General features: G+C 28.2%; 4 protein-coding genes across 5 annotated transcripts; 3 read left to right on the top strand and 1 right to left on the bottom strand.

The window, feature by feature from the left end:
- The first annotated feature begins 21,565 nt into the window (after window positions 1-21,565).
- LOC100200314 (intraflagellar transport protein 140 homolog) lies at window positions 21,566-90,545 on the top strand. 2 transcript variants are annotated; one of them, XM_065804011.1, is made up of 33 exons: window positions 21,566-21,744; window positions 25,050-25,271; window positions 25,450-25,580; window positions 31,193-31,320; window positions 33,296-33,468; window positions 37,656-37,744; window positions 37,918-38,024; window positions 51,951-52,078; window positions 52,609-52,701; window positions 52,820-52,930; window positions 53,043-53,121; window positions 53,246-53,337; window positions 53,561-53,688; window positions 53,759-53,876; window positions 56,382-56,529; window positions 56,908-57,029; window positions 57,393-57,477; window positions 59,191-59,234; window positions 59,367-59,527; window positions 59,658-59,735; window positions 63,247-63,427; window positions 67,439-67,522; window positions 67,994-68,100; window positions 68,179-68,274; window positions 73,952-74,228; window positions 74,421-74,494; window positions 81,841-81,895; window positions 85,006-85,188; window positions 85,265-85,465; window positions 85,543-85,755; window positions 88,843-89,009; window positions 89,695-89,836; window positions 90,104-90,545. In XM_065804011.1, exons 1-33 carry the CDS (start codon window positions 21,601-21,603, stop codon window positions 90,284-90,286), a joined length of 4,344 nt encoding a protein of 1,447 aa, XP_065660083.1. In that variant the 5' UTR covers window positions 21,566-21,600; the 3' UTR covers window positions 90,287-90,545. The 2 variants fall into 2 exon arrangements, with proteins under 2 accessions (XP_065660083.1, XP_065660084.1); XM_065804012.1 differs by lacking the exon at window positions 59,658-59,735.
- Window positions 90,546-98,782: 8,237 nt separating this feature from the next.
- Window positions 98,783-101,747, bottom strand: LOC136084014 (uncharacterized). The gene is made up of 2 exons (XM_065804010.1): window positions 100,043-101,747; window positions 98,783-99,906 (listed from the first exon to the last, which is right to left on the bottom strand). Exons 1-2 carry the CDS (start codon window positions 100,817-100,819, stop codon window positions 98,950-98,952), a joined length of 1,734 nt encoding a protein of 577 aa, XP_065660082.1. The 5' UTR covers window positions 100,820-101,747; the 3' UTR covers window positions 98,783-98,949.
- Window positions 101,748-112,263: 10,516 nt separating this feature from the next.
- LOC136083482 (zinc finger MYM-type protein 1-like) lies at window positions 112,264-114,250 on the top strand. The gene is made up of 5 exons (XM_065802883.1): window positions 112,264-112,360; window positions 112,442-113,080; window positions 113,227-113,540; window positions 113,591-113,835; window positions 114,115-114,250. Exons 1-5 carry the CDS (start codon window positions 112,264-112,266, stop codon window positions 114,248-114,250), a joined length of 1,431 nt encoding a protein of 476 aa, XP_065658955.1.
- A 962-nt stretch (window positions 114,251-115,212) lies between these two features.
- On the top strand, window positions 115,213-116,256 carry LOC136083481 (uncharacterized). Its single transcript, XM_065802882.1, has one exon. It carries the CDS (start codon window positions 115,213-115,215, stop codon window positions 116,254-116,256), a length of 1,044 nt encoding a protein of 347 aa, XP_065658954.1.
- The last annotated feature ends 1,559 nt before the right edge of the window (window positions 116,257-117,815 follow it).

Below are 117,815 nucleotides of genomic sequence, written 5' to 3'. Positions count from 1 at the left end.
AATATATGCATATACTCAAAAAATAAAGTAAAAAACAACAGCTTTGAATAAAATAAATTTTTGTAATATTTCGACCTGATTTTGTACAAATCGTATCAGACGTAAAATATAATACAAAAAACCGTTACAAATATTACATAAAAACGAAATACAAATTTATATTAAATATGCGGAGAATGGACTGAAAATAAGAATATTTTTAAGGTTTGTATATTGAGTTTCGCAATTTAATATGCTAATAGCATTATTATAGAAGGCAGATAATCATAATTACCAGTTATAGAATAATATTAACATTATTTGTAATGTCCTTTACTTGCTTATCAACGTTTAGAAGTAAAAAAAGATATCAAAAATAAAAAATCACATTTTATTAAGTTAGACATATTTTTGAGAGACACATACAAAACAAAAAAGCCCTAAAGACTGGTGACTAGTAATTAAGTTGTGCTATGTAGTGTATCTCAGCTGCTGCCGGATATGAGTTATAAAAACAAATGTTTGAAAGACTAGATGTTATTTTCTTAAATTAAATGCTACAAAATCGATTATTTATTAATGTTTTTGTGATCTCCGGATAGCTAATCTGATACACACAATCTATGGATTGTATCAATATTTTTTACGTTTGTAAATTGTAGCTGAAATCTATTATTTATCTTTGGATAAGAAAGGTACAGCATTAACGACGCCTTGTGTAACTGGATATTTAAACAGATTTTTGATCCTTCAACTTTCCTTAGGAACCTCATATTAAGAATTTTAGGGCTTGCTAAAACCTCAACAATAAGTCCAATGTTTTCTTGGTTTTTCCTGGGTAAACTACGACTTGCCGTCTCCCTGTTAGAAAATTATTGTTAGAAGCTCAGGTTCTACTAAATCAGATTCGTTTAAATCAACATCTGTTTTGTCAATACTTTCATTGGGTGAACCACTACTACTCACTTTAATGTCTTTTGATTCAGACAATAAAGATTCAACATCTTTTAAAACTAGTTTTGATTTTTTGAGTACAGTTTATTTTTCTTGGATTTTAATGTTTATCCATCATCAATGCTGCCTACTTTAATTAATTTGCCTGGGATAATTTTTTCTCATGGTTTTTCATGCTGCATCATTGTCATTGTGTTTCTTGAGGATATCTATTACATCTTAATTGAATATCTTTTTTATGGTCTCACTGCATCTGGAAGCCTTTTTAATACTTGTTTTCGATTTAATAGACTAGCTCCTAAAGCTTGAAACCCGGCTATTAAGTTCTCTGCTTTCATAGTATTCTGCAGCTTTAACATTTAAAAATAGTTTTTTTGAATTGAACCCAGAGTTCTTGATTTTCTTCGCATCGGTTATAAAATCTTTTTGCACTCAGCTGTCAAAAATCTAAAATCAGCAGTATCAAGCGGTTGCAGCAGATATGTAGCATTTAAGATTAAAAATGTATTGCACATATTATTTTCAGAGCATGTTTGATGATGTCATATGAAGAATGTGAAGCTGAATATAACTACCTTCGTTTATGTAAAAGTTGCTGTTTCAAGTATAAGAATTTCAGTTAACAAATGTTCTAGAGTCAAACCAACCAGATTTTGAACTGTCAAATATACTTCAAGGAGGGTCACCATGTGTCCGCTCTATGTCACAGTTTACAGTTTTATAAACAACCATGGGAGAAAAAACTCCGACAGTACATAATACTAACAGCTCCTTTAAAATGCTGCATTTTTCTTTCTACACTCCTTAGGCCACGTTTACAAATTACTGTTTTAGAGCCAGGGTTATTGCTCAAATTTGATTCATCATAGTTGAATATATTAGTATTAGGAATGCTTTGTAGTATGACGAATAACTCATCTAAATATGAACAAACTGAATCTCTATCAGTTTCAACTCTTGCTGGTTTTACATTGTCAGCATTCTGGCAGTCAGATTGTTGCAAAATAAAGGATTTTATCAGTCAGGGAAATTATTTTTAAATTTTAAATCAGTGACACCTATCCTGTTTAACAATCCTATATTAGTAGACGTTTATCTATACTATCTAAAGGTATTTTCCAATCTGTCAAGACGCTAAGAAATTAAAGTATATTTTTTCTGCACCAGGCTTTAATCTAGTCTGTCTTCCAGGTTTTTTTTATGTCTCACCTTGCTCATGTTGTGCAGAGTACCGTGTGGAATACCATATAACTCTGATGCCTTGAAGTTTGACATTCTGTTCGCTGAGATATCCAACAAAACATTTTGCATGGCTTCTGCTGGATATGATGCATATAATCGACTACCTGGTTTACGTTTTTAAATTCTCACACTCCTTGCAGTTGTTTTTATATATTTGCAAATATAATGCCATTATGTCTTTTTTAAGTAGAAATAATCATTTGAAACATCGAAAAATCACAATAAGATTGAAATGTCGCTGAAAATTACCTGAAAAAGTGAAAAAACATTTTTTTTTTCTTTCTTTAATTTTGGTGTGAAATGCGATTGGAAGTAACTAAAAACGAGTGGTATATACCAGTGGTATTTTAACTGGATATACCACTTGAACAATTTACGCATGGGTTTTTAGACAGCAATTCATGCAAAAAAATTATCTCAATTTGGAGATTTTTTTGGGACATGTAAAAATCGTAATTTTTTTGTTTGAGTCAGTTTAATCCAAACACATTTCCATAAGTTAGAATCATTTTACAATTATTATAATTTTAAAGATATGCACAGAATATAACTATATATCGGGGAAAAAATTGAAATGGATGGTTATTTTACAATTACATTTTCAGGCTAATACTTTTGCAACTAAAAAAAAAAATTATCATAATCAGCTTCATTATCAAAGTCTTACGTCACCTATCTAATCTATCTATTCTTATACGGTTGCCTAAAGTCACTCTGTTTTATGGTACTTTATACACTCACCAAAAAATCGGTTACAGCTTCAATTTAAAAAAAGAGAAATAACCAAGTTACTGGACTCATCTGGATGCGCTATAAATACCAATAAAAGTATTTTTTTTTTGCTTGTTATCGATTGGTTGTATTACATTAATAATTTTTTTCTAACGAGCGCGCTAATTTTTTACAGTTAAGGTGGCTACTTAGGTAAAAAACTAAAATTCTTTATTTCTTACGATTTTATTTGATAACTTTATGCAATAATTGTATATATGTAACAAGGATTAGGGGAGAAGGAGGAAGCTTTGAAAAAATCCTCTTGAGAAGCATTCTTGAACTTCACTTGTCATTCCTGAAATTTGACACAAATTAGACAGTCTATATGATTGGTTTGTTTTTAAGGACAAAACGTTAACATTTTACATAAAGTTGTAAGATTTTCCTGACCGCGTTACTAGCAAGTAACAAGTTTTATGTCATTTAAAAATAGAATAAACCATAATTACTATTTAATAAAAATGTCAAAATGTACCTTTTTTAAAAAAATCACTGTTTATTATTAATGACGCTGTCGGGGCAGTTTTGAAAATTGTGAACACCTTTGATTCGTTTTTCAAATAACTCACTTTATAACATTTTATTATTGCAGATTATTTTCATTATTATTTTTACTTCCAATTTTTTTAACCACTCTTTCCAGCAGGTTGGCATAAAATAGAAACCGTTGAAAACGAATTAAAAACCATACCTTTTTTCATTTTTATCAAAATATATTTTGATAAAATTGAAAACCTAATTACAATATATGATTTAATTCATATAATCAATCAATTATTCAATCAATCATTTATTTCTGAATTAAGATTTTACATTCAAGGATGTTTACAAATATTAAATTTACTAATACATGGCCTACTATAAATACACGGCCGGGTTTGTTGGTTTTTACGGAAAAAATTAGGAGGCCAGTTTTTTTTTTTTGTAATTATTGAGTTTTCATAGAAAATGCTGGAATAATAAAAATATAAATTATTAAAACAAATAAACAACTGTTTAAAATTCTTTTTTATTTAAAGTAATATAAACATTCCCCCTATAAACAAATACAACTGTAAACGTTTTTACATTGTTTATCGTACTTAAAAAATTTAAAAAATTTGATTACAGAAAATGCATTTTCTTTATACTATTTAACAATTATAAAAAAGTTCCATATACATCAACGCAAACTTTTCCTGAGTTATGAGGAAGATCTTTTAGACTTTTCCCTTCGGTAAAGTCAAAAAGATCTTCCTCATTCCAAACTTCAATATACCGTTCTTCTCTTTGGTATGGTACTGGATGATCGAGGTTTGAGAACGTCACTTCTTTATCATTTGCACTAACACCAGGAAGTTTATATGCTTTGTTATCATAATTAAGTTGAAGATTAGCAGATGGAAAAATTGCAATTCGTTTGTTATCAGTAATATAGATATTTAAAAAAACTGGCGCCTGCGTAGCAACCAAAATTATTCCCTGTTGATTGCGGCCAGCATTTTAAAACGCCACTTACATAACAAGTTTAATTTTGGATAACCAACCTTTAATGTTAATTGAAACAAATGCGGGATATTCATCCCTAACTTCAAAACATACGGTTTTTTGTAATAATATCCATTTTGAACCTAAAAAAGCAATTTAGTTGTAGTTTACTCAACATTCGTGCGTTACTATGGAGACATTAGTAGCGTTGGCACAAATTTTAAATGTTTAATTTTTAAAACTTTCAGACATTTTAGAAGCTTCAAAATTAAGATGTTCGCGCTTATGCATTATGTTTTATTTACTTATTCTCTTAGTATTTAAGATAAAGGAGGCAAATATATCGGGTATTTTTGTTCAATCTCTGCAATTTAATGCAAAACATTCTGATTTGACAAAAACATGAGCATACTTAAGTTTAAAGCTTGACAAATTCTTAAAAGCCGTGTTTGAAATATAAAAAAAAAAAAATTCTGAAAGCATAAATGCTTTACATTTATCTTTTGACATTTGCTTAAAAATATATTTACAAGAAACAGTCGACGTATAAATACCAGTTACAAATTTCCTTTTTGTTTTTGAGTTTTTTATCTGCGAGTAAAAATGCAATTAAACATGCGAGAATAACGAGTTTTGTTTTATGTCTTTATTTTTATTTTAATAAAAGATTCAAATCATATGCGTTGAAAATAAAACTGTAGATTTTTTTACAACTTTAAGTTTATGCTATTTGGAATTAGCAGGTATGTTATAAAATATTTTTTTTAAGTTAAAAGTATTTATATACAAAAAAAACTGCGTTATGAAAAGTTATTACGTAAATAAAATTGTTATGATCGCGTGGAATCTAATCCACAGATTTATAGTTCTTCATTCGGAATTTAATTTCATGACGGCATTTAGACATAAAATCAATATCAAGTCAAAAAAAAAATCGAGCAGATTTCGAAATGCCGTCATGAAACTTATTTTTCTGACGGCGCACAGTGAATCGACTCATACAATCTTGCCGGACAAAAGTCAATTCAAGGAATCAATTATTAGATATTCCCATGATATTACTGAATACTCCCTAGAGAAATTTTCAAAATAATAATTAGTGCACGCGTTTTTAAGTGTTAAATCATTAGCGCTCAAGTGTCACTTAAAGATAAACATAATTTTGTAAAAAAATAGCTGCAATTTTGCTGTGTAACAATAACGTATAACTAATTTATTGTGAATAATAATGAACTCTGCTGTGATGAATTTTACATTAGAGGGTATGTACTTTGTATTTTATCGAAAACTTGTTTAAAATAATTGGCATAAATGATATTCTGTAGATTTAAAAATACTATGTTAAAATTGCAATTTCTTTTTCGTTTTTTAATTTTCAAAGCGTGTAACTAATTTTATCCAAATATATCCTGGCTGATTTTTTTTATATATTATAACAACAACAAAAAGGCGTCTTATTTAATTTTTTCAGACCGAGTGTATTCTATAACAAAATTGAGTTATTTGAAGAATGGCAAAAACATACAAAGGAAGAACGAAATTCTCTTTTGTGTGACTTTATTTTGAAAGACTATACTAAAGAAGATGTTACTAGTGATTCCAAAACAAAAATACAGTTAACAATGGCAAGCATATCCGCTAAATATGCGCAAAAGTGGAATGCAGCCAATAGAAATATGGATCATTTTTTAAATAAAAATAAAAGTTGGCTAGAGGGCAATAGTTTGTGCTTCCACAACATCTGAAGGAAGTCGGAAGGAAGACTCATCTTTAAAAGCCAAAAGACGTAGAATTGAAGACTTATTGCAATCACGGAGTGCCAATGAATTAACAACAGCTACTAAAATAGCACATCGTTTGTCGGGTCAAAGAAACGTTCTTCTATTAGAAAAAGTACAGAAGAAAATCTAATGATGTTATTTGTGGTAGCAGGCACTTGGGTAGCGATGAGGCACTTGCTTATTATGTAGGTTCCAAGTGTACTCGTCACTCTTGTAAACAAACAAGAAAGTGGTTGATGAAAGCGGGGCATGAAGTGTTTCCGTCTTACTTTAATTTATGTAAATCCAAAAGGTTGTTACCCTCCAGAAGAATTTAATTCTATCTCAGAAACATGAGCTGAAATTAACTTCAATTACTTCAAGCCATATTGAATAAAACAACTGAACGATTAATTGAAACACTAAGTCAATTTCCAAAAAATGCATCCTCTAATTTGTCGCTTACATTAATAAGCAAATGGGGATGTGACGGAAGTTCTGGCCACAGTACCTATAAACAAAGATTTGAGAACTCCGATGCTATTGATGAGTTTCTGTTTGTTTTTGCGTTTGTTCCGGTGAGATTGAGGGATGACTCTAATACTATTATTTGGCAAAATCCTCGGCCATCGTCAACATTTTATTGTCGGCCAATTAAATTCATATTTTCAAAAGAAACAGGAATTTACTGTAATAGAAACTGACAAAGTTTTAAAAGAAACATCTGAACTTCTTCCAACACTGTGTACTGTTGGTGAATTTAAATTTTTTGTGAAACACAATCTGTTACAATGGCAGACGGAAAAGTATGCAATGCTTTAACCGATACACAAAAATATTATATTTGTGGTTCTACTCCAAAAATGATGAATTAAAAGGTATGGTTGATAAAAAAGAAAATTACAATTTTGGTCTGTCTACATTGCATGCTTGGATACGTACTTTCGAACGGTTGCTACACATTAGCTACCGTTTAGATATTAAAAAGTGATAAGCTAGAGGCAATGAGAATTAATATCGTATCAGAGAACGTTCAAAAGAGATTAGGCAAAAGTTTAGAAAACAATTATGACTTATTGTGGATAGACCGAAACCTTATTATGGCAATACAAATGATGGCAACACTGCTCGCAGGTTTTTTTAAATCCAGAAAAGAGCGGAGAGATTACAGGATTAGACGTCAAATTAATTAAAAGATTTAGTGTTTTATTAAGAACGCTATCTTCTGGCCATGACATTGATTGTGTCAAATTTGAAAAACTTTGTTCTGAAACAAGGACTTTATATTTACATTTGTATTTGTGGTATTACATGCCTATTAAAATGCATAAAATTTTAATGCATAGCACAGAAGTTATAAAGTCGTGTATTCTTCCGATTGGCCAGCTCTCAGAAGAATCTCAAGAAGCACAAAATAAAGATTGTAGGAGATTTCGAGAACATCATACTAGGAAAAAGTCACGTATTTTTACAAATAAGGATTTGCTGAATATGCTCTTGATAACCTCTGGCCCTATTATCAATTCACATAGAGAACTGCCTAGAAAAGCTATGTGCTTCGTTAAGTCCAAAACAACTTTTGGAGGATTTTGTAACTTCACGCAATTGTTATCTTCTTAGCAGTCTTTGCGTTGATTGTGATTCCTTGTGTTTAGACCCTAAATCTTAGAGAAGAAGAGATAATTACAGGCAGAGTACATCCATTGTCGACAAGCTATTTGTTACTAATTATAATGCTCAAAGTAGTATAGCCCTTGTGTAGGAGTTGAATGAATTAATAACCAACAATGAGGACCAGTTAAGATTTTTCTTGCGAATAGTAGCTCATTACCAACGTTGTTACTCAGATTGTCTAAAGTCCATGCTGCTAAAGCAAACTGTATATAACAATTAAACACTGAAGAGTAAACATTTTCTGTAGCAATACATGTGCTAGTGTTATGAATTTTAAAATAAAAAATTGTCACACACTTTTGTACAGTTCCTCAGTTCAATTATTACTCTTTAAAATAAAAAGGGGTTCATATTTTGCTTTACAAAATCAAAATAATAGCCAGGTGACCTCACAACTTTGTCTGAATAAAGAAACAATGTTTCGTTAATCAGGCAATGATTTGATGCCTTTGTGTCGCCTTAGGTAATCTAGCTTTGGCATCATTGAACAACTATTGAAACTTAACTCTTGACAATGTTCTATATTGTGAACTCGTGTTTTGCGGTCACCTCTGTAATCGCCACTACTCTATTATCAATTCAAAACATCTTTAACTGTATGCAAAATTCATGTTTATAAGTTCCTCATCAATGAAGCATAAATTTATTATTTATTGCAAAGATATATGAGGAATTGCAAAGATATAATGAGGAATAGCTGATATGCTACAACTTTCTGCTTCAAAATATTCCAGCAATTCTCAATAACATTAAGATCGGGTGAACTTGAGGGCCAATATTGTTATCAGTAAACCACTTCTTAACTATTTTAGCTGAGTGAAGTAGTGCTGAATCTTGCTAGATTATGCTGTTTTTAATAATTTCTACATGCAGTTTCACTTTCAGTTTCACTTTATCTTTAACACACATAGATACTTTTTAGGATTGAAATTTTCACCTTTTTTAAAGACGTGCAAACCACATTGACCTTGTGCTGTGATTGCTCACCATACCATGACTGAAGGAGGGTGTTTGACTGTTTTCATGGTATGCTTCGGATTCAGACGCACTCACACAGGTCATTTAACATATGAGACCTAATCTATAAAAAGAGGCTTTAAATGGGAAAAGTTGTTTTGAGATACAGGATGTTATTGTCTTATAACCCACATAAGGTACCTTTTCTGTTCACTGTAGAATAACGTTGCCGGATTTAATAGGTTATGTATTCATGCGCTATTATGACCCAAATCTCAAAGGTAGTATAGCAGTGGCAAAATAAAGTAGACCGGCAAAAGGGATCTTAAGTGGAAAATTGATATTTAAAATATTTTTTAGTTTAATAATAACTTTAAGTTGTTGATTCTTATAACAAGATAACTATAAATTATAGTTATGAATTAATTATATTTTAAAAATGTAAAATAGATAAAAGAACTAAAACATATATTAACAAACCAAATTAAATTTTATGAATATAAATTTCTGATTGTTGATGCTCAGTAACATTACAGGTAGTCATTCGGCTTCTTCTTGGTTATTGAAAATCATAGATGGTATAGAAAATAATAATTATTATTTTACAACATTTTAGTCGATGTAAGTATTCATAAAATCATTTAAAATACCATAAAGTTATAAACTAAGTTGTATAGTTTTGTTTCTAAAATAATGTAAGTTCTGAATTTTTATTTTTTTTTCAAAAATAATTGCAGTCACAGTGACATGCAGTGAAATGTTCACAGAATGCCATACTCGTGTCTATAAGTCTTGTGGTCATTAATTTTTTAAATGACCTACTTTCATCCTATTAGTTATTGTAATAATAATTGTTATGGATGATTGACTAAACTGTTGTCCAGTTATTGGTAAGGTTAGGGGCTCCGGTTAGGGTTTAGGAACTTTCATTATAGGTCTGACCCAAATTAACTATAATCTAACAAACTAGAGTTTGCAGTAGTAGTCTATAGATTTTAGAAAGTTACTTTATTAAAATAATTTCTTTCACTACTAGTACCTCAGTAATTACTGAAATTAATAATATTTTATTTATAATGATTATTCTGCTTTAAAAATTAGTAAAAGAAATTTTGAAATAGTTATAATAATTATTATTATAAATCTTATACATCTTTTAGTAAATGGAGGCACGGATATTAAAACTCTTAAACAGCACAAATGGCTGTAATAATTTCTTATCTTCCGAGTTACAGATGATGAGCCAATACTTTACTAACTCGGATTCGAATGGATCATCAAGCTCCGATGTTGACACAGATGAGTGCAATAATAATATACTCAGTGGTGACAATAGTGATACTCAAGAACTAGAAGTGACTGTTTTAAAAAAGAAGGCTGTTGTACTGCTATCATCTCTTAGTCTCGATATCTTGCAAAAGTCGTCTCCTAGTCTCGATATCATGTAACCATCGTCTTCTAGTCTCGATAATATTATCATGCAACCTTCGTCTCCGACTCTTGATATCATGCAACCCTCGTCTCCTAGTCTCAATAATATTATCATGCAACCGCCATCTCCAAGTCTTGATATCGCGCAACCGTCGTCTCCTAAAATCGATATCATGCAACGTTTGTTGACGATAAAATTGCTCGTCCGATTGTTCAAATTCCAGACAAGCCAAATTTTGGACCAACATTTGAGAGCGAGACCAATATAACCAGTAATGAAATTTAGCAGAAATTATGAGATTTCAATGCAACTGCAAACATGGCTTTGAAAATAAACCATGTTATAAGTCTTTTACATCCCAGAAAATCTTACAGTAAAAACTTTCATGTATAGAGGTTGACTACTATAATGAAGAAAGTGTAAACTACCTTAACCAGATGTTACTGGCTAAAAATGATGTAGTTTGTTCTGATTCTAATGAAACACAAAAAGATAAAAATGCAGAAAGGCAGCATGTAAGATGTAAATTTGTTTTCCACGGACAAAAAATGTGCCAGACATTATTTTTATTTGTACATAATATTGGAAAGAAAAGGTGGAAAAATTTGATGAAGCGATGGCATGGTACAGGTATTAAATTACAAAGTCATCGTAATTGTGGAAAATGTAAAAATTTCAAAAAGTTTACGGCTAAGGATGTAAATGATACTTGCACATTTATTGATAATTTTGCTACGGTACATGCACTTGTTTTACCCGGACAAGTTCCAGCATTCTAAGACCCTGATTTGAAAATGCTACCTAGTAGTCTACCAAAGACATTGGTACATAGTACCTACCTAGTAGTCTATTAGTAGTCTACAAGGTAAGTAGTCTACTAGATAGGTACATAGTCTACTAGGTAGGTACATAGATTGGTAGGTACATAGCTAGGTACTAGGTATATATAGGTATACAGTAGGTAGTTACATAGGTAGGTACTAGGTAGGTACATAGTGCCATCTACCTAGTAGTCTACTAGGTAGGTACATAGTACCTAACTAGTAGTCTACATCGGTACATAGTACCTACCTAGTAGTTTACCAAAGAAATTGATACATAGATCATTTATTGTAGCTGCTCATGATAATGGAGTGCGAAAAATATCTTACAATTCTTTTAATCTTATTTGGAAAATGTATTAGTCGAATGTACGGGTTCGAAAATCCAGGTCCGACCTTTGTTCTGTGTGTATATCAAATCAATTGAGCCTGGGGGTAATGTCGTGTTTAAATGACAAAGATCAGTTAATGCTATTAGAGTCATTTTCCAAGCATCTGATTCATGCAGAAAATGAAAGGAAGGAATACAAAAGGCAAGTTATAGGTTCTAAAAATAACGTTCCACCAAATCTAAAAATTGAAAGACATGAACCAAACTCGTTTGATGGATTTACACAATATTCGTTTGATTATGCACAACAGGTGTATAATCCATCAAATTCAGAACAAGTGGGTGCCTTATATCTTTTGACACCATATAAAGTTAGTATTTTCGGTATACAGTGTGATTCAATTTCGAAGCAAATGAATTACTAAATATCTGAGTGTGCTGTGACCGGTAAAGGAGCAAATCAGGTTGTTAGTTACTTACATGATTTTTTATTTGAGTACGGTTTGGGAGATTCGAATGTTTTCTTTCATGGTGACAATTGTTGTGCCCAGAATAAAAATAATATATTGATGAGTTACTTTGGATGGCGTATATTGACAAATCTACATCAGAATATTACAATGAGTTTCTTACCGGTTTGGCATACTAAATTTTAACCAGACCCAGCTTTGGGGTATTGAAGGCAAAATTTCGCTATTCAAACATTAAAAATCTTGATGAAATCACCAAAGTTGTGGTAGATTCGACACCAGCTTCAAAGTTTAATGAAGCAAAGCTTTAATATTCCCAGACAGGGCTGAGAAATTCATAGCTTTGGTTTTCGATTGACAATCGTTTTTTCGAGAAAAGAAATTTAAGATTATTCCGAATAAAAAGATGTATCATAAGTTTCACTTTAGCAATGAATTCCATGGAAAGGTCAGACTCTACCTGTCATCGTCTTCTTTAACTTATACTAAACATGATATTTGTTGTCAAATCTCGGACTTTCGTAAGAACGGCAGAATTATCTATACAACAGCATCAGACAATTTGTGGACAAAAATTCTAACGATTTACTATGCCCAAAACCTCAGACAAATGCAGTATCAATGGAAATAGGGTAGAACGATCTTCCATTGATACTGCATTTAAAATCACACTTTACTAGTGGAACGTCAGAAAAACCTTGTTCGTGCTCCACCAAAATGTGGATTTTGTGGGGATGTTGGACATAGAAATAGTAAAATAAGGGAAAAGTTTACCTGTCCAATACGAGTAACTAAACTTTCAACAAAAAAAATAAAAAAATAAAAATTTTTTTTTTTTTTAATTTTTTGTATTTTTTTTAATTTTAAAATTAAATATTATAAGTTAATGTTTTATTTTTATTACCAACTTTTATTATTTTGAAGGTTTTCTATGAAAATTATTAAAAAACATTATCAATAATTACATCAGTAATATTTTTATTGCATTCTGATTTAAAAAATAAACTTTTAAATTATGCCGCTTAATTTATTCCGTCAGTTTTGGCATGTTAAGAGCAAGCAAAGTTTAGATTTTTTCACTTGTTGGAATATTTTCATGATTAATGTTTTATTTTGCAGTCTAAGCATTGTAGAAAAGAGACATATGAAAAAAAAATTTAATTTTTAAGTAAGTTTGATGATTTGCTAGATAGTTATTAACTTAAATTGTATTTTTCGGAAAAATACCGAGTTTTATGTACCGCTATTTAAATAATATTAACTCGGCCAATTATTGGGCGATTTGAATAAAATTTGTCTTATTTTAAAGCTGTATTTCAAATCTGTATTTAAATCCTTTAATAGCTACAAAAACGCGATTTCCCATTTAAGGTGCACTCTTACAGATTTAGTCACATATAGCCCGTGCCTTAAATTTGTACTTTCGTCTGTAAACATTAATCGTTCCCAACATTCCGGTGTCTTGTCCTTTAAACTCTTACAAAATCTAATCCTAGCTTGTAAGTGTGCTGGAGTTAATTAAGGTTTTTAGTCTTGCAACAAGACCAAAGTCATAACACAACCTTCTCCTAATTGTTCTCGAACTAAAAGTAATACCCATATCTATCAGTGGTGAATTCAGCATTGGGCGTGGGAGATAGGGGGAAGCGAGCTGCCTCCCTCTCTCCGGCGCTTTTAAAACTTAAGTTTCTCATTACAAAATTTTGCGTTTATTTATACACAAAAAAAAAAGTAGGTAACAACAAAAAATTGTTTACATACCTGCTTTACAAATTAGCACGCATTCATAGTAGAAAACAAAACAGTGACATTTTGTTTAAAGATAATATCACTTATAATCATAATGATTTTTAACATAATTCGATGTATCAAAACTATTGTGACTGTACTATGACTGATGTTCATAAAACTGTAATAACTTAGCAAACGGTAAACAACTTTTTTTTAAAGGAGAAAAATAAAAACTTATAAATTAACTGAATTCAACATTTTGGAGCAATATAGATTTTTTTATGTGGTAAAAATGTTTTCGGCAAAAACCCGTCCTTTAGATGTTTTCACAATGCCTTATAGACGTCACAAGTCCGTATGATGTTCTTAAGACGTCCAACAACCGCTCTGTACCCGCTGGAAATGAAATCTCTCAGAAAAAAAATTGTATAAACTAGCATTAAAGTAATTTCTTACTTAATGCTTGTTTTCAGCAATATATATATTTTTAACGATAATTGTTAACCAAACTTGGTTAATAATTATCGTTTACCAAATTATTATTATTGCATTGATTTGTTATTTAAAAATATATTTACACTCTAACCCTAACACATTTACCTAACATCTAACCTAGCACATTAACCTCTAGTAAAATTTTTTTTGAAAGTCGCACCAGTGATAAATATATTCTTTCATAAATAAAAATAAATCAGAGATAACAATAACTTCAGGCTTTCATTAAAAAAACTCGTAATTTGTTTATTTGGCTATACGCAAATCATGCGTAAAATAAAAAGTGACAAATCCATAAATATATCCGAGTAAGAGGCGATGCAACGTCTATGAAACAATTGTTGAAAATGTTTGACAGTTGATTGATAACCGATATTGTTTCTTAACGTTCAATCAAATTTATACACTTGTTTAAACTTCCAGATTTATTAGAAAAGAAAGGCATATATACAACAGAGATGTGGGTGAAGACCAAATAAAACAAACTTTATTTATATTTTTAGTCAAGTTCATTACGTATGCTCCATATCAGTGGGTGCACAGTGTCTTTGTGTGTGTGCAGACAGTGTGTTCCAACTTGCATGTCGCTTTAATTCATACATGTGTTACTTTATTTCGTCCAATTTTTTTTAATAATTTATAAAGATATCAATAGCAGTTTATGTTATTTGTGTATGAGATATAAAAAAGTTTATTTTCTAGAAATTAATTTAAGAATAATAAATAAACAACAAATAATTTACAATTTAGGACATCTTTTGGTGTCTTTGTGGACGCTTAGTAAGGTAGTGCTATGTTTACTTTTTTTTGTTTGCCCGAATCAACGCTAAATGTTCTTTTACATTTTTCTTGTCTTCGAGCAGCTTTTTTTCACATGTTTATTGCGTTGTTCTTCCTATTTGCATTAACTTGACAACCCATGAACGCGAAGGAGTTTCATTTTTGATTCCGGCTAAAGTTTTAAAATTTGACCGGCGGCGTATATCAAATTGCTGCGTGTGCGTTGAAATCCTATAGATGCACATTGTATGAGCCATGCAGAAATTTTTTTCTTTTCATTCAGTGTTAAAACTGTCAATTTCCCATGATTTTTCACTACAGTAGTTTGAATCTATCTGAAATTGTGGTTTTTTTAATTTTATACCACTTTACAGCTTTGCATGCAACTTATTTTTCACATCAGTGGTGGCATTAAGTAACTTTTTTCGCTATATTCACTATATTTGTCAAGTTTTTTGTTGACTTTTTTTGTTTCAAGTAGAAGAAAATTAGAAGAAACTAGGACCAAATTAGGTGTGTTTGTGGACGAAATAAAAATGTGACACACTTAAATCGCTTAAAAAAAGGAAATAAAGTGACGTTACCCTATCATTTTAAAAATATCAAAGACATATATGTAACAATGCAAAAATTTTAAATCTTTTTATTTTTTAGTGAGTTATTCAATCTCTAATATTTTTTATGAAAAAAGATCTTTAAAAATAAGTTCCATTTGAGATAAATGCGGCCGTGTTGCATTTGAGATAAATGCATGTTGCATGTTAGATAAATGTTGTTGCATGTGAGATAAATGGCCGTGTTGCATTTGAGATAAATGCATGTTGCATGTTGCATGTGAGATAAATGTTGCATTTGAGATAAATGCGGCCGAGTTGCCGTGTTTGCGAAATGCGGTTCCATTTGAGATAAATGCGGCTTTAAAAATAAGTTCCATTTGAGATAAGTGGCCGTGGCGCAGTGGTTAGAGCGCTTGCTTTATAAGCAGGAGATCCAGGTTCGAAACGAGCTCTGGACAAATTTTCGCGTCACGGTAAGGAAGGAGGCGTGAACTTCCCGGTTAAATGCACTTCCGCGGTGCTCTGTGACAAGACCGTTAGGACTTCTTGGGGCACCTAAAAATAAAATTAAAAAAAAAAAAAAATAGTTATTGAAAATTAATTCTTATAAATTATAGCAATAAAGTAAAAACAATCAATCAAACCACTGATGTTGATACAACATTGATGTTGATGTTAATGCAACATTGATACGACATTGATAGAACATTGATTCGACATTGGTACGACATTAATATAATTATTCTAATACGCCATGGATTCAAATTTTTTCACTAAAAGAGTTACAAAAAGTTTTAAAGATCATACACAATTCATAGAAGGGCTATTGCTGCTAGATTAATCAAAAGCTTACCAAGAATTTCAAAAACGCAAACACCCTCTAAAATAAAGACATAAATTACTACCTGAGGGTACGATATGAGGTATAGTTTTCAACCTTCTAAGATATACTTACCACATCTTAAATAGTTTAAAATATATTACAAATTAATATCAGTCACATACGACAGATGATTAATTGTAATACAATTTGTAACAGTAATGTAAAAAATTGTTAAAAATTTTCCTACATAAAAGATATAATTTTCTACTGAGGCAATTTCATATATGCAACCCTAAGGTGTAAATTTCTACCATTTTTTTAGAATGCACAACTGAAAAAAAGACAACTTTAGGTGCTAACATTTCAAAAGAATAGATAATAGAGACTTCCATTGGAAGAATAGTGAAAGATATTATAAAAGTATTCAATTAAAGAACATAGTAAGAGTTTTGCAAATATTAATTTTAGAGTATCAATGTAATTGAATTAATAATTAGCAGCAGAGAACTTAGTTTTGCCTCTGTTGCCTCTGTTTTGCCTGGTTTTAGATTCGCCAGCAACTAAAATAGTTTGAAACAGTTACAGAGGAGAGATTGCGTTCAAGATTGTTCAAGGTTGTTCTATGTAATAAACTTTTGGTAAAAAATCTTATGGTAGTTAAAAGGGTCGAATTAACTTTGAAAATAGGAAAAAATGCCAAAAAGCAGAAAAAAAGATTTAGTTTAGCTCTTATTTAGTATTTTAAAAATATTAAAATTTTTGAAAACACTTTTTCATGTTTAAGTGATGTGTAAGAAACATTTAGAAAAATGGAAACTGGATTGATTAGAATGACTTTTGAATGGATTAAATAACTTGCCTTGGATGCCAAGAAGAGAGTGGCTATTAGATTTAAGATTAATTTAAGAGCTAAAGAAAATTTTCTTTACACACGGCTCCGCCTTATCCTTGGCCAAGGTAATAAAATTAGTCGCATATGAAAGAGATGAAATGTTAAGTTTCTCTAAGTTAATGATATTTTTAAACCCAGCAAAAACAAAATGTCCGCTGGATGTCCAAAGAATGTCCTACAAACTTGTGACATCCTTATGGCGTTGTATAGACATCCCAAGAAACGTCTGTGTCCACTGTGAAGGTTTTCTAAAAATCTGAGCCCAAATTACAAAATAAAATACATGGTTTATTATTTAAAAATATTAGATCTTGATATTAATCAATTTTTATTCAATGATAAAAATGAGTTTGTTTAAGGAGAGTAGTTCTGGAAAAAAAGAATAAAGAAATGATTACAATTTGAAATACAGCTCCTCAAAATAAAGAAAACCCTAGAGTAGAGTGAAGCTCAACTTGATCAAGTTTTAAAAACATTGGAAAACAACTTTAGAAACAACAAAAATTGAAAATTCTATGCATTCATATGGAAACAGATGCTTTTATTTATTTTTGTTGGTTTTATGAAACCAACAAAAAATTTCTGTCTGTTTTCAAAAGAATGCATAGAATTTTTAATTTTTAATTAGGAGACAAAAGACAATAATACAATATCTTTAATACAATGACCATCTCGAAAAAGATCAAAAAAGGAACCCCATTCAACCTTTAGATAGTTATATGTAGTACAATGATAAGATAAATCTGATGGAAAAAAGTGTGAAATAAAAGCTTATTAGATCATTGAATTTAAGATAATATATAAATTGAAAGCCTAATATATATCTTAAGCTAAGAACCACTGTAGACATCGAGTTAATGAAAAATGTCAACACTAAATTTTACAGACCCCTGTAAACTGCTGTTTCTCCGGTACCGTGTAAATGTTTATTATTTACGCCGTTGTGATGGCGGCTAATCGCTTGTATAAAAAATTATATCAAGACAGTTTTATTTTTTTATGTTATTATTATTTTATTGTTTTTACTGTTGTTCATTTTTTATTAGTAGTATTATTGCTTTTTTCAAAAATAATTTGATTTGATTTTAATGAGGTATTTACTTATGATTAGTTTCAAACAGTAGTTAATTGACCGTAAGATCAAATCAATATATTTCGATATAAATTATAATATTTCAAGGAAATTTCAAATAGTAAAATAACTAATATAAAAATAATTTTTCAGAATTAACTGATTAAATACTCAAAATTCAAAGTTTTCAATTTAAATATCAAAAACATACTGTTTTATACTTTAAAAATTAGAAAAACAACAACTTATTGAATGTCGTAGAACTTTTTGTTGAAGTTTTATTACTATTAGCAATAATCATGGTACAATGATCAATGGTTATTGTCAATCATTAGCCATAAATACCATAAGGATTGCTAATAAACATGAAACTTCATTAAAAAGTTCAATATCTTATTAAACTTAGATTTTCAATATTTTTAGGACATAATTAGTTTTAAAAGTTTATACTGCTTTTCTGGAACTTAATGACTTAAACTTAAATGAATCTTACATATACCAGTATAAGTTTTTTGATAAAATGATTTTCCATATTTTTTGTGGTTGTAAGGTTATGGCTAGGGTTGTATAGTGGATATTGGTAGAAAGAAGCAAAGAAACAAATTTTTTTTATGCTGAGAGACATTCTTTTACTGTCTGCCACTCTACAATAAATCAATTTTTTTAAATCTCTCTTCATAATCACTCAGTAATACATTCAAAAAAACTAATAATCATATAACAAAATAGTGTAAAGCCACCATACTATACCCTGATATACCTTTCTGGCCCTAATACTCATAACTTCTGTGTTTCTTAGTCTAACCAAATCTTATCTCTGACCCAAACTTGTGTTCAGTTTCTCCTCGTTCTCTTCTAGATGGTTCCTACCATGCAATGATTTCTAAAGATCTTTTATCTTGTACTTCTTCGAACTTACCCTATCATTGCACTTCATACTACTATCCTAAAGCTAACTGCGGTTCTTTTTCTTGATTTCTTTGTGATGATTTTCTTTGTGATGGTCCTTGGGCTGGTGTCTTTGGTCTCCCAGCTGATAAATGCACTTCCTATGTAACCTTCCAGACAGGTATAAAAGCTTTTGTACCTTTTCATTAGTTCTCAGTGGAATAAGGTTTGACTTATTCTCATAAGTCAAATCTTATTCCACTCCATGGGTTTTTTTCTTGAGCAGCTGCTATGTAATCAAAATTTTCTTTTTTTTTTTCAAAAGGACAACTCTCTTTAAGGTTATTTCTGTTGCTAAGCTCCATTATTTGCAGATCTGATTTTATTATCTTTCCTAAGGATAAGTCAGAACCAAGACTTTAGACCTGCTTTAGAGTTGGAGCCAGAGCTATCTGGAGCTGGTGATTTTACAAGAAGCTGAACTAAACCTGAAATATTGCATATGGAGCTGGCTTCAGTGTTGGCTTTGAGTTAGCTCGATCCTTATTATTTTTGATTATCAAAGTATGAGTATTTTTTGATATGAAAAAAAGTTTTATTTTAAATTAATCTGTTAATGATAATGGCATTTAAAGTTTTATGATTTCTAAATATAGCATTTTATAATATTTTGATATTGATATTATATATCTTGTAGCTTATAGATGGACTTACATAGAGATTTGAGGAAAGCATTAGGCAGCCTGCAAAGAGCTAGTTACAGTTGTTTGATCAGTAGTTGTTAAGTACAAAAATGAAGTTACAAACTGTTTTAATGTCGATCCAAAATGTCTTTGTAACCAATTCAAACAGAAACAAATAGCAAATGAAATTGTGAGTTTGCTGGAAGTCAATATTTTTGACACTGTGCCACTGCAATAGCCTGGTCACTAGCGATGATTTTCAGAATATCACTGGTTGAAGGCAGACTCCCTTACCTATGGAAGCTATCAAATGTGACTCCTATATTTAAAAATGGAAGCCAAATAAAATGCTTGAACTACAGGCCAGTTTCTCTCACATCGGTACCCTGTAAGGTGATGAAAAGATGGAAAGAGAATCATGAAACATTGTCTTAAAAATAGGCTCTTCACGAAATCTCAACATAGTATTTTCGAAGACACGGCTGTACAACTAATTTCCTAGAGGCATATGACATCTTAATGGAAGCATCATTTCGTTGTCATCATAGCAGTGTTTGGTGCTGCACTACCTCATTAGAGTTTACAACTAAAACTTTATACCTATAATATGGTTTTCCTTTTTAAATTTTGATTCATGAATAAACAAATTCAAATTCAAATATAGATTGGCTGTAAAATACTTGATTCTCACCTGATGCACGAAGGATTTTCCTATTTTAAAAGTTATATTTGAGCTGATGCATATACAGTTGTTTTTTGTTTATATTCAAAAAAGTGTTAGTCTTTTTTTAGAAATAATTTTGATCAAGTTATTTTTTGTAAATTTCATAGGGACAATCACACTTTTAAATGAAAATTCAAGTGATAAAAATTTCTAGATGAAATTTTAAATGATGAAGAACAAGAGAAGTAATTACATCAGGGTACAAACAATGAAGAAATTGCAACAGCTTGGCAAGAAAATCTAACATTTTTACCAAAATTGAGCTGACGTGCTGTGATGAAGAAGTCAAGTTCGATGGAGAAGAAGTCAAGTTCGATGGAGAAGAAGTCAAGTTCGATGGAGAAGAAGTCAAGTTTGAAAAAGAACTTGATAAAAAAGAAAAAAGGAGTAGTGTGACCAAAATTAATTTTTTAGATAAAAATATTTTTTATACAAATTTCATGAATGATTGTAAAGTTAGGAAATTGAATTTTTAAAAGCAAAAAAAAATTGAATGATTAAAAGAAAATCAGCTTTTAAAGGAAATTTAAGAATATCCAAAATAGATACAGAGGTGTGCAGATTAGTCACTTGTATGCGTGTCTCACAGAAAAGTGTGTAGGCTATTTTCTTCACTTGAGTTTGTATCAAGCAATCTGCATTCTTGACTCAACTTGATGTTTTGAATAATATTTTATTTTTTGATTTGTTTTACGCGGAGCCGCTCTAGCGCTGGTGCTGAAGCCAAATATTTTATAAGGGCTTGGAGCCAGAGCCAATTTTCAGACTTCTGCTGAAGACTTCTGGCTCCAATTCCCAGAGTATAACTATTTGCAAAAAACTTCTGATGGTTGTATATATATATATATATATATATATATATATATATATATATATATATATATATATATATATATATATATATATATATATATATATATATCTATATATATATCTATATATATATATATATATATATATATATATATATATATATATATATATATATATATATATATATATATATATATATATGTGTATATATATATTAGCAAGATTAGCATTAAAAATAATTTATTGTTTAGATTACTACAATAGTTTTAATAGTACAAAGTATGGCTGTTTATTTTGATTATAAAATTTTACCACATTATGAAGACAGCCATTGCAGCCTTACGTCTTGGCATAGTAACTTTCCTCTGCTTGCTGTTGGATTTGTTAGAGATTCCACGGGGTATGTGGCACTTTATTTAGATGAGGTTTGTAATATTTTTATAGTTGTTTAGCTTTAAATTAGATAACGGGAAGGAATTTTAGAGAATCAAAATAAGTTTGAAAAATTATTTTAAAATTTTATTACTATGCATTATGATAATAAATTAATTAACAAAAATGGTTAAAAAAAACAAATAAAAAGAATAATTATGAAGTGGAAGTGTATTTTAAGTTTGTATCAAATTCCATGGAGTAATACAGTAAATTGTTTTCTGTGTTAGGCAACCTTTTCAGGATTGTTTTTTTGAGTTAAATAGTGCCACATATAATTTTTTTTTATTGTTGTTTAAATTTATTCATTATCAGGTTGTTAGCCAGCCTAATGGCACTACATATAACGCAAAATTCCCAATTGGTTTAAAATTCCCCAAGGTTCAAAAAATCACAGTAAAAAAAACCATTATCAGGCTCAGGTTAAGGGTGTTACGTTAGACTTGTAGAAAACGTGATTAAAATGCACAACAAAGAAATGAATTAAGTTGATTGAGAATGTTTTTTTTTTTTAATGTGAAAAAAAAGCGTTGTCGTTAACAAGCAAAATCATTCATATATAATTTTTTAATTGACGTCAGTTATTTTTTATTTAAGATCTTTTAATGTTTAATAAATTATTTTTTTTTATTTTTTCTTATTATTTAAAAACTCTTTATTTACATATTTACTGTTTATCTTAAGTTCAGGAAAGATACAAAAATCTTTGCTTATACTTCAAAATAAGTTATTAAGGTTTTTTCATAAGGGAATTAAAAATACTTTTGGTAAACTAAATTTGCTAGTAAAGTATTATCAAAAAAGTTAAAAACAAAACTTGCATTGAAACTTACCATTTATGTTATATTTGTTATATTTACAACATAAAAGAGGATAATTAAATCTGCATAAATTTTTATAATTTTTTTAAAATTTTATTTAAAAATGCAAAAGTTTCATTTACAAAAACCAAATTTATAAATACTAAAGTTAATTTTTTTTTTTTAATTTACAAATACAAAATTTACTAGATATTAAAATTTACTGCACAAGGACAGCAAATAAATTTAATCAGCGTTAAATTATTTGCTGACTTTGTGCAGTAAACAAATCTCACTCTGACCCTTAGATCCCTTTGCTGTTTGTTTAAATTATTTCTAAAATAGCATATTGCAGCATTAGTTCTAGTAACTAACATATTCACCAGAAATAGGCAAGCCAAGCAAGTTTCTCCTCTAAAAGCTATCGAGCTATCGATTAAAATCAATTTTTTTACTTATCACTGATGTCGTTTTAAACCCTTAAATATCATATTCAATGCAATTTTAAATCACTATAAATTTATTTGAAATTTGCACATAAAAATTTATAATATAAAATGAACTAAAATATGAGTATCTGTAAAAGAGTTTATAATATTTTTTCAAAAAGTATTTTTAAGTTTTTATTTTCAAAATACTTAAGTATGGGAAGTTGTTTTTCCTAAGGCCAGATTTTTTCAATGCCCAAATTCAAGGTCTTAGATTTGTCTAAAGTAGTGAAACTGATATGATTACATCTCTATACTAATTACTTTGTATTAGTATAAGTTTATTGACTTAAACTGTAAAAGTTTGTCGTAGAAGGGTTAAAAAATTAGTGGCCTTAGGTACAATAAGTTTTTTTTTAATTGTACATAGGGCCAATAGGTATTGTATCTAAGGCAGCTCTCTGAATTTAGTTTTAACTCCATAATAAATTGACAACAAAGATAGACACATAAATATGATTAAAAATTTATTTAATCTTAAATTGTTTTCAACAAATTTATCTAGTGTTACTTAACTGCAACATAAATATTTAACTAAACTGACTAATTGTTCTGAGCAAAATTGAAAAATAAGTCTACGGGTAAATTGGTAGTCCCAAAACAATTGCAAAAATTCTTCACCAAACAATATTCAACAATGATACCAATTAAATTCTTTATGCACATAAAGCCCAAGGTGCAAGCAAACTATATGGCCCTAGGTACAAGAAATGATAGTCTTATAAAAAATTTCAGCTATTAATGAACCCTGATTGAGAAGAAACTTATTGAACAATGCATTTAGTACTTAAGTAGCAAAAAATATAATATACAAAAACATATAGAAACGTCTAGAAAAGCATTTCCTCTAGGATTGTAAAACAATATAAGATACCAACAGCAAAAATTTACTTTAGATTATCAAAAGGTATTTCCAATGATAACTTGTTGTAGCAACACTCTCTGAGAATCAAAATATGATAAAAAAATAAATATTTTTAAAACTAATCACCTTAATGAAAAGCATTACTTAAAACTTTAACGTTTTCAAATAAAATGGGGTTGCCCTAGGTAAAAGAGACCTAAGGTACACAAACTTCCCTTATTTAAAAGTATATAAATTAAAAAACTTTCCATACAATATATTGTTTTTTTACTTTTATAATATAAAAATGAAAATAAATATAAAAGAAGACAATATATGTATATAATCATTTAAACTTTTTAAAACTGTATTTAATAGTGATATACATAACTAAAATAAATCAAAGTATCAAAATCATTCATTCAAAGTTTAACTGCAAATGATTTTCATTCTCCTTTCCTCTCTACTATATCACACAAAGAAAAGATGCTACATAAATATGATAATGCTCAAGAAGATTGCTAAGAATAAAACAAGTTAAGTTTTTATTTTAGCTTTTTAAACTTGCCCGTCACTAGCCCACAAAGCCTAAATTTTCAATATTGGAAAAACCCTGTTCAAGATTTTCAAGAAAGGTTAACACTCTGATATATGTGTATTGAAGATGTTTTATTAACACTGGCAAGTAACATTTTTGTTGTTGCCTTGATGACCATTTAAATTATTTAAATAAAGAGTTTTAACCCTCAAAGTTAGGATTGGCATTAGGCAATGCCATCCTAATGCTGACCTAAAAGTGTTTGAGGTTGTTAAAAAATTGCTGACCTTGTTTCTATGTTTTAATAAATAATCAGGTCTCAAAGGGTTGGACTTTATGGTAATTTTTTTTTTTCATTACCTAAAAAGTTTGATTAAGGGTCCTTCATAAATTACGCCTCGCAATTTTTGATCATTTTTGACCTCTGGCCTTTTGTCACAACATGGTAACTCTTTAGTAAAAAGTCTCATATAAGTTAACTCAAAACCACTAACCCCTTCTCAAGATTGTGATAATTTTTTGACTAAATTTAGCAATTGATTCTTTAATTGTATTAACATATATTTTTTTAAAATAGTGTTTTAGGAAAATGAAATTGATTATTGATTTAAAACATTAAATTTAAAAGGGTGAACACATTGAGAATTCAAAAATTGAAAGAGAATTTGCAGTCAGTAAACTTTCATGGCATCCACATCGCAAAATTCTTGCAAGCGGATGGAAAAATGGTTGTCTTATTATTTGGAATGAGCACACCAAAGAATGGAATGAAGCTCCAAAGTTTCATTTAACCGAGATTACTTGTATATGGTGGAATCGAACAGGATCTAGACTCATTACATCAGACCAGGTGTGTTTTAATACTTTTCAATATTATGTGTTTATTAAGTCCACAAAATCTACATTTGTCCACACTTAAATAATGTCCTCACAATGTCCACATTAATTTCAAAACTTTTTTAAAATTTTAAAAAAATTTTTAAATTAAGGTTATTCTTCTTCTTACTTTTATTTTCAAATTAATGTAGACTGGTTTAGTGTGTGTTTGGAAAATTGATCAGCGAGGCAAGTTTCAACAGTCTCCCATGTTTAAAAATGAGCTACGATCTAGCGTCGTTAGTGGTGTACTAAAAGTATCTGTAGGTTTGGATGTTTCAATGTAAGTTAAAAGCTTTTTTATTTATTAGTAACATTTGGTTTGAATAACTTATATAATTTTTTTGTTGAGATTATTATTTGCTTGTTTACGTCCATAGTGGCAGTTTAAACTGAAACACTTATTTTATATATGTGTTAAACATAGGGGCACAATTAACCTATAGTTTATTTTTAGAATAAAATTTTTTTGAAAATTTTTACCATAAAATATAGGAATAAGCTCTGACATTTTTTGCCAACTTAAAAGTCTTTTAGATCAGCAGTTAGTTAATTAGACCCTAATTCTGAGGGCTGATATACGTAACAGTAATGGGCTTAATGTAAAAACTTTTTTATGTTTACAACAGAATAAAACACTTGCTATTTATTGCTTTTTCTTTTGGATGAAAATTTATTTAATTGCTTTTTTTTTGTCAAAACTCAAAATTCCAGTAACTCTTAAACAATTTTTGAGTTATCCTTTATTAGTATTTTGTATTAAGAACAAAATATCAATAAAATAAAAAAGTTTAAACATTTCTTTTAAAACTGGTTTACACTTCCTTACTCCAGTAGACTTAAAAATTTCCAGGAGATTTAAAGTTTTCAAATTCGCTCCAGATATGGCAGCAGTATTCCATACAAGAACAGATTTGAAATTTATATAGATAAAGTATAGAATCTGGAGTAAGAAAGTGTTGAGCACAGGTGCAGTCTTAGCAGATGCTGGTTTTGTAATGGATTTGATAAATGGTGTCCAAGAAAGATCAGAAGTAAGAGTTAATCCAAGAAGATGCGGGGTAGATGACTCATCGAGTACATTACTATTCATAAATATAGGAAAATGTAATGTATTGCGATAACGATTGGCTGAAAAAAATTGGGTTTTATCTGAATTAAAGTTTACCAGCCACTGTGAACCCCATGCTGGAGCAGAAGTGAAATCCTTTTCAAGCTCAAATGCTACCTGGAAAACCTGGAAATAGCATGAATCCCAGGGAAAACCTGGAAAACTCAGGAAATTTTTTTTTTTAAATTAGGTAATACTCAGGGAAATTTTTTTTCCCATTTTTATAAAATAGTTATTCATCAAATTATTTACAATAGTTTAAACTAGTTAAAATTCATAATGTATATTATTAGTAATTTTTTATAAGATTGTACAATTTATTTTAAATTTGGTTTGGTTTAATCTCACAATGGTGTTTGAGACTGTTGTCACTCTTTTGAAAAATAAAATAAAAAATATTATCTCAAAATAACTTCATAGAAACATTGAAATAAAAAATCTAGAAAGAGACATCCTTTTCTGATAACCCCTTTCCTTTTCCTTGTGCTTTTTTTCCCTTTTTATCTTGACCACAACCCTATTTGCGTGATGTCCTTTATGGATGGACCCTAAATAAAATAGAATGAAAATGTATTATATTCAATTTTACAATTTGTAATCATTTTATCTATAAATATATAATATGGTTGTAAGAAGAACGCATTTTTTTAGAGTTATAGTAATAAATAAAATGGATCAAACATTTTTTTCAAATGATTGGCTTACTCACCCAGAGTATAAAGAATGGCCTGTAAAGACTAATGACAATAAATTTGCTAGATGTAGCAGTTGCTGCAAAACCTTTAACTTGTCAAATATGGGTGTTCAGGCAGTTAAGAGTCATAATGAAGGTAAAAAGCACCAAGTTAATGTTTTAGCTAAATTCAGTCACTTTTTTAAACCTGTTGTAAAAAATTTTACTATTACACCAACGGTACCCCTAGCAGTAGGTCAACTTTAGAACTTGTTGTTACTTCTAATGAAGAAACAAGATCTGGAATTAAATGGGCTCTAGCAACTGTTATGTATGGATTGTCAAATAATTTTTCTGCTAATATGAGCCAATAATTTACTAGTATGTTTCTATTACTAGTATGATAGTAAAGTTGCAAAAGGACTAACATTAGGAAGAACAAAAATAGGGTATATGATTAATTTTGGATTAGCACTATATTTTGAATAGTTACTTCTTGAAACCATCAAAAGTTCACCATATTATGTTGTCTCGCTTGATGAATGGTTCTGAGTGTACATCATGGAATTTAAAAAGTATTCTTAAGAGAGCATATCAAATATTGCATGATACTCCTGCTAGAAGAGATGATTATAGTAGTGTCACTGGGTCAAATCGCTATCCATTAAGTTTCTGTTCAACTAGATGGATTGAAGACCAAGTTGTTTCAGATCATTTAATTGAAACATGGGACAACATTGTAAAATTAATTAGATTTTGGGAAAAATTATCAAAGTTCAAACAGCCTTCCTCATTTGATAACAAATATTTTAACTTTATTCATTAAAACATCAGTAATTCAAAGTTGCAAAAAAGTTAGTGATTTAAAAAAAATTAGATCTCTATAAAAAAGATTATTTGCTACACAGGAAAGATATTGTTTTGCCGCTAAAGTTTCAATAAAAGGACTTTTAAAAAAGTATAAAATCACTCTTAATAAAGTAAAACAGTTTAGAAATGAATGTGTTTTATTTTTCACAAAAACCATGGGAAATCTGTTGAAATGCATCCCGCTAGACTATGCAATCATAGCAAATGCAAGTTGTTTTGAAGCAATCAAACTCAAAGCATCATCAATTGAGTTTAATCAAAATAAACTAAAAAGGTTGTTACATTATCTTGTTAGTTTAAAGATTATATCTGCAACACAAAGTGATAAAGTCATGCCTCAGTATTCTATACTTTTAAGAAATGACATGAAAATGAATATAGAAAAATTTCTTAATTTTGATAAAAAAATCACTCATTATATCTTCTTTTTTCATCAACTGGATACAGCCAAACATAAGGAACTTTCTTAAATTATCAAAATGATTTCAACTGTAAGTCATGGTCAAGCTTTTGTAGAAAGGGGTTTTAGCATAAACAAATCAATTCTAAATGAAAATATTCAGTCAGACTCAATAGTTTTGCATCACATTATAAGAGATCATATAGTTCTTAAAAAGTTCAAGCTGACACTATAAATATCACAAATGCATTAATGCTATCAGTTAAGTTAGCCAGACAACAGTACCAAATTAATTTAGCAGAGAAAATTATTTCAAGGAAAGAGTGTGAATCGAACCACCAAAGAGCAATCTTATTAGAAGAAATTAAAGAAGTAGAAAAAAAATAATTTACTTGTAACAGCATGTTGTATATTAAACGAAGATTTTATTCAATGAGTTGAAGATGCTAATAAAAATAATGATTTAACAAAACTTAAAAAAGCAACTGCTTTAAAAAGAAAATGTGACAAAACAGAAAAAGAAGCAATGGAGTTAGATTCAGTTTCAGAACTATTAAATGCAAAGAAGAAACTTATTGATAAAGTTTCTTACTAAAAACTGTTTTTTGTGTTCAATTTTAGAATTGATAAAAAATATTTGCATTGTTTCATTGTATTTAGTACATTTAGAATCTATTTAAGTTATTTATATATATATATGTATATATATATATTTATATTTTTATAAATATGTATAAATATATATATATATATATATATATATATATATATATATATATATATATATATATATATATATATATATGTATATATATATTTATATATATATATATATATTTAAAAATCACAGGCGAAACATAATCTGGTACAACCCACCTTTCAGTACCAATGTTGCAACAAAAACAGGCAGTCGTTTTTTTAAAATGGTAGACCTGTACTTACCGGTTGGTCACAAACTTCGTAAGATATTTAATTGAAATACCGTTAAAGTAAGCTACTCATGTATGCCAAACATTAAGTTCATCATTAATTCGCACAATCACAGGATATTGTACAGCCAAGGTAAAGATGAAGGAAAAACATGCAACTGTGTCAACAAATCCATCTGTCCCATGAACAATCAGTGCTTGTCAAAGAACATCGTTTATCAAGTGACCGTGTTGTCAAATAAACCCGACTACAAAGAAAAATTATATTTTCGCTTATGTGAAACTCCATTTAAATTTTGGTATGCTAACCATCTAAAATCTTTTAACATTAATAAATATAAAAATGATACCGAGTTGTCTAAAGAAATTTGGCACATAAAAGACAAAATGTTTACACCTTAATTAAGTGGAAAATTGTAAAACAATGCAATCCTTATAACACTTTGTCAAAAATTTGCAATCTTTGCCTATACGAAAAATTCCTTATTTTAACATATAAAGGTGATAACTTGTTAAATAAACGAATTGAGTTGATTTCAAAATGCAGACACAAGAATAAATTCCTCTTATCTTTTTTTGACATCAGTGATTAACTAATATTTTGTTTTTTCTTTGGTTGCCATCAAGTATGTCTTAGCGACGTTAAGATCCCACTACACAGTATTTTGTAATTTTTAGTGGTTTTTTTTGTTTTTGAATTTATATTCAATGGCTGATGATTGTCATATAGGCATGAAACTTAAAGTACCATAAAAAAAGTTGTTTTTTCTTTATTAATATATATGTATATATATATATATATATATATATATATATATATATATATATATATATATATATATATATATATATATATATATATATATATATATATATATATATATATATATATATAAATATACAGGGTTTTCCAGGTTTTCCTTGTCTAAATGCCAGGGATTCCGGAAATAATATGGAAAACTCAGGGAAAACCAGGGAAAACGTAGGTAATATAAAAAGCTAAACTCAGGGAAAAACATTATTTACTCAGGGAATACTCTGGGAAAACTCAGGGAAAAACTTTTAAAATTATAGTGGCAACCCGGAATCAAAAAGTGTTGGCTTCTTATCAAGACAACAATAAATTGTAGTACCATCAGCAAACAATCCCACCTTAAATGTGAGAATTTCTGGAAGATCGTTGATGTAAATTAAAAAGAGTATAGGGCCAAGGATAGAACCTTGTAAAGAGTAGAAATTTGTAATGCAAGTAAATTTGGATTGTTTTTATTGTATGCTACCTTATAAGTCACTTTCATAATCTTAAAAGCACAGTTAAACTTAAGTGGTTGCAGTAAATGCAGCAGTTGATAAAATACCTATGTTGGTCATAGGTAAATTTAAATTCCCTCTCTGTTTCAATGGAGTTGAACCCTAACATTGCATATACTGAAAGCTGAATAAATGCTGGATGGGTAGTGTTCTGTTTGAAAATTTATTACAATATTTACAAAGGTGAAGAAAGTTGCACTTATTATAGATAATTGCCAAACACATTGGAAAGTTATTATTCTAAAATCTAAGGAGCTCATTTTCTAACCATAGAATATAAAATCCAAATAATAGAGAAAAGAGTTTTATGCTTTATGAAATCTTATTGCAAATCTTAACTTTTGCAAAGATTGGTTTTAGCTAAGTCATCTCTTTCATACATGTCTACTTAATAAGAGATAGAACAAGTAAAAATACAAGTTGCAATTGCAGTTTTCATTAATTTTTGTAAAAAAAAAATTGTTGTGAACAAGTTTTTTGATATATCCAGTTCAATATATAAAATTAAATTTTGAATATGCTATTTTCGTTACTATTATTGTTATTATTATTATTATTGTGACCATGTTGCCAATTTATGATTATTAATGATATTTTTCAGAGATATTACGGCTGCTGCAAAAGCTGCAGTTAGTGGTAATAAAAATGCTCTCGATTTGTTTGACATGGAAAAGAGTTCAAATTTTAGTAATATTGAAGAAATACAGCTCTTTATTGCTACAAAAGATGGTATGATTGACATAAATGTTTTCAATTTATTTATAATTTTATAATTGTTGTTGTTATCTGTGTGCAATAAGAAAAATAAAATAATTTAGAAAACTAATTTTTTAAAATATTTCAAGGTATGTATTATTAAAAAGGCTTGTACATTATTCAGTTTGTGGATTATTCATAATCATATGCTTTTTATTAGGTTTTTTCTCTCAACATCTTCCTTCCAACAAGGCTGCAAGCAACCACTATTAGAGTTAGAAGTTACTGGAAGAAAAAAGATGAAGTTTATAGAGCAAGATAATGATTGACAGACGGCTTAAAAGACTGCAAGTTATAAGAATCAGGAAAGCTAAATAAAGGAAGCGAATTCCAAAGAATTGATGTTGGAGGAAAAAAACTAGATAAGAGTTTTTGGAGCACTTAGTAATAGTCACAAAAAAAGGATGAGACTTAATTAAATAACGAGTAACACAAGAATGAATTTTAGTAGATGGCACAAGAGATGCTAGCTCCTTAGAGCAGTGCCCATAATAGTATTTGTAGAAAAGAGGAATAGAAAGATAGTCTTAACCTCTCCACCTCTATCTAATGCACAATAAAACCTATTGGTTATTACTGTTGGCAAATCAGCTGTAGAATAAGAAGATCGTAATCCATATTGATGATCAGAATATAAGTTATTAGATTCAAGATGAGAGATCAAGTGTTTGTTAATTAAAAATTCAAAAACCTTGCTTATGATAGGAAGAAGACTAATCGGACGATAGTTAAACATCAACAACTCAACTGATCTTAACTCTTGATCAACAACTGAGTGTGTAACCAAGGTTTTTTGCTTTGTAAGTTGAAAGATATGCCATACTTTTTTAGTAAGCTCAACTTGATTTTTTACAGTCTCTGACTGTCATCCCAATATACTTTCTAATGATAGACTTTTGATTGAGATTCGAAGGAGAATTTTTGTCTCTCTAAAAAAAAACATGTTACTAAATACAAGGCTAAATGTAAAGTTTCGGTATGATAGATAATTAAAAAAATTGAACCTTGTTTGATATTGGGAGCCTGTTTGTCTGTCTGCTAAGCTTCAGATGGAGTTTCTATAACATCATCTATGTCATCATTACTGGATGAATGAAAAAATGTTGAAGCTAGAGTCTTTTTGCTTGCTCAATAATTTCTTTATTTGATAAGAACAATTAGGGGACATTCTCAGCCTTTCAAGAACTCACTTGACTCGTCATTCAGCAAAGTCTTATCCTTTTACTGTATCTGTCCCTGTATGCTCAAAAAACTTTTTCCCTGCACTTCAACTCTTTGAAACTTTCTCCCATCTTTATGTTTTCCTGACTCATACAATCTATAACTTTTCATGTCTGTCAACGTTTCATGTCTGTCAACGTTTTCCTAGATCTTTAAGTCTATTCTTTTTTTTCTTCTTCTAGTAACTCCCAACTTTATATTGGTTGCTTGCAGCCTGGTTAGGAGTAAATTAGATTAAGTTTTGAAAAAATGAGGACTCTCCTTTATTTGAAAACATTGTAACTCTTCTCTTATTAAAAAAAAGCACTAATTTTGAGGGTTTTTAATATATTTCAGTAGTTTCAGTTTTAATATTTTTTACATTCATACTCTTGCTATTCCGAGACCAAGATTCCATGATTCCAAGGTTCCATGATTCTATTAAAAATGACCAAGGTTTCCGAGGCGAGCAAGTTCTGAAAGTATATTCCAATGTTCTTAGATTTACACCACTGCAATTGATTTTTAATATTGCTTTCTTAATTAGGACTTTGATTGCAATAGCTTTAATTTGAGTGCATATACTGCAGTATCTTTTGATATATATTGCTCTTGTTGAATAAACTTGTTTGTTTATATTATTTTTTTATAATCGTATGATATTTTGAAAACACTTTTAATTCTCATTATTTCAAGTTTTTTTAAATTTTCAAATTAGCTGAACTTGTTTTATAAATTTTTATTATAGGTAATGTTTACTTCTTGGATGAAAAAGGAAAATGCAAGTCGTGTTTTAAAGTGGATTCTTCTATTTTATATTTACTATACTACGAGAATCAAGATGTTGTTGTTACAATTACTGATGCTTTGTTCCTGACTCAGCATTCATTAAAGGATGGAAACTACAAAGAAATATCTAAGGCAAACTTTGAATATTCAGTTTGTTATTTTTAATGTAAAGTTATAATTTAGAAAGTATAATTATTTAATCTAATGTATTTACTAAACTTTGTGAACTGTACTATTTTTATAAATAAGACTTCTGTTATATAATTTTGCTTATATTAAATAAATTTGCATGATTATTAGCATTGATTACATAAATAGCATGAATATTAGCATTGATTACATAGTTTTGCATATATTAAATAAGTTTGCATAAAAAAGAAGTATGTGTGCGGAAAAAAAGTAATCCTCAGAGATACTGAGAAAAAATAACGCAAAGTTGTAGAAGAATTGAAAAAATGTTATAAAATGTGGAAAAAAGTTTGAATATACATAAGACAGGCTCTTTTAAATGCTTGGTTAGATGCAAGGTAAAACAAGCTGTATATAGCAAAGAACTTTGAGATGTTTAGTTTAGAGGACAAAAAAAAAAGTAGTGTTTTGAGTTAAAAAGCAAGGAGTCAGGAAAAATTAAGATGCCTTTGAATAAGTCTGTATTAGAGTTAGATTAAAAAATACTTCAAGTGGAGTTAAAAACAATGAAAAAGGTTTTGAACCAGCAGAAGTTAACTAATGGTGAGTATATAAATATAGCTTGTAACCAAGTGAAATCACTTATTTAGAGGGTTCAGTAAAACAAGGCTTTTTGTACTTTTGATGTATTGGCTGAGTTAAAGGCTTCTAGAGATGTGGGTATCCAGTGGGTTTCAAAACTTTACAATCCAATTGTACAGGAAGGTAAAATCCTAACAGGTTGGATGAAAAGTTAAATTTTAACTATATAAAAATGGTAGAGATACACTATTTATCAGCAATGGTAGAGGTACACTATTTATCAATAATGGTAGAGATTACTATTTATCAACAATATACAAATTAGTTTTAGGCAAGGAAAAGGAAAAACAGATGTAATATTTATTGTTAAAGAAGTTCAAGAAAAATTTTTGAAGAATAGATCTAAGTATTTTTACTAAGTATTTTTACTAAGTTTTACTAAGTAAATTTTTGAGGAATAGTTTTACTTCATTATTGAAAAGACAGAATGGAAAAAATCAAGAATGAGCAAACAGAAAGTTCTTTAAAGTGGTCAGGTGAAATTGAAGCAAACTCTATTGTTTGTATTAAACTCTATTGTTTGTATTAAACTCTATTGTTTGTATTAAACTCTATTGTTTGTATTAAACTATTGTTTGTATTAAACTCAATTGTTTGTATTAAACTCTATTGTTTGTAAGCAATGTGCTTTTAATATTGTTAGTTTTGAGTTTAGAAAATGTGTATTTAATGAATAGAGGGAAAAATTCAAAAAAGAAATTTAAATCATTAGTGGTTGAAGTTTGAGTATGGGAATTTTTTAGTTATTTTATAGATATAATTCGATTAGCTTGTAAGGCAGAAGGATCCAAACAAAAACAAAAAATGGTTTAGAAAGAGATTGTGGACAGAGAGTGTATCAGGGAAAATTAAGCTAGTTTGTACAAATAATAGGGTTTCAGCTATAGAGAGTTAGCAGATTCAGGAGTTATACAATAGTAGATTTATAAGTAGAAGGTGGAGAGAGTGGATTACAAATGGCATAAAAAAGCTTCAGTTAAGGAAATAAAATAGTCAAGTTTATTTAACACTCAATCCTGTTACTAAATGTTACTTAATTTTTTTAAATAAAAATACTAAATTTTAATTAAAGTAAAGCACTCTGGATCATTAATAACTTTGCAGCTTGGGAAAACAAGTTTTCAAATTTCAATTGAAAAATTATTTGAATAAGAGAATTCTAGAAGACTAAAATTCTTTTGTTCAATTAGATTTCTTTTTAAATAAAATTCCTAAAAACAACTTGCGTTTTTATAGAAAATGTTTGATTTTGATATTGCTTTAAATAAGCTATAAAAAAATTTTATTGCTTTTTTTATATTTTAATCGAGATTTCTAGTTAAAATAATTTTTAGTTAAAAACTTATATTATGTGTTAACAACATATAATGTATAAATAGAAACATTTACAAGGCTAATTTTTGCGTTTCTTTGAGTATATTGAGTAAATTTTAATAGTTGAGTTACTGTAAGTTACTCAAGTAGCTTAACTGGTTGTTTTGATTTAGTTAAAAGGTAAATTTACTGTGATGTACTTTATCCATTCAGTAAATTAAATTTAATATAACTTTAAAACAGTATTGGCTTTCACACAATGGTTTAAAATAGTTTAAAGTAAGAAAGCAATGATTATACTTCTATTCAAAAGATAAATTTAGCATGAGGTACTTTATGACCCCTAACAAACTATTTGGATAAAAACCTTACTTTTAAGAATGGCAGGAAAAAAAAACAAAAAAAGCTAATTACAAAGGTCTGAAAAGCAATTGTGATTCGCTTAATTGGAGCCCTGTACATGTTATTACCACATTTTGTAATTACTTATGAAAACTTTACATTTTACCAGAACAAATTAAAGTAATATTTAAAAGTAATGAAAATAATTGAGTAACTTTTTTTGTTATGGTATATTTTAAGACATTTTATACATAACCTTTCATCACAATGCAGACAGTAGTATCTTGTCTTCTTTTGTATTCTTACTTAAAGATCTACTCAACGTACTTTGCATTGTTGAGTAGGCTTTTCTTTACTAGCCCTATGAGGTCCAAAAAATGTCTACCAACCAAACAATGGCACATTGAAGATCTGTTGGCATCCTGAAAGTTGCTATTTTAATGCATTATTTTTCAATAATTTGTTCCGCAAGATCTAATCTAAACCGCAATTGTGTTTTTGCACTTCCTTCTTTTGTTTAGATGAAAAATGAATTCCGAGTTGTTTGATCTAGAAAGTGCAAAAACAGTTTATGATAATATTTCCAGATTTTTTTTATCACAGGATAGTTAGGTATTGGTCAACTCTGTTGATACCTCCCATAGAATTATTGTAATTATCGACTATTTTCAGAATTTTTTTTAACAACCTCTCTTCTTGCTATTTCCACCATTAATGTTGATACAAAGGTGATGTCCTTTTTGTCCTTCCATATAACCTTTCACTCTTTGTTATGCATAAACTTCTTTCTTTAATTTCTTCTGTAGATCTTTTTGAACATCTTTTCCGCCTAATTTCATAGTTCTAAATGTGTTGGTTTTATTTTATAAGAAAATATTAGTATTAGGAAGGTATAAAAAATGTTTGTAGTCAGACAGTTACCCGTTGTTCAAAATAGGTTTCATTAGAGCTATTACAAATTGTTTACCCATTTAATGGTCTGTATAATTTATACATACCATTAAATGGGTATGTATAAATGGGTATGTATAAATGGGAACAAATAATGTTCCCTTTCCAGAATAAATTCAGATTTAGACTCAAATAATATCACTGTCAGATGATTCTATTATTATCTGATTTACTGATCAATATGTTCTTTTCACTTTCATGATCTGCACAAAGTACTTTAGGCTAAAAATAAAATCAAACTGCTTAGGTATATAAGTATATATATTGCGCACATATTTTTTATTCACTTATTTGTAAATAAAATTCCAACAAATTACACAAGATAATATATCAATGCTCATCAATAAAAAACTTAGTAACACTACAAAAAAAATGTGAAACAAAAAAACTAAAGTGTCTTTGGTAAATACGGTATTATGTTATCTCAATGTGTCATGTCATCTCAACCAATCCAAGCAACAAACTGCTCAACCAGTCAAAACAAGATTTGCCTGAATAAAACTAATATGTTGATTGTAACAAAAAATATGATGTAAGCATATTTCATGTGAACAACAACTAAATGACACAAATTTTTTGGGGTTAAATAAAAAATTATACAATCAAAAACATGATTTGTTGATTTTGGCATAAGAAATATGATATCTTAAAAGAAAGTTCTATTATGACATCATATACTAAAATTGTTATAAGTTAAACCCGCATGAAATACATGATCAAGTTTACGGATTACGATGTATATTATATAGACGCTGAGAACCAAGAAAAAATGTAGAAGGCAAGGTTTGACTAAACAGCAATTTTAGTTTTATTGATATGGATTTATTATTTAATTTTATTAAAATTTTGCTCAAACATTTTCTTTTTAACATTTTCTTTAACATGGATACAACTAGGATTCTTTTAATGTTATACAAATTTAAAATAAATTTGTTTTTCAGGTTAAGCTAAGTGGGCAGGCTAGCAGCTTGGTTGTGACTTGGGCTGGTTCTGGAATTATAGCTATATCTTCCAAAAGTCATGTAGTCCGGTATTAAAAGCTTATAATTAATATATTTATTATGACATTCTAAATATTTATTTGTATTAAAACTATTTTTGTAATTGTTTGTAACTATATTTGTTTTATTGATTTGTAACAAAAAGAAAATAATTTTTTTTATTAAATTATTTCAAAATTACCTTATATTTGCTATTGTTTAGTCTTATAGATATAAGAACTGATCAGAATTTTGTGTTAAACCTTGATAAATCATTTGGATTTAAAGCTAATGAGTGTATCAATTTTATAGCATTCAGCCATTCTCAAGGTAAATATAATTTGGCTAATTAAATAGAAGTTATAATGTGTAAAAAATGTTTTTCATAAACAGGTCAACCTGTGTCTCAAATAGAGCATTTTTTAACCAAGAAAATAAAAATGCATTTTTCAATTTTTTTGGTAATTATTTTTTTCAATGTTTTTAATAATGCTTTAGTTGAGATTTAGATTGACCTATTCTATAAGAACTTTTTCTTTGAGAATATTCAGAATTTTTAAATTTCATTTTATCTGCTATTAAAAGTAAATTAAAAACAAAACTAATTTTTACTTTAATTCTAAATAAAATAATTAAATTAAGAACAAAAAAAACAAGTGTTTTATTTAAGTTCTGAAAAATAAATAAAAAAACATCAACAACCGCAAAACAAAGTATTATTTGATTTTATTATTTATATAGTTAAAATAAAAATAGAAAAAAGAACTTCAATTAACCTACATACTTATCAAAGGATCCAAAATCGAGAAAAAACGTAGTCGAGATAAATTGAGAAAAAATCGGAGTCTCTATAAAACTTTGTTATAAATTAAAAAATTAAACTATCTAGTTGATAATTAAACATTGTTCTTATATTTATTTTTTTTAATTTTATATATTTGGATTTATAATTTATAATAAACTTTTAAAAAATTTATGTTTATATATTTCTTAGTCTTAGATATTTTTCTTATCACAATCTTTTAACAAACAATTTATATCTAATAAATGGCTTTCTAACCGGCATTGTTTAGGAAGAAGGCGTGAACTTTCAGTTAAATGCCCTTCCGCGGTGCTCTGTAATAAAGACTTCTTGGGGTACCTATAGTAAAAAAAAATTTTAAAACAGTATTTATTTTGAAGATCTTTTAAAATGATATTTTAAAAAGATGAAAACATCTATCATATCATCAGAAAGCGAACTACGAAACTTTGTGACAAATCTGGAAGACGAGGAGAAAACTCTTTCTGCTTCCGAGGAAGTTGCTTGAATTCTGTGGATGGCTTGTTCAAATTTCAAAACTACTTCTGATTTCAACCAGTTACTTCGTATTCTTTTAACTGATTGGTGAAGGTCTTGACTTTTTTTGGCTTTTTAGCTGTTGATTGATTTTGATATAAAACTTCTCGAATTTCGGCAAAAAAAGATGTTGATTGTGATGGTTCTTCTTGTTTGCTTTTAGCACAATCATCTGATTTTGTTTGGAGACTATTTTCTTTTGCTGCAAATAGTTGATCAAATAATTTTGCAGCATAAACTTGAATATCTTTTTTAGAAGCGTAAAAAAATGTGTGGTTTTTTTTTAAAAAAAAATCGGGATTGTGCAAATAACGACTCAATGATGCCAACATAATGTTTTTACGATTTTCGTATCTGGAGATTAACGCCTCTGCAAAATTAGAACTGATGTTAGTTTCTACAACCTTCGTTTCCATAATGATGTCACACTCCAAAATTGTTGTATTTGGTTTTTCCAAGCGAACTGCAGCGTCAGCAATGACTTCCAATAAGTCAGACAGCGATTTTAAGAAATCCAAGTCAATTTCATCTAACATGTATAAGCAGTTTAGTTGTTCGAGTGTTTTTTTTACAGCTTCTAAGCAATCCAAAAATCTTTTGATCATCTGAAAAACACTGTTCCATCTAGTGCGGTTGTCGAACAACAGTCCTTTGTCGTGCGAAGATCCGTAAATTTTGTGTATTATTCTTTTAAGAACTTCATATCGAAACAATGAATATTTTAAAAACTTAATTAGTATTCAAAGTTTCTGTAGATTTTTTTCGATATTTTTTTCATATTCAATCTCATTCTCCAAATATTCAATAAAAAACTCTCCTTCAGTCTCTCCATCAGTTTCCGTTTCTGTTTCAATATCCGATTCAGTTTCTTTGTTCACAGTTTCGCGACAATCTTTTTTAGCATATATCAAATCACAAACACTCAAATGAATTGAATGATTCTGGCAGATTTGATGTGGAAACTTAAATATGGTGCCCAATTTCACCATCTAGCTACAGCTGTCCGTAGTTTTACCTGCAACATCTTCATCATCTATACCAAATTCTTTTAATTTTTGCATAATTAAAATGTTTAATGTTTTGGCAGAACAAGGAGTTGGCAATCTTACCATTCCTAAACAATATGTTCGCTCGTGATGAACATTTAAATTGTAGTATCTTCTACTTCTATTGCTACACCATTCGTCCCATGTTAGTCCAAATTTTTCTCCTTTTGCTTTCAATGTAGCCAATTCAGCTATCATTAAACATTTGGCTTCAGCATGAAACATCTTAATTTTTTCTGAAATTGTGAACGGTGACTTGGGCAAACTATGCCCATAATTTTCAAAAAGCATTTTAAGTGTTTCAAATTGAGTTATGGACCTAATCGAATATCCATTAAGAGCTGTCAACTTGGCAAGAAGATAGTTTAACGACATCTTAGTCAAAACTGGTCTGGAACTGGATGGTTTTAAATCTATTTTCTCGCAACTTTTGACGTGACCAATTAGGCCGTTTGTGCTGCTTCCTGGACAAGCGATTCTTTTATGGCATTTTTTGCAATCTCCATATTTCTTATCATTTACCACAACTTTATCAAAGTATTTCCACGCTTCCGAAACCATTTTTCTCTATAAAAGAAAAATGATCAATTTGACTGTGATAGATATTTGTTCTTAATTTTATTTTAATTGTGATAAGTTATCACATTTTAAATTATTAATTAAGTTATTTATTCTAATAGGTAAGTATAATTAAACATTAATTATTATTATTATTTGTTATCAGTGATAACATTTTATTACATAATTTCGCCACAATGCACAGTGGGGCGAATATTAGACTTATGGTGGACAAAGTTATTTTGATCATACGATATACGACATTATTGTAAAAAAAAAATGTATTATATGTTTAAAATTTACCTTGTTGTTACCTCGACCAGTTTTTGTATATATTATAAATAATGATCTTGACTTGAAATTTCTTTTTGTTAAGGTAAACTATTAAATAGTTATAATTCATTAACTAATATCACACACACATAGTATTTAAAAGTTACTGTTTACAATCTTTGCTTAAAAATTAAAAAATTCTTGCTTTTTTGACAAAAAAAGATATTTTATTATGCATTACATTTTATTATACCACAACTGATTTTTGTGGATTTAAAAACTTCTATTATTAAAAAGATACTATTATACTCAAAAGAGTTTTGGAAATAGTACAATGGAAAAGTACGAGAATATTTTATTATATGGTTTTGAATAGAATAAGCTTTTTTTTTGAGGTTTTTTCAACCACTACCACTAGGCCCACTATGCATTACTAATTGCTTTGTGATGTAAATTAGTGTTGGTATTGAACAAAGAGAACACTTATATTTTAAAAACAACATGAACTATTGTAAAAGCAACGTAGAAATAAAATAAGAATTTAATTATTTTACAAATAAAAATTGATATTTTCTAAAAACCTCGTCGAAGTTCCATCGAGGTTTCTTGATTTCTCTCAAACTCCGAAACTCCGAAAAACCCAGAAAAATCCGACGAGACGGAGTTTCGAATGGATCCTTTAATACTTATAAATACTTATCCTTTAATTCTTAAAAAAAATATATTTTTTAAATTCCTGTTAAAATAATCAAAATAAAAATGCAAAACAAATGTTTTATTTAAATTCCAAATGCGAAACTTTTATTTAAATTGTAAACAAAACAAATAAAATAAAAATGGAAAAACAAACATTTTATTAATTAAAATAATAAAATGAAATGCCAAAAATAATGAAATTGCCAAAACTTTTGTTCATTATTCAAATTTTTAAGCAAACATCGAGGTTTGAAAGAAAAGTCATCAAACTTGATGTTTGTTTTTATGTCTATTTTATGCTAAACCTTTGCACATTTGTTGATTTGTCTAACTTTGATTCAAAATTTTGTGCAAACCTGATGCCAACCTTAAACTGTTTTAGGTCAACTATTTTTTGCCAAACTTATTTTTCCCAATTCCGAGAGCTGAGTGTGATGCCATACTGAAATATCCTGCTGTCGGGGGTTTTAGTACATATATCAATTAAGTTATAGCCTGCTGCTGCTACATTAACTGAGGGTTTGGGCTGGGGCAGCAATCTTTTCTTTTATTATTCTTCATTTTTTCTTTTTTTTCTGAAAAAGTCCTATGCCAAAAACATAAAAAAAATTAGTAAGCTATTGCTGATCTATATACTCTGTCTTTTGCTTTTATCACTGCCATTACTTCTCTTGGCATTCTTTCATCACCATTTTTTCATCACTTTCATCTTGGCATTCTTTCAATAAATTTTGAATTGTTGTTATGTGAATATTATTCCATTCTTTATCTAGAATGTTCCATAATTAGGTTTTAATATTAGACATTCAATTCTTACTTTTCTATCTAGTTCATCTCATAATATCTAATATAAATAATGTAAAGAACCTCACAATTCACAAGCAATGTCTTAGTTGTGTAAAAACATCTTTCAAATGATATAATGGCCTCATGGTAGGTAATATCACATGATGAAATTATAAATAATGAATAAATTAGTATTTTAGTAACTTTTTTTAGTAATAAAAAATCATAATAAATTTGAATAAAATCAAACAATGAAAAAAAAAACTGCACAGGCCTTGCAAACTTTGTTGTCATCATTTTCCCATAGTTGGCTTTCACAGCACACACTGTGTCAAAAAATTTTTTTCCAATGTTTTAATTTATATTTGAACCTTTTGAAAATTAACACTTATTAGGAAGAATCATGTTTACTTTACAATGCTTAATAATGTTTATTATTCCATAATAATGTTTAGGGTCATTATCGAGAATCAGAATAAAATTGCTGCTGATTAATCAAAGTTGAGATTGAGTTTCATTTGTTTACAAAATATCTCTGTAATATCCTTTTCTCATAATGTCATCAATTTTATGTAAATCTCCTACTTCAACTTGAGAAAACCTTAAACTATGACAGAGCCCCCACCATGCTTTTTATGCGTTTTATAATAATATTAAGGATTTAAATTACATATTTAACATGTTACTATTCATCATAAGTTATTCGACCTACTAGCCTATGCTATTGGTAACCAGCAACCAATTAAACGGCTTAACCATTGGCCGATTAATCAGCCGATGGTATCGCTTGATTAATCGGCAATGGCCAATGCATCGGTATTGACTATTAAGCCAAACTAAACAGGTGCATAGGCACACCTTATATGTGCAAGTTGCATACCTAATAGTAAGATATTACCTTTATATACATATATTAAACCCTATAATTAGCCTTAATCGGCCTTTGCCGATGGCACATCACTAGTTTAGATCAGTAAGATTCTAACAGTATTAATCTAATTAACAGTAATAATTAATGTATTAATCAACTTTATTTAGGGCTTCTTGATGTAAAATTTGTTTTTATTTATTTTCATATAAACATAACTTCAATTGTTCTAACTTCCATGAACCGCAGTATATATATATATATATATATATATATATATATATATATATATATATATATATATATATATATATATATATATATATATATATATATATATATATATATATATATATAAATATATATATATATATTTATATTTATATATATATTATATATATATATATATATATTTAATATATATATATATATATTTATATATATGTAATACTTATTGTATTTTCTGCAGGTACTTCTTTGTAACTTTCTTGGATACTTGCTGTCTGTTTTTATGGACAACCTAGACAATAATAAATAAACTTAAAAAGACAGGTTATTTTGTAAAATAATTAAATAATCCAAATAGGGATGGCAATCTTGGGATCCCGAAATCCAGGGATTTTTTACAAATTGTTCGTCCCAAAATCCTGGGATTAGTCTTCAAAATTTCCCGAGATTTCAGGATCGTCAAAAAAATAAGTACAAGAAGTTTAAGTTTAATTTTTAATTAAGAAATTTTTTCGTCATAAAATGTAAATGTAGGCTTTGGAATTGTAGCGGCTTGGTTTTGTAGCTGTTTATCCTCTTTGCAATGTTTTTTTTTTATTCACCCTCTTCTGTATTTTATCGAAAATGCAAACTAAAGATTATTGCGTATCTGCAATATTATTCAGTGTATACATTTTTTATATATTTAATGGTACATATTTTGAATTTAAAATTAAAAATATTATTGTGTTAAAAAGGCACTTCTAGATTTAAAAGTGGATTCTAACATTGATGTTTTGATTAAGATGAACGAGAAAGAATATAGAATGATATCTGATTTAGTAGTACTTTTACTTCCAATAAAACAACTGTGGTAGCATTTTGTCAACAAGACGCAAATTTAATTTCTTCTGACAATGCATAAAAGTTTATGTTGACAAAAATAAAAGAACAACAATTTGAAATTAGAAAATAATTGTAAGATGCTTTGAGTCACCAATTTCTTACAATTGTTTTCTAATTTGAAATTAGAAAACAATTCGTAAGATGCTTTGAGAATTTAAGAGTGTAAAACAGCATTAAGAAGCTTAGTATATTCATGACCAGGTTACTTCATAAAAGATCCCAGAAGTTTTTCTACCAAATACAAAAACCTAAAATAAAAAAAATTATGATAAACCTGATAAAGTGTTTAAACTCGGCAGATATAATAACAGCAGATTGAAAATGTACGGGATTTTAGCCATCCCTAAATCCAAACTCTAAAATTCTAAGTATTTAAAATTAATAGTTTAGTTTATTAAATAAAATGATATGGAAATACTTATAACAGTTTTACGTTTACATTATTGTATAGCATGCATGTACATTGGTTGAGGGAAGAGGTTGTTAGGTGTAAATTGTTAAGTGCAATTGACTTCCTTTTTTTGTTATTAAAAATCAGCATGATATGTGTTTGCTATTCTAAATTACCTAATTTTTCAAAAATGACTCCCTCCCCCTAACAATTTACATGCTACAGGCCTGTATAAAAATGTTTAGTAATTGCCTGAAGAATAATATGAAGTCTATCCTCATTATTTGTCCTTAAAGTCTTGGAACAGCTTTATGTGACATTCTACCCAATCATTTACCACTGCAAGCTGATTTGCACAAGCAGAGAACTTGACAAATGACTTAGAGGCTCTCTCACTTTTGCAAGCAGCTATACTTTTCTGTATAGCTGCTTGCAAAATGTTTCTTTTTTCACATCAAAAGCTCTTCCTAAGTGATTTTTATAAGAAAAAAAAAAAGATAACTTTGCTTCGGGACAAAATCATCAAGAGATGACATTAGAACAACGACTGGCTGAATTCTAGGTTTCTCAAGTACCATAAATTTTTTTTCTGGAACAGCAAAATGCAGCAATTTGTTAAGGATGTTGTTCTTGAAGTCGGCATCTAGATCCCTGTCAGCAAGAGACAAAACCACAAGCTGGGAAGCTATATACCAAAATGTGTGTGCCGTATTTTATCGTACACGAATTTTTTTGAAATGTGTTATCAATACCCGCCATATTGACCATGTGTCTTTTGAGGCAGTGCTTTAGGAATTTAATGTCCTCTTTTCAAGCCTCTTTGTTTCCCATTGGATCACTCTTTATCAAGTTAAAGATGTTGGCCTTATGAATTGGGAATAAGAAGTTGCTTTCATTTAGAAAGTTGTTTACTTTCTTGCAGTAGCTTCCTTCTGGTAGACTTTGAGTCTTTAGTCTTTTTAGGGATTGGTACTCAATAATCTCCTCTTTTCAAGACTCTTTGTTCCTCATTGGACTGCTCTTTATCAACTTAAAAATATTGGCTTTATGAATTGGGAATAAGAAGTTGCTTTCATATAGAAAGTTGTTTACTTTCTTGCAATAGCTTCCTTCTGGTAGACTTGAGTTTTTTTAGGGATTGGTACTCATTGACCGTGTTGGTAATTTTATTTTCGGATTTGCTGCTCTGTGAGTATGAAATTGTTGTTGAATCCAGCTCACAAGTTTACTAGTTCTCTTGAAATGCAAACACCTCTGATTGTCTGTTTCCAATTCTCTTCACATATTTTTCTAGAAGCAAGAGCACATCCAACTTTACAGCTCATCTTGGTAGTGCTAAAAAAATGTCAAATAGTTACGTACAAATAAATATTTACAACAAGTACAAACAAAAAAATGAAATTCAGAAATCTTTCAGATATGACCTAGTTTTTTTTTCTAATGTTAAGCCAGTAAAACCTTCTAAGCATTTCTCTAGTCATTGGAAGTTGGTTTGGAGCAGAGCTTTGCAGAAAAAAGCCTACCAAATAAAACTGTCTACACTTTTTTGAAGCCTTTCTCAAATCTTTAGCTGTCTCTAGTATTGTATTCTGGCATTTTTTTCCTGAAACCATTGTCTGAAAATATAGCAGTTTATAAATTTTTATATATTTATAAATTTATAGTATAAAATGTAGCTTACAATACAGTATTTGTTTTGTAACAGCAAATAAATCTATTAAAAAATACTTTTTTTTCTAAGCAAAAAAAAATGCGTATCATACACAGCATACACGTGTTGCTTTTTATTATAATTATCTACACTTAACAAATTGTGTTATATGTATTATAAATAAAAATATGTAAATAACTAAAAAATAGTTATATAAATAATTTTAATAAAACATTTAAACTAAAAAAAATGTGTTTGCTAAATTCTCCTAATATAAAAAATGTTATTATAAAAAGATAAATTCACAATATAATATTTTATTATATAGAAATCGCCTAAAACCATCTTCTTTACCTTAGAGTTGATTTGGAAGGTTGAAATTTTCACTATAAGCTACTAATACATAATGATAACGATTGAACTTTTCCACATTTTGACTTTCAAAAAAAAAAAAAATTATATATAAATATAAATATATATATATATATATATATATATATATATATATATATATATATATCAGGGCTCAATTTGACGGTCGGACATCGAACATTGTTTGGCTGAAACCTCAGATTGTCCAATCAATTAACAAAGTAATCTGACATTTTAACAGACAGGAATGAAATTCTACAAAATAAATACTTTATTATTATTTAAATTAAATTATTGAAAAGAAAAAAGTATGATATTTTTAAGTTGTATAAACATTTTTTTCAAAAAGTTGCACAAAAAAAAGTTTGTTTAAAAAAATAATGTAGTCTTTTTAAAATTGTAATATTTAATCATTTCATGCTCTGATTAGTAAGTCAAGTTTAACAAAAACTTTTGAATAGTTTTTTGTAAAAATATTAACAAAAAAAAAATAAAGCAATTAAATCATTGGAAGATTTAATTTAACTTATTTATAATTTAAAGTAACTTATAAAAATAATATTTTAAAAGATTTTTAAAAAGACATGGAAAAATAGTTTCAAGCGTTTAAATTTATCATAAAAAAATTTATCATACCTACTAAAAAAAAAATTTACACGTAATGCGTTTATTTTAAAGTATCATTATAAATAATTTTTTATTTTATTTAAAGCCTTACCGTAAAATAACTTTAAAAAAGATCAATAATTATAAGTTATTTGTTTCGTAACAATTCTTTTAAATGCGTTTAAATTTTTTTTTTCTCTAATGATTTTAAAATTTTAATTTAAAATAGAATGAATTTTTTTTTTCAATTTGTATTTACAAATACAATCTAAATAAGTTCTCCTTGCGCATTTTCTAAACCAACATCAGTGTGGTAGTGCCTAAATGGAGTTCGTGAGCCTCTTAGGCAGAGAGATAGGCTTGTGTAATCTCCATTGAGAGACATGTCCTTAACCAATTTATAACTGCTTCATACCTCTCACCATTCTTTATAGGCAGCTTATGTTATGCGTTTAAATTTATAAAATATCAAAGCAGTCATAGTCAAATCGTAAAGAAAAAAAAAAAGCATGGTCAGTTACACCATGCGATCGCATGCCATTCCTGTCGAAGCCTGATATATATATGTATATATATATATACATATAACATATAAATAGATGAGATTAGATTTGATAAAAATACTTAAATAACTGTTTAAAAACCTTAAAAATTATATTTTAAAACTTTGATTGGACACTGTCCGACCCAAACAAGTTTCAGTCCGACATTTTGTCTGGGGCTTTATAAGAAACTAAATTGAGCCTTTTTTAATGCAATATCAGAGAGAAATCAAATACTATTAAAAGCGAAGCTATTTGGTGATAAAAAAACCAAGTTGAAAAAGTGTTTTTATTTCTCCTAATCTAACTGGCAATGAAAGAATGGAAAATTATGAATTAAGAAAAAAAATTCAATTGAACAGTGAAAGACAACTCAATGCTACCTTAGAAAATGTAATCCATGTATTATTGTCAAATTCAAAATTAAAGGCAATTAATAAACAAAATAAAGTAAATATGTTATCCTTTAATTTATTTTGTCATCTTTTAATGTACTTTGTCATCTTTTTAGTATATTTTGTCATCATCCTAATTTTGTTTTGTCATCTTTTTATTTATTTAATTTTATTAATTGTATTTTTTTTTTAATATACTCAAATGCTACATCCTTGATAATAAAGTTAGACAACTTAAACTTTTGTGGTTTTAAAAATTTCAAAATAGTTGCAATAATAAAAAAATGGTTTACAACTTTGTCAATAGTAAATTTAGAGGGATACTCTTTATACAATAGAATAGGCGAAGGTGTTGAATAAGAGGTGGAGTTGTAATATATGTTGAAAAGAAACCTGTCTTTTGTAGTTTAAGGGATAGGGTTTATTTTCGACAAAGATTGCACATGCCTCTGGTAGTACCGTGCTTAACCTGGTTCAATATTTGTCAAGACTTGAGTTTTAGAGATGAAGGTTCTCACAACAACAACAAAAATCAAAAAATAATTAATAGATTTTATATATGCATATACATATATATATATATATATATATATATATATATATATATATATATATATATATATATATATATATATATATTAGTGATGTGCGAAATTCGAAACTTCGATTGCGAATTCGAAACTGACTTTTAGTTTTGTTTCGAATCAAACTTTTTTTTTAGTTTCGAACAATTCGAATTTTCGAAGTATAGTATCTTTGTTTCGAAGCGAACCCAAAGTTAATCGAATTTTATTGTTTAAAAGTGAAAGAAAAAAGTTATACAGTTCCACAATGGCAGATAGTAATGATGGTAATTGTCGAAGTATTGTCTGGGAATTTTTTAGTAGACAAAAAACGAATGGCAATAGAATTATAGGCATTTGCAAAATAGGAACATGCAAGTTAACTGTTCAGTGTCCAACTGGAGCAACAACAGGTCTTTATGCTCACTTACGTGCTGCTCATCCGAAAGCGCATAAAGAGTGTGTAGCGAAAAATGAAGAGAATCGTAAAAGAAAACTTGCAGAACAAGAACTGAAAAATGAAAATAAGAAGCAAAGTAAAGTTGATGACCTTTTTAATAAGAAAGCACATTGGTCGTCAAGTCATCCAAATGCCATCGCTATAACGAATTCGGTTGGTCGGATGCTTGCTCTAGACATGTTGCCATACAACTTTGTAGAAGGCAGAGGATTCAAAGAACTGATGAAATTAATGGAACCACAATATCTGGTGCCAAGCAGAACTACGTTTTCAAGATCAGTTGTACCTGAGTTATATTGTAGTGTAAAACAGAAAACTGCTAATGAAATATATCGAGATTTTGAAGATATTCCTTCATATTCATTCACGACTGACCTATGGACTTCGAGGGCGCAAGATCCATTTATTTATTTCTGTCTGTCATATGTAAGCCCTGAATTTGAGCTAAAGACATTTGCATTAGAAAACAAGCCGTTTCCAGGAGAACATACCGGCGAAAGCATTCTTGAATCTTTAGACAAGACTATTGATAATTGGGAGCTTCCTCGGACTGTTCCAATTTATGCGTTGCGTGATAATGGCAGTAATATGAAAAGCGCCATGAATCTCTCACAATCATTTTATGATCTTTCTTGTTTTGATCACACTTTACAATTAACCATCAATGATGCCGTGAGTGAAATTGATGGAATGCAGACTGTCCTTTCCCAAAGCCGTCATATTGTGTCACATTATCACCATAGCTGCCAGGCTACACAGAATTTGCACTGAGAGCAGAAGCAATTAGGAAAGGTAGAACGAGAACTGATAATCAATGTTGCTACTAGGTGGAACTCGGATTACTTTATGCTGAAGAGATTATGCGAAAAAGAAGAAGAAGATGCTATATCTGCAGAGCTAGCAATAAGTGAAAAAATTGATAACTTGACTAATGCAGACTGGAAGCTTGCTGAAGGCTATCACACAATTCTTGCTCCATTTGAACAAGCAAGTAGAGAATTATGTGGCAAGAACTACCCAACGTTGTCTATGAAAATTCCGCCTTGGCATGGCTTAAATCAGCAATTGCAGCGATTCATCAATGATCCTTCATATAAGGGTTGTGGTGTACTTATTGCTCGAAAATTAAAGTTAAAACTAGTCCGACGATTTCTGCAATTCATATCAGCTTTGCCTGATGCAACATGTACATTTCTTGATCCACGCTACAAATCCATCTTCTTCTCTGAACAACAACAAGCTACTGTTGTAGACAGTCTTCATCAGTACTCTAAGGAATTCCGATCTCGTGGCGGTACTGGTGTTGGTGGAGGTGGACATTGTGTCTTGAGCGATCATGACACGAACTTAATTCAAGGTACAATTCCAAAACTATTACGTTTTATGTTACGTGATTAACACAGATTAAGACTTGATGGTAATGGTAATGGCCTGCAGTTCAGATTTAACTTTCAGATTTACTGCATTGCGGTTTAATTTTATTACAGATGAATAATAAAACAATAATGCATAGGTTTTCATTTCTGTTTGCTATTTTAGTTTTACATCTATTTATATTATATAATACTTTGTAGGAACATCTGCTAGTGCTGGTGCTCCCGCTCCTGCTTTTGGAAGTGCTGGTCCTGGTTCAGGTTCTGGTCGGACATCAGCTGCAGCCTCCAAGCCAAGTAGTTTATGGGATAACTTCGACAGCATGCTTACAACAGCAACTGCGAATAAGATGCTGCCAGTTGATGATGCAGCTTCTGTGCAAGAGGAGGTCAGAATGTATATGATTGAACCTCCTATTGGAAGGAACGCCAATGTACTTGATTGGTGGAAAGTTAATCATCACCGTCTGCCGAAACTCTCAAGAATAGCGAGGTACTATTGGCTATTCCAGCAACTTCTGTAAATTCGGAGAGATTGAACTCGACGTCTGGTAACATTGTTACAAGAAGGCGATGTAATCTACTCTCTGGGCATGTGGCTGAACTAACTTTTATTCACGAAAATTTGTAGTATTGCACATAGCAGTAGCGTACCAAAGCCAGACTGCCCTGCCAGCCACAGTCAGTACAGTATACTGTAGATTAAGGTCTCGGACTTTCTGGAACAACTGCTTATGTATGTACTACTACTTTACATAACTGTATAGCATTGGCATTCATTATGGCATTGTACTTTTACTTGTATTGTATTATCTGTTAAACTATAACTGTAAATATAATACTAGTCCTAGTCTTTATTCTATGCACTGCATTGCAAGTACTTGACTTGATTTTTTTTAACTTGAATTATTATACATTGTAATTGTATTGTATAATACTAGTCTCATTTGATTTCATTCACTTTTATTTGACTCTAGAGTCTAATAAAAGTGAATGAATAAAATAGTTTTGCACATCACTAATATATATATATATATATATATATATATATATATATATATATATATATATATATATATATATATATATATATATATATATTATATATATATATATATATATATATATATATATATATATATATACTTCAAAAAAAATGTATAAAGTAATCTAAAATAGCAGTATGAAGTTTAACTATATTTGAATATATCTCTGTTTTTATAGGAACTTTAGCTGGTGGCACAGACCAAGGGCATGTTGCTCTATGGAAGTACAACTCATTAAAAAATGATGATCAGTTATGGGTTTTACAACCTCCATCTGATGTTGTTGGGAGTGTTACTCATCTCGAAGTAAATATATTCCAACCTTTTATTTTAAATAATTTTTATAAATTTAGTTTTACAAGTATTGTATGAATGCTCAATTCTCTCATTCAACTTGCAAATCAGTGTTTACTTTGCTTCTTATTTTGTAGTTGCTATATATATACTGTTAATTTTGAAATGCTAAGTTTTAATGTTAAAATAAAATAAAAATTGCGTTTTTCAATGACTTTTATAAAAAAAACATGTATAAATATTTATGTACATGAGATTTGTATGAGCATCATTCAAAGCAGTAGAAAGTTGTTAAAATGGTTAAAGTGGTTGGCCATTTATATAGAGGCAGATAGTTGTGAAAACTCAAAATCGTGCTTAAAATTTTGTATACAAAATACATATGCTAAATAACAATATTTCAAAAATTTTACAAAAATATTTAAAAATGACAGTTAAAAAATCAACAATTGTTTTTCTTTTTAAAATTGTGAAAATGTAAAAGTCTTTTAACTAACCCCAGTCCATTATACATTATTAACAAACTTACTTCTACTTTCTAGTGGGGTGCCAGTCTGGGGCTAATAGCTGTCAACTGTGTATCTTCGGTTACAATACTAAACAAAGCTACCATGAGTTATAGTTTCAGTGGAAATGTAAGTTTTTTGTTACTTTTAAAACATAGATTTACAAGAACCATTAGTGAAAGTCTTTTTTAGTAATAGCAAAATTAAAGTATTTGATTTTTTATTTATGTAGTTCTTCCATTTTTAGATAGCTGCTGTTCAATTATCACCTGCTCATCTGCTAATCAAGTTTTTTCCATCTTTGCATGTGGAAGATTTAAAAACAGATATGCACATAAAGGGTGTGCACTGTAATAAGGTATCCTTTGAAAAATTGTATTCGTTACTGATAATCTTTTTATATTGCTAATTTAAATTTTACTTTAAAAAATTTAAATGCAATCATTTTTTTTTTATGGAATTATTTTAAGAATCATGCTGCAATATGGAATGGCAAAAAAGTTGCAATTTATGAGATACCTGAAAATAAATCTTTTATCAGATCTGCAGGTACTTTTTATATATTGTCTTATTGGCATATGTTTTATCCTATTATTACATCCTCCCCGATACAAATTTTAATGCTTTAATAATAGTAATTTTCTTTCTCTTATGTAATTCTATTTTTTCATAGGAAGTTTTACTTGCGATGCCCACAAAGTTGCAGTGTATGAACAGAATGTTTATTTGGTTGATTCACATTCGATATCAATTAGAACATTTCAGGTAGTGAACATTTTCAGGTTGTGAACTTTTTTAGGTAGTGAAAATTTTCATATAGTAAACATTTTTAGGTAGCGAGCATTTTTAGGTAGTGAACATTTCAAGTAGTGATCATTTTTATTTAGTGAACATTTACAGGTAATGAACATTTTCAGGTAGTCTTATACTCAAACTGCTTTAAGTCCTTTCAAATTATTTCATTATACTTTCATGTTTCTTTAACTAGGGCACAGTAAAACAAGAACTTACATTTCTGGAAAAAGAAGGTGACCCTTTTGATTTGGATATATGTAGATCTCATATGGTAGTTGCAACAAATAGAGGTGTACTTAAAATATATGATTTATCACGGAGGTAAGTTTTAATATGATAATTAGCATTAGTATATTTATGCAGCATATTTTTATTTTAAAACAATTTTTAGGGAAGCTCGCCAAGTAAGTGTCACCAAGCACTTGGAAGATTGTATTTCAAAACTTGGAAAAATTCATCTGATTAAAATCAATTGCAATGGTACAAAAGTTGCTGTATTGTCTCAGAATGTGCGTAAACATATGAATTTAATTTTTATTGTTTTGTCTCAAAATGTGTGTAAATGTTTGAATTATATTTTTATCCTAGCATTTAATTTTCAGAATGTCTGCATTTTGTTCTAAATCTAAATTTACAAGTTTCATGTTTCACAAGTTATTTGGATCTGCATGTTTGTAAAAGATTAAAAAATACACTATTTAGTAGCAAATAAAAACTAATGTAAAAGACATTTTTATTTGTTTGCAAAAAATTAAAAAATAGTGTTGTATCATAACTCAATGTTAAATATTTATAAAAGTTCTTTAAAAAAAACATTGGTTTTTAAGCTAAATAGGAATTTTTTGTTCATATATTTAGGCAATTTTTATCGTTTGTCTTTCAGAGGTATTGTTCTCTTGCAACTTTTAGTTTTACTCTGAAGAGACCAGATTAAGCCATCTGGTCATTGATCAAAGATGAATTAAAAGCTAACAATAAAAAGGTCGTCGATAAATTAGGTCATGCAATTTTTGACCATTTTTGACTGTTTTCCATTCCTTGTCAGTTAGTTTTTATTTTTTATTTTGCATAATTTTTATAATTATTATTTTTGCATGATTTTAAGTTGCATAATGTATGAGTCAGATTCTTGATTTTTTTTTGGTAGTAAAGCAATAAATAGTTTCTTTTGCTTTTCTTTTTGCTTGATAATCTCAAACATTAGCTTTAAAAAACTGAATTTGCCTTATTTATGCTGGCACATGAAGTCCTGACTTGTTAGTTTAATTCATATTTATCTAAACCAGGTTCAGACATTATTTATTTTTAAAATATTTTAATGTTATGAGTTTATTTTTTCTTTTTATTAATGTCACCAAGTTATGAGTTTGTTTTTGTCATTTAATTGATGTCGCCATGTTATGAATCTGTTTCATTTTTTTCTTTAATTTATCTCACTAAACCATGATTTTTTTTCCTTTTGTATAACTTCACTATGTTATTGTTTGTTTTTTTTTCTTTTAATTAACCTCACTATCAAAGTCAATCTCAATTTTTAATGTTCATGTCAGTGTTGGTTTAAGTTCTCAAAATTCTAAAAAAAAAACTAAAATAAATGTGTCGAGCATTTGATATGACAGAGACAGAAAGAAATAAAAGACCATTAAATAAAATTTGCCCAAAAGATGACGAAAGTTGGTCATTTAATATTATGCAACACTGTTGCAAAGTCAGGGAATTGCTTAATAGATTTTAGTTGCTTTAAGTAATGAAACTAAGTTTTGCTTTTTTTGTTTTAAGTTGTTTGTTAATATTAATAAAATAAAATAAAAATTTGAATAAAATAAAGTAAAAATTTGAACAAATGATTAGAATCAGATCATGCTAATTTTAAAGATGCATAAAATAATACTAAACCCTTTGATTTGTTTGGGAAATAAGTTTTAGGAAAAAATTTAATAAATTTTTCTTGTTGAAAAAAAGTGTAACTGAAGTAAAGATTAATAATTGTTTTAATAAAATTGCTGTTTAAGACTATTATCATAAGACTTAAATAATCAACAAGACACTCAATACTTTATGTAATAAAGTATTGAGCGTCTTGTTGAATAACGATAGTGCAAATATAAGTTTAGTTTAACGTTTAAAAGTTTAGTTAAGTCTCTAACTAATTAAACGTATAAGATTTTTTGATGATAAATCTTTTGAAGTTGATGGTTGTTTTTGGATGGTGATGTTTTCGATGTTTTTTTTTAAACAGCATGAAAATCTTAGTATGAATAATTTAAAGCTTTTCAAATACAATAGAACTGGTTAAATTCCAAGTGATAGAATTAACATAATTAAGTAAGAAAAAATATTACCAATTTTTGTTCTTTAATGGATATGACTCAAAGAACTATGAATATTATTAATAAAGTGATTAAAGATGATTGTAGTTGTTTAAAATTTACAATCAACGATAGGTCAGATATCTAAATACGATTTTGAAAACAAAATTGCCAAATCTCTGAATATTGAAAAATTAAGATTCAATTAAAAAATTTTGAATTAAGAAGTGTTCTGTTTTCTTAACAAAAAGATTTCATTTTTTTAAAAAAATGAAATCTTTTTTTCTAAAAAAAAAAATTCTAAAATAAAAGAAATTTATTATCACTTTATTACTACAAGCAATTTATTTGTAAATAAAAATGAGTGTAATTTTTTTCTCACACTAAATAATTTGCATAGATGTCTGGTGCCACGAGCTCAGCATACAAGCACACAAAATATTTTGCATAGATATCTGGTGCCATGAGATGAGCATACAAGCATATTAATTGAAAAGGTCCCTAAGACTCACAAATTTGCAAAAATTCAAGATCCACAATAATAAAAATAAAAATCACAATGGCGGTCTGTTTGTTTCAAGATCCAGCCCTTATTAGAAACATTTGTTTAAAACATTTTTTTTGTATTTTTTTGAAATTTTTAGTCTTCATTTTTTTTGTTTGAATTTTTTTAAATTAGTTTATAAAGGTTTGCTTTTTTACTAGAGCAACTATATCACTGCCCCTGTTTTGTATGTGTGGGAAGTAGAGAGTGATAAAATTCAATCTTTCAATTTTATGTCTGGAGAAAGTAACTACGAATTACTTGATGATTTATTAGCTACACAACAACAGCTAACAGATGCTATCAAAGGTTTTTACTACATTTATATGTTTTATTAAGTACTTAAATTAATGTTGGGGTTGGGGGGGCAGCAGGATTTTGTATATTAAGTAGAAAGTAGTATTAGGCAAGTACACACATCTACTAATGGGTTTACAGTGTTGACCATTAATATCTATGTATAAAATAAATTTTTTATCTCAAAATTATATTACTTATATTTAAAAGCAATTTCACTTAAACCTTCTGAATAAAGTCTTTTTTTAACAAAGTTGTTAAATGTTTGAATAAATCAGTAAACGTATTTTTTTCAGTAGCTGATCTAAATGCTTTAATGGGCTTACTTTATTTTGCACTGTGTTTCCAAACATACATCATATATATTTTTAATCCTTTATTATGTTTTAGGTTATGTGCCTAAATCAGTATTTTGGGATTCTATTGAGCCAAAACTTTTAGTATGTGAGACAGTTCGAATGAGTTCTATTAACCAAGAAGAAACAAGTATTGAAAAAGATCTTTATGATAATGTAATTTTTAGAATTTGTTATTCGCCTCCTTAAAATATTGTTTTTATCTTTAGGATTTGTTTTTATTTTATTTTCTCCTTTTTATCTATTTTATTCTTATTTTTTAATTCTTTTGATGTTTTTCAAAAATATTAAAATGTTTATTAAATTTACTAATGAAGCTATTATAACTAAATAGTTAAAACTATTATAGATAGTTAAAACTATTATAGATAGTTAAAACTATTATAGATAGTTAAAACTATTATAGATAGTTAAAACTATTATAGATAGTTAAAACTATTATAGATAGTTAAAACTATTATAGATGGTTAAATTGTTATACTTTTATGAGAATAATTTTTAATAACTTTTTGATTTTAGAATTCATTAATTGTTACAATGTTTAGCTGTCCTGAATATGGCTTGGTTGTCCAAGATCATTTTAAAATAGATTCTACTTATACTGGTAGCTTTTAATTCAATTTTTTTTTGAATTTTATATTGTAAAACAACATATACATACATACATACATACATACATACATACATACACACATACATACATACATACATACATACATACATACATATATGCATGCATACATAAATGCATACATACTTAAATACATATACATATATATATAATATATATATATATATATATATATATATATATATATATATATATATATGTATATATATATATATATATGTATATATATGTGTGTGTGTGTATATATATATGTGTATATATATATATATATATATATATATATATATATATATATATATATATATATATATATATATATATATATATATATATATATATACACTATTGGAAATACAGCTCTTGTCTGTTTAAGAGTGATCAATATCTTTTTTCAAAAAATAGATCAAATTATATTAAATTATATTAAAATCTATTAAATTATATTAAAATCTAAGTTTTCACTATCTGTTTGTAATTTTCCAGCCATACCTGGCGGATCAGAGAAAAAAGTTACCAATATTGTTTTGGAAAAAGAGGTAGAAAAACTTCTTGCTATACCAAAAAATGCTGAAAGGGCAGGAAATCTAGTTACACAGACTAACTGTTTTGTTTTTGTTTTTTGAAAAAAAAAATTCAAAAAAATTTACTATGCTTGTTTGCAGGCACCTCATCCATGAGGTGTTTAGAGATGTTTTCAAAGCAATATTTGGCCCTAAAACTGATACAGATGTGTTCATTAAATTATCTAGGTTATTCTAAGTCCAAAACTTTATAATTAAATAAAGTAGTTATAAAGTATATTATACAAAGTATATTGTGTCCCTGAGGATGGAGTTTCACCTACATTAGTCCACTTCTTAATTTTAATTGGATCTTACAACACCATAATTTTTATTATCTCTTTACATATTTAAGTACTTTGTCTTTGTTTTGTTAAACTATTTGTTTTGTTTTATTAAACTATCTATTAAACTCTATTCAAAAAATAATACTTACCATCTAACGGGCCATTTATGCATTTTTTTAGTTATAAAGTATAATATTTACCTCATTGAAGCAGTTTAAAATACTGTCGGTTAATTGTCATTTTATTTATAATTGTAAGTTTTATATGCTCTAAACAAATGTTATTAGAAACTTTTTAAAATAGAAAAGTAGAAAATAATTGTTCTATACTTTTTTAATTTTGAAGCTTTTTAACTATAACATCTTACAAGAAGATAAAGATAAAGTTTACCTGCTGACTGCTACTTCTTTGTTGATGACATTTATTTTAGATTTATGGCTAGATTTTTTTATGTATAGTTCATACATTTTTAAATGTATATTTTTTAATTATAAGATAATTTTTACTTTTCAATTCATGCATAAATGTAGCTTTTTAAAAAACAATTTATTCTAATTTTTTATTTTCTACTTTTTAATCTCTTCCATAGTTAGGTTAATAATTTTTATGCCCTAATTATTTTTCATAGTTAGGTCAATCATTTTTATGTCCTAATTATTTTCCATAGTTAAGTTAATCATTTTTATGCACTAATTATTTTCCATGGTTAGGTTAATCATTTTTATGCCTCAATAATTGGTACTTTAACAAGTTAATTTCAAGTTATTGTTGTTACACTTGTCATTATTTGAAAAAATTTATAAGATTATTTTGAATAATATATTTTTTTTAATGTACAGGGTTATTGGGGATGGATACGCCTTTTTGTTACTTCATTCAATCAGTATGTTATTAAAAGCAAGATTTTTTTTTATCAAATTATTAATTTTTCAAGTTAATATTTTTCACTTTTTTATTTTGATTTCTGTTTAAAAAGATTAATTTTAAACAAGTTCAGTAAACAATTACATGACAGGGTCAGCATAGAGATCAATGTGTGGCAAGAAAAACAATGCGTGACTTTGTAGAATTTGAGAATGGCGACCTGGTAACTAAAGCAGCCATGATGAGTTACAGCTATTTATCTGCAATTGGTAATATGGATGAAGCTTTTAAAGCTATCAAGTCTATCAAAAGGTATACTTTTTTTATTTATGCTGACATTTTTTTTTTAATTTATAAAGATCCCATAAAAGCATGCAGAAATTTGATTTGTAAAATATCTTTTTGCTCAATAGTATTTTTTATATTCTTAAGTATTATGTAGTTTAGATAGCACAACATTAGAAGCTTTTGTTTTTCCTTCCAAAGATAATATGCAGGTTAGACATGATGTAAAAACTCGGTAATTGTTACATTGATAGATTAAATTTTTGTCAGTTTATAGTTTTTATAATTTTTTTTCTTTAAGAAGGTTAATATTTAACCTTTTTTTAATTAATTAATATAGACAGAATAGAATGAGATAAAGAATATAATGAAGTAGTTATGACATTGTTTATTTATTGCTTTTAATTTATTTATTGAATAAACTTTTTACAAATATTTTTTGAATTTTTTGTTGAGAATCATTTTCTGAGTAAAATGATGATAATACAAATGATGATTAATACAAAATAAATAATTTTTTTAATAAATTGTTAAATTTTTAACTGAATAAAAGTAGCCATCAAAGAAACTTTAAATGTTGTACAATATTAGTCGTTTTAAAATTATAATCAATTCAATAATATATTATATAGGTTAATAAAAGTATAATATAGGTTTATAAAAAAAAGAAAACTCATAGAAGACCTAAGGGTCTTGTTGTCAAGACCCTAAGGGTATTGACAACAAGACCCTTAGCTTTGTTTTTTAATTACATTTGTCACATTTATAGTGTTGAATCTATATTTTTTTGTAGAAAGTAAAAATTCATATATATAAATATTTAGAAGTGATTTAAAAAGATTTTACTTAATGAAAATTAAAAATATAAAAGTATTTCATAAGTAGATAAAAATATTTAAGTTTTAAATGTGTTGTAATTCCATTATTGAGAAAAATTAAAATGTTTCAAAACTTCTTTGTTCCATAAAAAAGTTCCTTGATAAGAAATACAAAGATCTACAAAAAATTTTTATGCAAAAAAGGTTGTTGGATAAACTTTTCATTTCAAAGATAGTATTTGTTTTTTTTCTTTATGTCAGTATAAATTGTAAGAAGAAAAAAGAGAGGTGTTGGTTTTGCATTTATATTTAAAGCAAAGAACATTATAAACCTTAGGCTTGTTTACATTAAGAATATTCATTTTAAGTAAGAGAGGCTTGGTATGATTAAAATGGTCTTTGAAGTTTATAAGGCATGCAGCTTCTTTTAATGATAAAGAGGTTCTAGTATACTTTTGTTTACACCACCCCATGCAGTATTAGCATAATTAATATGGAAATGAACAAATGAGTAGTAAAATTCTATTAAATTATTTTTACTTAGGAGATTTCTTGACTTGTATATCATTCTTATACCTCTAGCTATTTTATTGTTTAAATTGCTAATTCGATTTTTCCACATGAGAATTTCATCAAAATAAACATCTAAATTATTTCTAACTTTGACTCTCTTTATTTCAGTATTATCAATAAAAAGACAAGGAATATTTTGAAGTAGATTTTTTTTTCTAAAACTGGATAAAAGAGGATCTATTTCATAGAGTTCACTATTCATTTTTTTCAAATAATATGATAAATTATTGTCAGTTAAAAAAAGGTTTGTGTAATGACTAAACATTTGTTGTTAAATTTGATGCTTTATAAAGAACGTTATTGTAAATAAAAGCAAAGGATCTAGTAAAATCTAAAGGATTTAATCTTTCTGGAATTCTCCAGCATATTGTTATTCTCCACCATATTGTTATTCTCCACCATATTGTAGTTTTTTAAACAAATTTGAAATACTTCTAGTTAGTTGAAGTATTGCATGTTCAGCCAAATTATTTTTTTTTAAATCTACATTTATTATTATATAATATCTTATTTATAGTTAAATGGTTATACGTTCTATTATACAAAAATCTTTCTAAAATTTTTGAGTTGAGTTTTGTTAATTCCCCTCTTTTAAAGATTGGGGTAACTCTAACCATATTGAGAACATCTAGATATACATTCATGTATTATTATTTTAGTTTTAGATGGACACTTGACACATGTTACCTTTCATGTCATACTTATTAGCATTAAAAATAATATCTTGTTAATTTGCTCTCTAGTTCAGTTGCTACACATTTTACAGCCACTAGATTTTGCCATATCATTAGAGTTAAGTGCAAATTGCAGTTTAGTCTGCAAAGTGTAAATTGTAGAGACAAAGTTTTGCAATTTATCAAAAGAATGCATTAGTCAGCTCCAAACATAATTTTCAGCTCTTGAGAAGTTTTTACATGCATGCAAATAGTCATTAGATTTTAAAATAATGATTTATTTTCACTTAACATCTATAAAATCCATTAAATCAAAATTACAAATTGCTAATTTATTTGAAACACCATTATCTCAACCGCCAAAATCAAAAACATCCAACATCAGCATAAAGTTGTATAGCATCAGCCCTAAGTCAACTCGTCTGCAACTAATCTTCAGTATTGCATTTTAAGCTGTTTAAAAAGAAGTTGATAGGTGATTGCAACTGGCCTAATTGTTTGCCACAGCTTATGCAACAAATGTTATGCATCCAACATGTCCACACAAAAAAATGAAAAAATGTAGGGGTACAAAGACTTAAAAGGAGCGGTCTTAACAAACTTAAAATGCTCAAGAGATTGAATGATGCTGATAGCAAAAAAGCGCCAAAGAATGCTTGGCTTTGGCTTTGTCAAACATGCATACCAAAAGTAATTGTAAAAGACGAAAGATTTTATAACACCAAAAAGTGCATAAGGGATAGCTCAATACATCCTCTAGACCCTCTCAATGACTCGACATCACAGGAATAAGTTTTTTGTTTTGATAATTACTTGTATTTTTTTAAATTTATTATTATTGGTTGCTTTTTTTAATTAGGCATTCTTTAAATTGTTTTTTGACTTGCATATTTCATTCTCCTATGATATAGGAATAGAATAAAATGTTTTTTATTTCAATTAAATAAAGTTTCTGTAGCAAACATTAAAATATATTTGACTAGATTCAAATATGTTTTAATGTTTGCACAGTTTCAAAAAAAATTGTCTTTTTTTTTATGTAAAAAAGATCAATTAAACTATAGTAAACTCGTGATAACTGGAATCCTCTCTCTAAACTCAAAATTTTACTTAAGTATTTTCAAAGTCTTGTTAAATCCAAACATTTACTTGAACCCTTTTTTTTCACCCCAAGAGGTTTGAATTATCGGTAGTTTACTTTATTATATTTTATCCCTTTTTACTGTATTTTATATTAAATATATAATGCTATCTACAATATATGTGAATGGAATAATAAATATAAAATAAATAGTATATAAAACTACAGACAAAGTATGTGAATGAAATAATAAGTGTTTGAAATAGATTTTACTTACTTTTTCAAAAGATTTTTACTTAGTACTGATGACAGATAATTTAAATTTGACTCTTACTAATAACATACATTTTAAAAATAAAAATTTCCTTATCTACTTAACAAAATCATTCATTCAGTATGGCGCTTGTAAATTGTCTTCTAAAAATGAAGCAATCTTTTTTGTCAATTAATTTTTGTGAAAAATGGAAGTTTAAATGTTTTGTGCAAATTACCAGAAATAAAATAGTATTTTCAGTTATAAAAAAATAAAGTTTTGCGTTAATGATTAAGAAAAAGTTTAAAAATGGATAAAAATGAGTAATTATGATGATTTTTTTTAAGTCCATCTGTTTGGGAAAATATGGCACGAATGTGCGTTAAGACAAAACGTCTGGATGTTGCATTTGTGTGCTTAGGTAACATGGGTAATGCAGCAGCAGTGAAAGCAATTCGTGATGCTCAGTTATCAGAAGTTGAAGTTGATGCCCATGTTGCAATGCTTGCCATACAAGTGGGAATGCATGTAAGATATATTTTAAAAAGTATATGCAATATGCATATTTTTTTTTTTTTTTTTTTTTTTTTTTTTTTTGTGTTATTTCACCTCCCCAAGGCCCAGAAGGCCACTACAGATAAGGAGGCTACTTAATTGTGGTTATAACCCTCTCTCAACTCTATAACTTCGAAACACGAACCTTGACGAACAAGGCCGCTGCGCGGAGAAACAAGTTGAGCGCGGTACTACCAGGGACGTGGTGGGGATCGAACTCGGAACCTCTCGCTTATGAAGCGAGCGCTCTACCACTACACCACTACCGCATCTTTACACACACATATATAAATGTGCTCATATATATATATATATATATATATATATATATATATATATATATATATATATATATATATATAAATATATATATATATAAATATATATATATATATATATAAATTATATAAGGATATTTCATATTTTATCAGTTTTTAAAATTAAACTCGCAAATCGATTTATAAATTGACCATTTATATGAAAATAAGTTTTAGCAAAAAATATATATATTTCATTTTTAGGGTCCCCGCTAGTTCGATTTTGGGCAATAATGCTGGGTGTTTTAAACACCTGGGTGGGACCTTAAAATTTATCCTATAAAATTTACTTATTCTTAATAATGATATATGTTGGATTGAATATTAATTACATAAAAAGAGCATGTTGAAAAAATTAAGATACGCCTCCAAGTTATAAAATACGCCACCGAGTTATAAAATAGGTTTTTTAAAAATTTGGATTTTTCACCAATTTCAGAAGATTCTGTAGAATATTTTCTTAATTTTTTCAACATGCTCCTTTTATGTAATTAATATTCAATCCAAAATATATTATTATTAAGAATAAAAAATTTTATAGGATAAATATTAAGGTCCCCGCCAGGCGTTTAAAACACCCAACATTTTTGCCCAAAATTGAACTAACCCTAAAAATGGAATATATATATATTTTTTTTTACTCTAACTTATTTTCATATAAATGGTCAAATTATAAATCGATTTGCGAGTTCAATTTCAAAAATTGATAAAATATGAAACACCCTAATATATATATATATATATATATATATATATATATATATATATATATATATATATATATATATTATATATATATATATATATATATATATATATATATATATATATATATGATTTTTTTTTTATAATTCACTCCACGAAAGCCAAGAAGGCCACTACAGATGAGGAGGCTACTTGTGGTTATAACCCTCTCCTAACTCTATAACTCCGAAACACGAACCTTGGTGAACAAGGCCGCGGCGCGGTGTAACAAGTTGAGCATAGTACTACATATATATACATATATATATATATAATATATATTATATATATATATGTATATATATAAATATATATATATATATATATATATATATATATATATATATATATATATATATATATATATATATATATATATATATATACACACACACATTGGTGTGCAAACTAATAAGTAATTGTTGAATAGTTTGACTTTTTGTATGAAAAAGTACTTAATATTAATCTAATTTATTTGATTAGTTATAATACAATTAATTTAACTATAAACTAATATTTTTAATGTAATGAAACAATTACAAAGCAAAATTTATTTACTATATTTTATTTTTACAAATATCTATTATCCAAAAAAATAGGTAAATTAAAATTAAATACATATTTTGTTAAAAATAATGAACAATGATAATTAAAAATTTAATTTACTCATGATTTAATCATATTTGGGTGTATACCCGTTATTTGCACTTATTGCTGCACATCTTTTTGCCATAGTATCAACTAATTTTTGGAATGTACTTATTGAAATGTTTTTCCAACATTCATTTTTATTTTGGGTCTTAATAAGTTTTCCTAATTTATTTTTTATGTGTGCTCAGAGATTTTCTATTGAGTTCATGTTCGGTAATTGGGCTGGCCACTTCAAAATCCGAATTATCTCATTATGGAACCAAATTTTTACTATCTTCGCTGTATGCTTTGGGTCATTATCTTGTTGATAGACCAAATCAAAGGTAGATTTTCTTCTGCAAATGGTAGCATAACATTCTTCAGTATATTTAAGTATATTTCTTTGGTCATATTTTCATTAATCCAAAAAAGGAGGCCTACTCCATAATATGAAAAGCAACCCCATATTTTATTACTTCCACCACCATGTTTGACCGTTTTTACAGTATATCTAGAATCATGTTCTTTTTTTTTTGGTCTTGCTGATCTGACCCAAACAAGTTAATCTTGGTCTCATATGACCAAAAAATATTTTGCCATTCTGAAAATGGCCTGCCCACATGCTCTCTAGCAAAATCTTTCTTATTTTTAATATTATTTAGTGATAAAAATGGACACTTCTTTGGTACCTTTGCTTTAACATGTTGTTAAGTAAGCTTTTTTCTAACTGTTAAAGCATCAATTTGCAGGTCAAGAGTAGTTTTTATTTTTTTTTTGACATTGCAAAAGGATTTCTTTTATATATACCCACACACACTTGCGTATCAATCCAGATATAGCTGTGCATAAAATGTCACTCATAGTGTAATACTGAAATCTACATTGTCTGTCAGGTAATTTTAAACGCTTGTTATTTTGCTAAGTATGAGCATGTCACCAATTAGTAAAATATGGCTTGTGCTGACTCACTGTAAGTACTGGTATTAGCAGTGCGTTTCAATTAAGAGTTATTGCAAAAATTCAGTAATATTTTTTATGCAAATTCTGTTCTATTCCATTAAATTTAAAAAAAAAGTGTTTTTTACTCATAGGAAGTATTGCCTGACAGACGACAATATGGAAAACATTTATTATGGCAATAAAAGTTTGATTTTTTCATTATTTTTTTTTAGATAAAAATTAGCATTTTAAATGTTAATGCTAATTTAATGCAAGGGCATTAAATTAACATTTGCTGCATAATTTAATGCCCCTGCCTATGTGACATACAGTATGCTGTCAGCAGTAATTTTTCATGCCTAGTTAATTTCAGTTTGAAGATATATTCGTACTTAAAAGAAAAGTTGTTTAGTATTGCAAAATACTGTTTATAATTGATGTATACTTTAAAATTCTCGAACTTTTTATATTATCTCATATGTTTAGTGACCTTATAAAATGTTTTTTTTTTTTTGTCAAAAATATTATTTTTAGAATGAAAAAATGATTTCTTTATTACATTTATTAAAAACATTATTACAGACTAATATCAGCCATAATAAACATTTTTTTCAATCGATGTATTAATGAAACCAAAACTTATATTGTTATTAATTTTTTTTTTTTGCAAACTGTCGATTTTTTTGTTTGATAACAACAGCTATAGGCACATAATACATAAATGATTGAATTTCACTAATTTTTAAATGAAATATTGTAACAATTGAAAATCAAAATATATTTTTCTTGAAAATGTAATTATTTTCATTAACCTTAACAATACTAAATTTGATCATTTTGCTTAATACTTTGCTTGTTTTAGATTTCAATATAATTCATGGTTTAAAAACTGTTATTTTTCTAATCAGTTAATTAAGCAGATAACAAATAAAGGTCTTTTTTTAAAGTTTCATATACATGAAGTTGCAAAATTATTATTATTGCTAAAAAAGATTTATGCTTTTTTACAATTTATTTTTTAATGGCTACAGTAATAACTATCACCAAATATGATGAATGAACTTAGTTGATTTTATGTAATGCATAATTAATATTTTAAAAATATATTTACCTCCTTATGGCCCAGGGGGTTTTAATTTTTATTTATACTTGTTGTTATATACCTCTTTCTTAACTCCATACCCCTGAAACTTTACTGAGCAAGGCAGCTACAAAGAGAAACAAGTTTAAAATACATCCAGGGATTTGATGGGTCTAATCTCTGTTTCTCTTATTTGTGAGGATAACATAATTAAAAATGTTATATTAGTAACTACTAAAATAAATTACAGTTATATTATGTGTGTTAAATTAGGAAGAAGCAGAGCAGTTGTACAAGAATTGTCATCGATATGATCTTCTTAATATCTTTTATCAAGCTTCAAACAATTGGACTCAGGTTGTTTTTTTAATTATTAAAGTCAATTTATAATATAAAAGTTTTTAGTTTGTTATTGTAACATTTTATTTTAATTTATTCTTGTATTCTGTAATTTCATTTTATTCTTGTTATCTGTTTTTTAATTAGTTCTTGAAACTTTTACTTTCAATTAGTTCTTGTATTCTGTACTTTCAGTTTGTTCTTGTATTCTGTAATTTCAATTTGTTCTTGTATTCTGTACTTTCAAGTAGTTCTTGTAACTTGACTTTCAATTAGTAATTGTATTCTTTACTTTCAGTTTAATTTTGTAACTTAAACTTTCATTTTGTTCTTGTATTCTGTACTTTCATTTTATTCTTGTATTCTGTACTTTGAATTAGTTCTTGTATTCTGTACTTTCAGTTTTTTCTTGTAATTTGTACTTTTAGTTTGTTCTTGTAATTTTCTTGTATTCAAATACAACGTCATGATAAAATATTTATGTAATAGGCTATTGAATGTGCTGAAAAGCATGATAGAATTCATTTAAGAACCACTTTCTACTGTTATGGACAATACCTTGAAGATCTGGGTAATAAAGAAGGTGCCGTTGAAAAGTATGATTTTTTTTTTTCAGTGTACAAATATTCATGTTAAATATATTAAAAGTTTAATAAAATTATTAACATGTTTAGTTTTGAAAAATCTGGTACTTTTCGCTTTGAAGTACCAAGAATGATGATGGATGATGTGGATGAACTACAAGCATATATTCTCAAAAAAAAAGACAGGTATGAGTTTTAGTTATTAAAGATTTTAATCCGTTAATAATGTTTCTTTTGTTATTACCAGTTACTTTTAACCTGAGAATAAGACAACATGATATCTAATAAATAGAATTATTCAACATTATTAACTGTCTAATTCTGTTGAACATTATTAATATTATTTAATTAAAATTGCCAGTTGAGCATTATTAATACAAATAACAATTTTTTAAATTTTCAAATAAATCATATAGTTTAACAGCATGTTAAAAAAAATGTTATAAAAATAAGTCTGAAACTAACTCATTTCAATTATAAAACTGTTCATAGATTTGTGTTTCATTCTTGATTTTTTTTTTTTTTTTTTGATGCCACGAATCTAAATGTTAAAAATACCTTTGACTGACATTAGTTTTATTGTAAAAACAGGATTATATAATAAATCCACATGTTTCTAAATTCTATTTTAATGGCTTTATAAGTTTGAAATTTTGTGTAAAGATTAAAGTTATCTCCATTATATTAAATTATAGAACTGAAAAAATTAAAAGGAAAAAACAAAAACAAAAATTCGTTACATTGTGTTATATTAAAAAAAACTGAATTGGGCAGTAGCTAGAGAGATCAGAGCAATCTTTAGATTTTTTAAAAATTACAACCACAAGAGCCATTTTTCAGCAGGCGAAAAAGTAAGATTCAGTTATTAACTTAAGTTATTTAGCTTAGAGAGAAAATAATTTGTTCAGAGAGTATTAAAGAGAATCCTGGAAAACACTTGTTTCTCTGAAATAACACAATGAGTGTGATCATTGGATTCAAGTATCAGAAAAGATCTTTGCAAATAGATCTGGTATCTGGTAATCTCTGATCTATCTATAAACTATGTATGTGAGAAGAAATGTTATTACTACATTTTATTGCTCAAATACATTTGGGTGTTAAACCCTAATTCCCAGAGGAAAGTTGAAAGAAATGAAAGCTTTAAGATTTGATATAATTAGAAACACTGATTCTAAATACTTCAATAGATCTATGAAACTATTAATACAATAGTTTTCTATTTGTAACTTTTCAAAGGTTCAATTACTTATTAAATTTGGTATTTAAAGAAGGCTATATATATACATATATATATATAAATATATATATATATATATATATATATAATATATATATATATATATATATATATATATATATATATATATATATATATATATATATATATATATATATATATATCAGGCCTTGTCATGAGATTTCGCTGCGTAGCGAAAACGCGTAACGCATTTCTAAGTAACTCAACTTTGCAAATATATTTTGTATTGTTAGAAGTTATATTGCATCACTTGCGCCTTTTCAAGTATCACATTGTAATTAAAGTTATTTTATTAACACGTTAAAAATCAAACAGTTTTTTTTTTCTCACTATAACAAAAGTTACAAATAAAATCTAAGTTCCTATTTGAAAAATCATTTTTATTTTTTTTTTTCAAATATGAACTAAATTTTATTTTGAAAAATATATTTTTTTCATAAAATGTAAAATGATATTTGTTTATTTTCTTATAATTTTACAGTTGGTTTTTGGTTATTTTATGAACTGTTAATAAATTTTTTCTTATTTATTTTGTGAACTCCTTTTAATAATGTTTTTAAACAATAAAGAGCTTTTTTTTATTATTTATCAGTTACCGATAACATATTCGTGATCATAATTTATTGTCATAAATTAAACGAACGTCATTAAAACTTTACGTTATTGAATTAACAATAAACAAAATATCTTATTAATAAAATATTTAAATCAAAATAAATTGTGCAATTTTTAAACTATTATGACAAAAAATAATTTTTATATTTAAAAGTAATTTATATATTTAATTCCTTAAGATGAAACTGAAAACACTTTATTTTTTTAAGTAATTTTTAACAACAAAAAAAAAATTGTTAAACCTTAACCGCACTATTTTTGTAACTAGAAGAGAAAAATTATATGAGTCTTGAAATTAACTTTAAACAGTCCCTAAAAAGCAAACAAACAAACATATAAAAAAAAAATTTTCGGGGGGGCAAAAATTTGGGTCCATGACTTTTTCGTCACAGTGAGCAGAAAAGGAGAAAAAAAATATAAAAATTTGGAAAATAAAAAATTAGTAAATTCATATATTTTATTGACAGTTTTATAACTGAATAAATGCCTAATTAGTTGCAGTAATTAGGCATTTATTCAGTTATAAAAACTAAATTATGCAAAACATCATAATTGGTCCTGAAAATTAATTTTATTTGTAACAAAATTGCAAAAAAAACTTGAACAACAATTCATATTGACTAGATAAATAATAAAAAAAATATTGATTCCTTCAAGCACTCGTGATATTTGAACTAGCTCAAACTGTCTAGTAACAAATACCATATATATTGACTAGGTAAATTATAATACTGTAATTTGAAATCCTTTTTCTAAAACAAGCTTTTTATAGGTCTGTTTTATAAAAATATTTATAATACATTAGGTTATACTCCATGAAATTTTATGAAACAGTTAGATGTCAAATTAAGACAAAGATGAGCATCGCACTTAGTGCACTTGATTACTGGCGCTGCCTTACAACTTGGAAATCTGCATCTCCCTCTTGTTGTTACAATTGGCCAATGACCAAATTGATCATTTTGAATAGGTTTAGGGGGAATTTACCTTGCTTGGTTGGAACTTTGTTTTCACGAGTAAGACACAGGGCTATTTGATATTTAAATTTTTGAAGTTTTATAATCTTTCTAGAATCCGTTATTCTGCTAAGTCTTGCGTCTAGCCTGTATGTGTTCCATGCTTGAACGACTATGGTGTCAAGTAAATGAAAAGTTATCCGATGATACCATTTCTTTGATCGTACTGGATTTCTATTAAGGGCAATGAGCATGCCTAGCAGGTCCACTCCTCCCATACACTTGTTGTAAAGTTTCACAACATCCGGATAATCAACATCAATTCTTCTTTTAGTCACTCTGTCATAACGACTTATTTTGCCAAGGGGTGTTATACCAGCATAAGTAGAAACTAACATTACCCCACGGTTATCATACCACTTTATTGCTCGCACCTCAACATCATTGAAGAGAGTTGTATGAATAACAGACGCACCTCTCCCTTTCTTTTTGAGTTCCTTATCATTTGGCACATTGCAACTAGTTAATCTATTCAACCGAGCTGTGCCAACATAATGAATACCTTCTTTTTCACAAATTGATACAAGATTCATACCTGTAAACCAATTGTCACAATATATTTTGTGTCTTACATTCCTAGGAATGTTTTGAAGAAGTCTCAGTACAATATTTCCTGATGACATAATATCAGGTTGACCAGGACAAGTTTGTATAACCCCATCATAAATCTCAAAATTATTGATTAGTCCATCTACCCCGCATAACACATATTTTATAGCCCCACTTCTTGGGCTTCTTTTGATTATACTGTTTGAGCCCCGATTTACCTTTGAAAGGCACAATTTGTTCATCACAAGATAAATGTTCCCCTGGAACCATTTTTGAGAAGTTTGCATTCAATGCATCAGCTAAAGGCCTAATTTTAAAAAGTTTATCTGAGCAGTTTTCAGGACATTTCTCATTATTGACCACATGAAGATTTTTTTTTGTTTCAAATCTCCTACGACTCATGACATCTGCTACTTTATCGTAACGCATCTCTATATCCCAATATACATTCGACTACAACTCATTTTTACAATACACATCAATAAAATTATTCCAAAGAACTGCTCAATTTCCTTTTCATTTACATCTAGAGGCCTATTTGTATCACATTGTAGGGCATAACGATTTGACTCTACAACAATGTTTGATAAAATTTTATCATCCAATATATCACGAAAAGATTGAATTGGTTCTTTTACGGGCTGACCTTCATATAGTTTTCCAGTGAATGGAACATTGATAGTGGGTATTTCATCTGGATCCTTTCTTCTCCAAATTTGGGGTCTTTTTTTATTACGATTACCTCTAGGACCATTCGATGTGGCAGCCGCAGTGGGACCATTTTGTTCATCAGGTTCATCTGGATCTTCGGTTTCACTTTCTTCGTAAAAGAGTTTTGAATTGAAAGATGCCATAGTATCCCTAACTTGTTTGCCTAAAAATAAAAGAAAATTGTACTTTTATAGAAGACTATTCTAATAATTTAAAGCATAGTTATACATACGCAGGTTGCCTACGTTTATAGTAAGTGCTTTTAGAAAATATTGAAAATAAATCGATATAGAAAAAAATGTTGGGAATATATTTATTATTACTATATAATAATTTTCAATAGTATATAATAATATGCAAAATCTGCAAAGTTAGCCTATTTAGTTACACAGTATATTGTATGAAAATATTGACCCATCAATCTTTACCATCTTCAAAAAATTCAATGACATTACATAAATAAATCCTATAAGGGGGGGAGGAGGAGCGAAGGAAAAAAACATAAATACACTAATCGTATAATCCCTACAATATTTAAAAATGCGTTATTGTAGTTTTTACAGCAGCCATTCCATGGTAATTGATATAACTACAGCTATGAAAATAGGAACCAAATTTTCTATAAAAAGTACCTTTTTTTACCACCTCAACGAATTCGTCACGAATGCATTTTTAGTCATTGTGTTCATAAAAATATAATAGATAAACTTTTTTGTACCATTATACTCTACGAGCAGTACATAAAAAGATGTAATTATATCAAACACTTACCTCTAAAATTTTGGCTTCCAAGCAGTCACAAACAAAGGATAAACACACAAAACACTTTAACTGTTCACTGATGATGACAGCTCAAGTATGCATATCTCATTATAATTGGCTACCCAGCATCACATGTTTTCTCTAAAGCTAATGAAATATGTGGGCGTTAAAAAATTCAACCAATCACATCATTTCCCAGCTTTACAGGGAAAAAACCTGTAAAGCTGGGAAACCTTTATCTTTTAGAATATTAAATATTCTAAAAGATAAAGGTTTTTGCATAGCCCAAAACTGCTGAAGGCATAGGCAAATTGCCTTTTCGCAAGCAAAATGCGAGCTGCGTAACGCTTCTTAACAAGGCCTGTATATAAAGCGCTACGTTATTCTATTGTTATTTTATCCCATGCCTTCATTATAGTTTCTTTCAAGTTGTCTTTACGTCTAAATGCTTGTTTGCCAATTTTTCTGTCCAAAAAATACCACCAATTTTCTATTGGATTCAAGTCCGGACTTTGAGATGGCCATTCCAAAAGACTGATGTTATTTGTGTCAAAGCATAACTTCATTTTCTCAATTGTTAAGAAGCATAATCTTATTGGAACTGTTTCTAGTGTGGCTGGTAGAGAACAAAAATGCAAGACCACTAGTGCAATTGATCAAAATATCATTAATGTCATCATTAATATGAAAAAAATAGATTTGTTTCGGCAGCTAAATAATAAATCATTTCTTAAACATGACATCTTTTTCCTATTGTTATAATTCTAGGTTTTCTTTTTACATTATTACAATGATTTTTTTATAAATATCTTTATGACTTTTTATATCATCTTATTGACTTTTAAAATTTTTATCTCCTCTCCCTACTGACTTGCTATGGTTTAGCTTTTAATGTTGTTTTAGCTAGTTATCAATGTTAAAAATTAACATTTTTGTAAATTTTTTGAAGGGAGTTAATGAAATGGTGGGCCCGATATCTTGAAAGCTTAGGTGATATGGAAGCTGCATTGTTTTTTTATAAGCAATCTGAAGACTATTTATCAATGGTTCGCATACACTGCTTTTGTGAAAATATGAAAGAAGCAGAGCAGCTTTGTCAGGATACTGGAGATAAAGCAGCATGCTACCATCTTGCATGTCAATTTGAAATTTCTGGAAATATACCAAAATCAATCCATTTTTTTTCTCGTGCACAATGTTATTCAAATGCAATTCGTTTAGCAAAGGTAAAAATTTTTTAAAAAACTGTAAAATGTAAAATAGTATATGTTTTATGTATTTGTTGCATGTTTTATGTAAAATTGTGTGAGTATTTAAAGATTTATGTAAAATTGTGATGGCTATAATGCCAGTTGTGTAAAATTAATGGGTAAAATATATATTGAATATATTTTAAAATTTCAAATTCATTTTGCTAGGAAAAACAGCTAGATCAAGAGTTGATGAATTTATCCATGCTTAGTACTCAAGAAGATATGCTAAGCTGTGCCCAGTAATATTTTTATTACTTTATTATTTATTATTTAATAATAGTTTATTCATATAATAATAAATACATATAAATAAGTGTATATATATATATATATATATATATATATATATATATATATATATATATATATATATATATATATATATATATATATATATATATATATATATATATATATATATATATATATATATATATATATATATATATATATATATACAGTATTGGACAAAACATTTGCAACCAACATCGAACAATGCTAAAAAGTGTTCCTAATTTTACATGTCTTATTAACGAAATGAATTATACTACCACGTTTTAATAGAAATTGGGAAAATTCTCCTTTCCCATCGTGTACTCTCATATTTCCAGTTTTTTCTTTACTCGACAGGCAGCATTAAAGTCACCACCAAAAAGAATGAATTTTCATCTAAATGAAAAGTTATTGTTGCAAACAATATTTTGCAAACATATTTTGTAAACATATGTTGCAAACATATTTTCAAAGCATATATATATAAACCTCTACAATTTAACTCATTTGTTTAACAATAGGTTTACCATTAAAGTCAAAAATACTTATTATAAAAACAATGTTTTTATGTTTTAACCTCTATGTAACATAGAGGTTATCTGTTTTTCTGTTTTTTTTTGTTCTCCAAGGTAAACTTGAAAACTATGTTGCTTAGAGAAAAAGTAAAAAATTAACTTTGTTTATAATCAATCTGAAAGGGATCTTAGCAAAAAAAAATTAAAAATAATCAATTTAATGAGGATTAATGATTGTTTTAGTGAGAGAAAAAAAAGTAAATGTTAAAAAAAAATTTCAACACAATTTATTTGGCGTTAATTGGCGTCAAATTAATGTGTACAACTTTTAATTTGATATCATGAAAATTAGGTAGTATTCAGTTAAGATTAAAAATTTTAATTGTTAATTAAGAAAAAAATTTAAATTAGATAATTAAAATTTTTCTTTATTAAATTGTTTTAATTAAGAAAAAATATTAAACTAATTTGCGTAATGTTGTTTTAAAAAAATGAAGCAATGTCAGTCAGTATATTTTAGTCTAAAGTAAAAACAAATTTGAAATAATTTTAAAACTAATTTAATGATTTTTAATATATATATATATATATATATATATATATATATATATATATATATATATATATATATATATATATATATATTTATATAATAATAATAATAATTCAAATGCCGTTGAGAGCGCCAGGCAATATCTATGACAGCCAACACAATAGTTGTCTAATAATTTAGCTTCAATCTGTTTTTCTTGTTCAATATTATCTGCAAGTCAATAAGTTTAAGTCTGGATTTAAACTCTTTGACTGATGTAGACTCCACCACTGATTCCGGTATATTATTTCATCCAAAGACAACCCTGTTTGTAAAGAAACGTAGTCTACTTAAACAATTTTTAACAAATTCTGATTTAAAACGATGTTTATAACCTCTAGTATTGACCTGGTGTATTGATTGAATGCATTTGTATCTGTACTTTCTTCATGTCAATAGATTCAAAACCTTTATATAATTTATATTGTTGTATAAGGTCACCTCTTAGTTTTTGAACTTCTAAAGTTGTTAAATCTAATATTTTTAGTCTTTGATTATGCCCCAGATGTCTTAATTCGAGTATCAATTTAGTTGCTCTTCTTTGAACTTTTTCAAATTCTTTGATATCTTTTTTATAATAGGGATTCCAAGCTTGAATCGCAAACTCCAAATGAGCTCTAACGTACGTCCAATAAAGCATTTTCATGAGGTACTTGTCTTTATACCTAAAAGTATTTTTTAATATTGCAAGCATATTGTTTGCTTTACTGGCAGCATTCTTTACTTGTCTTTCCCATTTCAAATCCTTGGATATATAAATACCTAAATCTTTTTCGAGAGTAGATTTTTTAATTTCTTTTAGTTCACCATCATTTTACTTGAAATAAGAATATTTTATTATTTGCACCAAAATTTTATGCATTTCAAAGTTCAAACCCAGTTTCCATTCAACAGACCATTCATCAAGTTTTTTTATGTCATTTTGAAATGGTTTTGAATCAACCTCATTATAAATAGGAGCAATTATTTTATTGTCATCAGCATACAAACAACATTTATTAAGAAGTTTGCTCGGTAAATCGTTTATGAATATCAAAAAAAAGAGTGGGCCAAGTACAGAACCCTGTGGTACTCCACTTAACACATCAACCCAATTTGCCTTGCATTTTCCCATCACTACCTGTTGTTTCCTATTCGATAGAAATGATTCAATCCATTTAAGAGGCATACCAACAATACCAGAAGCATAAACCTTAGCACATAATTTCATGTGTGTTGCTCTGTTGAATGCTTTTCGAAAGTTGGTATACAAAACCTCAATTGGAATACTGTTTAATAATGCGCTTGTTGAGGTATCAAGAAATTCTAGTAAATTCGTTGTGCAGCTCTTACCTTTCAGAAAGCCATGCTGTTCCTTTGCTAATAGCTTGTTTGTTATTAAATGCTTGATTATATTATCAGCAACTATTCTTTCTAATATTTTGCATGGTATTGACGTCAGAGATACGGTCTGTAAATTGTTGGTTTCAACTTACTCCCTTGTTTCAATATAGGCGTTATATTAGCTTTCTTCCAAATATCAGGTAGAGTACCATCTTCTGTAGATTTTTTAAATGTTAAAGAGGATATGAAATTGATGAACTACATTGTTTTAGAACAAAAGGATGTACTAAATCAACTCCAATTGATTTTGATATATTAAGAGCCTTTATTCTTCTTTCTATATCATTTTGTGTTATCTCAACAGCTTCTAATATCGTGTTTAGTTGACAGTTTTCAATATTTTTGTTTACATCTTTATCTTCTTCATATACAGAATGGAAATATTTATTAAATTCTTCAGCAATAGTCATTTGATCAGTGACAATTTTTCTGTAACTGTTCTCGATCAATGTAATTTGGCTTTTTACCAATTTTTTCTCATTAATATACATATAAAGTAACTTCGGATTTATTTTACTATTATTATCAATCTCCCTCTCAAATGACTTAACGTTTTTCTTTATTTCGTTTCTGATTTCAATCTTTAAACGATTATATTAAGTTTTATTTGATTCATGTTCCCTATTTGTTGATTTATTTAAAAGCCACATTTAATTTTTTAACCTAATTTTTGATTTTAGAGCAGAAGTCATATACTTTTTTTTTTATTATTAGTTTTTGAGTTTTCAATTACTGGAATATATTCTTGTGACACATAAAAGTAATGAAACAGAAACAATTCATAGTGTTCATTGATTAATTTGTTGTTAAATTCCTTAACCCAATCGGTGTTGTCAATATACTTTGAAAATAACTTGTAATTACCTTTATGATACAATTTTATAGGCTTCTTAAGTTCATTACTCAGATTAGATTATTTTAGTATAAACTTGCATTTTAATAAATGATGTCCTTGTTTTGTATATATTCAAATCCTTTAAAAAGCAGTATTAAATTTTTTTTTCAATGTTAATTCACCTCCCCAAGGGTGAGAAGGCCACTACAGAAAGGAGGCTACTTAATTGTGGTTATAACCCTCTCTCAACTCTATAACTCCAAAACATGATCTTAGACGAACAAGGCCACTGCGCAATCTCTTTAAAATCTTTTAAAAAAGATTTTAGCTTAACATAAATAATGTAGTTTTACGTAAATTCGTTCTTCGCATATGTGAAATGCAATTTCTGATCCTAACGGGTGAACAGTAAAATTTGAGATTTTTTTTGAAACGCTTTAACTTTGCAGTGGATCAATATTTTTTGATAGAATAAAAAACAGCTCGTAGATTTATGTTCAAATAATTTATTTATGAAGTTGCCATAGACTTGTTTCACCGATTGGTCTTACAAAATCAAGCTTTCGATACACCCCTCCACACATATTCTGTACATCATTTACATCTAATTTCTTCAAACAATACTCGATCCGTTGTTTTAATTCATCAACTGAAGTAGCCTGCCAATTGTTCTTATTAGCCGTTCCCTTCAAAATTGACCAAAAGTTCTCACCTGTACGAAGCTCAGGTACTGCAGGAGGATTATCGGATTTTTGTACGGAAGTGATGTTTTTTGAGATCAAGTAGCTTGTCACTAATTTAGCATAATGGGCCAAAGCCAAGTCTGGCCAAAACACAAATTACCCTCAGGATGATGTTTTTTAATAGAAGACATCAGTCTTTTGATAATGCACTCTTTCAAATACACATTTTGTTTGACAGCAAGGCCCAAAGGAACAAAATAGGGTGTTGAGATGTCTCAAGGTGAAATTGCTAACCATACAAGCATTTTCTTTTCAAAATTTGCCTTGGACTTGTATTTCACACCACAAGAAACTGCTTTTGGATTGCTTGACCAATACCCAACGTTTGAGTTCTTATCAGAGTGAGAAAATGTGAAGTATGATTCATCATCGATTATGAAATCACACCCATAAAATTTTCTACACAATCTGCCACAACATGTTTGTAACTTGCTCAGGAGTATGGCCTGGAATGGTCTGTTTTTTTCAGTAAATAATATTTGTGTGTTGCTGAATTGTATACACAACATAAGATTGGCTGCACTTAGCTTTCGAGCAATTTGTTGGGTGGAAATGCCAGAACGACCATCAATCATGTTTTTCAACTTGGTAATTTTGGTTTTAGTCATTATTTTAGCTTTTCGACCAGAACCAACAACATGAAGTTTTGATTTGCCTTTTTCCCACATTGAAATGTATCTGTAAATGCTTGCTCTTGGGTGATTTTCTTTCAAAAAATGATCCATGACAACTTTTCTACCTTCCTTGAAATGCAAATCACAATACCTGTACACATGAGCAATCAAACTTTCATGCTTCATTTTGATGTAGATTACAAAATATTAAGAATATTTTCATAAAACTTTTCCAGCAGCAGGCACAGAGAGTGGGCTCTAAATAGAAACAATAAATGAATCAGTGCATAAAAAAAAATTCAAAAATAAAAACCTTTAAAAAAATCTCATATTTTACTGTTCACCCGTTAGTCAGTGCTCAGTTTCTCCACATTCACCCTTAAGTTCTACTGATCATGGTTTGATCAGAAGAACTTAAGGGTGAATGTGGAGAAGCTGATCACTGACTGGGATTCTTTCTGTGGTTTTTCTTTCTTGTGATGGCCCTTGGGTAGAAATCTTTTGTCTTCCTGCTGACAAATTTTGCTTCTTAAATGACTTCTTGGACTTTGGCTGGCAATGAATTTTTTATTCCCTCTTGACAATTCCAACTCAAGTCTCACTCTTCTGCATGGTTTTACTCTCATTGTGCTGCTGCAATTTCCAATCTTAACTATTACTTCCATATCCATCACCAAAACTATTCTCCAGTAAACAGACATATGTTTAATATTGCTAAAACTCATTGTAAAAAGGTTTTGTCTAATGCCAAAGCCTGCAATTCTCAGATCACAAAATTATTTTATTTCATCTCAAAAATTAGGCTCCAGACACTTCTGGAGAATCTTTAACAATGTCTATAATAAGGGAAAATCTTTTATTCCACTTCTCTTGTATGATTCAGATTTTGTTACCTCATCTAAAGACCAAGCTGAATTGTTTGCTCAGAACTTTTCATCAATCTCATTTCTTGATTTCACTAATCACATCCTACCTGATATAGTCGACAAACAGGTTGATCCATTACTTGACATTCGTATCACTATAGCTTCTGTATCTAAAGTGGTTTCCTGCTTAGACTCTTCTACAGCTTATGGTCTGGACAACATACCTGTTAAAGTTTTGTAGAAGTGTTCTCCAGAGCTGTCGTCTATACTTTCAAAACTATTTAACAAGTGCTTAACAGAGTCTAGTTTTCCAGTCTGCATCTATTATCCCTATGTTTAAAATGTCTGGAGAAATATCTGACTAGTCTAACTACCATCTCATTAGTTTTATTCCTATCGTAAGTAAGGCTTTTGAGTCTTTATTTACCAAACACTTAATTTCTCATCTTTAGTCTAATAATTTACTTTCTAATCATCAATATGGATTTTAATACTCTCATTCTATTTGTTATACTGCTTATTTGTTAGCAGTAATAATCAATTGGTTTTATTGTCCATTATATGGACCTTGAGAGGTTAGGGCTATCGCTTGCAACATTTTTAAAACTTTTGATAAAGTTTGGTAAACTAGTCTTCTCCATAACTTCTCTTCTTACGGTGTATCAGGTAACATCTTTAAGATTATTGAATCCTTCCTTACCAATCGTAGTATAAAAGTTATCCTCAATAGACAGCACTCTTTATATCCTGTAATTTCAGGGGTTTCTCAAGGTTCAATCCTTGGCCCTATACTTAATTCTTACTTCTAAAGTGCTATTGTTTGCTGATGTACTACCATTATTCTTGTCTTGATAAGAACCCAACACTCTCTGGTTGCTTGGAGGGGACTTTGAGCTTGAAAAGGCTCTCACTTCTACTACCGCATGGGGCTCTCAGTGGCTGATGAAGATAAAACTAAATTTTTTTTACCTAATTGTTATTGCAGCAATCTGGATCTTCCTATATTTATGAACGGTTATGTACTCAAGGCATCTACCCATTGTCTTCTCTAACTTTAAATCTTTTTTGGAAACCATATATTAAATCAATTGCAAAATTAGCTTCTAACATGCTAAGGTTGCATCTCTTTATCATGCTTGCCACTCTCCTACTTCGGGTTCTATTCTTTGTCTCTATAAATCTCAAATTCTTTCTTGTATGGAATACTGTTGCCATATCTGTAGCAGATCTTCAAATGATGCTCTTCCTCTTTTAAACCATTGTCGAATCTTTGTAATATTGCTTCTTTTTCTCTTTTATATACTATTTTTAATACTACAATGGCTCTAAAGAGTCAACGCCTCTTGTAGCCATCTACTAAAATTTACTCTTGTGTTACTCATCATTTAATTAAGTGTTATCATTTTAATGTGAATGTTCCTAAGTGCTCCGAAAATCCTAGTTTGTCTAGTTTTTTTCCTCAAACTTCATTTTTTTGGAATTTGCTTCCTTCATCTTGTTTTCCTGATTCATATAATTTGCAACCTTTTAAGTTGCCTGTTAATCGTTATCTTGTTTATAAACCTCATCTTTTCTCTTCCAGTGGTTGCTTTCGGCCTTGTTGCAAGTGAAGATGTTTCTTTTTCTCTTTTATATACTATTTTTAATATATATATATTATATATATATATATATATATATATATATATATATATATATATATATATATATATATATATATATATATATAAATTATTGACCATATAATATTGATTTCTTTTAAAGGTATTTTGAAGAAAAAGGAGGTATGGATGATAAAGCTATTGCACTGTATCACAGGGTTTGTAGTCTATTTCTTTTTCTTTCTTTTTTTTTACTTATTTTCTTTTAAAGGATGAGGGAGGCACACTTTTTTAAATTGTTGTAACCCTCTCTCAACCTTAAACTCTTGTTACACAATAATAAACAAACAAGTCTGCTGCACTGAGAATTGTTTTGAGCTCTGTACTTCTAGGTATTTGGCAGACTAGAACTCTGTACCTCTTTTATGATGGAAGAATTCTACTACTGTGCCACTATTTTAATAAGTTAAATATATGATAATAAGTTTAACTTGATGGCCTGAAAAATAAAGGCGACACAAGTATGCAAGTACACATAATAAAAAAGTATGGACAACACAATTTTGCAAGTGCACATCAAAAGAATACATCTAAATTAAGCCTTCAAGTATTGTAGTAAGTACAACCAAAGTATCATTAGCTCTTAGAGATATTAATTCAAAAAAGTAGAACTTTTATGTTTACAACAAAAAGTTAAAAATATTCTCTGATCCTTTCAAGGACTTCATTTAAACAATGATGGAAACATTTTTTTTTAAATAATGAAGATTTTTTATTATTAAGATTATTGATTTTATCAAGATGTTATTCTTAACATATATTTTATCATCAACTTCATCTTTAGGATTATCAACTTCATCCTTAAGATTATCATCTTCATCTTTAGGATTATCATCTTAATAATTGTCATTATCATCAACAAAACTAAAAATCAAAACAAATGAATTTAAATGAATTACAATTTTGTAAAAGTTGTATGAAATATCCATGTAATAAAATCTAAATTGCATCCAAGCAACTCAGCAATTAAGAATATAAATTTTAATTTAAGTTATTACTCAAATAATTATCTAACATGCATAAAGGAAGACCTTGCACTAAATATATAGACAGATACAAACTTTCATTATCTATAATTCTTGAATTCATTCTTTCAATAATAAAATAGTAAAATTATTCAATTGAAACAACAAAAGCCAAGAGAGCTTTTAAATTGACAAAAAGCTCTTATCAATAAAACCATTAAAAAATAGAAAATAGAAGATAAAACAAAATATCAATAGTTTAACTGCACTTATGATCAACTTGACATTTTTATGGTAAATGCAAATACATACTTTATGCTTACCTTTTATGTATCTTATGTACTATTTTTATTTTATACGTGTTTAAAAAAAAAAAAAATGCTTTTGCAAGTAAGATCTTTTTTTAACAGTTTAACATTTCATTGTTGAGCTTGTTATAATTCATTTTCTTAATTATATTTATATGAATCTCATTACATACTTTTTTATGTACAAGACTTAAAAAGGGTTTAATCATTTTGAAATTGAATTTTGATATAGAAGCTTAAATTTTGTATGGTTTTGTAATTGTTTTTGAATTCTACTTTTCCATAAAAACCTTGATTAAAAGCAGAAAAAATGACTTAATAAATTGAAAGCAATCAATAGTGTGGAACTGGTAATGAAGTTGTATGAATGAATGAACAATGAAAATGAACAATGAAGTACTTTAAGAGAATAAAGATAGTTTTGAGTCAACCTTTATGATAAAAAGCTTTTTTTTATCCATTTGTTCAACAGTAAAACTGAAAAAGTTACAAGCTCATTTACAATTTTACATTGTCACTCTTCTAGATAAACACCAGTCATCAGCGTGACACCTTAATTACATAACTAGTCATTAGAGTGACACCTTAATTACATAACTAGTTATTAGAATGACACCTTAATTACATAACTAGTCATTAGAGTGACACCTTAATTACATAACTAGTCATTAGAGTGACACCTTAATTACATAACTAGTCATTAGAGTGACACCTTAATTACATAACTAGTCATTAGAGTGACACCTTAATTACATAACTAGTCATTAAAGTGACACCTTATTTACATAAAAAATAAAAGAACAAAAAGTAATAAAAAGATTTAAAAAAATAAAAAGAACAACAATAGTATTTAAAATGGCAAGACTAATATCAGAAAAAAGAAAATGAGTGGATGAGATGATATGAGAGATAATGAATGAATGAGAAAACACAATGTTTAATGAGATATGATCATAAGGATGGTAAAATATAAAAATAAAACAAATGGATATATTTAAATATTAAGATGAAATATCATTTGAATTATAGCAACAAATGCAATAAGCAACAGCATTGCAAAAATAAAAAAATAATAAAAAGTACACAACAGTAATACAAAAATAAATCATAAATAACATTAATAATGCAATAAATTTTGCAAGAATGTTGACTTCTCAACTTTTTGTTGTAGATGGGGTTGAAATTATTAAATTAATAGTTTGCCACTGCCAATACTTTCATAATTTCTATCAATTTAAAAATTAAACCATCATTTATAAATGTGAATATTTGACATGTTACTACTTACAAAAATAATAAAGTACAAAAAAAAACTTTATTCTTTTAATAAGCTATTACCAAGGAAAAATTTATTATTTCCAAAACGTTAAAAAATAGAAAAACATTTGTTATTTTTAAATCCTGAAATAACAAACATAAATCTTAAAAAAGTAGAAAGCTATTTTGTGAAAAAGCTAAAACACCAAACAGTTGTTTTTTGATATTTTCAGAAATCCTGTTTGCCCTCTCTTACCTCTCTCTATTTACCCTCTCTTACCTCCCTCTGTTGACTCTCTCTTACCTCCCTCTATTTAACCTCTTTTACCTCCCTATATTAACCCTCTCTTAACTCCCTCTGTTAACCCACTTCCCTCTATTTACTCTCTCTTATCTCCCTCTATTAACCCCTTTGTACTTCTTTCTATTTAACGTCTTTTACCTCCTTCTATTTACCCTCTCTTACCTCTCTCTATTAAACCTTTCATACCTCTCAGAAATTTTCGGTACCAAGAAAATGTGAGTGTCATGTTTAAGGAGATTAAACTTTAATATGTCCAAGATTACTTAAAAATATTTCTCTGTGTATCAAAAACCAATTTTAAAACACCTACTGATATTTTTGATAAACAATGAAATTCAGCTATTTATAAGAAACTATAATATAGAAGTTTTAGCTTGTATGACTGTTACATTTTTATTTATTTAATATTGTGTTTTTAATTTATTCTGATTCAGGGAGGAAGTGTTTCAAAAGCTATTGATCTTGCCTTCAGTTCAAAGCAGTTTGGTGCTCTGCAGTTAATATCAGATGATCTTGATGAGAATGTTGATCCACAAGTACTACATAAATGTGCAGATTTCTTCATAGAAAATGATCAGTTTGACAAAGCAGTCAACCTTCTTATTGCTTCAAAAAAGGTGAAAATGTAGATTTTTTAGAAAATTAAAATTTTTATTTGAGTTATTTTTTATTTCATAATTTATTCTTATTTAGTTTGAAGAAGCACTTCGAATGTGCCTTGATCATGATATCCAAATAACAGAAGAAATTGCAGAAAAAATGACTTTTCCCAAAGAACACTCTGATGCAAAATATCGTTTATATTTACTTGAAAAAATCGGAGAATGTGCATACAAACAAGGTTCTTTTCACCTTGCCACAAAAAAATTTACTCAGGCTGGAAACAAGATGAAGGTTACTGCGTCAAATTTTTATTATTTTAACATTTTCCTGTTTTTGGTTTTGTTATATGTTTATAATTTATTTCTTAGGCTATGAAGTCGTTATTAAAATCAGGAGATACAGAAAAGATAGTATTTTTTGCTGGTGTATCAAGACAAAAAGAAATATATGTAATGGCTGCAAACTATTTGCAGTCTTTAGATTGGCAGAAAGATCCAGAAATTCTTAAGAATATTATTAGTTTTTATACTAAAGGACGTGCTCTTGAATCATTATCAACATTTTATGAGTCTTGCGCTCAGGTATGTTTTTTTGCTCTACAAATATATCAGGGGAAAGTGGGGTGAGAATGAATGTTCGTTTTCATGTTGTGTTTTTTTCCATAAAGTACCATAAAATTTGTGTTGAATTTATAGAATAATGAATTGTCATGGTTGCAAAACTAATTACTTAATCATTGAATTAAAATCATGGTATTAATTTTTTAATGTGACACTGTTTGTTGCATCATCCTGTGTCGGGATGGTATGGGACAAGGTTGGAATGAACTTAGAAAAAAAAATTGCTAGGTGTTTTTTTATTCACTCTTTTCTATTCATAATATACCATAACATACGAGTATTCATAATATACCATAACATATCAATATGCATAATTTATTTATGTCAAGCAAAATAAAATATTTTAGGAGTCACTTTACTTTTCTTATATTGTTTTATTTATAAATTTTTTTCGATAATAAAAAAACATTAACATTAAATAAATATTGAGATCTTATAAACATAAAAAATGTCTTTTCGATTTTTTTAACAAAAAAAAAAATTATTATAAAAATAAAAATATAGTAAATTTAAGCAGGAATGAATTTGGACAGTTTTCCATTTCATTTCACGCACCCTGAAATTTTAGGACTTGATACTAAGAAAACATCCAATAAAAACCTTTCTAAGGTTAATTACATTTTCCGGTAGATATCTATTTCAAGTGGTTTTAAAATCCTATAATTGGGATTTTTTATATTTTTCACATGTAAGATTTTATATTTCATTGTTTTACATTTACACACAATCTAACAATAAAAGTAGAAAAAATACTTGAAATAAATAAAAACCAAACAGATAGATTTTTGAGTTACAATATTTTTACTCATTTCAAGTGTTTTTTCTACTTTTATGGTTAGATTTTGTGTAAAATGAAATATAATACAATTTTTGGATAAAAGTTTAGGAAATAATAATAACTACACTAGAGTGTTTAATTAATGGTTTGTTCTAAGAGGTTGTTTTTTTTAATTAATTAAATAATTATTTTTTTATTTAATTATTATAGGTTAGGGTCTCATTAGGGGACACCAACCTATGATTACCAATAAAAAAAAATTTATAGTAAATTTTTTGCTACATATTAAATTCTTTTCTAATCAATCTCTTTTTTGATATTTAAAAAAAAAATTAAATTATTAAATAATTTTTCAGTGTAAAAACACTTTATCAAGAAAAAGGTTTGACCTTTAGTAAAAAAGGTTAAAAACTTCAAAACAAAATACCAAAATGTTCTAAAACTCATGAAGTGTGCAGAAGATCTGTTTACACCATCTGCATAAAGAAAACCAATGGCAAATGACTAAACTTTACCAACAAAAGTGTGTTTAATTTTCCAGATTAAAAAGAAAAGAAAAGCATCCTTTCAATTATAAATATTTAACAGCAAAGAATCAACAGGTAAATCAAAATATTGAAAAGTATTGCATCATGTGTAGTCATAGAACCTTTTTTTAATCATAAAACCATTAACTGTACGATGACTGTTAAGAGAACTTTTGTCAGCTCAAAGTATAGTGCATATTCAGCATAGTTTTGTGAGCATTCTAACATTAAAATGAGGAACTTGGATTAACTCTAAATCAAGTTAGCTTTGATAGTATTGTAAGAAATAAACTTTCAGCTGAAGTTTGTTGAAGCTGGAAAAAAGCTAAATGGCCACTTTACTGTCACAAGCCTAAGTGAGGTTGAAGAGAAATGTCAGATGTCAAAACTTGCAAATATTATTATGGCATACATTTCCACTGCTATAAGCATCCATACTGTTAGTATGATGTTGACTATTGAACCGTGGTCAGCTTAAAACCTTTTGTGAAATATAGTGATAAAATCTTATAAGTTCTGGCAAAACATAAATTGTAAAAAAACTTCAAGAATGTTATCCATTAGCCATTGCTTGAGTTTCTTGGTAACAAGCTTTTGCTTGATACTATTCCACCCATGGAGCTTCATTTGCTACTTGGGGTAGTGAATCATTTTGTCAAATAACAAAACATCACTGCATATTCCAATTCGACCTTATTATGGAGGCATTTTAATGGTAGTTTTAAATATTATGGAGGGCATTTTAATGGTAATGTGTAAAACTTTTTAGAATGTTGTATCCTTTAAAGAATCTCTCTGAAAAAAATCAGCTTCTATCAATTTACTTTGTTCATCTATACCTTGCTTTGTTCGGAGATGTTGTCAAATAATAACTTGGATCCTGATTTTGAAAAAAATCTTTCTGTCTCAGTCACACAAAAATTACATGTTATTTTCCATCATGTACCACAATTTTTAAAAAAAAATTATCATTGGTTCAATTAGTAAACAACAACACTATTCAATGTCAAACCACACTGGGAGAGATACAAAAACCATACTGGGAGAGATACAAAAACCACACTGGGAGATAAAAGACATACTTCTCATCTTGATTTTTCAAAAAATCAAGAAAAATAAGTGGAAAATAAATAAGTGGAAAATAACCTCATTGAAAAATTATGTAATTCCCTAAAAAAGCCTTTGAATTAGACACTGACAGGTATATATTACGGTCTAAACTTTTATCTAAAGAAAATGTTTTACATTTCATTTTAAACAAAATCTAACCCTACTAGTGGAAAGAAATGCTTAAGTTTAGTAAAAGTCTTTAAAAACTTAAATATCTCTCACAGATAGTAATTTAAGATTTAAAAACTACATAAATAAAAATAAAAGCAGGCAATACATGAGTATTTACTATTAGTGATGTTTTTGAAGTTCAGGAAACTTGTTGAATTTTCATATATGGGATTTCATATATGAAAATTCATATATGTATTACTGAAGCGGCCTTCTAGACCTTGAGGAGGTGAATTAACATTAAAAATATATATACATATATTCACAAATAATTTGCAAAAAAAAACCAACTCTTCTAAAATTCAAAAGCACAGTAATGTTAAGTAGTAAATAGAAATTTATAACTAATTAATTTTTACGTTTAAATTTTCCCTTGAGATATTCCCATGTCCTCATCTAATGTCTCATCTAAACTTTTTGATTTTTTAATAACTACCTTTATATAAATGTACTATTATTCAGGTTGAGATAGACGAGTTTGAGAATTATGAAAAAGCGTTTGGTGCACTTACTGAGGCTTACAAGTGTCTTTCAAAAGCTAAACCAAAAAATGTTACAGTTCAAGAAGAAAAACTTGCATTAATCAAAACAAAATTAACTCTCATGAAAAAATATATACATGCAAGAAAGTGAGTTTTTTCAGCGTATATGAATGTATGTATGTGTATATGTATATATATATATATATATATATATATATATATATATATATATATATATATATATATATATATATATATATATATATATATATATATATATATATATATATATATATATATATATATATATATATATATATATATATATATGTAAATTATGTTAGTGTATTTTACAAATAGAGTGCTCAATGTTCTTAAAGAACAGAGCAACAATAAATTAGTAAAAAACACTTATCTAACTTTTATCTTCTACTTTAAGTTTAACCATTGCTGGATCATCAGGAAGAGTTCCTTCTTGGATATATATAACTCATCCTAATGATTAACCATTGCTGGATCATCAGGAAGAGTTCCTTCTTGGATATATATAACTCTTCCTAATGATCCAGCAATGGTTAAACTTAAAGTAGAAGATAAAAGTTAGATAAGTGTTTTTTACTAATTTATATATGTATGTATATATATAGAATTATGTATGTATTTATGTGTATATATATATATATATATATTATATATATATATATTTTATATATATATATATATATATATATATATATATATATATATATATATATATATATATATATATATATATATATATATATATATATATATAGATATAGATATATATAGATATAGATATATTTTTTAGAGAGTATTCGAGCACTCCTGATGAAAGCGTCAGCTCTTGTGAATTGCTTTTAGAAGATCCGGATGTTAATGTAGCAATACAAGTTAAACATATTTACGCTTTCTTAATAGAGCATTACGTTAATGTTCGTAACTATAAAAAAGTAAAAATATTGTTTTATTAAGTGTTTTTTGTAGTTAATTTTATATTGCATCGTTTTGTAGAAGTTGTGATGTTCTTAATGTTGTAGGTTACGATGTTGGTGTTATTGTCAATATTTTAGATTATTTTTTGTAATTTGTAAATAATATTATTGACATACACATGATATTGTTGTGGGAAAAGTTATTTTTGTTAATCTCGTTTTTCTTTTGTAGACGTTTTTAATGTTTTGTGTGTACTTTCATTAAACTTCTAAAATATTTATTAGGCATATCATTTAATGGAAGATTTTCGCAAGTGCTGTCCTTCCGTAAAACTTGAAAAAGTTATTTCTAAAGGGCATATTCAAAAAGTATATACAGAACTTGGAATCGCATTAAAACCAACTAAAGACAAAGAAATAGATAAAGACCCAGAGGAAGAGATAGATGAAGAAGATGGATATATTTAGTTATAAAAGATGAAAAGATGGATGCGTTTAGTTATAAAAACGTTTATTTTTCAGTATTAAGAACATTGAGGATTTGATTTTCTTTTCTCGTAAAAAGAAAAGGAAATTGCAAATCAATAGTTTTAGTTACGTTGATATGCGCCCACGTACGCACACAGCTTTTTAATTTAAAAAAACTATAATTTATTTGTAAATTTTTATTGTAAATAAGAATATTCAGTGAAGATTTTTAAAACATTTAAAATATATAATATAGAAATACCAAGAAGCTTTTTTATACTTCACTGTCTCCTTATTTGGTTTGTGTCTGAAGTCAATTTAAATAACTTAATCGAATATATTTAAATATGTTAAATTGACGTAATGAATTTAAAAAAAGGTTCTTGCTTTTAATGCAATATTCCAAATACTTTAAATAAGTTACGTCTTACGTCCATAACATTATTTTAAATTTGTATTCCGGGATTCCGGGATGTGTATCAATGTACTTATGGACATATCTGTAAAATACGTTATTCTTAAGGGCTATAAAAAATCGAAAGTAAAATTTCTGTTTTACCAGGTTCTAAACAAAATAATCCAAATCAACGATCGTTGCTTCTCCTATAAGAGGAGCTATTTTGATAAGGGTCGTTGAAAAATTCTTTTCAAAATAGCTCTCTATAAGAGGAGCTATTTCGATAAGAATCGTTAAAAAATTTGGAATATTTACCTGATAAAATAGAAACTTTACTTTTTTATCTCCTTTAATAATTACGTATTTTTAACAGCGAAATTTTACTTAAGTTTTTAATTGCGGAATATATCTTAAGCTTATAATATATTCCACTGTTAAAATTTTGAGTAGACTTGAAATCTTTAAATACTTTAGGTTGACGAGATCGTCATTCTAATTTGTTTGTTTGGCTTAACAAGCAAAAAGTTTTAACTTGCCATACTTTCCAACGTTCTTGTTTGCAACTTATATTAAACAGGGGTATGTCAAAAAGTTTTAACTTGCCATACTTTCCAACGTTCTTGTTTGCAACTTATATTTAACAGGGGTATGTCAAAAAGTTTTTTATTATGAAAAAAAAAAAAAAATTTCGGCTGTTTTTTATTACTGTTCATAATGTTTTTTTGAACGTCAACTTTTTTATATATAATAAGTATAAAAATTAGCGATATTGTAGAGATTTAAAAATAATAAACTTTACCGTAAAAACCGTCCTTAACCATTTTGGTAAAGTTATTTTCAATATCTCGGGTTTTTATCATTTAGTTTTTATCATTAGTAACTTTACCTCTGTTACCCCTTAAAACTCGTATTTACTATATAAGTTGGAAAAACATGTTTTATGCACCAATTTAAGCTGAACACAACACATTTATTTCCAAATGGAAATCATACTTTTTAACAATGCAAAAATCTAAAACAAACAGCTAGATAAAAATAAAAATATATATTCAAAATGCTGGAAAACCCGACTGAGTGGCGGGCATAATCATTTGATTTTATTCGGTTAACAATCTATGGTTTGTATTAGACCTAAACTTAAAAATAGAAATAATAAAAATGAATAAACAAGAAATAAATAGTTAGAGAGTTAACTTAAAACATCCTGGAACCCGTACAAATACACTATAAAACTAAAATTTCATATATAAGAAACCGAGTTTAAATAAAAACTACAATAACAAAATATTCTGAAATAAAAGTTTTACTGGATATTTACAAATAGTTCAAGCTTCTAAGGTAAACACCAGTTAAATTATAATAGAAACCATATAATTATATTAATTATAAAACAATATTAATAAGTAATAATGACAGTAACAAATATGTAAATAAAACATCACATTTAATCCTTTACTGGAAAAACGTTCCGAAAATAAATAGGTTATGCTAATAGAAAACTTAGATACGGACTAAATTACAACGAATTAATCCTTATCGTCACTTTTTTCTGTTTGCAAGTGAGAAAAACAAAAAAATTTTGTATTAAGTATTAATCAAACTACGCATAAATATTAAGCATATCTGTGTTAAGGTGGTTCCTATAGAAAAGTGCTGAAAAAAGTTGAGTTTTATCTGTATTAAAGTTCACCAGCATCACTTTAGTATTAAAGGTGGTGTATGTTTTCAAAATGGTTCAGTTAAAAAAGATAGAATAAGTAATTGAATGTCGAAAAAAAAAGCATCAGATGATGGTAAAAAGAGAAGAAAGACAATCAGGAACATTAAGAAAGGATTTATAGAAATTCAAAATGAAAAAGAAGTAAGAGATCCTTGTCTTTCTGGTAGATATTAAATTTTAAATTATGTTTTTGATGAATATTTGTGTTTTTCTCAAGATGTGTTTTTCTGACTTTTGCTTCAACATCAAATATATATTTCATAAAATAATTGTACTATGGCTCTAAAATTTTCGCTCTTTGTCCATTTAACATATACCTATGCCATTCACCAAAATCAAGGTTCTAATGTTTTTTTAGAAATTATGACCCAAAAACTGTAAGGAACCCCCTTATTTATGATCTTAAAACTATTTTTGTTACAATAACATTTATTCAATATTGGAAGAAGCTATTTTTATAATTTTGGTGAATGTTTTAACCTATTAACAATGAATATTTAGGGCAAATTTGAAGTTTTTTTGATAAATTGTTTCTAAGTTATTAGGTTTATAAGATATACCAAAATTGCATCAAATTTAGGTAAATATTGTATTAAAAAAGGACTTTTTTTTTGTTTTTAATAAAGGTTTAGTTTTAGCCTATTGAATATAAAGAACCATAAAAATATAACAAAATAACTTCATTGAACGATTTGGATTTTTCTATAGGAACCACCTTAAATAAATTCGTAACGCCTGTCTGCCTGAAACAACAAAAAATTCATAATTAAATGTCAAATATGTTAGTGTGTATTCTACAAAAAGAGTTTTAATATTTTTAAAGAGAAGTAATAAGTTAGTAAAAGATACTTGTTTCACTTTTAGCAAACAGAAACAAGTATAATCAAAATTGACTATTTTCATACCACTGAATTACTTTTTTGGAGTAATTGATGCCAATCTCTGGCTAAAATAAGGTTGTTCTTTTTAATTAAAAGAAGAAAAAGTTGTTTTTTCAAGCATTCAGTCACATATAGATCTGATTTCAAAGGTTGGTTTGTTTTAAAAGAAGAGCTTTTAAAACCACAATTATATATAATCTGCCATACTAGGAACTTGGGAGCAAGTTTTTAATTCAAATGCACTTAAATTTGTCAGAAGCTTTTTAAGGTTTTGACTGATAATAGTATGGATTACCTTGAAGCATCGAGTGATCTTTTTTACAGTAAGTTTCATCGTCTTCTAAAATGTATAAATATGTTTTCATAATTAATTTTAGCTCGTCCGATTGCCTTGGTTTCTCCATCAAGCGACTTTTTTGGTATTCTTTTCTTGTAATATGCTTTCAGATTTTTCATTTTGAATACTCTTTTAACAAAAGATCTACTGTATTTAAACTTTTTGTCTAAAGCTTGTTGTGACTGAGTTGGATTTTGCTTGTTTTTGAAAAACTTGGTTTTCCACCACTTATTGATTTTTTTTTTACAGTTTTATTTTCCTTATAACGTTTTATAACAATTTTAACCGTTGATTTTGGAATATGAGAACGATGGATTTTCTATGTAAAATTTCAATAAAAAATTTCGGTTTTCAGACTCTTTACTCGACACAGCAAAAACTAATGCATAGCAGACATAGCAAAAACTAATGAGAAGTAAAACTACACCCTTCTACAAAACTACACCCTTCAACAAAAAAAAACTTATTATGTAAGCATCGTTATAAAAAAAAATTATTACAATTGATGCATTGATTTTTAAGAAAACTCTTTTTAAAATTGTCCAAATTTCAACCAATCATGGTGATATAATCTCACCATTTAAATCAATTCCTGGTGTTTTAAAATCAAAATCATTATCACTATCTTTATCTTCATTATTTAGATCACAGGTCTTCATTACTCAGATCACAGGTAATTCAATATTCATTAGATGTGATATAGTATATAAAGAAGAACAGTATAAGGTTTGTTAAGCAAACATTTACTTTAAATTCTTCTTATTTTACAAGAAATTTTTTAAAATCAGTTTTGCGGTAAACCTTGTCTTAACAAACTGTTAAGAAAACTTATTTATTGTTAAAACTTTGAGTTGTGATTTTCACAAATGCAAGAAAACATTTTAAATTACACGAACTGGCAATAATAAAAAAACATCTAATTTTTACACAAAAAGTTTAAACGGCTCTATAGCAAACTGAAAAATTTACATTAAATGGGGTATATTCCAGATCTCGACTCATATGGAAAACAGGTTAAAAATATTGAATAAAAAATCATAAAATAAAGAGCCTTTGATAAAACACAAACTGCTGTGCAAGTATTTAAAAGCTTACTATACTCAAATCTACAAAACTTAATAACTTAGTAATCTTGCCTTCAACCATATCAATGAGGCAGCATTTGAAGACTTTGTCAAATACTTGGGTCCAAAGCTTCATTTGAAGTTAGCCAGAATTATGGTTATATCAAAGCTTCCTCTTTATTATTGATTTGTAAAGAAGGCAGAAATCAACAAGATTGTAACAGATCTAAGAGATAATGCTGTTAGAGTATCATTTACAATTGATTTGTGGTCGTTAAAGTTAGCCATTTTTAGAAAATTTGATTATTACATTAGTAATGGAATTTTGTCAATACTTTATTGTGGAAGGCAATAACGCCAAATGAATAACATCGAATAGTCTGTTAAAAATAAAATAAAATTGGTGGAATACCAAAAAAAATACAAATTGGCTATTCTTGTGGTGTGTGAGTGCCTAAGTTTCCTTAAAGTAACAAAACACTGTTGATGCATTTAAGTTGTAATTTAAACTGCTATCCAGAACACGTAAAAATAGCATTTGCCAATAAAGGATCAGAACAGAGTTTGTCACGATGAACAATCAAAGAAAAGATGATTCGGCTAGTGAAATTGGTAATTAACTCATTTGTTTGAACGCTTTTAATATTATATTTGAAACATACAATTAAGCTTGATTATAACATTGGTTTTAAAAAAAAACTTGGCTGGTCTGAACACAATTTTTACAACCGAGTTCGACAAAAGTTTTAAACTGAATTTTTCCAATTGATTTTAATTGCCAGTTGACAAATTCTTGATTTACAATTTATAATACAATTTATTTTGTATAATAAATGTTAAGACCTGCTCAAAATTTAGCCTGATAATGATTTGGTCTAGCCAAAAGAGGAATTTGAACAGGTAATTTTTATTGAGTTTGATTTTTTTCAGAACTAAAAATTATTAAAATTCTTTATTCCAAATAATTCAAAACTTTATGAATAGTAAAAAAATTTAATTTTTTTTCTAACAAATTGTTGTCATTATTGGTTTACTTGTCAAGATTAAAAAGATGTCTTTTTTTATATATTTGTGTATATTTTTACTCTGAGCAACAACCTGCCATTTGCCAAGTGGTGTCCAAAAATTTCAACATTGAAGAACACCTGAGTTCTCAACTTAATAAGTCATCAAACAGCAAAGAGACCAAAGTGTTTTCCAAAACACTAAAGTCAATATTAGAAAGGAGATTCCCGGTTTTTGGGACCAAATAAAATCCTCTATAAAGCTTGTTTTTGGTCCCACAAACCATAAATATAGATTTATGGTTATAGAGCAATTCTCCACCCATTTTACAAAAAACTCACATTTCCCAACATGAAAATGCGACTTAATGGGAAATAATAAAGCTGAAGATCAAGGAGACTAAAGTTGGGCCAGCCCAGGACTTCAACCAATGAATTCTTGAGGATGTTAATGAGGAGAACTTGACAATGAAGCAAAAATTAGGAAAGTGGAATTTAAAAAAATTGAGAAAATTTGCTTTTAAAAAAAGAAAATCATTTTAATTAATAATCTTATTTCTTCAGAGCAAGAACAAGGTCTTCTCAATCGAGCCAGTACACCCAGTCACTGTTTTTATTCAGCCATCAGTCCTATGCAGTTAGAAATGAACAGGTACTTCAACTTGACGGAGAGTAAAGATCTTCGCAAAGATCAATAAAAATGAAGCAGAGGAGAATGCTAAATAGAAAATTTTTTTGTTTGTTTGTTTGTTTATATATATTTTGCAGTTTAAATATTGCTACCAAACCAAAATGTACAAATATTTACATGGCCGGGATAAAAGAAGACGTCAGTAGTCTTATCACTAAGCCCCGTATTTTTACATTGCAAGCAATTATTTTATAAGATATAATTTTTCTTTAACACCGTTAAAATTTACTTGATATTAAATTTAAATTAACAAAAGCAAAAAATAAAAAAGGCTGACACAATTTAATAAAAGATAATAAAAACCTTGCGATGTACGAAAAAAAATTAAATAAAAGAGTTGATTTAAAATAAAAAATTATAAAAAGAACTTTTTCTTAAATAATTTTAAATAAACGGTTTTGGTTTGAAAATCTTTGAGCCTTTCATAATAAGGAAATATATTTTTATATTTTATTTTATATTGTACTTATATCGTGTTCTCGCCACGAAAGGTTTTCGTCGAGAAATACTCCTAAGTACGCGCAAGAGCCCTCTCTTTTTATATAACAATTATCAAGATGGGAAATTTTAAAAGAATAGTTTTTTTGTGTGGAGTCTATGAAAAAGTGTGTATCTGGTTTTACTTATATTTAAGAATGGCTTATTTGACATAAACCAATCAGTTAAATTTGTGAGTTCCTTATTGACCGTGTTAAATGAGAGATCGATATTCATTATTTGAGTTAAGATTGATTGGAAGGCTATTTTGATTAACTTCCTTTTATCAGTTACTTCTTCAATTTTATACATGGTTTCATTTGTAAATATTTTTTTTTGATAAATTTATTATATAAGCCTGTTTGTTTGTTTTTTGGAAAATTTAGTTTTTCAATGCAATTTTTTTAAGAAATCTATTAGAAGACCTTATCACTGAGCACCGCCACATCATTAGTATTTATTTAGTTGATTGCCAATTCCATTTAACGGACAGCGCTCATGTTTTCGAGCGCGATTTTTGATTATATCTTTGACGAATATAAAGTTGAAATGCCAATTTTATATTAGTTTTCTAATGATAATGATATTCATTTCTAATGATATTGATAATAATTTCTAATGATATCGATATTAATTCGTCAAAATTTGAAAAGAACAAGTTTAAATTTGTCAAAATTTGAATAAATTTGAATTTAAATTTCTAGTTCGATTTTGACTCAAATTCAAATTAGACAAATTTTGATCACTTTAAATTTCATTTTCCAAATCAATATTCGAACAAATTTGAATGGATTCGACCAAGCGGAATGTGACTGGTTAAATTTTAATTATGAAAGTTTCGCGTTGTTTTGTTAAAATTTATGTTACTAAAAAGACTTTGAAAGACTAAAAAGAACCTGAAAAATGAATTTAACTTCGTTCCCCCTCCAACTATATTATATTTTTTTGATAATCTTTTCACTCTTTTGCAAACTTAAATTGAGCGACTGATAGAACCTCAGAAAGTGCCACCTCTGCACCACTCCAACTCTGCACATTAAGTTATGCCTTTCAAATACATCAAAAAATTTTTTACAAAGCTGTGCAAAATTAAGGTTCTTTGTCAAACCATAGATCAAGAAGACATAGAACATTACGAGTTTGCCAAGTTCTTGAATAGAAAAAAGAGATTGGCTAAGAGCAGTTTTGTTGCAGTTGGTCATAGTTTCCTGTGTAATCACAAAATGAAAGCTATGTGTAGTTAGTTATGAGTCTTAAAAGAATTACATTAAAATGGTATGTAAAATGTCATCTAACGTCCAAATTCTAAACGCTTATCTTAATAATTTTTTTCTCCAATATTCAAAAGTTTTCTCTCTATTATATTCACAAGGAGCTTAGTCATAGTAGCAAGACAAACGCTTTCAGAAAGATGTATCGGACTTTAAACGCCTTTATCAAAGACAGTATAATAAAAATAATAATGGTAAACTTCATTTGGGGGCTACTTTGAGAAAGTCATCACTCTAAAAATGGAATTATTCTGTAGTTTTTTTACCATTTTCGATCTATTCAATATGCGTTTTTTTTTAACTATACTGGATAAACAATAAGTTAAAGTTTTTCTTGTTCTATCTCAAAAACGAATTTTTATTTGTGTTGTGATTATAAAATCAAAGTTTGTGCCTAATGTTTGTCTTTCCGCAGTCATTAGAAGTCAGCATTTGAAATATTACACTTAAAACATTATGACAAAAAGTGTGTTTCATAGTAAGTTTAACTTTTGTTAAGAAGGTTGGATACCAAGTAATAAATGTTTAAAAATAATTATAAAAATATCATACTTTAAAAGATCTAGAAATTATCTAAACCAATATAAACTTTGATAGGTATGATATTCTTTTAATAAAAAAAGTTTATGGATTAATTCAAAAAAAAATTCTGTGTTCGTTACAACCTTTTGCATAAATTTGGATAAATCAAGTTTATAAACATAAAAACAGACTACATTTAAACGTCAAGAAAATACATGTAAGATGATGTTCAAAGGTGATAAGAAATTTTATATAATCACCATAAAGTATTCTAAAATTATTCATTTGTTTTTGCATTTTTAATCGCAATAGATTTTTGTTATATGGTTTACCTTCTTCTCAATTTCATTTATTTTAGGTCTTTGAACAGGGCTAAATTTCCAACACGACTTCATAAGATTAATAATATTTATGTCAACACTTACATCTTTTGGAATGTCAGGAGTTATACCATTTTCTCCCACTTGCTTTTGCAACTGAACATATGAAAGATTATTAAATGGCTCTTCTTCATAAATTATTTCAAAAAGAATTAAAGACAACGAGTAAATGTCGCACATAAACCACGCAGATGCAGCTATTAACTCCCCTCTTAACACTTCTGGAGCGGAATAGCGCGGTGTTCCGATATTTTTAAAATGTTGTTCAATACTGGAGCCCGAAGTTTCTGTATTATGTTTAATGATGCTTAATCCAAAATCGCAAATTTTTGCAACGCAAACGTTTTCCTTTTCATTATAACGTATCAAAATATTTTGAGTTTTCAAATCACAATGAGCAATTCGGTTTTCATGCAAATAAAGTAAACCCTTACATACGTGTGATATGATTTTAAGACGTTCTTCCTCAGAAAAGTCTATATCAATCTTAGCTTCAAACAAACTCATGTCCATGTATTCCATTATAATGCATAAGTTCGGAGTAACTGTGCATGCACCTAAAAATTTGACAACGTTTGGATGATTTAACATATAATAGTTTGTGACCTCTTTTGTAAAATCCTTTAGACGATTTTTTGAAATTCTTTGAAGACGTAGTTTTTTTACAGCCACAATTGTATCTTTCCATTTAGATAAATAAACTTCCCCAAAGCCCCCGGATCCAATTTTTTTAACCAGCTCTAATTCTTCGTATGCAACATCTTTTCCAGATATGTTTGCAAATGATTGTAACGTATTTATAGGAATTAACTCTTGCGAGTCAAGTGCTAAATTATTTTCAATAGCTCTTCGATCCATCAAGTTTTGTATAATTTCCTTTTAAAACATTTAATAAATGTTAAATATATTAAAACTTAAGTTATACTATATTTTCAAGGAAGGTTGTAAATAATTCAAAACATTTATATATACAAAGTTTATGCTTTAAAATAATACTTTTAATATTAGTTACCTGAAGCTTATTGTCATACTCACTATAGTCATTTAGTTGTGGACATATTTCTTCGTAGGGGAAGGTGGGTATAGCAACAGCTTCTACTTTTTTCCTTAATGGTTTGGAACCAAGTGGTAATCCAACTCTTCCGTGTCTTCTGTTAAATGCGTTATCAACGTAAACTTTTTTTGATTTATGATTATTTTCTGTTAATTTAACAGCTTCTACCCCCATTCTTTTTTCTTCATGTATTTTTGTTTTTTGACTTTTCTCTGGAAATTGATGATTGCTTTGTGTTGAACTGTCATTATTTTTTGAAATGACCACGGAGCCAACTTCTAATCCAACTCTACCTACTCTGCGGTTAAAGGAATTGTCAACGTATGTTTTTTCATTGGAGTGATGATTACTTTTTTTTGAACTGTCATTATTTTTTGAAATAACCATGGAGCCAACTTCTAATCCAGCTCTACCTACTCTGCGGTTAAAGGAATTGTCAACGTATGTTTTTTCATTGGAGTGATGATTACTTTTTGTTGAACTGTCATTATTTTTTGAAATAACCATGGAGCCAACTTCCAATCCAACTCTACCTACACTACGGTTGTAAGCATTATCTACGTAACTGCGGTTTGATGATGAAGTAGATCCAGAAGAGTGACTTGCATAACCAGTGTAACTACTTTGTCTACTTGAACTTCCTGAGCTTCCACTTGAAATAACTGCGCTTCCATGGACCATTCCAACTCTACCAACACTTCTATTATAAGCATTGTCAACGTAGGTCTTAGGCATTTCTTAATAACAAAAAGAGGTGTTTGTTTATATGTGTTGTTGTATTTTTGTTGAGATGTAGCATAGAATAAGTTTGATTTTGCTAAAAATTAAGATTAAAGAAATACATCTTGTATTTGAATTTTTCAAAGTGAAAGTGTTATACCGACTTTCAAAACATAGATTTGTAAACAGATAAAACTGTTTACAAATCTATGTTTTGTTGTTTGCTTAAAGAAAACAATTTTAATCTTTAATTAGAAGTACAATGGTTGATAAAACGAGGTTTATAAACTCACAAAATGAGGCTTACATAGCTGAAGTTTTTTAACATCATTTGCTCATATAACAAGTAGTAATAAAAACATAACAGGTAAAGATAATAACATAAAGTAAAGATGTCGGTAAAAATAATTAAGGCACTTGAAAAAAACAGCAGTTTAAAGCTTTATAAAAATGAGCTAAAACATTTGCACGATTAATGTTATTATTTAAATTTTAAAAAGCTAAACATAAATTATGGATAAAGTTTAATTTGCGATAAAAAAAAGAAAGTGTAATCGAATACATTTAAACCTATTGCTTGAGAAATAAAGCAACTGTTATTGCTAAGTTATTCTATATAACATGTCTATCTTCTATATAAGCAGTTTGCAATCTTCTATATAACAGTTTGTGAAATATTCTTTCATAAAGTACAACAATGAAAATACTATTTTTCTATTTGTCTTTTATCTTATCTAGCTAAATTCAACTCATCTTTTATAAATTCTTACTGCAACTTATATACAATCACAGAACCACAACAACTCACATTAAAACCTGTATAAACACATTAACAATTAAACCATACAAACACAATAAAAAAAGTTGCCGATTACCAAATACTTTAACTATGAAACACGCAAACGTTACCATAGAATTACAGTTTGCAAACAATTGAAGACCCGACAAAATCAGAATATTTGGTGAAAAAACAATAATAAAACAAATTTGCTTCGGCGCTCAAAATATCGGGTTTACAATGCCAAACGAAAGTTTATGAGTTTATTTTTTGTCGGGGCTATAAATAAAAATTGAAAACTTTAAGTCAGGAGTTGTTGATGAGAGATCATTCGTAAAATTTATAAAGAAAGTAGTTTAGTCATGTTTTAGAGAAAGGTTAAACTGTTGATATGTCTTAGACTGGTTTTGTAAAATTTACATATGGAATTGGTAAAATTAGGTTTTGCAAAATTAAGTTTTGATTTTAGTAAAATTGAGTTTTGGATTTGGTAAAATTAAGTTTTGGTACAGTAAGGGGCTGTTTAAATACGGTAGTGGTGCAGTGGTAAAGCGCTCGCTTCATAAGCGAGAGGTTCCGAGTTCGATCCCCACCACGTTCCTGGTAGTACCGCGCTCAACTTGCTTCTCCGCGCAGCAGCCTTGTTCGTCAAGGTTCGTGTTTCGGAGTTAAAGAATTGAGAGAGGGTTATAACCACTATTAAGTAGCCTCCTCATCTGTAGTTGTCTTTCCGGCCTTGGGGAATAACAAAAAAACAAAAAAAACAAAAAAAAATGAGGCGAGCTAGCGTGGTTAGTCGGGCTGGCTCACTTGCATGAGGTCTCGCCATGTTTAATACTTACTTATAAAAGTTAAATTTATTTATATGAACCATAGACTAGCCCGGATAATTAAGATTTTGCCTAATTTTGGTGGGATCTCACTCAGGTGAGACATTACCGCAAACAAGGGAGCCTGCTTATGAATGTAGCTAATTGGATAAAAATCTCACGCCATTTTTTTTATCCGATCAAGTTAGATAATTTTTAAAACTGCGTCAAAAAGATTATAAACTTAGACTCACCTTTATGAACTGTACTTTTCTCGTTTCATTCCAGCCAAGTCGTCAATAATGTTATCAAAGTTGATTTTGGCTGTCGTGTCAGATTCAATTGATAACGCTGTCATAGTAATAAACATAAAAACTACAATAATAATAAAACAACAAAAACAATAATAATTATAGAAATATTAAGTCACTTGTTTTTATAAACACAATAGTTAACTATACAAAGTTGACAACATTAAACTAAATAAAAAATACATACCAAATATAAAAAACATACCAAATAAAAGCAACACACTAAAACATATAACAATATGAACAATTCACTACAATGCCCAATGAACATTACACAAGAAAACAACAACAACAGCAACAACAACAACAACAACAACAAAAAAACAAATAATGAAAACAACGCACAAAATATTTTGCACAACACCAAAAAAACGTCAGAGATTTACGGGAACGTTTTGCCGCGTCACAAATTACAAGGTTGAGGCTGTGGCTAGCGCAGGGCATGTTTGGATTTGGTTTGGATTTATTTCTAAAATGGTTTGGATTTATTTCTAAGATCCGTGCTTGTATTCTTGAGTGGATACCTTTCATATTCGATTGTTAAAGCTTTGTTTAAACGCATTTCACATTCTTTTCACGTTTTAACGTTCTAAACATGCTTTAGTGACGTCTCATGGGATTAAAGTCCTCTGCTAAGATGTGCCTAATAACTGTAACCTTTGGAAGATAATTGAGAGCCAGTGTTGTAACCAAATAGTTTACAGCAAAAAAAAACGCCTTGTCAATTGTTTTACTGTATGCAAAGGGCCATTTCGGATAATTTCATTAAATTTATCAGTTGAAAACGAAACAGGAAACACAACTGAATTGTTAATGTCAGAAAGGATCCCTTCAGCTCCAGCGCAAACTTAATTTCAAAAGCTAATCCTCCAGTAGAAATTGAATGGTTTTGAGGATTAGAAGGATGAGACGGCAAAAAATAATTTAGCTCTTTATCATTACTTGTACTTGGATTGATCTAAAAGTAATTTAGTTCTCTTACTCAGCATACTCAAACACTCAACAGCAGCTGATCCACCATCTTGATCTTAAATTTCACCTTCATCTTGTATTTAAAATTTAACTAGCGCACCCTGTTGTGATTTTAAAAACTTCACGTTTATATTTTTTCTTCTGTTTTTCAAAACCACTTTTAAACTCTCTAGACTTGATTTATATCAATTCAATTCACTAAAACCAGTCACTAAAGCCATAACAATGATTAATACATAATCATAACATCTATAGTCATAAAAAAAAACTATATACGTAATATGTTAATAAAGATATATAAATAGTTACAAACTATATTATCAAATGAGTTGCATTTAAAACGAGCTACAATATTAAAAATTTATAAATAAAAGACCACATAAAAATACTAGACAAAAAATAAACGTAAAAAAAAAGAGATAAGGGAAAAAATATACTAAAGTTACAAATTACAACACTGAATAAATTACAATAAGCTAAAGTTACGTTTAGTTTAAAATAAATTTCAAATGACTATATATATATATATATATATATATATATATATATATATATATATATATATATATATATATATATATATATATATATATATATATATATATATATATATGTATATATATATATATATATATATATATATATATATATATATATATATATAAATATATATATATATATATATATATATATATATATATATATATATATATATATATATATATATATATATATATATATATATACATATATATATATATATATATATATATATATATATATATATATATATATATATGTATGTATATATAAATTACGGCCGGCCATACAGATGAAACTTTATAAAACTAACATGATCGAATAAAACAGTAAAGGATTAACTATGAATAAGTAAAATTAGTTATACTAAAAAACTAAAGAAATGAAAAAATTATCACGTAACATCATAAACTTAAATTAAAACTACATAACAACATAAAACTAACTAAAAATAAATCATAATATAAAATAAATAACCAACAAAATATGAAAAAATAAAAGCAATAAAAACTCTTGGTATGCTGAGCTTTTTCAAAGTTTCGAATGTTTTCTTTCTTTTTCATTTATTTTTAAACTTTTTTTTCTTAACTTTTATTTTCGTTACTTTTGAATTTTATATTCTTTCATATAGTTTGTTTTCTTTTATACTTTTTGGATATTTTATTTAATCTTCATTTTATTGATTCTATTTTTGAAAAACTAAATAATAATTTTACTGATCTATTAATTAATTTTTTCACTATTTCCTGATTTATTAGTTCATTTTTTTTTCCTTTTTCAAAAAAGTACTTTAAACTCGTTAAAAAAAAGCGTCCACCATTTGCGATGTCATTGCAAAGAGGATAGCTTCAATAGCCCCAAATGATAATAATAATAATGATAATAAATAACAATAATAATAACAATAATAACAATAATAATAATAATAATAATAACAATAATAACAATAATAACAATAATAACAATAATAACAATAATAACAATAATAACAATAATAATAATAATCAGGGCCGACACGGGTTTCAATGTTAAGGGAAGGAAGGGGGGGCACCATCATCAATTTGTAAAAATATGTCCTCCTTATCTAATTTAAAAAAAAAAAAAAATTCTTCAAAAAAAAGTGGAGGGTCTCCCAGCCCCCCTGGGTATAGCTGTAACAACTGGTGTTAACATTTGTAAAGTGCTATAACAGTAGGTATTGTACTGCAACAGCTCAGTTTGTTTTTTGTTTATGTTTTAGCAAATAGTTTCTGCAAAATTCAGATTTGTCTAGTTTTTTTTTAAAGCTATTTGTTTAAGCAGCTTTCACTATTTCAGATAGTAAGTAATTCCATGCATTAACAACTCGATATTGGAAAAAGTGATATCTGAAAGTATTTCTGCAAAAAGGTTTTTTCATTTTGAATTTGTGTTGTTATAAATTCGGACCTTCATTTGATGTACTTTGATAATTGTTTGTAACCCAATTTATTTTATCATGGCCATGTTGAATTTTAAAATGTTGAATAAGATTTCCACGTAGTCTACGTTCTTCTAGTGTTTTTATTTGTGTAATATTTTACCTAGCTTCATAGAGTAATTTTTTAATTGTAGGTGCTAGTTTGGTTGCTCTTTTTGGATCATCTCAATTTTGTCTATGTCTTGTTGAAGAAAAGGAGACCGTGCCTGAACCGTAAAATCAATATGTGGACGTTTGAATGTTGTATAGAGCTTTTTTTCTATGTTTACATCTAAATATTTAAATATTTAAATATTTAAATATTTTTTACTATGTTTACATCTAAATATTTAAAAAATGCTCCTTTTACAATACCTAACATTCTGTTATACCTAACATTCTGCTTTGCTTGTTACTCAATCAACTTGTGAGCGCCATTTTAGATCCTATTGAACCTTCATACCTAAATCACGTTCAGCTTCTGTATTACATAATTTATAATTGTAATTGTAATCAATATCATTCATTATAAATGTAGCATTTGGATTTTTTTTTCCCGATATGCATAACTTGTCGATTTTTATAATTAAACTTTGTGAGCAAAATAGATGACCATGCCATTATAATTTTTATATCATTTTGAGGACTTATTGAATCATTCGGATTTTTTGTAATGTTTGTTATTTTACTATCATCGGCGTAAAGTTTTTGACAAATCGGTAACGAAAATCAAAAAAGCAGTAGTCATAAAAGTGATCCCTATGGTACACCACTGCTAAATGGAAGCCAATCTGAGACAGTGTCATTGTGGATTACTCTCTGTTTTCTGTTAGTTAAAAAGTTCTCAATCCATCATAGATAATTTCTCATGATACCATATGATTGAAGTTTACTGAACTTCACAGTTGATATGTTATATCTAAACTTTTCAAAGTTTAGATATAACATATCAACTGTGAAGCCATTTTTTATTGCACCTGTAATGATATTAAGAGTGTACAATAGGTTTGTTGTGCAGCTTTTATTTTTTCTGAGTTCTGCTGATTTTCATTTAATAAGCTGTTTTTTGTTATTTAATCCATAATTTTATCTCGAATGATTGATTCCAAAACTTACACGGTATAGAGGTCAATGAGATTGACCTGTAATATGATATATTGTTCATATCAGCTTTTTTCAAAATCGGAGTTATATTTGCTGATTTCCAGAGTTCAGGTTTGTTTTTTTCAACAATTGTTTCTCAATCAACGATTTATATATATTAAATTTAATGGTTCACAGAGAGTACTATGATATTTACTTAAGACATATGAGTTCATTCCATCTACTCCAACAGCTTTGTAGACATCAAATTTTTTAATTTATTTTCAATAGTATAACTAGTTATTATACTGTTTATATCTATCTTGAATAATTTTAGTCTTCTGCAGCATATTTGGTATGTTATGCTTATCTTCATTTTTAAAACTGAAGTGAAACTATTGTTTAAAATATTTGCTATAAATATTTGTTACCGTGTTATTACATTAATCAGAAATTGAAACTATTCCTCCTTTAACTTTTTTCTTTAAATTAACATAACTGTAAAATAATTTTGAATCTTTTTTTGATGTTTCACTTATTCTTTTTTCGTATTCAATACGTTTTAACTTCACCAAGTTTTTAACTAATTTACTTTGTATTTTCTATTGTTGAATCAAGATGGGTGAATTGGATTTATTTGATATTAATTTGTTCCACTAGTTTGTATTATGTCTAATTTCCCAGGAAAAAAAGTTTTATAGAATTACTATAAACTTTTGGAACATATGGTCTATAGAAATTCTATAGAATTCTATAGAATTTCTATAGAATCTCTGTTAATTTCTATAGAAATTTCAATAGAACTTTTTTTTCTACTTTTTGTTTTATAGAAAAAAAAGTTTTATAGCAATTTCTATAGAAATTAATAGACATTCTATAGAAATTTTATAGCATTTTTATATAATTTACAGGGGCGGATGCAAAAAATTATTTGGGTACGTACGGTAAAAAAAAAGGTCCTCTAATTCTAAATGTTCTGAATTCTAAGAACATTTAGGACTTTAAGATTATGGTGTAGGGGGCCCATCCCCCCTGGATCCTGGCTGATACCCCATTATAAAGTTATACGATTACACATTACTGTTTCAAATTTATATATTTGTTATTTAAAAAATTCTTTACATTAGGTATTATAATATTATAATGAACAGCCGTGATGTAATAGCTGCATGTTTCAGAAGCAAGATATCCCTGGTTTAAAGAAAGCTTTGGTAAAGGAGGAGGCACAATTTTCCTAGTAAATCCTCTTCAGCTACGCTCTGTGATAAGACTGTTACAACTAAGGGCACCTAAAAACAAACAAAAAAACAATCAATATGGAGTTATGTAAACATATATTTAGTGTCACATTCTAGTATTCCAGTTAGCTAAAAAAAAATTGTAAACCCATCTTCATTCTTTTCAACCTTGCTGATAAACAAATCTAAAAAAAATCATAATATTTGTAATCATAACACAAAACTTTAAAAGAATGAACCGCAACAAAATCGATACACCTGAAGGTAACAGCAAAAAACATTGTATGCCAATAATTAGTTCATGCCAAATTATGTCTTATAAAAATGTGTGGCTATGAAAATAGCCTTTTTACCTAGCGGTAATGAATTTTTTTTTTTTACTTTTTTTACTTTTTTTATTTTTTATTACTTATATATTAATTTTCTATTTTTATTTTTTAATGATAATTTAAAACTTTATCTACGATTATTAATTGCAAATTTATCAATAACTTTTTCGATATCTATTACTGACTCTGTATGAATATTCATCAAAGCTAAACCATTTAAGCGTTCCTCTACCATTGTGCTTCGCGTATAATTTTTCAGGCGCCGAAGCGAAGAGAATGTGTGCTCACATTCACATGAAGTTAAAGGAAAGGTAGCAAGTAACTGTAGAATAATTTTTATGTTCTCAAAGCCAGGAAAATTTATTGCTTTTAAAGTCTCAGTAATATTAAAAGAGACATTACCTTCAAAATTTAACCAATAAACTTCCCATAGGTCAAGCTCACCAGGTAAAGCTAGTGGATTTGGTAAATCTGCCCTGTAAAATTCACTAAAAGGTACTATACATTCTTTCCAACTATTGTCACGAGAAATTTGAACTTCTGAAATCATTTTAGTAGGAACTAGGACAAGCGCTTTATAGAATTTTATGGTAGTGTTGTCAAACCTTGTGCCTAGTTCAGTACTCAGACGGTCTAACAAAGGAATTGTGATTGCTATTTTAAAATAATCAGAAACACATTCCGAAGGAGCATTATTTCTGTTTTTTGAAATAAATGAAGTTCTTGGCTTAGCTTTAGTAACATTTAGGTCATGGGCTATTTTTAGAGCTTGTTCATAGCACATTTGATGGTGTTGATCAGCTATACTTCTAAGCGAAGATATAACATCTTTTAATGCCCAAATAAAATTTAAACCATCATAAATATCATTACTCTTTGACTGCAACATTCATGTAACTGGAAGAGTAATGTCAAAGACATTTCTTGTTATACATAAAGCAACAATAAAGTCAAAACCTGTTATTAACTTCAGAAGCAAGGATGCACATTTCTTCAAGACAAGAAACCAAAGGAATAAAAAGTTCTTGAAAAGTATCCAAACCATTAACTTTTTCTACCCAACGTGTTCTGCAAACATCTTTCAATTTTTTTTTTCCAGCAAATGGAGCAGTTCTTTCAATGTGCTCCATTTGCTGGAGCACATTGAAAGAACTGCTCTTCTAAATTCTAAATTTTGCTCTTCTAAATCTAAAGAACTGCTCAACAAAATTTCTAAATTTTGTTGCTTTGTAGGTGAAAAATTAAAAAAGTATGATACATCTTTACCATGCGCCAGAAGATTTTTGACATATTGAACATTGCATGATGCACAAATGGCTAAATTAAGTCTATGACTGTAACAATGAACATATATAGCTTTTTCATTAAGATTTAAAACACGAGATGATAACCCTTGGTGTGTCCAGACATTGCCCCAGCACCATCATATGACATTACAATTAGTAACAGCTTCCTCTTGTACCAATTCTTCACATTTTTTTCCTGTATCCAAAGAACTTAGGGAGACTGACAAAGGAAGAATGTTATCAAAACATAAAAAAGAGCTTGGATTATTATTAAAAACATTTTGAAAAGTTGGGTCGTTATAATAAAAATCAGCGTTTAGGAAAAGTTCAATTGAGGTCAATAATCTTAAATCATTAAGACGTCATTGCAGTGTTTTAAACAAAGTTTGCATTGTGTTTTTTACGTATTAAAAATCAATAACATTTTTAGAACATAATAATTGCAAGAATTTATTAAAACTTACTTTGTGTTTGAACCTAGAGCAAAATCTAAATTTTTACTTGAAAGTTGTTTTTTAGTATTTAGATATGTTCTATATGCATCTGTTATTTTAGTATTTACAATCTGGTTGTATCTGGTTTATTAGTATTTAGATATGTTCTATATGTATCTGGTATGCCATCTTCGGGTCACACCTTAACTATGGGTGCCAGATATGGAAACAGAATTATACTTTAAATAAAAAGAATCTTATAAATCTACAAAATAAGTCTTTGAAAATATTCCACTTTCAGCCAAATAATTTTGACTCTGATGTAATTTATAGTATTTCAAAAATAATGAAATTAGATTAAATGATCGACTTGTTGAACAGTGCCTTCGCATGGGACGTTATACACCAAAATATACCATTGGTATTCAACAATTATTTCAAGTTTACAGCTAATATCCACAACCACAATCTTAAATCTGTATATTACAACAAATTAGCAATCTCATCAAAGCAGACATTTAAGTATGGTATCACATCAATAAAAAATCATTCAATTCATTCCTGAAACTTCTTACCTATTGAAATTAAAAAACCTACCAAACAAGTAAAGAAAAAAATGTTTATTAAACAAGTAAAATATTTTATCAGGCAAATAACAAATGAAACTACAAAATAAATATATCAGTATATGTCTATGTATATGTATATCTCTGTAGTACTCTACATATATATACGTATATCTGTGTATGATATATGTGATCTATCTACGTATATCTGTGTATGATATATGTGATTGTTTATATTATTTATGTGTGTATATATATATGCATACGTACGTATGTATAAGTATATGTGTGTATATGTATCCGTGTATATGTACATATGTGTTGTATGAGTGTCTGTATATGTGTGTGTATATGTATGTATAACTGTATTTATATTTGTGTGTATGGGTGTTATTTATTTTTGTATGTATATGTATATGGGTGTATTTGTAAGTATGGGTTTATGGGTGTTTTTGTATGGTAGTGTTTATGGGTGTATTTGTAGGTATGTTATATATGTTTGTGAGTATGAGTGTATTTGTAGGTATGTGTTTTTATATTAATGTATAACAACAACAAACAAACAAAAAATGATTAAAATATATTGAAATAATATAATTAAAAAATAAAAAATTAAAATTTCATTTAATATATTAAACAATATATTATCACATTAAATATTACATTTTATTTTTAATTAAATGCAAAAAATTTAAATTTAATGTATAAATTAAAAGTATATAAAAAATTATAAAAAAAACTTACTTCTTCTTACTAACAATACAATATGCCTTACCATATCTTAGATATTATTAATATTATTTCCTACTAACCACTATTACTACTTTAACTGCTATTAATTAATTCTATTTACTGCTACTGTTATGATTTGCCTCATTTATTCTATTATTATAATTGTTTATTGTTATTATTATTATTTATTATCATTATTATTTTGTTATTATTGTTTTTATTGTTATTATTATTATTGTTATTATTGTTATTATTGTTATTATTGTTATTATTGTTATTATTGTTATTATTGTTATTATTGTTATTATTATTATTATTGTTATTATTATTATTATTATTATTATGCTTTGTTAGTTTTTTATATATAAAAAAAACAAAACAATGAAGGTTTCCAAAAATTTATAATTTTATTTCGATAGTATATCACGATATAATTATTGGTATGAAGAAAGTGAAAAGTGGTGCCACTAAGAGAAGAGAAAAAGCTACAGCCAGGGAGGAAATCGCAAATCACCCCAAGCTAACACATTTTTTGAAACCATTAGTTCAGACTAGAAGTGTTTCGATACCAACAGAAACTACAAATAATTCTGATTGTCATTATTTGAATACTAGAGTAGAGTCAGATAGGTTGATATGCGAGTCTACGTCAAATGCCATAACAATTCCGCCTACTTTTCTCAGTGATGATCCTTCTGAGTGGCCTGATAATGTTTCTGATGCAAAGAGGTGTGACATTGTTAAACGTGGTTTCAAAAAGATCGAAATTGATTTTCCATACAATTTAGAAAGAAGACGATTTTCACTGAACTATTATAACCGGAAGATGAAGAATGGAGAAATCTTTGAACGCACATGGCTCATATGATCTTTGAACAGCAATAAAGTGTTTTGTTTTTGTTGCAAACTTTTTGGGATAACTTCTTCACCATTCCGGCAAGGAATGAACACTTGGAAAGGCTTGTCAAAAAAACTTAAAGAAAACGAAACATGCAGTGCACATTTCAAGTGCTTTGAACAATGGATGACTTTACGAAAAGGTTAACTGATATTTTCTTTAATTTATTGCTTTGTTACTTTTTTTTTCTTAATTAATTTCTTTTTCCTCAATTTTGGTAAAGCAGGCATTGCAAATCAAGCTACCATAGACGAGAAACAACAAAAGTGGCTTCATAGAAATCTTGCATTCCGCGGTTCAGACACAGCCATTGGTTCAAAGAGCAATGGAAACTTTCTTGGGGTGTTTGAATTACTGGCTAAGTATGATACCGTTCTCAATGAGCTTATGCAAAGAATTCAGGACAAAGAAACCAAAGAGCACTACTTGAGCAATGACACACAGAACGAGTTGATTAGACTTTTAGCCAGGGAGATTGAATCCAAAAACCTTTCTAAGGTAAAAAAGGCAAAATACTATTCTGTTATTTTAGATTGTACGCCAGACGTTTCGCATAAAGAACAAATGAGCATTATTCTGCGATCAGTAACATGCACTCCTGGAGTAGGTATCGACATTTCCGAAAATTTCTTTGGATATCTCACAGTAAATGATACCACTGGAAAAGGGCTTTTCAATGCATTTTTAAATCAGGCAAAAAATTGGGATCTAAATATTTTAGACTGCCGAGGTCAATCTTACGATAATGGTGCTAATATGAAAGGAAAAGTAAAAGGTGTTCAAGCAAGGTTTCTGGAAATGAATCCTAAGGCCTTATATGTTCCATGTGCTAACCATTCACTCAATCTTGTTATTGTTGATGGTGCACTATCATCACGCTCTTTTCATCGTCTCCTCCTCGATGGGAAATTTTAAAATCATGCGTGGCAGTTTCAGTCAAGCCACAATCAGATACCAGATGGGAAAGTAGAATAAACTGTGTTAAACCACTTCGCTTCTATTTAAAAGAAATCTTAGAGGCACTTGAAAAATTGGAAGAACATGCCTTAGAAAAAAGAGATGGGGCAACTTTCACAAAAGTACGATCGCTGACAGAATATATTAGAACATGGCCTTTCTTATTATCAATCATTATTTGGCATGACGTTTTATTTCAAATTAACAAATCAAGTAAGCTGCTTCAGTCTTCTGCAACCTCTCTCGACATATTAGCTAGTGAAATAAATGCAACAAAAGCGTTTCTTTATGAGTATCGCGAAAATGTATTTTCTGACGCACGTGTTAAGGCATCAGAAATCGCAGAAGTATTGGGCATTGAAAAGGTTTTTTCGATGGTGCGTTCACGAAAAAAAAATCGATTTATTCATACGAGTGTGCTGATCACACTTGGCAACCTGAACATCAGTATAAAGCAGATTTCTTTTTGCCACTAATTGATATGTCAATTGCATCAGTAAAAGAGCGTTTTGAACAGATCAGGATTGTCACAAAGCTTTATGACTTTCTTTACCGATCTGAGAGTCTTATCAAAGCTTGTAATAAAAATTCTCTGTCTGCTTATTGCAAAAATTTGCAAATAAAGCTTGCTGATATAGATTTTGAGGATTTAGAATCGGAGTTAAAACGTTTTGTCATAGTTATAAAGGAGGAAAAAATGCTCTCCTAAAATCTGCATATGACTTCCTAAACTACATCTACAAAGAAGAGCTGCAAGAAACTTATCCCAATCTAGTTATTGCGTTACGAATCATTCTTACTTTACCAGTTACTGTTGCAAGTGGAGAACGTAGCTTTAGCAAGTTAAAACTAATTAAAACATTTCATAGGTTAGTATAAATAATCTTGCTTCATTATACATAAATACGTGTAGCTTTATTTCTTTGTATTTTTAAATAGGTCAACAATGGTTGATGAACGTTTGTCTTCCTTAGCAATGCTGTCTGTTGAGAACGAGGTTGCAAGAACATTAAGTTATGAAGGCATAATAAATGAGTTTGCAAGCATGAAAACACGTCGCAAACCCTTTTTTTGATGGTTTGCGACATTCTTCTATTATCTGCGTAATGCATTTACTGTATTTACACTAGTAACTCTATATCAATTTAACAATTATAAAATATATCTAATTGAATTTAAGAGTTAATTTGATTGCATTTAGTCTTATGAACGGCGACGTTAAAATATGTCAGGTACCCAGCTGTCTTGAAGTAATCTGTAAAGTTTATCCACTTTTTTAGTAAAAAAAATTGAGGCCGTAATGGCTAGTTTTGGGGGGGGGGCCAAATCCACAAGCCACGGCACTGCTTAGCAATAAAATTAATTTTATTTGTATTAAACTTGCACTCACTACAGATGAGGCAAGATGTCCTCGATTACGTGGGGTAAGATGCCCTCAAAGGGCTTCTTGCGTCGTGGTTTTACGGAATTTCTACCATTTTTAAAGTGTGTTTAGAACATAAAAACGTTTACTAATTTAGTTATTGACAATGTTTATATGTTGGTTTATATGTTGATAACTTTTATACATATTTATAAATAGCTTTTTAAAATAATTTTATATATTAAGTAAATGTTATAATGTATATGCTAAGTAAAATGAAGCTGTATCACATGCCATTGCTGCAATTCAATACATATTTGTAAATCTTTTACAAATATGCATTGCATTCAGCTGAATGAAGTTGTATTAATACAACTTCATATATTATTACATGCGCATAATACAATTTCTACTAAAAGGATCTGTGTTTGCAACATCATTAATAATTGCAACATCGTGTTATTGTTAATAATCTTGAGTAATTTTGTATGTACATGTAACTTTAGTAAGTTCTTATTTAACTCAAAGAGAGTTAATTTATAGATGTTATGTAATGTATAAAATAAGAATTTATTGAATAATTATATAATACTGTGTATGTGTTGGTATGTTTATATAATTGAAATTTTAAGGTTTTAATATTTCTTTTGATACATATTTAAATATTACAAATAATGGAGAGAAATTATGTGCGAAAAACACAGAGAGGTGCAACAAATGATAGAATAAAGTCAGCATTAGATGTAATAAAGATGGGCTGCAGTCTAAAGAATGTTGCATCAGAATTTAGTATTAATAAAAAAACATTACAACGTCATCGAGATAGAAAAGTAAAAGTAGCTGGTGGTTTGTCTCTGGGTGGAAAATTTCCTGTTTTTAGTAAAGAATTTGAATTAAAGATTGTTACACAAGTTCAGATTATGGAAACAGCATTATTTGGTTTGACAACAATAGATGTGCGTCGTCTCGCATATGATTTTGCTAAGCAAATGGGAATCGATAATCCTTTTAATAAAGAGTCAAAAATGGCAGGAGTGGATTGGCTGCGAGGATTCATGTCTTGCAATCTACAACTTTCTATTCGAGCTCCACAAGCCACCAGTATAAGCAGAGCCATTGGCTTCAATAAACCAAAAGTAAATCAATTTTTTTCAGTATACAAGTCATTATTTGAGGAACATAAGTTTTCAGCCAAACAGCTCTGGAATATGGATGAAACTGGAATCACAAATGTCCATAAGCCAGGAAAAATAATTGCAACGAAAGGCAAACGACAAGTTTCGAAAATAACTAGTGGAGAAAGAGGTGCTACTGTGACAGTTGTGTGTGCAATGAGTGCAAGTGGCACTTATGTCCCACCCTTATTTATATTTCCCCGTAAGCAAATGACTGATAGGCTGGCTGTTGGTGCACCTTCAGGCTCAATTATTAGAGTTAGCTCCAGTGGATGGACTGATTCATCTTTATTCATTAAATGGTTAACACATTTTGTTTCTGTGACTCATGCATCTAAAACTAATGAGCAATTAATTGTACTTGATGGTCATCACAGTCACAAAACAATTGAGGCCATTAACTTTTGTCGTGACAATGGGATCCATCGCATAACTCTTCCACCTCATTGTACACACAAGATGCAACCTTTAGATCGTACATTTTTTAAACCATTAAAAGTTGGCTACAATACAGCAGCAAGCAACTGGATGTTATCACATTAGGGGCGTAGAATTTAATTTTTTGACATGGCAGGTAATTTTGTAACAGCCTACAACTTTACTGCAAACATTGACAAAGCAATCAATGGTTTTAGATGCTCTGGTTTGTACCCAATAAATGACCTTATTTTTAATGATGAAGCCTTTGAAGCAGCTTTGCTCACTAATGAAGCTGAGCCATTGAAAATCTGTCAGCAATCTAGTGAATTGCCTAATTTGCCTCTTGTTGCACCTATACAGTTGGCAAATGTCATGAGCACAACAACTACTGCTGCAAAATTGAAGGCTGTTGATGATGCAGTTTTGCCAGTTGTTGATGAGTATCTTGGCCTTAATTCTCCCTTAAATATTTTGGAAAAGATTTCTCCACGTCCCAAAATTCCTGTTTTAAGACAACGAAAGAGAAAGACAGAGTCAGCTGAAAACCTTACTTCTTACCTTTCAAGAAGCGACTAAAAGAGCATGAAAACAATGTAAAAAAAAGCAACAAGCAGTCATATTGCGTAAAGAAAAAGCTGCACTTAATAAGGTGATCAAGCAAAAAATGAAATCAATAAATTTGAAGACAAAAAAGGTGAAAAAGCCTGAAAAGCAGAAAGCAGAAAGACCTAATGGCATAAAGAAACAAATGAAAAAGAAGAAAGATATGGTTTCTGCCTCTGAAATTTTTATCACTGATACAACTCTATGCACCATATGCTCTTGTCCATACAATGTGCCACCATTTGATGATTGGACACAATGTAGTAAATGTACATCTTGGTACCACTTTTCATGTGGTCCAGATGATTCAGACTTATGCTACTACTGTGAATCATAATTATGTATATGTTATTTGAACATTTATGTAGTGATATAAATTAAAAAAAGTTATTTATCTTCAAGACAATTGCATAGAATAATTGCAGTGTTTATATTTCAGTTATTTTAATAAAATGTAAAGAGTTTTAATAAAGAACTATTAATAGCTTTTATTTTAACTGATAGTTATTTTTAACAACTGTTTAAAAGGTTTGGGGCAAGATGCACTCTTTGGAGCATCTTGCCCCACGGCTGGGGCAAGATGTCTCCTTGCACAATTATTAGTTTTTTTAATTTTAAAGTTTATCACCAGTAAAAAAGTAGTTATTTTATCTTACCAATGTCTTCTCTTATAAGTAGACTTTGATATTAAAAAGAAAAATTACAAGAAAATGTAAAAGTATTTGTTATATACGCTAAAGTTTGTTAAGGGGGGCATCTTGCCCCACCCTACCGTAAGTAACAGCAAGATTGTAACATTTTTTTATAAAACTCCTAAGCTATAAATTAAAGTTTATTTTTTTACCAAAATCGCATAATAAGTAGAAAATACACAAAACCTATATGCAACATAAAAGTTGTTAAAAAATCGATAGGTTTACTTTAAATGTTTCAAAATCTTTTGTTGCGACTCTTTAGACGACCTTGGTGCATATAAATTAATATAGTTTTAAAAAGAAATGTTTGAAAGTGAAATAGCATGTTTTCTTTCCATATTAAAGTTGAAAGACTCTGATATCAACATTAGTACATTGCAGAGT

Source organism: Hydra vulgaris, chromosome 08, assembly GCF_038396675.1.
Source record: "Hydra vulgaris chromosome 08, alternate assembly HydraT2T_AEP".
NCBI classification, from domain to species: Eukaryota; Metazoa; Cnidaria; class Hydrozoa; order Anthoathecata; family Hydridae; genus Hydra; species Hydra vulgaris.
Note: the sequence above shows the minus strand (reverse complement) of the source record. Positions and strands in the feature narration are given on the sequence as shown.

Bases quoted from the DNA above. Each gene is read 5' to 3' on its own strand.
- LOC100200314 (XM_065804011.1), top strand. From the start codon at position 21,601: ATGGCTGTTTATTTTGATTATAAAATTTTACCACATTATGAAGACAGC. The intron at 57,030-57,392 runs GTAATTTTTAGA...TTTTGATTTTAG, and splicing joins AAAAAGATCTTTATGATAAT to AATTCATTAATTGTTACAAT. The intron at 89,010-89,694 runs GTGAGTTTTTTC...TATATTTTTTAG, and splicing joins AAATATATACATGCAAGAAA to AGAGTATTCGAGCACTCCTG.
- LOC136083482 (XM_065802883.1), top strand. From the start codon at position 112,264: ATGAACACTTGGAAAGGCTTGTCAAAAAAACTTAAAGAAAACGAAACA. The intron at 113,081-113,226 runs GTGCACTATCAT...TCTATTTAAAAG, and splicing joins CAATCTTGTTATTGTTGATG to AAATCTTAGAGGCACTTGAA. The intron at 113,836-114,114 runs GTTAAAACGTTT...ATTTTTAAATAG, and splicing joins TTTGAGGATTTAGAATCGGA to GTCAACAATGGTTGATGAAC.
- LOC136083481 (XM_065802882.1), top strand. From the start codon at position 115,213: ATGGAGAGAAATTATGTGCGAAAAACACAGAGAGGTGCAACAAATGAT.
- LOC136084014 (XM_065804010.1), bottom strand. From the start codon at position 100,819: ATGCCTAAGACCTACGTTGACAATGCTTATAATAGAAGTGTTGGTAGA. The intron at 99,907-100,042 runs GTAACTAATATT...ATGTTTTAAAAG, and splicing joins AGTATGACAATAAGCTTCAG to GAAATTATACAAAACTTGAT.